At 33.8% G+C, this 144179-nt stretch overlaps 1 protein-coding gene and 2 long non-coding RNA genes across 3 annotated transcripts; 2 read left to right on the top strand and 1 right to left on the bottom strand.

The window, feature by feature from the left end:
* Window positions 1–10855: 10855 nt before the first annotated feature.
* Window positions 10856–12448, top strand: LOC126966371 (uncharacterized). The gene is made up of 2 exons (XR_007729720.1): window positions 10856–11910; window positions 11994–12448. It is a non-coding gene; the product is annotated as an uncharacterized LOC126966371 (long non-coding RNA).
* Window positions 12449–51982: 39534 nt separating this feature from the next.
* On the top strand, window positions 51983–56271 carry LOC126966368 (uncharacterized). Its single transcript, XR_007729716.1, has 4 exons — window positions 51983–52124; window positions 53208–53610; window positions 54802–54932; window positions 56107–56271. It is a non-coding gene; the product is annotated as an uncharacterized LOC126966368 (long non-coding RNA).
* An 8009-nt stretch (window positions 56272–64280) lies between these two features.
* On the bottom strand, window positions 64281–120879 carry LOC126966353 (uncharacterized). Its single transcript, XM_050810351.1, has 5 exons — window positions 120786–120879; window positions 86575–86741; window positions 74387–74526; window positions 71234–71416; window positions 64281–64536 (listed from the first exon to the last, which is right to left on the bottom strand). The coding sequence occupies exons 1-5, from the start codon at window positions 120846–120848 to the stop codon at window positions 64418–64420; spliced, it is 672 nt and encodes a 223-aa protein (XP_050666308.1). The 5' UTR covers window positions 120849–120879; the 3' UTR covers window positions 64281–64417.
* Between the last annotated feature and the right edge of the window lie 23300 nt (window positions 120880–144179).

Raw genomic sequence — 144179 nt, 5'->3', positions numbered from 1 at the left:
GCCGGTCAGTCTCTGCGTTACCGCTATGGGACCTATACAGGCATGCGTAGATTCGCGGATGGTCATCGCAGTCTACACGCAGCCAGATGATGGAACGGTCCTGTCCTTCAAGAAAACTCAGGCGTCGAGAACAGACAGCCTCCCTGACGTAAACACACACGCCAGCCCGTGGTATAAAGGAGTGTTCCAAATTATACCCCGGGTACGAAAGGTAAGATGAATCAGCCAGGGAGGATATCTGTGTCTCGGTTAAAAAGAGCAGGGCCGGCTTCGCCGTCTCCAGGTGAAAGTGGACGGCATTTAAATTTGAGCGAAGCCCCCTGATGTTGCAAAAGTCCACAGCGAGTGTGGAGGAGGGTGGTTTGAGCCTCCTGCTCTGTTTGCCCCGAGTCAGCGCAGATTTGCCCCCGCCAGAATACGCGGGGCAGCCTGGGTAACCACTATTCAAAATTTTAACTCAAAATTCCAATTTTAAAAGGTCCATCAAGGAAGTTACATTTTGGCACACCCTAATAGGTATATTATACTACATGCGTAAGCTATCACGTAGTATACTGTGTATGCTGGCTACACACAAGAATATGTATATACGCACACACACACACACAGCTGAAAAGTGAAAGGTGCGCGAGAAATGATGCGCACCAAAAACGTTACTATCCCATTTGATGAGTAGGTTTTACTCTCCATATTTTTCTCATAACAGTGGCCTTATATGAAAATCGATTCTTAAGGAGTAAACTCCAAAAAATCGGGTTTTTAAGGTTGACCTGAGAACTCTAGTCACCTGTCAGACCTGATATGCACAATTTTTTTGGGATTAGTTGAGATAGAATCATTCACATCTCTTCTTCAATATTCGCTATCTATAAATATTTTTAACTTTATATATGCATAGGTAGGTAAATATTAACAAAAAAAAAAGGATTTTGGATCTACTGATGAGCTAAGGAACTGATAAGTATTAAGTTGTTTCAAGCATTATTCACATTATCATAATACGTACGTAAGTACGCTTTAAAAAACATATTTTAGATGTTATTAATTAAAATACTTTCATATTGTTAACGACATTTTATTGGCATGTAATTCCCTAATTAGTACCTTTCCCTAATGTAAATGTAATTATCCAATTGGTTAATTATTAAATTTACTGTTGTTATGTAATAACCACTCATAATAATAAGTTGAAAACATTATTTCTATCAGCTATTTAAGTACGACCCATTCAAAATAACTCGTTAATATAAATTGGAAAGCTCAAGTGAGTGTTCTTAGGTAAATCTTAATTTTAATAATGGTTAATCTTGTAGAAGAAGTAGGTGATGATCTAGGCGGTGTCAGTGCTGCAATATCACCCCGTAATCATCACAATTGGGGATCGCGACTCGGGCGCAGTCGGGAGAAGGTGAAAAATAATATAGAACCTAACAACTTGTTTCAGTTAGAACAGTTAGCTCAGAGAACAGTATATCTAATGCAAAAACATGGAACTAAGTCGGCAGATAGCTACCGGAAAGTAATGGAACTGTTGCGTCTGCAATACAACATGGTAAGTTTATGGCTTAGATAATTTTTACGTCTAGAGAGACTGTGACAGCTGTGAACTCGTAGAAAAAAATTGCGGCAAACTGTTAACCTCTATTTTCAGCTGCGCACGCACACTAAAACATAGTGACAAACCTATCGCGAGTGTAAGACGTAGACTTTCATGCATACTAAAGTAATAAGCCTGGCCTGTTGTCATGCGTTGCCTAACAGCAAGGGGCTCTATCTATACCTACGTATTAACTTTCTAAGTTTCATGACTTATTTTAACTTTAATAAGTATTTAATTTTGTTTTATCTACAAACACTATTGTTTGTTTTCGAGTCTTCGATGTTTATATGTATTTACGTATTATTTATATATTATTACGTATGTTTGAGTTTGAAAAAAAAGAGTAAAATAAGTGACAACAAGTGTTATGTAAACTGAAATATATAATATATATAATATTGACACACTTTTACACAGATTAGCTTGCCCCAAATTAGGCATAGCCTGTGGTATGGGTTGCAAGACGACGACATATTTAATACGATATACTTACTTAAACATACATAAATATATATCATCATAACATCCATGACTCGGAAACAAACATCCGTATTCATCATTATAAAAATGTTTGCACCTAGCGGGATTCGAACCCGGGACCTATAGCTTAGTAGGTAGGGTCGTTAACCACTCGGCTATACAGGTCGTCAAAGTCATAACTAAGAATAACTACAATCCGATAGTGCCCCCTACTAGGATCTGTAAAATAAACAAATCTTTTGCATGCAATGGTATTCATATTTACAATAAATTACCCAAAAGCGTAATCGAATTATCAATAAGTTAAATCATTTATTAAATGCCGACTCCTGTCGAAGGCCTAATACAATATTCATGAATACGGAAACGACGTTACAATATGGATTTAAATAGCATTATAATTGTTACTATTTATAATATTTATGGCTCAACCTTGTATTATTTTACTAGATTGCATTATTTATAAAATATATAATACGTATAAACTTTGTCGAATGAGCATGTATTTTTAGTGATTGAGGTTGACTATCAATCTATTGATTTTATGTCAATAAAGTATTTTTGACTTTGACTTTATATAATATACAGTTAACAAAATGTATATAATATTCAAACTGAAATTCAACTTCAAATAAAAATAAAATAAAATAAATTTAATTCAGACCATTATAAATCCATATATTGTTAGTAGAGTAGTACTTAAAACTATGTTAGTCAGATTAAAAATTAAAAATTAGCAAAATTATTAAAGCAGTTGAACATTATATTTATATTTGATTTAAATTAATTCATAAATCTGCGTTAGTCAAGTTCTCTCTTTGGTTGAATAATAGACAATAATTTGTTTTTTTCAGAACTTCATGATCTTGTGTGAAAATTGTAATGGACTTCACATAAATGATGAGCTGTTGGCACCCGAGAGATGAGTTGGGATACATGTGACATAGTGAAGTTATCAATATTTATTAACTACCTACCTCTTGGGCTCCGAATCCGTTTTCCTTTTTTTAATTTGATCTTTTTAGATGAGTTTTCTCTACACCGTTCTATTTAGATGCTGTAACATTATGTTATTCAACAGCCTAGCGAAACTCTCTAAGAAAAAAGCGGTTCCCTCGATTACTATGAAACGTGCAGTCATTGATAGATTGACAGATGACAGCTATAATCTTGTAAAAAAAGGAGGAGGAGCCGAAATCCACTACGTTATAAGCAACTGTTAGCTTACAAACTTAGCCGGATTATAATTCGTCGCCAAATTGTCATTACTATGTCAAACTTATGTCAAATCTCACTGCACGTTTCATACTAAACACTAAATTTTAAGCTGTAATTAGGCAGTCTTGCCTCTACGTAGTATTTTAATTCTCTTTGTTATTCAACGTATGTTTTAACTGGTTACAATTCAAATTGAACTATTTAAATATTTTGTTTGCAAATAAGTTTTTTGTAAAGTAGTATGGGTTCTTCTTGCTGTACCTGTTGATAAAAATCTATGTTTCTCAATGTTTAAATATAGATATTAGAATTTAGAATTTAATTCGTATTTACGATAACCTTATTGTCTAAGGTTATATACAATATATGTACAATATTAATGTATGTGTAATTTTGTCGTAGTAACTACATTGTATAATATTTATTTATTTAAAAGAAGGAATTGTCAAAGAAACCAAAATTGGGATGTGCAGAAAATATTTTAATATATCATACAATACTATACAGCTCCTAACATCTATGTTAAATAAAATGGTAGAGAGGATATTTTTAGTAAAGTTTAATTATTTATCTCTGAATATGACTTTTGATTTATACTTACCTACTTACTGGGATCCTTAGATCATTTACGGTCGTTCCCAATATATTATCTACAGATAGAGATAAATTACTACCTTCTACTGTCAGTAATTAGCTGTCAATAATCTGAAGCTGTTCCAATATACCCGATAAGTTATTCTTATCACCTTATATTGGGACGCATGAATTGCAATTTCCATACAAACTTCTATCGCTGGTAAGCTATACGCGTCCCATTGACAGACAGCGTGTACGGATAAGGTGGGTTACCGTAGATTAGTTTATTGGGACAGAAAAGTCAACGATTGTTACGATTTTTATCTCAAGTAAGAGATAGACTGAATATTGGGTACGGCCGTAAATCTTGTCTAGATAGATAAGATGACAGTTGTCTAAATGTAGAGAAAATTGAGTTTAGAGTAAACCTCTACTTTGAACAATGTACCCACACTAACACAAAGTGTCATACAAATCGTGAGTGTAAGACGTAGCTTGTCGCGCTCACTAAAGTAATAAACCTGTCTTGTTTTCATGGATTGTCTAACAGCAAGAGACTATCTAGATTCTAGACGTATTAATTATCTAAGTGTAATTCTTATAGTTTGATTATCTATAGGCTTATGGCTTCTATGTTTTTGTTTGAATTTTAAAATGAAATGAAACGTGTAAATATATTATGATTTTATGTAATATATACATAGTTTTATTAAATTTTATATAAGTGGTATATATTTAGCGCTTCCCAGTTATGTTTGATTTACCTATTATTCGTGAACTTATCGTTAGTACTTATATGGATTTATAAAAATGGACCAGCTGATGCAGAGGAGTATTAAAAAGATGTCCCCAAGTTTTGTCTATCTTAGTAGATATACTTATAATTTGGAGTTACTAATCGATTCTCTCTTTTATACATTGTTAAGCAAACCCGTGGTAGGCTCCTTTGCACAAAGTGCCTGTTAGATTATGGGTACCAGAACGGCGCCTATTTCTGCCGTGAAGCAGTAAAGTGTAAAAATTAATGTTTTTCGGTCTGAAGGGCGCCGTAGCTAGTGAAATTACTGGCAAATGAGACTTAACATCTTGTCTCAAGGTGACGAGCGCATATGTAGTGCCACTCAGAACTTTTGAATTTTTCAAAAATCCTGAGTGTCACTGCATTCTATTCAGCAAGGTGTATCAGTTAACGGTTAATCAGTTTTACAATAAATTACCCAAAAGCGTAATCGAATTATCAATAAATTAAATCATTTATTAAAGGCCGACTCATGTCGATGGCTTATTACAATATTAATGAATACGGAAACGACGTTACAATATGGATTTAAATAGCATTATAATTGTTACTATTTATAATATTTATGGTTCAACCTTGTATTATTTTACTAGATTGCATTATTTATAAAATATATAATACGTATAAACTTTGTCGAATGAGCATGTATTTTTAGTGATTGAGGTTGACTATCAATCTATTGATTTTATGTCAATAAAGTATTTTTGACTTTGACTTTATATAATATACAGTTAACAAAATGTATATAATATTCAAACTGAAATTCAACTTCAAATAAAAATAAAATAAAATAAATTTAATTCAGACCATTATAAATCCATATATTGTTAGTAGAGTAGTACTTAAAACTATGTTAGTCAGATTAAAAATTAAAAATTAGCAAAATTATTAAAGCAGTTGAACATTATATTTATATTTGATTTAAATTAATTCATAAATCTGCGTTAGTCAAGTTCTCTCTTTGGTTGAATAATAGACAATAATTTGTTTTTTTCAGAACTTCATGATCTTGTGTGAAAATTGTAATGGACTTCACATAAATGATGAGCTGTTGGCACCCGAGAGATGAGTTGGGATACATGTGACATAGTGAAGTTATCAATATTTATTAACTACCTACCTCTTGGGCTCCGAATCCGTTTTCCTTTTTTTTAATTTGATCTATTTAGATGAGTTTTCTCTACACCGTTCTATTTAGATGCTGTAACATTATGTTATTCAACAGCCTAGCGAAACTCTCTAAGAAAAAAGCGATTCCCTCGATTACTATGAAACGTGCAGTCATTGATAGATTGACAGATGACAGCTATAATCTTGTAAAAAAAGGAGATAGCCGAAATCCACTACGTTATAAGCAACTGTTAGCTTACAAACTTAGCCGGATTATAATTCGTCGCCAAATTGTCATTACTATGTCAAACTTATGTCAAATCTCACTGCACGTTTCATACTAAACACTAACTTTTAACTTGTGATTAGGCAGTCGTGCCTCTACGTAGTATTTTAATCCTCTTTGTTATTCAATGTATGTTTTATCTGGTTACAATTCAAATTGAACTATTTAAATATTTTGTTTGCAAATATTTTTTTTGTAAATTAGTATGGGTTCTCCTTGATATAGCTGTTAATAAAATCTATGTTTCTCAATGTTTAAGTATAGATATTAGAATTTAGAATTTAATTCGTATTTACGATAACCTTATTGTCTAAGGTTATATACAATATATGTACAATATTAATGTATGTGTAATTTTGTCGTAGTAACTACATTGTATAATATTTATTTATTTAAAAGAAGGAATTGTCAAAGAAACCAAAATTGGGATGCGCAGAAAATATTTTAATATATCATACAATACTATACAGCTACTAACATCTATGTTAAATGAAATGGTAGAGAGGATATTTTTAGTAAAGTTTAATTATTTATCTCTGAATATGACTTTTGATTTATACTTACCTACTTACTGGGATCCTTAGATCATTTACGGTCGTTCCCAATATATTTTCTACAGATAGAGATAAATTACTACCTTCTACTGTCATTAATTAGCTGTCAATAATCTGAAGCTGTTCCAATATACCCGATAAGTTATTCTTATCACCTTATATTGGGACGCGTGAATTGCAAGTTCCATACAAACTTCTATCGCTGGTAAGCTATACGCGTCCCATTGACAGACAGCGTGTACGGATAAGGTGGGTTACCGTAGATTAGTTTATTGGGACAGAAAAGTCAACGATTGTTACGATTCTTATCTCAAGTAAGAGATAGACTGAATATTGGGTACGGCCGTAAATCTTGTCTAGATAGATAAGATGACAGTTGTGTTAATGTAGAAAAAATTGAGTTTAGAGTAAACCTCTATTTTGAACAATGTACCCACACTAACACAAAGTGTCATACAAATCGTGAGTGTAAGACGTAGCTTGTTACGCTCACTAAAGTAATAAACCTGTCTTGTTTTCATGGATTGTCTAACAGCAAGAGACTATCTAGATTCTAGACTTATTAATTATCTAAGTGTAATTCCTAGAGTTTGATTATCTATAAGCTTATAGCTTCTATGTTTCTGTTTGAATTTTAAAATTAAATGAAACGTGTAAATATATTATGATTTTATGTAATATGTACATAGTTTTATTAAATTTTATATAAGTGGTATATATTTAGTGCTTCCCAGTTATGTTTGAATTACCTATTATTCGTGAACTTATCGTTAGTACTTATATAGATTTATAAAAATGGACCAGCTGATGCAGAGGAGTATTAAAAAGATGTCCCCAAGTTTTGTCTATCTTAGTAGATATACTTATAATTTGGAGTTACTAATCGATTCTCTCTTTTATACATTGTTAAGCAAACCCGTGGTAGGCTCCTTTGCACAAAATGCCTGTTAGATTATGGGTACCAGAACGGCGCCTATTTCTGCCGTGAAGCAGTAAAGTGTAAAAATTAATGTATTTCGGTCTGAAGGGCGCCGTAGCTAGTGAAATTACTGGCAAATGAGACTTAACATCTTGTCTCAAGGTGACGAGCGCATATGTAGTGCCACTCAGAACTTTTGAATTTTTCAAAAATCCTGAGTGTCACTGCATTCTATTCAGCAAGGTGTATCAGTTAACGGTTAATCAGTTTTACAATAAATTACCCAAAAGCGTAATCGAATTATCAATAAATTAAATCATTTATTAAAGGCCGACTCATGTCGATGGCTTATTACAATATTAATGAATACGGAAACGACGTTACAATATGGATTTAAATAGCATTATAATTGTTACTATTTATAATATTTATGGTTCAACCTTGTATTATTTTACTAGATTGCATTATTTATAAAATATATAATACGTATAAACTTTGTCGAATGAGCATGTATTTTTAGTGATTGAGGTTGACTATCAATCTATTGATTTTATGTCAATAAAGTATTTTTGACTTTGACTTTATATAATATACAGTTAACAAAATGTATATAATATTCAAACTGAAATTCAACTTCAAATAAAAATAAAATAAATTTAATTCAGACCATTATAAATCCATATATTGTTAGTAGAGTAGTACTTAAAACTATGTTAGTCAGATTAAAAATTAAAAATTAGCAAAATTATTAAAGCAGTTGAACATTATATTTATATTTGATTTAAATTATTTCTTTTTTTTTTTTTTATATTAATTCGTTCTTTCGAACAGGCTATAGCCAGGGGCCTTACTGCCTTGTCGTTAGTATTTTCATTTCTTTGTTATTTATTATTTTCACTATTTTGTTTTACAAAAAGTCCAATCCAGGTTTCTCATTTCATCTTACATTATTTCCATTTTCCTTTTCCAATTATGTATATTCGATAGCGAATATTTATAGTAGTTTCTTTCATCAAATCCAATCCAGTCTTAAAGTCATCAGTTATTTTACCATTTCCGTTAATGTATAATTCTCTAAAGAATATTTTCCATATTTTCCTTTTAGTAAGTCCAAATCCAGTAATATAGTCTCTAATAATTTTCCCCTTTTCTTAAAGTCAAATCCAGTGTAATTTGCATAACTTTTTAGAATAATACCTACCTATTTACATTATCTGTTCAGTTCGCGAATTGCGCTATGCTATAACTAGTTGTATATGTACAAGTTATAACGTATTTACATAATTATAAACAAATTTACAACGTATGTATCTACAAATTACAATGTATTTACAGTACTACATACAAATTTATACAAGGACATATAAGTTGATGTGTCCTTTAATAGATCTATTACTGAGAGCGGGATTATATTGGGTGCACCATATATTTCCAGTAGCTCATCCATCAGCACAAGGCGCTGTATGCCAAAGGACGAACAATCAAAAAAGATGTGATCCAGAGACTGATCTTGTTGCTTATTACAATGGTCACAAAAAGGAGAGGAGACAATTTTTTTGCGATGAAGATGAAAATTCAATCGATAGTGACCAATACGCATTCGTGTTATTGTAGTATAGAACTTTCTGTGAGCGTTATTTTTAAACTTACAAAACCAGGGTGTGCTATTAACGGGATTATCTAACAAAGTATACGAATGAGCCTTATTTTCAACTTCTGTACAATTGTACCAATATCTTCCCCAAAGAAGAGTCATACGCTGTTTTAGATTACTTATTATATCTGTATATGGTATGTTAATGTCTAGATCTTTGCAATCAGGATATAGGGATAGATCGGATATATTAATGATAGTTCTAGCTAGAAAATCAGCGCTTTCGTTTCCTGCTACTCCTATATGGGACGGGACCCAAACGAAATCCACTTTAATATCGATTAAACATAGTTCGAACCACAATTCCTTTATAGCAAAAATGATGTAATTGATGTTAGCACTCATTTTGTTATTTGACAAACATTTTAACACACTCATACTATCACTAACTATTACCCACTTCTTATTAAGTTGATTTTGTTTCTTAATATGCTTTAAAGCAAAAAGAATAGCGACGGCTTCAGCAGTAAAAATACTGGCATATCTATTAATCTTAAAGCCAATACCCTTCCTAATTTCAGGAAGGTAGATTGCAAAAGAAACATTTTTGTTTTTTGAGCCATCCGTATAAACAAATTTACAATTAGACCATTCTGACAATAATACATGAACCTCTTTTGAAGTTAAATTTGGATCTATTACAACATTAATTGCAGAATATTTACATCGAAAAGAACCTGCATGGCAGGGAAGTATATCATTATTCCGATGAATATTTAAATCTTGTAGAAATTTAAAAAATGAAGAAAAATCTTGCAAGATAAACAACTGTCTCGGAAATGAAGACGATTGATAAGCAATAAGATTCTTAAGAAGATTGTTCGTCGGCAAGCTATAGAGCTTTAAAATAAATCTTTCTTTAAGATAACTAAATCTAATACACAAAGGAGGAAGGTTGGCCTCGATTTGCATAGCAGCTATTGGGCTAGTTTTAAGTGGACCCAATATTGTACGCATACATTTATTTTGTATTTTATCCAGACTATTAACAATTTTGCTGTCTGCGGCGAAACAATGAAAGCCATATTCAAAATGACTACGAATAAGCGATTTATACAAAATTAACAATATTTTAGGGTCCGCTCCCCACGACGTTGCACACAAAGATTTTAATACATTATAAGCTTTATTCGCTTTAATTATAACACTATCTGTATATTTTTTCCAAGAAAGTTTTGGAGTAAATGTTACACCTAGAAATTTTATGTCACATGAAATAGGCAGTGGAATGCCATTGTATAAAATGGGAGGCAATATGATGCGTTTACGACCAATCACAAAGACTTTTGATTTGGTTGGATTTACATTTAAATTAAGATAAGAAAAGTATTGATATAAATTTACAAGTGCTTTATTAATAGTAGCGACTAAATTAATCAGATCAACTCCCGATACATAGACGACTAAGTCATCTGCATACTGTAGGTTTACTATATTTGGCCCCAAAATAAGGTTCAATCGTCTTATGTACATAATAAAAATTAAAGGAGACAATATTCCCCCCTGACAAACACCTAGAGAAGAAAGTCGTGGTCCATACAAATGTTTATTAAATTTTACATATACTTTTCTGTCAGTCAAAAAGGATTGCATCCAATTTATTATTTTACCTGGTATCCCTAACATTGATAACTCGTCACAAAGCACGGCAATATTTACACTATTGAAGGCACCTGAGATGTCAAAAAATACAGACAAAAGATATTGATTACTTGCTAAACATTGATGCGCATCAAGCTGTAACTGCGCTATACTCTCCCTAGAAGACCCACCTTTGCGAAAACCAAACTGATTATTAGGCAAAAGACAATTTTGTTCTATAAAGAACTCGAGACGTTGTTTTAGAAGCTGCTCAAATATCTTCCCAACACAAGACGTGAGAGTCTATAAGAGTCAGGTAACATTTTATTTTTGTCTGGCTTTAAAACTGGGATTAAACAGTCTGTTTTCCATTCTGCAGGAATAGTATTCTCCTTCCATAGGCGATTAAGATTATTTAAAAAGATGTTGAGACTGTGGCAATTAAGTTTTTTGAGTAAAATATATGGAATGGTATCAAGACCGAAAGATGTATCTCTTCTAGTAAATAAAGCGGATTTTAGTTCTTGTAAAGAAAAAGGCTCTATCAAATATTTATTACTATCATTAACAACATTTACATAGTTAGTTAACTCATTTGATACAAAGTCAGAAGTATACTTTTGTAGAAAATCTGGAATCCAACTATCATTCAACACACTGTCAGGAATGTAAGTTTTGTTAAATTTGCGCATGTATTTCCAAATTGAAGACAAAGGAGTACAACGATTAAATGAATTGCACAAGCCTATCCAGCTATTTCTTCTTTCACTTTTTAAGATAAGTTTTTTTAAAGCCCGCAATCTCTTAAACTCCACATAATTTTCATCAGTGGAGTTGTTTTTAAAATTAATGTAACCATTTTTAGCATTTAAAACTGCTTCTGTACACCTCTGATTCCACCAAGGCGACCAAGGATATTTAAAAGATTTTTGTGAACAAGAACTAGTAGCATTATTACTATTAGAACTTTTGGAAAACAGACAGCTAGGGATTGACTGCTTGGCAGCAGAAAGTAAAATATTACAAAAGGAATTAAAAGCATCTATTGAAGATAAAGTGTCAAATTTAACATCATCCAAATAAGAAACAACTAAGTTACTATACATATTCCAATTCACCTGCTTATAATTAGGGTGAGTGGGCAAATGTAGATTATTACATAATGTGTTTTGCAAACTAATACTATCACTACTTACTGCCATTTTTATTATTACAGGGAGATGATAACTACTGCCCAGAGGACTGTCAATAACTGACCAGTCACATAAAAGAGCCAAAGATGGAGTTACCAAAGTCAAGTCAAGAGCATTAGGACGCCAAGATGGAGATCCTATTGTGGTAGCTTGACCATTATTCAGAATAACAAGACCATTCTCATCTATAACCTCTAAAACATCTTTACCTCGAGGCAATGTATCAACACATCCCCACAACATGTGATGAGCATTGAAATCACCTGCAAATATCATTGGCTCTGGAATGGACTTAATTAAACTGTTTAAATTGTTTTTATTAAATGGAGGATTTGAATTGGAAGGACTGTAAAAACTCACAATACTCAGTTCTTTGTTATTAATTTTAATTTTAATGCAAACATTTTGTAGAGCACTATCATAATATGTATTTATGTTAGAAAATGTGATATTATTATGAATAAAAATTGCTACACCATTGTGTTTATTACCACAATCATTCCTTATTGTGTTATAGCCTTTTATTAAAAAATACTGATGTGGTTTTAACCAAGTTTCCGAAATTATAGCAATATGGATATGATTTTCATATAAAAACCTTGTAAAAATAAGCCTATTACTAATAATACTTTGAGCGTTCCACTGCACTATATTCAATGTATCCATAATAACAATTAACTAGGTGTCTTTTTTCTAAAAGTGTTATTCAGAATTTCCTTAACACTATTTGAATTTATAGTTAACTTATCTTTATTTGTACAAATTTGTAAAACTGCTTCAACCAAGAGGTTCATAAATTTGTCAGATTTTATAAGATTGCTCAGGTGTGTGTCAATATACTTTGAGTTTAATTGAGGGAAAGCAGATTCATTGAAGAGATCTGAGTATCTAACACTACGGGACTTCACTTTGTTTTCTTCAATTTTTTGTTTTTTCAGAGAACAGGTAGATGAGATAGCTATGTGATCTCCACCACAGTTGGCACATTTTGTTAAAGTTTTTGGACACATTTTAAAATTGTGATTGTCAGAACATATGGAACAAACTTCATTGTTTCTACAAAATTTAGCAATATGGCCAAATTTCATACAGCGTAGACACTGTTTAATAGGGGGTACATATACATTAACCTCATGCCTCCAGTGATCAAGTGTTACATACTCAGGTAACAATGTTGATGCAAATGTGACTGCAACAGTTTGCGTTGGAACAAAGGAGACAACACCCTGTGGGTCCTTTACTCGCCGCATGAACCTTCTCACAGCAATAACTTTTTTACTCGATGCAATTAATTGATGAATTTTTTTGTTGGAGTAATCAGTGGGAACAGAAGTAAGAACTCCAGTGACCTCCGTTTCAGAAGCCGGAATTGAGGCAACCATCTCCAACTCGCTAAGTAACTTTTCATTTTTTAAAAATACATTCGCATTGTTAGGCAGGTCAAAGGTAACACCAACTTTAAAAGCATTAACGGACCTCAGGTGCAACACACCCGATACGCAATGCCTCCTGATTCCATTTGACAGACCCAACCTGTCCTTGTCTGATATTTTGACTTCACCCTGCTTGCGATTGAGAAATACAATAAATTCCTTCTTATTTGAATTTTCGTCGTATAACCTATAATAATTTGTCGCTCTATAAGGGGTATACTTCTCTTTATCCTTTCTTCTTACAATGAGACGTTCAGTCACCTCCGCGTCAGATACCGAGGATTCGGATAGGGGAAGTTCGTCTGGTGGTTCTGCGTCGCTCTGGCCGTTCTTCGGCCTTTTACCTGTACGCTTCCCCATGGCGATGGGGAAGCGCACTTAACAATTTATATATACAAAAATCGAATATTTATAAACCAGGATAAACAATTTACAAGTATGAAAAATATATGCACTATGAACAATAATTTAAACAATTTTTTTTTGTATAAGCGCGCCTTCCTACGTTCACTCGTTCCCGCCAAAAACCATTTCTTGATTTAAATTAATTCATAAATCTGCGTTAGTCAAGTTCTCTCTTTGGTTGAATAATAGACAATAATTTGTTTTTTTCAGAACTTCATGATCTTGTGTGAAAATTGTAATGGACTTCACATAAATGATGAGCTGTTGGCACCCGAGAGATGAGTTGGGATACATGTGACATAGTGAAGTTATCAATATTTATTAACTACCTACCTCTTGGGCTCCGAATCCGTTTTCCTTTTTTTTAATTTGATCTTTTTAGATGAGTTTTCTCTACACCGTTCTATTTAGATGCTTTAACATTATGTTATTCAACAGCCTAGCGAAACTCTCTAAGAAAAAAGCGATTCCCTCGATTACTATGAAACGTGCAGTCATTGATAGATTGACAGATGACAGCTATAATCTTGTAAAAAAAGGAGATAGCCGAAATCCACTACGTTATAAGCAACTGTTAGCTTACAAACTTAGCCGGATTATAATTCGTCGCCAAATTGTCATTACTATGTCAAACTTATGTCAAATCTCACTGCACGTTTCATACTAAACACTAACTTTTAACTTGTGATTAGGCAGTCGTGCCTCTACGTAGTATTTTAATCCTCTTTGTTATTCAATGTATGTTTTATCTGGTTACAATTCAAATTGAACTATTTAAATATTTTGTTTGCAAATATTTTTTTTGTAAATTAGTATGGGTTCTCCTTGATATAGCTGTTAATAAAATCTATGTTTCTCAATGTTTAAGTATAGATATTAGAATTTAGAATTTAATTCGTATTTACGATAACCTTATTGTCTAAGGTTATATACAATATATGTACAATATTAATGTATGTGTAATTTTGTCGTAGTAACTACATTGTATAATATTTATTTATTTAAAAGAAGGAATTGTCAAAGAAACCAAAATTGGGATGCGCAGAAAATATTTTAATATATCATACAATACTATACAGCTACTAACATCTATGTTAAATAAAATGGTAGAGAGGATATTTTTAGTAAAGTTTAATTATTTATCTCTGAATATGACTTTTGATTTATACTTACCTACTTACTGGGATCCTTAGATCATTTACGGTCGTTCCCAATATATTTTCTACAGATAGAGATAAATTACTACCTTCTACTGTCATTAATTAGCTGTCAATAATCTGAAGCTGTTCCAATATACCTGATAAGTTATTCTTATCACCTTATATTGGGACGCGTGAATTGCAAGTTCCATACAAACTTCTATCGCTGGTAAGCTATACGCGTCCCATTGACAGACAGCGTGTACGGATAAGGTGGGTTACCGTAGATTAGTTTATTGGGACAGAAAAGTCAACGATTGTTACGATTCTTATCTCAAGTAAGAGATAGACTGAATATTGGGTACGGCCGTAAATCTTGTCTAGATAGATAAGATGACAGTTGTGTTAATGTAGAAAAAATTGAGTTTAGAGTAAACCTCTATTTTGAACAATGTACCCACACTAACACAAAGTGTCATACAAATCGTGAGTGTAAGACGTAGCTTGTTGCGCTCACTAAAGTAATAAACCTGTCTTGTTTTCATGGATTGTCTAACAGCAAGAGACTATCTAGATTCTAGACTTATTAATTATCTAAGTGTAATTCCTAGAGTTTGATTATCTATAAGCTTATAGCTTCTATGTTTCTGTTTGAATTTTAAAATTAAATGAAACGTGTAAATATATTATGATTTTATGTAATATGTACATAGTTTTATTAAATTTTATATAAGTGGTATATATTTAGTGCTTCCCAGTTATGTTTGAATTACCTATTATTCGTGAACTTATCGTTAGTACTTATATAGATTTATAAAAATGGACCAGCTGATGCAGAGGAGTATTAAAAAGATGTCCCCAAGTTTTGTCTATCTTAGTAGATATACTTATAATTTGGAGTTACTAATCGATTCTCTCTTTTATACATTGTTAAGCAAACCCGTGGTAGGCTCCTTTGCACAAAATGCCTGTTAGATTATGGGTACCAGAACGGCGCCTATTTCTGCCGTGAAGCAGTAAAGTGTAAAAATTAATGTATTTCGGTCTGAAGGGCGCCGTAGCTAGTGAAATTACTGGCAAATGAGACTTAACATCTTGTCTCAAGGTGACGAGCGCATATGTAGTGCCACTCAGAACTTTTGAATTTTTCAAAAATCCTGAGTGTCACTGCATTCTATTCAGCAAGGTGTATCAGTTAACGGTTAATCAGTTTTACAATAAATTACCCAAAAGCGTAATCGAATTATCAATAAATTAAATCATTTATTAAAGGCCGACTCATGTCGATGGCTTATTACAATATTAATGAATACGGAAACGACGTTACAATATGGATTTAAATAGCATTATAATTGTTACTATTTATAATATTTATGGTTCAACCTTGTATTATTTTACTAGATTGCATTATTTATAAAATATATAATACGTATAAACTTTGTCGAATGAGCATGTATTTTTAGTGATTGAGGTTGACTATCAATCTATTGATTTTATGTCAATAAAGTATTTTTGACTTTGACTTTATATAATATACAGTTAACAAAATGTATATAATATTCAAACTGAAATTCAACTTCAAATAAAAATAAAATAAATTTAATTCAGACCATTATAAATCCATATATTGTTAGTAGAGTAGTACTTAAAACTATGTTAGTCAGATTAAAAATTAAAAATTAGCAAAATTATTAAAGCAGTTGAACATTATATTTATATTTGATTTAAATTAATTCATAAATCTGCGTTAGTCAAGTTCTCTCTTTGCGTTAGACAATAATTTGTTTTTTTCAGAACTTCATGATCTTGTGTGAAAAGTGTAATGGACTTCACATAAATGATGAGCTGTTGGCACCCGAGAGATGAGTTGGGATACATGTGACATAGTGAAGTTATCAATATTTATTAACTACCTACCTCTTGGGCTCCGAATCCGTTTTCCTTTTTTTTAATTTGATCTTTTTAGATGAGTTTTCTCTACACCGTTCTATTTAGATGCTGTAACATTATGTTATTCAACAGTCTAGCGAAACTCTCTAAGAAAAAAGCGATTCCCTCGATTACTATGAAACGTGCAGTCATTGATAGATTGACAGATGACAGCTATAATCTTGTAAAAAAAGGAGATAGCCGAAATCCACTACGTTATAAGCAACTGTTAGCTTACAAACTTAGCCGGATTATAATTCGTCGCCAAATTGTCATTACTATGTCAAAATTTTGTCAAATCTCACTGCACGTTTCATACTAAACACTAACTTTTAACTTGTGATTAGGCAGTCGTGCCTCTACGTAGTATTTTAATCCTCTTTGTTATTCAATGTATGTTTTATCTGGTTACAATTCAAATTGAACTATTTAAATATTTTGTTTGCAAATATTTTTTTTGTAAATTAGTATGGGTTCTCCTTGCTATAGCTGTTAATAAAATCTATGTTTCTCAATGTTTAAGTATAGATATTAGAATTTAGAATTTAATTCGTATTTACGATAACCTTATTGTCTAAGGTTATATACAATATATGTACAATATTAATGTATGTGTAATTTTGTCGTAGTAACTACATTGTATAATATTTATTTATTTAAAAGAAGGAATTGTCAAAGAAACCAAAATTGGGATGCGCAGAAAATATTTTAATATATCATACAATACTATACAGCTACTAACATCTATGTTAAATAAAATGGTAGAGAGGATATTTTTAGTAAAGTTTAATTATTTATCTCTGAATATGACTTTTCATTTATACTTACCTACTTACTGGGATCCTTAGATCATTTACGGTCGTTCCCAATATATTTTCTACAGATAGAGATAAATTACTACCTTCTACTGTCATTAATTAGCTGTCAATAATCTGAAGCTGTTCCAATATACCCGATAAGTTATTCTTATCACCTTATATTGGGACGCGTGAATTGCAAGTTCCATACAAACTTCTATCGCTGGTAAGCTATACGCGTCCCATTGACAGACAGCGTGTACGGATAAGGTGGGTTACCGTAGATTAGTTTATTGGGACAGAAAAGTCAACGATTGTTACGATTCTTATCTCAAGTAAGAGATAGACTGAATATTGGGTACGGCCGTAAATCTTGTCTAGATAGATAAGATGACAGTTGTGTTAATGTAGAAAAAATTGAGTTTAGAGTAAACCTCTATTTTGAACAATGTACCCACACTAACACAAAGTGTCATACAAATCGTGAGTGTAAGACGTAGCTTGTTGCGCTCACTAAAGTAATAAACCTGTCTTGTTTTCATGGATTGTCTAACAGCAAGAGACTATCTAGATTCTAGACTTATTAATTATCTAAGTGTAATTCCTAGAGTTTGATTATCTATAAGCTTATAGCTTCTATGTTTCTGTTTGAATTTTAAAATTAAATGAAACGTGTAAATATATTATGATTTTATGTAATATGTACATAGTTTTATTAAATTTTATATAAGTGGTATATATTTAGTGCTTCCCAGTTATGTTTGAATTACCTATTATTCGTGAACTTATCGTTAGTACTTATATAGATTTATAAAAATGGACCAGCTGATGCAGAGGAGTATTAAAAAGATGTCCCCAAGTTTTGTCTATCTTAGTAGATATACTTATAATTTGGAGTTACTAATCGATTCTCTCTTTTATACATTGTTAAGCAAACCCGTGGTAGGCTCCTTTGCACAAAATGCCTGTTAGATTATGGGTACCAGAACGGCGCCTATTTCTGCCGTGAAGCAGTAAAGTGTAAAAATTAATGTATTTCGGTCTGAAGGGCGCCGTAGCTAGTGAAATTACTGGCAAATGAGACTTAACATCTTGTCTCAAGGTGACGAGCGCATATGTAGTGCCACTCAGAACTTTTGAATTTTTCAAAAATCCTGAGTGTCACTGCATTCTATTCAGCAAGGTGTATCAGTTAACGGTTAATCAGTTTTACAATAAATTACCCAAAAGCGTAATCGAATTATCAATAAATTAAATCATTTATTAAAGGCCGACTCATGTCGATGGCTTATTACAATATTAATGAATACGGAAACGACGTTACAATATGGATTTAAATAGCATTATAATTATTACTATTTATAATATTACGGTTCAACCTTGTATTATTTCACTAGATTGCATTATTTATAAAATATATAATACGTATAAACTTTGTCGAATGAGCATGTATTTTTAGTGATTGAGGTTGACTATCAATCTATTGATTTTATGTCAATAAAGTATTTTTGACTTTGACTTTATATAATATACAGTTAACAAAATGTATATAATATTCAAACTGAAATTCAACTTCAAATAAAAATAAAATAAAATAAATTTAATTCAGACCATTATAAATCCATATATTGTTAGTAGAGTAGTACTTAAAACTATGTTAGTCAGATTAAAAATTAAAATATAGCAAAATTATTAAAGCAGTTGAACATTATATTTATATTTGATTTAAATTAATTCATAAATCTGCGTTAGTCAAGTTCTCTCTTTGCGTTAGACAATAATTTGTTTTTTTCAGAACTTCATGATCTTGTGTGAAAAGTGTAATGGACTTCACATAAATGATGAGCTGTTGGCACCCGAGAGATGAGTTGGGATACATGTGACATAGTGAAGTTATCAATATTTATTAACTACCTACCTCTTGGGCTCCGAATCCGTTTTCCTTTTTTTTTAATTTGATCTTTTTAGATGAGTTTTCTCTACACCGTTCTATTTAGATGCTGTAACATTATGTTATTCAACAGTCTAGCGAAACTCTCTAAGAAAAAAGCGATTCCCTCGATTACTATGAAACGTGCAGTCATTGATAGATTGACAGATGACAGCTATAATCTTGTAAAAAAAGGAGATAGCCGAAATCCACTACGTTATAAGCAACTGTTAGCTTACAAACTTAGCCGGATTATAATTCGTCGCCAAATTGTCATTACTATGTCAAAATTTTGTCAAATCTCACTGCACGTTTCATACTAAACACTAACTTTTAACTTGTGATTAGGCAGTCGTGCCTCTACGTAGTATTTTAATCCTCTTTGTTATTCAATGTATGTTTTATCTGGTTACAATTCAAATTGAACTATTTAAATATTTTGTTTGCAAATATTTTTTTTGTAAATTAGTATGGGTTCTCCTTGCTATAGCTGTTAATAAAATCTATGTTTCTCAATGTTTAAGTATAGATATTAGAATTTAGAATTTAATTCGTATTTACGATAACCTTATTGTCTAAGGTTATATACAATATATGTACAATATTAATGTATGTGTAATTTTGTCGTAGTAACTACATTGTATAATATTTATTTATTTAAAAGAAGGAATTGTCAAAGAAACCAAAATTGGGATGTGCAGAAAATATTTTAATATATCATACAATACTATACAGCTACTAACATCTATGTTAAATAAAATGGTAGAGAGGATATTTTTAGTAAAGTTTAATTATTTATCTCTGAATATGACTTTTGATTTATACTTACCTACTTACCTATTATCCTTAGATCATTTACGGTCGTTCCCAATATATTTTCTACAGATAGAGATAAATTACTACCTTCTACTGTCATTAATTAGCTGTCAATAATCTGAAGCTGTTCCAATATACCCGATAAGTTATTCTTATCACCTTATATTGGGACGCGTGAATTGCAAGTTCCATACAAACTTCTATCGCTGGTAAGCTATACGCGTCCCATTGACAGACAGCGTGTACGGATAAGGTGGGTTACCGTAGATTAGTTTATTGGGACAGAAAAGTCAACGATTGTTACGATTCTTATCTCAAGTAAGAGATAGACTGAATATTGGGTACGGCCGTAAATCTTGTCTAGATAGATAAGATGACAGTTGTGTTAATGTAGAAAAAATTGAGTTTAGAGTAAACCTCTATTTTGAACAATGTACCCACACTAACACAAAGTGTCATACAAATCGTGAGTGTAAGACGTAGCTTGTTGCGCTCACTAAAGTAATAAACCTGTCTTGTTTTCATGGATTGTCTAACAGCAAGAGACTATCTAGATTCTAGACTTATTAATTATCTAAGTGTAATTCCTAGAGTTTGATTATCTATAAGCTTATAGCTTCTATGTTTCTGTTTGAATTTTAAAATTAAATGAAACGTGTAAATATATTATGATTTTATGTAATATGTACATAGTTTTATTAAATTTTATATAAGTGGTATATATTTAGTGCTTCCCAGTTATGTTTGAATTACCTATTATTCGTGAACTTATCGTTAGTACTTATATAGATTTATAAAAATGGACCAGCTGAGAGGAGTATTAAAAAGATGTCCCCAAGTTTTGTCTATCTTAGTAGATATACTTATAATTTGGAGTTACTAATCGATTCTCTCTTTTATACATTGTTAAGCAAACCCGTGGTAGGCTCCTTTGCACAAAATGCCTGTTAGATTATGGGTACCAGAACGGCGCCTATTTCTGCCGTGAAGCAGTAAAGTGTAAAAATTAATGTATTTCGGTCTGAAGGGCGCCGTAGCTAGTGAAATTACTGGCAAATGAGACTTAACATCTTGTCTCAAGGTGACGAGCGCATATGTAGTGCCACTCAGAACTTTTGAATTTTTCAAAAATCCTGAGTGTCACTGCATTCTATTCAGCAAGGTGTATCAGTTAACGGTTAATCAGTTTTACAATAAATTACCCAAAAGCGTAATCGAATTATCAATAAATTAAATCATTTATTAAAGGCCGACTCATGTCGATGGCTTATTACAATATTAATGAATACGGAAACGACGTTACAATATGGATTTAAATAGCATTATAATTGTTACTATTTATAATATTACGGTTCAACCTTGTATTATTTCACTAGATTGCATTATTTATAAAATATATAATACGTATAAACTTTGTCGAATGAGCATGTATTTTTAGTGATTGAGGTTGACTATCAATCTGAGTGTCACTGCATTCTATTGGGCAAGGTGTATCAGTTAACTTCAACTAAACGTCGTCTTCTCTCCCTTATATTCATTAAAAAAAATCTAACACTGGTAGTATTAATTTCTGCCGCTCAGAACTCTTGGGTTTTTCAATGATCATAAGCGGGGTTACATCAACAGCATGGTTATAACGTTACACTGTGCAGTGTTATCAGGACGATATAACACGGAGACTTTAAAAAAAATTAACAAAAAAATAACTGCCTTCAAAAACACTATTCCAAAACAATAGATATAATGTGCACTAAAAAGTATAAAAATAATTGCGTATTTTTATACAATCTAATTCTAGTTACGATTATTGTTATTTTTGGAATCGGTGTCCTTCCACTGCAACCCGCTCTCGCCTCTCGCCTCCTCACGACTCAAGCACATCTCACCTATAACTATGTATCTAGTAACAAACCTATCTTGGATGACACCGACTCCAAAAATTACTTTTAGTGCACATTATATCTATTGTTTTGGAATAGTGTTTTTGAAGGCGGTTGTTTTTTTGTTAAGTTTTTATTTATTTTATGATTTGTAGTGAATTTGAAGTACACTAACTAACAATTTGTCTAAATATGTGTATATATACAAAATTTTTCAATGCAGCAATAAACGTATGTACTTTGCAATTTGATTACAGACAGTGTTCCGTTACTTTGTCATGGATTCCATAATCAGAACCTAATCAAACTCTTAGCAAACTATCTTTGAAGTATATGCTTTCCAATAAAAAAAGAATCATCAAAATCGGTTGGCGCGTTATTGAGTTATTCGTAAATTTATCATCCACTTTGCTATACGTATGTATAGCAAAATTTAAGACTTTTATGGTTTTCTCATGGATTCCACTGTCAGATCTAGACCAAATTACAATGGAACCACTTGGGAAGCACTAGCTTTCAAATTAAAAAAGAATTATCAAAATCGGTTCAACCAGTCGAAAGTTTTGAGGTAACAAACATAAAAAAAAATACCGACGAATTGAGAACCTCAAGATGGTGGTGCGATCAGTGGCAGAATTTCTAACTGTCCGTAATCAAATTGCAAAGTGCTTACGTTCATTGCTGCATTGAAAAATTTAGTATATCTACACATATTTAGGCAAATTGTTAGTAAGTGTACTTCAAATTCACTAAAAATCAAAAAATCAAATATATTTTAACAAAAGAACCACCGACTTCAAAAAGACTTTTCCAAAACAACAGATAATATGCACTAAAACGTAAAAAAAATAAAATTTTAAAGAATTCACGATTATTGTAATTTTTGGAGTCGGTGTCAGCCAAGAAAAGTTTGTAAGTATAGCTAAAGGTGAGATGTGCTTGAGTAGTGAGGAGGCGAGAGGAGATAACGGGTCACTACAAAAGGATACCGATTCCAAAAATTACAATAATCGTAACTAGAATTCGATTAATTAATTAGATTGTATAAAAATACACAATTATTTTTTACTTTTTAGTGCATATTATCTGTTCTTTTGGAATATCGTTGCTTTTTTGTTAAAATATTTTGTAAATTGTAACACTCACATTAACCCGTTTCTAGTTTACGAATAAATACATACAACTTTTGATAGAGATTGTAGAATGCTAAATACGATTAAAGTTAAAAGCCGCCATGCAAAATTAATTAAGCTGTAAAATTTCTTAGTCAACGCAATAGTAAACTAGTCATCTTTTGCATAAATAAAGCTCCTTAACGCCGTAGCTTGGATTCAGATTTTCCTTTAGCTATCAAAATTAATCTACAAACAGCTTGTCTCTCTAATCTTAATGCGTCAATGAATTGTTAATAATAGGGTTAAAATACAGAATTGTCGTTTTAGCGTACTAGATAATTTGGATCAAAATAAAACCTGCATAGTGCGAGATTTCAAAGTGAAGTGTTTTTTACACTTTTTTCACATGGCAGCTTATATTGATTGATATATTGAAAATTGAAGCATTTTTTTAATACAAGTTCCGGCGGAGAATTAAAAAAGCCGAAACCGCTTGCAATATCAATGCTGTGTGCTATATCAGTTACTGCTTGTAGCTGATATAACTGTGCCTCCAGATTCCTTAAGATGCAAATTTCCCATAGCTAAATCTAAGCACGCCGTCAAAATTACAACATCATCCCCACCATCTGAATGTGTGGCGTTCCTTAAAAGTGAGGTTTTCAAGAAACATTCTTCCACGTCCAACCAAGCTGTGGAATTAGTTTCATGTGCGGTGTTTCCAGGACGATACGACAAGGGTGCCAAGAAAAGCGCAGACACGTTATTAAAAGGCAACGCTCCTGTGCCAACATCAGGCCGGTACGCTCTTTTATCCACTTCCTCCTCCACCTCTATTTTTTAAGGTTTTCATCGACTGTAGGACTTTCCTAAGTAGGACTTTAAGGTTTCCACGACGGTTTTTGCGTTTATTCCGGGCTAATAATATCAGTTGCACAGGCACAATTAATATTATAATTTATTTATGACAGCTTTGACATAACAGCAATCAAGAAAATGTTCCCATAAAAACATCTTGATGATTAGTCTGTTGGATCAGCACATTTAGTAACTTAATAGGTAAATAGATGTAAAGGTTTGCAGCTTTTTTACAAACTTTGAAATTAAAAATTGTTACATAATGTTTGGTTAGCATTATTGAGACTATTATTATAATTTAAATGTTAAAATAAAGACCCCAAGCTGATGATAATTGATATGCCTTGCCCATTACAATGCAGTGCCGCTCAGGATTCTTAAAAAACCCAAAAATTCTGAGAGGCACTACAGTTGCACTCGTCACCTTGAGACATAAGATGTTAAGTCTCATTTGCCCAGTAATTTCACTAGCTACGTCGCCCTTCAGACCGAAACACAGTAATGTTTACACGTAGTAATGTGTAAACAGGAACTGATGAAAAGCAACTGACTATAAGTTATGGTTGGACTTGCTATAAATGACACACATGAATTAAAACTCTTAAGATATCTCAAGAGCGTGCAGTGGTTAAATCTCCCATGATAACAGAACTTGAATCTATACTTGAATACCTAGATAGATTGAAGTACTGACGTTGAAACTTAGTCATTTAAAAAAATAAGGGGGGCGCATGTACATTAAGTTTACTAGAAAAACGAATTGCCACACAAACACAAGTCTTTGCTTGTAGTTGTAAATATAATAATATATAAATAAAGTATCTAAGACACACCGGACACTATGTTGGTCGCCAAACTTCGAACCGAGGCCTCCGCTTTTCACTTTCATTATTAAATAAAATCAAATCAAATCAAATCATCTTTATTTGCAAGATAAGTTGTTGTTGGTTTATAATTAACAGGATAGGTTAGGCTCTTATCCTAACCCATAAGTCATGCAGTTTTAGTGGAATACAAAGTCAGTTCACGTTTTAATTTCTGTGACAATTATAATATGTTAATAATTATAATAAGGATGTATATCTTTTTTAGTATACTATACTATACTATACTATACTATACTATACTATACTATACTATACTATACTATACTATACTATACTAAAAAAGATATACATCCCAAGCAAACTGAATTAACGTCAATCATACAATAGTTATAATTTCATAGGCTTATTCATTTTAATTTATAATATAATGTCATATTTATTATAAACTAGCTGACCGGGCAGACGTTGTTCTGAATATAATAAATAAAATAATGTTTTTATATGAATTTGTCAATAATATATCATAACATCAAAAATGACTTCGTAAAATATGCACCCTGCTGTCGTAATGAAATTGTTTCACAGCAGATCTCATATCATTAAACAATGATATTGATTTCAGTCGAAGTTAATATTTATTATTTACTGTTTTATCGTCAAGAAAATATTTTAATGAGTAGTATGCTTTTTTTATTAAGTAAGATTTGAGTGGCTTTTAAAAGTAGAATATATTTTCGCGCTTAATATTGTCAGGTTACTTATTGTAAATTATTGGTCCCATGCAAAAGATGCTGCTTCGATACATCTCTCTTCTGGAGTTCAAAGCTCATAATTTGTTGTCATTTCGTTTCGAAATTAGGGTTTCTTATTTATGGTATTATTCATTACCATTATTGCTACTTTTAAAATCTTTAAATATATATTGATGGCATGCTAAGAATATGTAATTTAATAAAGGGAGGTTTACATGTTTCGGTTGCTTGCAGTGAGCAGACAGATCTGACACATTTCTTTTTAACTTTGAATACTTGATAAATCCCTGGAGCATCACCCCAGAATAGTATCCCATATCTCAGGGTGCTGTCTACATACGCATAATACGCTGCTAAAACCACAGTCATATCAACTACTTTCAGCATATGTAGAGCAAATGACAAATCTTATTTAGTTTTTAAAGACATAATCTAAGGGTGTTCTCCATAACAGATTGTGGTCAAGATAAATGCCCAAGAATTTTGTGGACTTCTCTTCATTAATCGTATTAATCTTTACCTTCATAATTTACATTTAAACCATAAGATTGTGTGTTTTTGTAAGCAAATTTCGTCATGTATGTTTTACTTAGAGTTACTTTTAGGTTATTATAATTTAACCACTCTTTTAGTTCGTTAAGCGAATTGTTTATGTAATTTTAATGTTAACGTTCATGGATTGTAGTTCATAAATATGGCAGTACTATCGTCTGCAAATAGGACCATTGGATCCTTAATAGTTTGAGGAAGGTCATTTATATAAATAAGAAAAAGCAGTGGTCCTAGAATACTGCCTTGTGCCTTGGGGCACGCCAAATGTTGTTTTCCGGGGACATGATAAATATTTCATTTTGGTTTTTGTTATAAGATTTATTTTAGTTATTTCTGTTAATTGTTGTCTACCAGAAAAATATGATTTAATTAAATTAAGAGCATTGTTGCTAATTTATTGATCAGTATTAAATGGTCGACATAGTCAAAAGCTCTGGTCATGTCCATAAATATTGCTGTCACTCGTTTTTTATTTTCTAAGCTAGTCATTACCGTTACTAAAAAGTTATAAATTGCTTCATTGATTGACTTATTTTTCCTAAAGCCTACTTGCTCCTCAGTCAAAGGCTATAGGCCTGTAAAGTTGCATATCCAGTTTGTCTTCTTTTTTGAAAATAGGTTTTACTTACGTAAGTTTCATTAGAAAAGTACAAATAGGTGTTTAAAAAGAGCGATCATCGTGCGTGTGTGACCTAAGACTTTCTTGTTTCTAGTACTAGGACATAAATATTACATTAGAGCATAATTTTTTTTTAAAGTGCACGAAAGGTCACCACTTTAATTATCAAGACTGTTTTTGGCTCAGGCGAATTAACTACATCATTATTTCTAGCATAATTCATAATTATAAGATAATAGTCCGCTTCCTCAAGTGTCTGTCTGACCTGATTACTCAGATGTGGACAGCAAACAACTTCAAACGTATGCATACTATATGTTGCTGGAAAAGCTTTCAAAGTACTAGCGTAGGGGAGGTTTTTGGTCTCTAGGGAGTTTCCGGTCCTTGTTTCAGGATCTAAATACGTATAGTATAATTGCCATTCAACAAAAAAAAAATATTTTATTACAAACAATTTTACGCAATGTGCACAAATATCATATACATGTTGGGGCAAAAAACATATTCTTGGGGCTAGAAAAAGTAGCACTATGGGTACGAAAAGACGGAGTGCACCCAAATAGTAGTGTAAAGAGACACTATGACACGAACCTCAAAAAAAAAAAAAGTTTAAAAAGATGTTTAAAAAATATTATATTGACAATGGGAACCAGTGGGAGTCTCCGTTGCACAGGATGCCGGCTATTGGGTACCAGAACGGCGCCTATTTCTGCCGTGAAGCAGTAATGTGAAAGCATTATTGTGATCGTAAGCATTCAGTCTGAAGGGACCTGCAGCTAGTAAAATTACTGGGTAAATGAGACTTAATATCTTATGTCTCAAGGTGACGAGCGCAGTTGTAGTGCCACTCAGAATTTTTGGCATTTTTTGGGGTACCTTAACTAAGAACTTTTTACAAAGATATTGACAGACTGACAGACGGACGGAAATATGGGTGGAAAACAAAGTGATCTTATAATAATTCAATTTTTTTTCCTTTTGAAAGAAAGAAAAACATTTATTTCACAAAACACTCACAGGATACACTTAATATAAAAAAATAAAAGTGCAAAACAAACCAAAAAACAACGTATTTAAATAGTAATAGATTTAATATTGGAGAGTTCCTGTGCAGTGCAGGAAATGGGTCACTGACTCAGGATTATCTGTGACACGGCCGTGGCTATGATACAGCACTGATTTTCAGCGGTGCCCGTTTAACTTTGGAGATACAGTGCGCTCGACATATAGTAAATAATTCCTAATAATAATATGTACATAAAAAACAATACAAAATAGTCGATAATAAAATATTTAGATGTTTAAAATAAACTAATACTAATACTACTATTAAAAGAAACCTATATCCACAAACATATATCTATAATACTGGAGAACACCTATATTTTCACCACCAATGCTCCCAAAGCTGATCTTGTTTTTGTAGTTCCAAGAATCGTGACTTACATTTCCGGCGAAAATTTTGGACGGTACGTAATTGACGAAGAGGAGGTGGAAGATTATTCCAGCATTTGGTTGCATCGTAGCGAAAACTTCCTCTAAATGCAGCACTATGGTGTTTTAAGACAGCCAGTCGATATTGCGAGGCTCTTGTTAAATAAGTGGCGTTGAGATCCCCTAGCCAAGACAATTTACTGTAGAGGTAGTATGGTGTTTTGGATTTTATTACACCGAAAAGCATAACTGCCTGCATTTTATTTACATATTTTTCGAACCTCAAACTCTCGTCAAAAATGATGCCTAGATTACGAGCCTCAGAAACACGTTCTATACTTTTATTTCCAATTTTAATATGGAGATTTAGACGCTCAGTTTTTTCTAATTGAGAAGGCGTTCCCAGTAGCATGTATTTCGTTTTTTTTAGGGTTCAGTACCAATGGATTTCTTTCTGACCATTCTGCTATACTATTAAGATCGTTGTTTAATTGCTCTATAGCTCTATATATCTTTTGAGTTACGGAACCCTAAACAAAGACAAATAACGAGCATAAAATATGGCAACATAATTCATTTAGAGGTTGTAGCACATTATGTCGCTAAAACATTCCTTCATTTTTAGCGATCTGGCTAGGTTTCAAAAGAAATTCAGTTCTCTACATTACCTGCATAAATTTCCAGCGAAAAACATTTTAAGAAACTTGTTTTATTACAACCATTTTAACGATACATGAATGTTCTTTGGGTCTTTTGGGTTTAACGGACTAATAACTAATTGATGAGATTAAGCGTTTGCCTATCACTAATGTAGGCTTCTAGTAGTTTATTTAGACTAAAGCGGTTGTATCGGCTTATCTCTATTTGTGTCAAAAATTATGGACACTTTGACAACCTCTAGATCAATCTTAAGCCAACTTATGCTTAGCTAAGTGTCCACTTAGGTATAATGATGGTTCATATTTAAATTTAAAAATAAGTGGTCGTCTCAGAAAGCCCAACAGAAGTAATAATAATAAGTAGCCGTAGTAGTAGAAGTATAAATAATTTAGTAAAACTGCATTGAAGTTAGATAATGTGTCATTGATTTTATAAAAAAATAATTTAATATTGTTTATGATATTATTTATACATAATATAATAAAAAACATACAAAAACCAAAACAAAACCGAAAGGTATCTCCAATAAGGGTCCATTTTTACAATTTTACTAACGACGCGACGGCTTCCAAAAAGTTTTAAGATTACAATTATTATTTTTTGTATCTTTTATTATGAATGTCTTTTTGTTGAGGGTTTATTACAATAAGGTAATGGGAGAAGAAAAAAATGATCCATTAATTCTTCTGTAGTTAGCAAGGGATATACTGAAAGGGGCAGTATTACTGAAAAAACTCCTACGTAAACAAATAGCACTCACTGTCTACATCGGCTACCTACCCTAATACTTGTTTTAGAAGTTTGATAGTTCAGCTACCTTGTTTATTAAAAATTATTACATTTCGTATAACATTCACTGCAACAACGACTTTTTTACATAATTTACTAAAATATTCTACCTCGATCATCCCGCAACAGACAGCATCAATATTTTGTCATTTCTGTACGTTCATCTATGATCGGCTTGGCGGCGATCGGCGTTGTCATGGCGATATATTTTTTTGTTAGATAAATAATGAAATCAAATAAAATGTTATAATTCATTATTTCTTCACTGTGGTATGTAGTTCTATGATTTTGTTTTTACTTTCGTAATTAGTGCATCTTCCTATAACACAAGACGGCATTTGAATGTTGTACCTATATGAAAATTGTAAGCAATTCTGTCAACAACAAACGCGTGCGTACCGTTTTCGTATCTTAAGAGCGACTACGACCAAAGGGACCAATAATTGTCTCCATGTAGGCGATTCATTTTCGGCGCGCTAGTGACATATCTACCACTTTTAATACTATAAAATCATTGCAAAAGTAGTAATAAATAAACAAATACACTTGGATATTGTCAAAACATATTACTAAGCAATTTGAAACAATTTTTTAAAACCATTTTACAGCCATCAAATTATAACGGTTAAAAACTGTTTCAATTGATTTTTTTCTGACAGAAGTATCGCATGACGTACATAATTGGTTTACCCTTCCAAGAAGTTATCACTTCAATAAATTATAATTCTTTTCATAAGTGACAATTAATAAGAATAGAATGACTATGCTTAAAAAGCCCAAAGCTGAAAGTACGGTGACAGAGTCTAATATATATTTCAGCGCGGTATAATAACGTCGCGTCCGGCAATATTAGTATGGAATGTTTTGTAGATGGCGCCATTAAGGAGTGGAACGTAGAAAATTAACTGAAGGCTCGTGTAGGGAAGTAATATACGAAGCGGAGGCTCGTACACGCCTTTCTTAATTACAGCAAACCCAACGCAGCTCTTGATGAAGCTATTTCCGAACAGATATTAACTCTAGAGACTTAAATAAATAAAGTAATAGTATATTAAAATTCAATTAAAATGTTTATTCTGTAATAAGACCACAAAAATAACTCTTTTAGATGCCTTAAATTAAAGTAATAGCTTTTTTAATATTTTTTTAAATATTTTTAGAACAGCGTCATTTATATTACCCGCACAACTTATTTAGGCTAACTGAAATTGTTAGTTTTTAGGATTCGGTATTGTTTATAGGAATTACAACAAGTATTGCTTAAAAAAAATACAATGTCCAGTTTTCGCTTCGCAACGATTTTATTATAATACTAGCTGTTCCAGCAAACGCTATGTATTGCCATATGAAGTAGTTAAAAATAAACTTGGGGTATAAAAAATAGATGACGACTGATTCTCAAACCTACCAAATACATCGTAGATACATAAAATTTATCGAACTCTAATAATCATTATAATTGATTGCCATCTTGCAACTCTTTTGCGTATCTGTGGATGGAATATTATAATATTAAAATCGCGATACAAAAATAGGTGTTTAATGATGAATCATAATAATATAAAATAAAATAAAAATTGTTAAAAAAAAATATTTAGGGGTAGGTGACCCTTATCATTAAGGGTATGAAAAATAGATTTTGCCTAATTGTCGGATCTACCAGATATACACACAAATTTTCAAACAAATTAGTAGAGTTTGGTAACAAACACCTGGAGAATAACACAAACAAATACACACGAGAATTTTATGTATAAGATGTTTAAACAGATCACAATTTGGTAAATACTTTATTATTATATTATTCTAATCACTACAAAAGCTTAATAGTGACAGGTCTAATCTGTCACACTACTTTACGTTGACATTTCATTACGACTAGAATTAGAAAACGCGCCGTATCTCTTTCGTATTTGAGCATAATGCTTGATAGAAATTCCGCAATGCAGGCGTTTCAGCACATGAAAAAAAAACAATAATATTTCTCGGTTAACTTGAAAAGGGAACGCAATACTTTATACATGCATTCGGTATTCAAATTATAGTTGGTGAAAGATAACGGTCGGTTAATGATAACGACTTACGAATGGTATTCTATGTTTTATATATATACTAGCTGACCCAACAGACGTTGTTCTGTAGATAATAAAAAGATACTGTTTTATAGGAATTTGCCAATAATATTTCAAAACATCAAGAATTATTTCGTAAAATATGTTACCTGTTGTTATAATGAAATTGTTTCACAGCGGAACTGTCAAACCGTGCGTCACTAAATTTTCTCATAGAAAATATGTCGATCGACAAATATTGGAAATAAAAATGATTATGGGTCCCAAATCGAAATAAAAACTATTCCATCTCTCAAGGTGGACCAAACTGCACTCCATTAAGTAATCCCCATTAAAATCCGTTCATTAGTTTAGGAGTCCATCGAGGACAAACAACGTGTCACGTAATTTATATATATTAAGATTTTTAAGCTGTCAACGGCAAAGAGGATGTTAATACTACGTTATAAAAGGCGGAACTGCCTAAGTTAAAATTGAAATAAAATTAAGTATGAAACGTGCAGATTTAGACATAAGTTTAAAATAGTATTAACTACAGTATGGCGTTTGGCGACAAAGTATTATCCGGCTAAGTTTGAAAGCAAACAGTTGCTTAAAACGTAATGTATTTCGGCTATCTCCATTTTGTACAAGATTATAGCCGGCATCTATCAATCTATCAATGACTGCACGTTTCATACAATCGAGTGAATCGCTTTTTCTAAGAGATTTTCGCTAGGTCAGTCAACAGATTCGAGTTAGGCTCACTAATGGTCGGTGATTATTCGCTCCCTTCGCTCTTTTGTCCATAATTTATATATATAAATTAACATATTATATTCCATAAAAACTTCATTATACTTAATAATAAATTGCAATAAATCAATCAGACTATTGTTTACGAACAATAATACCAAATAACGTAAAATACCTGAACAAAAGACTTCCAAGTATGCAATTCTCGAAATTAGAAAACGCTGCGAAGAAATAATAACTGCTTTGAAACTCGAGCACATTTTTTTACATGTTATCGTACCGCTATCCAAACGAAATTTTCAGACAATATTTTATATTAATACTAGTAGTTTTTAAGATAGGTTTTGGAAATAAATACTATGTGTTTTTTTCCTACGACCCCTCAAAGTTAACGTTCTGTTTAGATTTTCTTAAAAAACCGAATTGTTTCCACATAATTTCCATTCATAAAAAGCGATTATCACGGTTGGATAATACAAAAAATCGCGACCGTAGACCGAACAGATAGGCTGTACTTTCAAAGTTTCTCTGAGAATCTGTATTTAAAAAAAAACATAATTTCGCAAATATCTCCAGAACCACTAAATATTGTTAAACATACATGGGGGTTATTTTGGTAGGTATTGAGGTCCTCCATCCCTAGGAAACGGTTGATCCATCCACCTAGTTACGTGTATATGAATTACTGAATAATGTTACGACGACGGGTTAAAAGAAACATTTTCTCGACCTTTCTAGAACTAAGAGGCGTTTTCAGCAAGTTGAAATATGATTTCAAGCCGTTGCAACAGAGGCTCTAACACTAGCTTCTGCTAGTGTTAGGAATTGGAAATAACCCGTAGTTATTTGACTTGGTACAATTTTAAATTTAATTAATTAATAATTTGTAAATAAGGACGGAATGATGTCTGAAAAGAGATAACAGATAAGAGCTTTCTAGAAGTATCAATAAAATAAGAATGTCCTTCTGAAGTTAAGTATGACATTAACAGTGTTATTTTAAAAAATAATTTAAACATGGCTTAGACACGTCTTTTGTTAAACAATGATCTAACTATAACAACGTCAGTAACCTAACAATAACGACATCTAAAATTATGTTTATGTTTTTCTATTACAAGACAGTGTTTAGCTTGTGTTTAGCTAAAACGTCTTTAAGCACAACATAAACTGAAGTGTATAGGAACAATGACATTCTATACATACGAATGTCATTGGAACGGAACAAAATTTTTGTCAGCTGTCATTTATCTGTCGTCATAATATTATAATCTAAATCTTCCCGAATATGACCTGTCCGTTAGACATGCCTTTGACAAGTTTCAGCTCGTGTTTAAAATATAAGCAATGTCTAAAGATTGTTGAACGCTAAACAACAGTAACACACAGATTTCTTATAGAACTTTTTCAATTCAAGTATTCAACACATGCTTAGCTGTTTTGTAACAACACACTAAATGATTCATTTTAAATTTTTGATAACTAGCTATTACTCGCGACTTCGTTCGCGTAGATTAGTTACTTTGAGCAGCTTTTTTCATATTTTAGGATACTTTCAAATAATACATACATGCTCTTTCCACTACCTGGTGGCACTCTTCTATGATACAGCGGATATCCCTTGTAATAGTGAACGGTCTAGTGATATAATGGTTTTTTGTGTATGGCTTTTTTTTAATTCAGGTTGATTGTATATTATAATTATTAACTGACACTAAAATGTAAAAAATAAATAATAACTTCAACGTTTAAAAAAACTGACTGCAAAATCTGAAAAGTATCAAAACACTAAAAATTTTATTTAATACAACTTTGTCTTTAATATTAATAAAATACTATTATTTGATAGCTTTGAAGTCGGTGCCAAGCCAAATGTAATAGTAAGTACCTACACTTGCCACGCGTGACTTTGATCGGTATAGCTTCGTCTAGAATAAAACAACCCAAGCGGACAGACACGCGTAGCCAGACAACCTGAATAATTACAGTAAGTAAGGTGTTTATAATATTAAGTTTTATTATCTTTAGGGCTTGGCACCAACGTAAAACCTATCAATAGGTAGCACATATAAATATTTGCATTTAATTAATATTAAAGGCAAAGGTGTATTAAATTAAATTTTAAAAAACATAATAAAACGTAACACATAAACTTACATTCACATTTTTAATATTAGTAGGGATAATCACTAAAGCCGTTCAAAAGTAGCCCTGCAAAGTTAATTTCACAGCTAGTCTTCCAATACCTTTAATTATATTTGATCAAAGTTGTATGATTAATGATATTTCCAGCGTCTAATCTCTGCTAATCTCGTAACTACAAGTACTAAAGATGGATGATTTCAGATAAATTGATCGCTATGATTTTAGTATGGGATCCCTGGTTGCGAGTGGCGAGAGGCGACTCACTACTCTGAGTTTTATTATTCAATCTTTGTTGTGTCACCTGTCACCTGTATGTATGTATGTTTGTAACCGACTCATTTGGGCGCGATTTTGACCCCCTTCAAACGGCCAGATTTCGTTCAAACTTCGTAGATTTATCGAGGACCGATGACAACACATTAATTTGATCAAATTATTCCGTTTTTCTAGATGTTAATTTTAAGTTTCCAAATTAATGTTCTATTTTTTAGTTCGGTTTTCTATCAAAAGCGTGTTTTATTTTACTTTTTATTCTGGTGAATGCTGTCTACAATTTAAATTTAGTGATTTAAACATCTAGATATACTGTGACAGCTGTGGAAATGTCGAAAAAAAGGAGTTTGACAGTTAACTTCTATGTTTAGCAATGCACGCTTTCTGACACAAAGTGTCATACAAATCGCGAGTGTAAGACGTAGCTTGTCACGCACACTAAAGTAATAAACCTGGCCTGTTTTCGTCAATTGTCTAGCAGCATGAGACTTCATCTAGACGAATAAGTTATCTAAGATATAGATTTCAATAATTCATGTGTCATATAGTATTAACTAGCTGACCCAGCAAACGTTGTATTGCCAAGAATTAGAGTAGTAAAAAAATTAAATAATTAAATTTTTAGGGGTAAAAATGGGGGATTCTCAGACCTACCAAATATTATATCGTGTATAAAATATATCGCACTTCAATGATTATTGTATTCGATTATCATCTTACAACCCTATTGCGGATCTATGGATGAAACAGAATAATATAAAAATCGTGATTAAAAAGTAGGGGTTGATCGGAGAGGGTTGAAAATTTAGGATTGTATGTATTTTTTAATGTTGTATCATAAAAAATAATATCTAAAAATTAAAAAATATTTTTGGGGTGGACTACACTTAACGTTTAGGGGGATAAAAAATAGATGTTGTTCGATTCTTAGACCTACCCAATATGCACACAAATATTGATGAGAATCGGTCAAGCCGTTTCGGAGGAGTTTAACTACAAACACCGCGACACGAGAATTTAATATATTAGATAGGTTCAAAATGTCATCATATCAAAGTAGTTATGCATAAATTAAAACGACTTTATAGCTTGACTTGTATTAAGCTGGATTGGATAAGACTCTGTCGTCAAAACAGCTTGTTTGCTTAAGCAAAGGATTAATCCTTAATTGCTATGTATATTTAGATTAAATTGTATTCAAATCATTGTTATTTCAGACATCATTAATTGCTCATTAACAACCTTAGCGACGACTTAACCAGTATTCCAGCTGTAAGGAGTTGGTTTAAGCTTTGACATTTAATATATTATAAATAGCAACCATTCTCAAACACAGTATTTATGATCTAAGTTTAAAAATTTAAAACGAAGTTACAAATTTTTGGTTGTAACCTTAGATCTTATAAACGTCCAACCGCCGTTTTTAATAACGTATCTCTAGTTACGGATAAATTGCTGTCACCGTATACGGTCGTTCCCAATATTTAGTCTATCTCTGACATGAGATAAAATTCGTAACTATCATTGACTTTTCTGTGCTAATAAACTTATCGATGGTAACTCACCTTATCTGTACACGCTGTCTGTCAATGGGACGACGTATAGCTTACCAGCGATAGAAGTTTGTATGGAAATTGCAATTCATGCGTCCCAATACAAGGCGATAAGAATGACTTATCGGGTATATTGGGACAGCTTCTCATTATTGAGGGCTAGTTACTGACAGTAAAAGCTAGTAATTTATCTCTATCTGTGGATAGTATATTGGGAACGGCCGTAATGACAAATCTTATCAATCCAAAGTTATGTCCAATATAGGTTAGATGTTAGACGATAGGTTGTTGAAATGTAAGTAAGCGTAAAAGGATAGATTTGTCAACCTCTAGTAAGTTAAACTAGAATAAACTAACTATAGATAGCTTATTGAAAACGGCAGTAAATAGACAATGACAACTGTGAAAACGTCGAAAAAAAATAGACTTTAGAACTAACCTCTACTTCGAGTAATTCACACACACTAACACAAAGTATCATACAAATAGCTGGTGTAAGACGTGTCTTGTCACTCACACTAAACTAATATTCCTGGCCCGTTTTTATCGGCTGTCTAACAGCAAGAGACTCTATCTAGACGTATGAATTATAACAATAAACTTTATTTCACTAAAACAGAGGTTCACAACACTTAAAATATATGTACTACGTCTTAAAAATTAACTTACCTTAAATAAAATGCAGTGTTGAATTGAAACTCTGATACCCATGATAAGATCTAACTTGTGTTATTGGTACCATTGTTCGCGTAAATCAATTTATATTAGTTCAATATAATAATAACATTATAAATGAATTTTCTAAGATCAACCCCCTTATTAATGGTCCGCTAACTTTAAACAGCCACTAATGAGTGTTTTTTCTCATTCTGACTTAGGTCAATAGAAGAAGACAGAGTGAGAATTACCAATGCTTTAAGTTAGCAGATAATATGAATAAGGGGGCAAAAGCTTAAGCGTTCATATTTTTGGTTTTCTTCCCTTTTTTAGTAATGTAAAGGTAATTTTTCTTTCTAATTAGGCACATCTAATACAAAAAAAAACATATTTTTATACTAATATTAATATAAAACCTTCTGTCATGGTGTCATTAACGAATGGCGTGTAGAAAATTAAGTGGAGGCTTCGTGTTAACCTGAGGAAGTAATATACGAACCGGAGGCTCGAGGGTGCCATTATTAATAACGGAAAATCCAATGGAGCTCCTGATTAAACGATTTCCGAAATAAAATTATCCTCGGAAAAAGGAAATCAATATAATTATTGAGATATTACGAATGTTTTCATACAAGTAAATGTTTTATTTGAGCTTTTAATGAAGTACGTATATTATGTCTGTCTGTTTGATTGTCCCGGACAGCCCTGACGACCCTGATAATGGTCTACTGTTTTGATATCCGAAGACGAAGAGAATAAATAATTTTCATAAATAAACATATAAATTAAATTCACAAAATAATGAAATTTATCTTAAAAAAAATATCAAGATGTAATGCGGCTATCATAACAATATTTATAATTAATCAGTTTATTTAACTTTGTATGTTTATAATATGTTTTTTATAGACTTAAAGGCGCTTTTCAAACATTTTTCCTGATTGAATGCATTGCAGGCTTTTAAAAATTATTACTGCTCATTAAACATTATAATAGGCCGACCTGGCACCACAAGCAGCAACCGTTCACGAGTTGACGCATGGACCACCCATCGTTTCATACGCACTTATTTTTTTTTTATGAAAATAAGGGATAAGACGAGTAGGTCGTTCAGCTGGTGGTAATTGATACGCTCTACCCGTTACAACGCAGCGCCGCTCAGGATTCTTAAAAACCCAAAAATTCTGAGCGGCACTACAATTGCGCTCGTCACTTTAAGACATAAGGTGTTAAGTCTCATTTGCCCAGTAATATCACTAGCTACAGCGCCTAGTAATGTTTACACATTACTGTTTTACGGCAGACATAGGCGCCGTTGTGGTAAGCATAATCTTGCCGGCTTCCTGTACAAAGGAGCCTCCCACTGGTAGTATTTGAGGGAAAGAGACGGTCCAGCACTAGTTTATCTTATTATAATTGAAAACACATGATAGAAAATCTGGTGCGTTGTAGTTAACTTTAAGACTCCTAAGCTAGTAATATCCTAAAAGTAACATTAATCTTATTTTGTCAAAGTTGTGTGATTGATGAGCTTCCCCGTGTCTAATCTCCACTAATCTTGGAACTATAAGCATGATACATAATAACCACTTAGATTTTCCCTCAAAGTTTAGTTTTCGTCAGACAACTAATAGTAATTAAATCCCCTGAGAAAACTTCTTCAGCGGCGTTGAGCACTATTCTTGGGATGAGCATAAAATGTTAAACTCGCGTGAGGACATGTGACCTGATTGAAAATTCGTAAAACAGTCGTTGAAATTATCAATGAAAGTTGATTTTTCTGAGATTTTTAATGTAATATAATTGTAATAGTTCTGAAGTGTCAAATTTTTTATGTCGTGTTGTGTAGCGCAAAAAATGCTGGTATTTTTATACTGATAAATAAAGTTATTCGTGCGAAATTATTCCCTTACCATTCCAAAATAGTCAAAAATGCCGACACTCCCGGAGTGTATCCCCTATTCTTTTTTAAGGAAAAGGAGGACAAACGAGTGTACTTGTCACCTGGTGTGACATGATCACCGGTGGCCGTATTCTCTTGCAACTCTTTAGGACAATTCTTAAGGAAAGGAGTACGCGCTTTTTTTTGATGGTACCCATGTCCTGTAAACACCTCACAAGGAAGCTCATTCCACAGGTTGGTTGTGCTTAATTGTCAATCTTATTGGTGAAATGGCTTCAGTGAAAAATGTGATTGTAGTTTGATTCTCAGTTTACAAGATGTCATTCTTAAATAAAATAAAAACGGTGTCAGATAAGGTGATTTTTTCTTTTGTTTATTTTTCAATATAAGCCAATGTGTAGGTGCCTCCAAAGCAACAATATCGAAACCTTTAAGCACTTAAACATCAAATGAGTACAGAAAATCTAATAATATACAAATGATCTTATCATCAGCCGGGACGTCTACTGCTGCGAAAAGGACTCCCCCAAAGATCTCCCCGACGATGATTTTGGGGGGTTTTGCTCTAATTGCCACGTTAGGCGATCAGTAGACGATCTCAGATGATGGTAATGCTCTTTCGAAAAGATGCTGCTGCCTATCTTAGTGTGTTTTAGTCTGTGTGTGTCTCTTACGACTGGAGGAACTGAGGTGGTGCTATTAAAAACAATTTGTAATGATTTTAAAGTGATAACCCTTATTTCTGGGATTTATACACAAATAAAATGAACGATGCAGGACTCGAAACCACGATCTCTCGCATTTTGTGCGAGTGCTCTTCCAACTCACAACAACAAGCTAACCGTTCGAGTGACATATCGTCATAAAATTTTATATGCTTTGTTCATCTCACAGGTTGTGGCTTCATCTACAGTATCTACTTTACAGTTGATAAACTGCTCAACCCCAATATTTGCATATATTATGGAATTGACCTGAGATATCGCTCTTGCAAATCTAAACAGATCTGTTTTCAAATTTTATTTGTGTATTAATCCCAGAAGTGAAACCTTCACTCATCACTTGAAAAACATAACAAATTGTTGTTTTTTTTTTATTAGATAGAATCAATCAATCACCGGGAACTGGGCACCGGTATATTCGCATATAACTCGTTCACCAAACGCCAAGCGGTCACATCTTTTAGAAAATATACCAGGGAGTTCCTAGAGGATTAGCGGGAGCCTCCAGCAATACAGGCTCTCTTTAGAACTCCTCAGGTATGTCTGTCCATTGTTTCGCCATAACTAATTTTCATTAATATGTTTTCCTACGCACGCGCTAATACATGGGCTATTTTTTATGACATTATGGGACGAGGCGAGTAGGACGTTCAGCTGATGGTAATTGATACGCCCTGCCCATTGCAATTCAATGCCGCTCAGGGTTCTTGAAAGACCCAAAAATTCTGTGCGGCACTAAAATTGCTCGTCACTCAGAGACATTAGATGTTAATTTTATTATAATTTCATTAGCAATACGGCGCCCTTCAGGCGGAAACACAATAATGCTTACACATTACTGTTAAGGTACCATAATCTACCCGGCATCCTGTGCAAAGGAGCCTCACATTGGTGAAAAGCTTATTGGTATTTGCCTCCTGTGATGAAAGAGTCACAATGCTAAAATATCACCACGCAACTCCAAAGGATCCAGGCGAATGCATATTACAAGAAATCAAACATTTTTTTAAGTACATATCGATATGCTCCAGAGTAATATTCCATGTGCGACTTATTTGCGTCTAGTAGCAAGTATCTAAGTGGGCTGGTGTAAGGTAATGCCTCCCTCTTATAATGAAACCAAGTTACAAGTTTCTAAGAACTTTGCCTACCAGTTAACTGCAGCACTGATAGTCTTAAGATGTTATGTTCAATATTATATTCTTCGTTATTGTGATTGATTAAGCATAATAGAGAAAATGTAGAATAAATGAGTTATGAAACAGTAAGCTAAGTGAGAAACTAATACAATAGGTTTAGCTTCTTAGCAAAACGCAAACTTCTAGTCGTGTCTTTAAAGTTAAACAAGTTGTAGAACTTCTCATGTTGCTTCATAATCACAAATGAAATTTAAATAAAATTGTCTTAGGTCTGTTCTAGTAAATAGTACTACAATATATGAATGATTTCTTAAAACAACTTACTTAGACATGAAAAATGTTATAAATTAATTATCTGTTAGTACATCGACAATCTATTTTGTTAGAATAATCATTGTTATTTGTTCAAACAAAATGGCATAGAGCCGTCTCAAGGCTAATTAAACGCCTTTAAAAAATCTTACAAAAACTGTTGACAGTCGAAATCGACATTAAGAAAACTGTTTTTTTTTTATGGAACAGGAGGACAAACGAGCGTACGGGTCACCTGGTGTTAAGTGATCACCGCCGCCCACATTCTCTTGCAACACCAGAGGAATCACAAGAGCGTTGCCGGCCTTTAAGGAAGGTGTACGCGCTTTTTTTGAAGGTACCCATGTCGTATCGTATCGGAAACACCGCACAAGGAAGCTCATTCCAAAGCTTTGTAGTACGTGGAAGAAAGCTCATTGAGAAATTGAATTATAATAATTAAGCCTTTTAATCAGACAGAAACATAACAATAAAAATAAACTAAAGCTTTAGCTAATCTTCTCCCTCAACAACCATTCTCCTATATCACTAGCCACCATTGACTATGTACCTGTTGTGAATGCGTTTATTTCGTCAACCCATTTTCTTGTGCGCCTACCTCGCTCGAATGAAAAGAAGGAATCTTCTCTTTCTTGTAAACCACCATAGATTTTGTTTTTGAGCATGTAAAAAAAATACAGTTTTTTTTGAAGGTTATGAAATTCAAATTCAAAATATATTTATCTTCTCTCACAATAAAAAATACATTGTATATCTATATTAACACATTGTTATAATTGTGAGAGACCAGTGCTTGAACTAGGTAACGAATACCTGTGCTACAAGGCACCGGGCTCCCAAAGCTTATAATGATGGAGAGAATGTACAAAAAATAAATATAATATAATGAAAGTTAATTAAATAAACAAAACGTTATTAGATAAAGAAAGTAATTGATCTTAGTGTGGATAATGGTTATGTGAAGGTGTGTGTGTGTGTTTGTGTGTGATTAAGAAATATTTGATATTTAAAATGCTTGCTAACTTTTAATATTATAAATTAATATATTGGATGCGGTAGGTACCTTACAAATTAATTTGTTATGTATTTATGTACAGATATTGTAAAATACTCATTGATTTAAAAGTGTGGTCGTTGAGTCTCTTGTATGTTCTTCTGACGAGCTATACTTTTCCGAACACATGGTAGAGTCAGTAATTTAAATGAAATATTTAGTTATTTTTATATTATTTTATTCTTATTTTATTTCTTAGGGACAACTGACAGTTCATACAGCACTTTTTTCAATTTCAAAGTATACTAGATATTAAATTAATTTTTAGTGAGAACCCACACCATTACCCACAGGTTAATTTTATTGTTACTAGTATCTTACAAACGTTATTGATCCTCTGTCTCATTGTAGAAAACTTAAGTGGCGATGGACTGGGCACGTAGGTAGACTTGCAGACAATAGATGGAGTCACAAGACATCACGTTGTCCACAAGGCACTAGAAGTAGAGGTTGACCATCAACCCGGTGGTCTGATGATATCATACAAGTGGCCGGTGAACAGTGGATGGAGACTGCAAGGAACAGGGATAGTTAGAAATCTCTAGAGGAGGCCTTCACCTTTGAGAACGAGGGGTTCTTACTATAAAATTTTATTTTTGAATTAAAAGTTATAGAAATAAGTTTATTTTGTATATAATATGTTAATTTTTAAGGAATATGTAAAAATTATTTAATTTAGTAAGAAATATAAGGCTTTTTTTATTTTATTTTTTTATTTATTATTAGTATCTTACATGATGAATAACAAAGTTTAACATTAATTAAAGTAATATGTACATACAAAAAGAGGAAAGAAATAAAAAATTAGTTATTTATTATAATTTAAAAACCTCATTTGACTTTGACTTTGACTTGACTTTGCCGTAATGTGCATGAACTTAGTAATATTCAAATTTCTATTTTCATTGAGTTTCCTCCAGATATTGAGTTGCAAAATTCTTTTATCACACTCATTAAATATCTTACCAACCTCTTTGGAAAAACTTTAAGCAAACTTTGGTAATGATGTGAAAGTTGGGCGACCAATTTCCAAGCACTATAGAAATGGTGTAAAGGAATTTCAAAGCTGAGCGAGTTCTTAATTTAATGTTAAATATGAAATTCGCTTTATGTCATGTAACGAAAGAATCTATATTTCCGAGATTTTAAATGAAGAATGGTATCTGAATGGAATAAAATTGATCGGATAATTTTTCTTAAATAATTTTTGGAGTAAAAGAATTTTAATCAAAAAAATAGTTTTGAATCGTCAATTTTTTTAAACTTTCACCGAATCGTGCACGAAACTGGACAATTGCTCTTTTAAAAGTCATATTTATAATAAAAATAGGGCTCATCATCATTATTTCAGACGGAAAACGTCCAACTGCTGGATAAAGGCTGTGCTGCCATCCAGCCTATTCCAGCGACCTGTACCAGAATCATCGGTCCATCTTGTAAGGGCCCTACCAACACTACGTCTTCACTTACGTGGTCGCCATTCGAGGACTGCCACAACTGCCACCTGTTCGTCGAGCTATGTGCCCTGCCCACTGGCAACACACAATTGTTTGTTCATCTTCGGATACTGTGGTATTTGGAATGAGAAAATTTTACGGAGCTTCCTAAACGCTGCCCATCCGAATTGGATTCGACGAGTGACCCATTTTGTACTAACGTACATAATAGTACTATTATCAGAATTAACTTTACTAATTCGACGGAGATTGTCTTAGTTCACAAGAAGATATGTCACATCACTGCTTATTATGCCTACGGTACTAAAGCTGTCTTGTGGCTACTGTGGACTCCTTGAGAGATATAAGACTGACCATTCCTATGTAAACATGTTTTAATACAAGACAAAGTGCCTTTGCATAATATATTATTCTTACCATCTAATTTATTTCTAATAGTGTTACGAGTATATTTATAAAGGCAACGTTATCTAAGGACATAGTTTATTACTTTCAATTACTCTTCTCGTCGTGTCCAGTAATATGACTATGAAATGTTTCGCAAATTGTGCCATCTAGAAGTGGAATGAAGAAAATTAACTGAAGTCTCATGTAGGGAAGCTATTACATATATCGGAGTCTCCAAGATTCCTTTAATTGCAGAAAATCCAACGAAGCTCTTGATTAAAACTATTTCCGATACGAGATCGACCTCTGGGAATGAAATATAATATGACGATTCAAAACTAGTTTTAAAAATACTACTGAAGTCTGTTTTTCGTTTTCTAAAACGTATTTTGTACGGTAATAAACTGTTTAAAAACACAATACAATTTAAACATAATGATGTTGGTGGCATTTTTGTATTTATATTTATTGTATATAATATAGCATTATATTTTCGTAAGAAATACATACATACATATATATGCATGTAAGTCAAATCCGAAAGTCAAAAATGAAACAAGAATTTTTTGAATGAATGAAATAAGTATTTTTTCTTTAAGTTTGAAAGAAACGGGAATTACAAACTTCAACAACCAGCCTATTAATTATTTAGTAATAGCTATTTCAGCTTTTTATTATTTCAGGTATAAAAACACGAATGTGATAATAGTATCACATAATATATCCGTTCCTCAGGGTAGTATTTTGGGACCAACGCTCTTCTTATCTACATAAACGACCTATGTTCCATGGAATTAACCAATGCGCGGGTCTTTAATTTTGCAGATGACTGCTGTGAGATTTTATGGAAAATCATGGAGTGATGTAGTTTGTGCAACAAGGATTAAGTAAAATATCACAATGGCTTCAAAATAACCTCCTCACTATTAATATCCATAAATCAAAGTATATTGCTTTTAATATATCTGCACGCTAGGTGTAGACACCTAAAGAACCACATATTTCTGCATGAATACTCAACAAGATATACTCAGAGCAGATGCACCTGTGCACCACTTGAACGGGTCTCACACATTAAATATCTAGGTGTGTTAATTGATGAGAGGTTAACTTGGTCATACCACATTGATGCACTATGCAAAAGAGTAAGAAAACTTTCACATATTTTCAAAAAACACACCACATTAATCACTATATTATACTACGCTCTATGCCATTCTATCCTGAGCTATAGTATTATTTTATTGGGAGCCGCAATAAAGACACTTCTCATTAAACTACAAAGAGCCCAACGTGCAATATTAAAAATAACATACAATGCAATAAGCCGTGGCGATATTCAACAGACTCCCTCTACTCAGAGCTAAACCATCTTCGAATAAGACAATTATTTATCTCCTCTACATTACTTAAATTCCACAAAACTGCAAAAAAAACAGGCACGTGTTTCTCATAGGGCGCTAATACGGGATCGCCCAAGAGTGTTTTTCTCCTTTGCTCGAAGAACATATTATTTCCTGGGGCCTTACCTGTGCAGTAAATTATACAAAAAAAATAGGAGTTCTATAGAAAAGAGTAAACGTAGTTGTAAAAAAGTAATATTTGATTGGTTAAAAGTTTTAAATTACAATGATACAGAAAAACTTATAAATGTACTAAACTAGAAAACAATAACTTAAATCACACACACATCCATACATACACACACATACTTCCATACACGCAAATTTATTTTATGTTTATTTTGTACTATTATAGGGGAAGAGACTGGACCTCACGACACAGGGAATCTCCTAGTGTGAGGCCAGAATACTTGTAAAATTAAAGTTACTTACTTTAAACCAACGTATACTTTGTAACAGATATTTTGTAAATTTATGTAATTAATATGGTACTGCAATAAATTATTCTTATTCTTATTAAAACAGCCAGTCCTAGTAGTAACCTAATATCGTCCATTACTGATTATATACAAATAAACTAAGTATTGATGAAATAATTCGTTATTTTTGTAGTAATTTACATTTTGCTTAGTGCAATTATTATTGCAGCGTTTAAAATATCTGGCGGTGTGCTGTAAAAACTTGAATCGCTCTTTTTTTGTAAGCAAAACACCAAAAAAATCGGATTCGTATTCGAATCTGAATCTGAATCGAAAATGTAGGTTATTACCTACATTTTTTTCGGCGCACGACGTTCTGGTAGTGTGGAACGCGAAAATGTTCTTTTTTGAAATTCATACAGATACCACGCATCGAGCAATAAGAATGAAGGTGTCTGTTGAAACTCTTTGCGCATAAAAGGATCGAAAAAAAACAATGCAGTGTTTTTATGAAATTCAGTACAACATTACATCATTACATCATCCAGGAAGATGTAATGGTTATTGGGACATTGGGTGTTTTAATGTTGGCAATAAGCTGTTTCAGAATCTATAATAGAGTATTTAAAGCATGGGTGTAGATAAGGATCCTAATCATATATTCAGCGTTTAATAATTTTGAGAAAGGTTATCTACCAATTGTATTATTTGAAATTTTATACCTTGATAGCAAAATAATTGTCCTGACAGCTCTATTGCTTTTGCTATTCCAAAACATAAAAATTCATATTTAACAGAGTAGTAACAGAATAGAATATTTCGTTGACATTCCATTACGTAACAGCAAAATAAAAGGTGCAGACTTACTTTCATATTTGAGCAGTATTCCTGTAGGAACATTCTGCAATGCAGGCTTTTCAGCAAAATAAAACAATAATATTCCTAGCTCACTTGAAACGGGACACCCATGACTCGGTATGGGATAAATAATTGATCATGTAAGATGAAGAGCCGTTCTATGGATAGGTTTATTAACTTTTCCTTACTAAATATTTTATTACTATAGCTAATCAAGTTTTGTATTAGACAAAGAAATAAATTATAATAAAAATATTCAAATTCAAATATATTTATTTAAAATAGGATTTAAAATCACTTATTGAATGTCAAAAAATAATTTCACTCTAATATATTATGTAAAATCGTACAATAAAGTTTATTATTAAATTACCTGAGGGTGTTCGCTCCATTCCCAGTCTGTGGTGTCTTTAAGAAAGTCATACTTATGTTAATGACGTTTACCATACAAACGTTTTTTAACAATTCGTTTAAGTTTCCTAATATAACGTTGATGTGCTTATGAACATACATAACATTATCAAGAATATATTGAGATGATTTAAAGCCTTTCTTTCGTTTAGTAATATTATTTTGATATTTTTAAATAAAATAACAGATTTTGGAAAATGATAAAATCAAATTCTAGTAATAGTATAATAGGTTATTTTATTCTATATGAGAAATAATCTAAGAATATACAAATGATAATATTGCTAAGGCAATAAGTAGTCGGAAAATGTTACTTTCAGTTGTTAAATAATAAATTGAATCTTATTTCTTAATTCATTTCAAAGTTGTTATTTTTTATAATCTGTTTAAATTACAAAACGAAACGGCAGTTGTCCGAGCTTTAACATCATTAAGCAATGTAAATAAACAACAAAAGAACTACAAGGCACTAGTTAGTTTATAAAATATTCTGTAAACGAATGTACTGTACATTTGTTTACAGAATACCGGAGGAACTGACGCCGTATTTATAGAACAACATGGCGTCGAGCGTTAACGTCAAATTACGCGCGAAAATTTTATGGCACATGACGTTTGAATATTTTTTTGGTTTATTATTATTATTTAAGCACAAAGAGACTTGTTATGCCTACTACTCGGTTAACTTGAGTTAGTAAGTCTTTTATTAGGCGATAAATATGATTTTAGAATACGGTCCTAGATAATGTACAAATCGAATTTTAACGAAATTTAAAAGAATTGCTTAAAAACGTTTGTGTGGGAAAGGTTATTATAACATATATGATTTTCTTAATGATATCACAGACTGGGAATCAAGCGGGCACCCTCAGACTCTTTAATTATAAATGTTTACTGTACGATATTAGGGTAAAGATACCAAAGAGTGCGCAGTTTTGACAGATTTATTTTTAAAATAATCAACTTTTAAGTTCAGTCTTCAATTTCACTTATAATTAGGCTTTGGTTCTTTAGGAACACTTTTTTTTCCTCTTATTATTAATCAACATCCATTAATATTTAGTAATTAATAAAAACAAGGACGTGTCTCACGCGCACTCTTAAGGTACAATGACTTAAAGAGTGCGCGGCACAAAGGGCCCCCTTTGTGCCGAAGTACGAAACGAACAACTTCTGCACCCGTACTTGTTTCCAGCAGTCTTCTTTGTCTTCTTGGCCTTTTCTTCTTTTTCTTTTTCTTTTTGTTCTGCTTCTATTTGATTTTTATAAGGAGAACTGGTAAGGATTTCTGATTTCTTACGTTTTATGTTTCTTTTTTTCTGAATATTTGACTTTGGTAAGATGTCTTCTGGTCTAAGAAAAGATGATTTGGATGGTGTTGGCTCGTCATTTTCTGGTGTTGTTATTACTTCCTGGTGATTATCAGTTGATTCAAGGGTTTCGGTTCCTCCGAGTTGAGATAATGCTATATCTGGAGCCGAAATATTAATATTGACGGGTATAGGTGACGAGACAACTTAGGTAACAGTTTCTGTAGTTGTAAGTGGCAATTCAACAGCTAGATTTGAACTATTAAGGGCTTCGCCTGTACTTGAAGTTTATGCAGTTGGATTGGGACGGTCAGTGACATTTGCAGGAGCAAAATCTGCATCGGAAAAAATCTGATCGTTAAAAGGCCAGATGCCACAAGATTCGAATGATTTCTTAGCTCTTTCAATTGAACCAACCTTAAGGTATGCAGTGCCAAATAGTCGAGCAACTTGATATTGAGTTATAGCACGACCTGGATTTGAAACTTGCCAATTGTCACATGCAACTGCATAAGCTTTTTTTAATGGTCCAAAAAATCCTGTATCCAAACTCTGCATGCGATGGCTTGTGTGTGGTGCTAAGCTCAAAAGAACAACTCCATGATCCCTAGCTAATTCAATAGCCTGTAAACTTAAATGAGGTGAATGATTATCTAAAATCAAAAGAGCAGGTTCATCTTTAGATGGCTTGACCATCTTAATGAAATGATTGAGCCAGATTATAAATAGATCTGAGTTCATATAACCAGAATCGGATACAAGCTGTAGGGAGTCCTATGGAGCCCCATCCATCAATTCGGATTTTTGCCGCTTTCTAGGAAAAATTAATGCAGGTGGTACGAATATTCCAGTAGCACCCATACAGCAAACAGCCGTTACTGTTTGTCCGCGTTCAGCGGACACAACTTTTCCTACAATTTTCTTGCCTTTTTTAGCATAAACTTTAGGTAACTTGTTTGGCACTGTCTGGAGACCAGTTTCATTCATGTTGAAAATTTGTCTGCCAACAAATTTGAAGGTTGTAAGTACTTGTTTTAAATTATCATAAAATCGTTGCACTTGTACACGATTGAATCCTGCAGCACGTACCAAGCTTGTTTTTTTCAGGTTGACGGAGACTGAAGTTATGCCGCCTGGCAAAGTTTTCGACCCATTTCTTGCTAGCTTCCTTTTTATCATTATTAAATCTATGATTAAGACCGTTTTTATTTGCTAAATCATATGCGACTCTTCCTAGCTCCTTCTTCGTCAGACCATAAAAACATGAATCCAAGCGTCGGCAGTACTCTGCCAAGTTACTGTCTAATTCAGGAGTAAATACATTTGAAAATCTACCTAAAGAGCAAGGAACAGTGCCTGCTTTTAGTCTTTTTCTAAGAGTCGATTCTGGGACATTCAAAGACTGATCTGACTGACTGCAACTGATCTTTGACTTTGCCCACGGCGTATTCTTTCCTTTGCATCTTTTAAAATTTCTTCAGTAAATACCAATTTTCTATCTGATTTTCTTTTATAACTTGACATATTTGCGATCTATAAAAAAACAAAAGATATATAATTAAAAAAGCTACTTTGTTCCCCATGAGTTACTACCTAAGAGTGCGCATGCGCACTCTTTAGGTGCGAACTCTTAAGATTCACGCTAATTCGATTGGCTATGACAGTTACAATCATTCTAACAAGATCGCATTTATAACTTTACTTAATAGCAAAATATAATAACCAAATTTCAAGAATAACTCACATATTCAGGTGGCACCCTTATGCAAATCTTGTAATACGTCTTCGAAATTGTTGAAAAGTACTCAAAACCTTTAAATTGCAATAATCAAACTAATAAATACCGCACCAACTTGAAAGCGTGCCTACTGATTCCAAGCGTCACTGCCAACTGACAGTTATCGCAGTGCTTCCAAGTATTGAAATTTAGTACCATTTAAAAGCTGTGCGTACTCTTTGGTGTCTTTACCCTACATTGTAATTTATATAAAAAGCCCGCTGAGTTTCTAGCGCCCGTTCTTCTCAGGTCTGAGGCAGCCTATTTTGAATGGGTGGTAGTTTTTGACGTTCAATAAGTGATTTTGAATCCTATTTTGAATATATTTAAATATTATTATCACTTTAGTTAAATAAGAGTCTAAAAGAAAAAAAAAATCTATAATACGTGAATTAAAGAGCTCCTCAGCACTCGAACTTCGATTGAAACGAAAGAAACAGAGCGGTTATAGCATATTTATTAAATTTTTAATGAACATGTTATAACTGTTTCCCATGGCAAAAAAAAAAAATAATGTGATCCAATCACTACCAAACTCTAAAAACCAAAACAGGATTAATCGCTGGGCTAATCTGAAGATAGCCAGAAAGTTTCAAATTATTCTTCCCGGAAACACCCCCACAAGGATGCTATAAACATTTTAATCTAAAGATTTCGATAACACAAGACGTACTACTAACCCCCTTATTTATAATAGTCTGTTAACTTAAATCATTGCTAATTCTCACTCTGTCTTCTTCTATTGACGTAAGCCAGAATGAGAAAAAACACTCCTAAGCGGCTGTTTAAAGTTAGCGGACCATTATGAATAAGGGGGAAAAGTTATAAATAGGTGAGAAAGCAGTACTGCTTCAGATGAGCTCGGCTTTCTCGAGTATACATACATACATAGTATGTACGTTCACGTAACACGTAAAAATAATATAGATACTTCCCTATCGAACCGTTGCGAACTACCATTTTTTTGCTGCAGGCAACTCTAAAAGGACTAATTATTTTAAACACTTGATTAGAATATAATTATGCATCACCAATGGGAGGCTCCTTTGCACAGGAAGCCGGCTAGATTATGGGTACCACAATAGCACCTATTTCTGCCGTGAAGCAGTAATTTGTAAACATTACTGTGTTTCGGTCTGAAGGGCGCGGTAGCTAGTGAAATTACTGGGCAAATGAAACTTGATATCTTATGTCTCAAGGTGACGAGCGCAATTGTAGTGCCGCTCAGAATTTTTGAGTTTTTCATCAATAATCCTGTATTGTAATGGGTAGGACGTATCAATTACCATCAGCTGAACGACCTGCTCATCCCGTTACTTATTTTCATAAAAACAATGCATCCTTATAGGGCTAATTCTATGATTTCATAGTATTCACACTTATTAATGTTTCCCAGATATATTATGCGCTGCCTTTAATAATGTCAGGGTATTTGTACGGCTACTTATACAAGAATGGAATCACAATATAAAAAATTCAGATCGAAATAAGTGCAATGGAAGAAAAGTTGTGAAACAATTTAATATTCGAATCCGATAAGAGAAAATGAAAACTGGAAATTGGCGTATCGATAACACTCTTGAACGTTTCCACTGCTATACATAATGTATAGCCTCCTAGTTGTTTCTGTGGGTGAGTTTATATTTTGACCTATTTGAAATCATGGTTCATACTAATTAGATAGTTATGACGTGCCAATTGTTTTTTTATATAACAGGAGACTGACTGACCCCACTGGTCAATTGATGAATCAAATTATTAAAAAGAGTGCAAAGAAAGAATGCTGGGGGAGTTTCTTGCGCCGCTTCTTCTCTCTCAGAGCGCCATTTGCTTCCGAAGCGCTAGTAGTATCTAGTATATTAGAAATGCCATCAAAAAGAATTCTAAAGGAATCAATTTTGAGAAAATAAATGCCTTTTATGCCTTTAAGGTCAAATCAAATCAAAATCACTTAATTCATGTGAATGAAACTTATGCATATCAAAAAAAAAATCTAATTGAATCTACTGTTACTTCGTAAAGGGTTGAGCTAATGAGTAGAAGAAGTAGCAAGAAACCCATTGCCACTCTTTAAAACAAGAAAACATGATAAGTATTTACGATCGCCAAATCGAAAATATGTCTTATTGACCAGAAAAACCAGAGAGTCTAGTCAGAGAGATATTTGAATAATATTACAACATATATATATATATATATATATTATATGATAGTGTTAGTATTTCTTGGAACATGAATATGAATGAGCAGAAATGGAGAGATTGGTTTGTCTGTTTAAGGATTTAGTTTTTCATAATAAAATCTGTACGAATAAATGAAGAGTCGGTTTTTTTCTACGATTCTACTGCAAAAACTACTGAACCGATCGAAATAATACTTTTACTTTAAGATACAGCATGTTTCCCTTTTATTATATGATATATTGGTGATCACTTAACTCCAGCCTATATTTTTGACTTAGAAATACCTACATATTCGTAATACAAATAATTCAGTCAATGACAATTCAATTAATAATATGACAATGACAAAATGAGTGGACTGTACTTTATGTGGCAAAACAACATTTCCGGGTCAGGATTTGTGAATTATAAATAGACAAACTATTACCACACAACTGACCACGCACGCAAATCTATGTGCAACAAATTTCAATCTCTGCTACTAACTGCCAAATTTTTTTATATATTAATTTACGTATTTTATTGTTTACAGTTGTGAATTTATTTTTACAATTAACAAGCATAGAAGCAAGTTATAAATTTCATAATGCAGACTTAAATACAATCTTAAAGTATTTGCAAGAACAACAGCTAACTAGCAAAGGATCGGTTAGCAAGGAAATTGAGAGTGCATTCCAAAATGACTATTACGATAGACCGAACATAAACAAAAATCTTAATAGTAAAGCTCATAATCTAGCATCATATTGGAGCCTCAACCTCGACGATGGAACAAGAAATTTGCTTTCCAACTCCCAATCACATCATCATTCTCAGCAGAATAATAATGATTATGACGACGCTCGCAGTCAGGACAAACCCTATTCCAAAGTGTACTTGATTTTAGATCCAAAAGCCAAACTCAGTAGTCATGACGTGAAAGGATTAAGTGACTTGTGAGTATTAAACAAAAGACTACACGTATAAGTGGGTCTTATTAAAAATGTTTTACCCATCTCCATCTCGTTAGTATTCTATTGAGCGTGTTTAATTAGTCAAACGCGTTTAGAACTAGCGTATTTTGCATTAATATTAAATTTTCATGTTACCCGTAGCGCCGGGTTAAGTGAAACATGATGGAGCAATTAGCTACTTCGATTATTATCTTAAAGTCAATTGAAGCCTATATAACAATATAGAGTGATGTTTTTAATTTAGGGAATTTTCTGAATCTACCTCTAGCTACCCCTAAGTCCTAAATGATGATTTTACTTTTCTTTAGTAGACAAAGAGGCCCATCTGTCCGCAGCTTTGGTCTGAGACTATAGGGTTGCTTTTATAGTAATTGTTAATAACTGATTTTAGTTAACAGAGGGAGTTCGATAGAACACATTATCTTGACCCCATAAACTATATTACTATTATAGACTGTTACGGCCTTACGAATAAACTTGGCATAAAATTATACCCGAGATTTAACCAAGAACTGGTAAAATGTTGTAAAAACATAATTGTCAATACAATGATATTTCTGAAGATTTAAGAATATCAAGCTGCAGACTAGCAAACAAACGCGGGAAACGTAATACGTCCGTATAAACCAATGATAGGCAAAATGTATGCTATTTGCAATGACGTTCTATACATAAGAACGCCATTGGCTATTTGTATTTTGCATATTCTTGGTTTATTCCCAGATGTAACTTTATACCCAGTTTATTTGTAAGGACGTTATAATATTATTTATATTTTTTTTTAATGAAAATAAGAGACGAGCAGGACGTTCAGCTCATGGTAATTGATACGCCCTGCCAATTACAATGCAGTGCCGATCAGGATTCTTAAAAGACCCAAAAATTCTATGCGTCATTATAACTACGCTCGTTACATTGAGACATAAGATGTTAAGTCTAATTTGTTATTTCACTAGTTACAGCGCCCTACAGACCATAACACAGTAATGCTTACACATTACTGCTTCACGGTAGAAGTAGGCGCCGTTGTGGTACCCATAATCTAGCCGCCATCCTGTGCAAAAGAACCTCCCACTGGTATCAAGGCAAAGTACGCTGGTTACACGAAATATAGTCACGGCCGGAATAGTTAAGTTAGTGACGGAGGTTTGCATAAAAATTATTAATTTTCAGGGTTTCATCATGGGTTTCACCGAAGGCTTCGAAGCAGTCTAATGTTGAGAATAAACAACATTACTACAAAGGGTTTGTTGTGAAAGACAACGATTCATTGGTTGGACGGAGGAGTAGAGACTCAAATGAAAGTAAGTGGTAATTTTTATGAATGGTTTAAATAAAGCTACTTATATATATATATATATATATATATGTATGTGTATTATTTATTTATTATTCAAACAAAACAAATCTTATAAGTATATTTACAATACTATGACTACATAAAATTAAAACTATCATTACGTGGAAGCGTACCAAGAAAACTGGCAGCATTTCCACGTTGGATAGCTAGGCTGATCCGTTGACCGAAATAGCTGCCAGCGCTTGGGTTGCCAGTAGCCATAATGAGGCTCGAAGATAGTACTTTGACATATTATATTTATTTAATAATATTATTAAATAAATATATCAATAATATATTATTAAACACATTTTTTTATTATTATTTATATGTATGTGTAATATTGAACTCTTTACGTATCAGAATAACAGGGTTCGGTAAACAACAGTATAATTAGTTTATGATTCACAGTTTGTAAAACTATTACTATTATTTCTCTCTTTGTACAGTCTCCTGTTACTAAGGGTACCTCTTGACGGCTAAGTCGGGTTAGTGTTTTGTGGAGCGATGCCTAAGCTTTTACAACAAGATCCCAGACTTATTAAAAGACATTTGTGTGGTAAAGGTAACCTTTCCATAAATAACTTTTTAAATGATACCACAGATCCCCATCTGGATGCGTTCACGGTCAGACTATCTAAATTTTAATACGATTGTATCGAAATTTTATTCAAAAAAAAGGAACCCCGCTGAGTTTCTTGCACCCGTTTTTCTCAGGTCTGAGGCATTAATTGCCAAATAGGTGGTAGTTTTTCACTTTATATAAGCGATTTCATATCTTATTTAAAAAAAAAAGTGTATACAAAATACACATTGAACTATTCACTAAATCCATTCAATTTCACTTATAAGATATACACAGCATTAATGTTGCACAATACGTCAGCTGTATAGCTACAGATATAGTGCTATAAGCATATCGATAATAGGAACTCATGAGATTTGACCCATGCAAAAAGTGTTAAACGCGCACAGGATACCCGTTGCGCATGCGCAAGTCATGAGCAGTCAGTGATGTGGATAACGCAAACCCACAAGATTTTTGAAAGCGCCCAAAGCAGCTAAGGAAGTTTTCACTTTAATATTTGAATAAGTTCTTGAGATTACTTAACAGCTATATAATGGTCGGTATTTTCCAGAATATTCCAAAGATTCATTAGAACGTGACTACAAGCCCAAGAGGTCAAGAGGAGACTATGGCGGTGCCGGCCGCACGGCTATACCGTACATAGGACAACGAGGAGACATCTACGAAAGAGAAGCATAGCCTGTATTATACTAAACAAATAAATCTCATAGTATCAGTTTTTTTTAAATTAAAGTTGACCTTCGGAATATGTAACCTGTCCTGATCTTTTAAAATGGAGCTGGAATTCCTTTTATCCTTACTAACATTATAAACGAGAAAGTTTATATGTATGTTTGTTACTCTTTCACGGAAAAACTACTGATTGGATTTCAATGCAACTTTGCAATAATTATCATAATAACGCATAAACCATACTTAGTAAAGTTTTTTTTATAACAGTAAGGGATGAGACGAGCAGGACGTTCAGCTGATGATATTTGATACCTGCCCATTACAATACAGTGTCTCGTCAAGAGTGAGTTGGATTAATACTTAAAAAAATATGGTTTAAATAATTAAAAAAAAAAATTACTGATGTAGATGATCTCAGTGTCTTTCTTATTTCTTGTAGTATTATTTTTACAAAGTCTTACTACGCAACCGGCATTTTAGTTTTAATTATTAGCAAAGTTTAAGAGAACATGTGGCACGTCAACGTCATATCACGTTCAACATTGTTCGAGACTGACTCGAATACGTCCACTTGGGCGTAGTATTCGTTGCCGCACTTTGCGACTACACCTGCTGTATCTAGTTGGAGCGTGGCGGAGACCAATCCTTAATCTAAGGGCCAGGATATAATATCTACTAACCTCGGGTGATTGATTTACGTTTGTTGACACTACTTACCATAGACAATTAATATTGAGGTTGTAGATGACAGTTTTCGTAAGAAATAAAATTTCTTCTCTTCTTGAGAAACGAGTGATCGTTCACTCTTGTCAGAGTGGTCGTGGTTGCAAAGATGTCGCAACATTAGTCGCCGTTGGTCTCCAGAGTTATGGGTCGCACTGCCTCCCACGCGATGCTCCTCCACTTTTGACGGTTTGCAGCATTGCGGGAGCACTCCACAACAGGTGCCTGGGTCACTGTTTTGATAAGGTCCGTCCATCGCGTCCATGAGCATCCTCTCGCTCTTTTCCCCTCCACCTTGCCCTGCACTATCAACCGCTCAATCGATCCTTCATTTCTGGCTGATGTGACCAAAGAACTTCAGAATTCGTAGTTGCACAGTCGACGACAGCCTTTCTTTTATCTTCAGTTCTTTTAAGATGGAATTGTTGGTTCGGAAAGCCGTCCAACGGATCTTCAGGAGTCGTCTCCAACACCACAATATCTCTAAGGCATCAATTTTGCGGCGGTCTTGAAGTCTAGGGGAAGAAATAAAACTACAGACTATTTACTTTTACATTTGTATATTTCTATTTATCGTTTATTTTACAAGTATATCACAGTCTTCACTTATTAAGTGCGTCTATATAAATAAATAATCCTGTATTACGATAGGTAAGGTAATATTAATAAGTATTAATTAATGTATATTTTTTTTGAGTTAATGAGAAATATTTAAATACGTAGTAAATAATTATTACAAATAAGTATTTAAATAATGACGAAAATTTATTGTTTTTTTTTAAAGTGGTGCTTATTATAATAATAAATGTGATATTTTTATTTTATATTTGCATTGTACAAAGCATATTATTTCATTTCAAAACTATGACGTTAGAATGTCTTAAGGAATGAAAAAATAATTAAATTCAATAAATTTCTATGTTTTTTGTTTAAATTTATTTATACTTAAATTAATTTTATTGTAATATTTTACGTTACATTTGTAATGAAATGTTAATTTTAATAACTATTGGTGTCATTTACCATAATATTAATATATCTTAATTCTAAAAACTATGATTTCCTCTACATATAATGTATTGGTGTTATATAGTTACGACATTTATATATTAACTAATATTTTATAACTATTAAATATATCTATATAATATATATGTTTTTCACGGACTGGTTAGTTTTTCCGCATAAATTAAGTTTAAATACATACGCAAGCATATATTCAAAATCTAGCAGTCTATGGTCATTAAATTTACATACATAAGGTACATTTAATATTTGAAAATTTATTTTAAACAGTTGTTTAAGGCTGGGGACCGAGCCAATGGCCTTGAGGAATCGAGCGGAGCTAGGTTACCTCTCTCGCACAAGATTTAATTTATACAAACATACAATTACAATACAATTTTCTTTACAAACCAAAAAAAAAACTATGTCATGTTAAAAAGGGGTACAATTTATTAACTTTCGAACAATTTGTAAAAGATAGAGGTATTTTGGTGATTTTTTTTTGACACTGTCTTTAAAAAACTTAACTGACTAAAAATTTAATTTAATCCATCTCTTATGCATACCTTTACCTTTAATATTAGTAAAATACTATTATTTATATGTGCTACCTATCGATTTACCTAGGTTTTAAGTCAGTGCCAAGCCCTAAACAAAGTAATATTATAAACAGCTTACTTACTGTTATTATTTAGGTTGTCTGGCCACGCGTGTCTGTCCGCTTGGGTTGTTTTATTCTAGACGAAGATATCCCGCTCAAAGTCACGCGTGGCAAGTGTAGGTACCTTTATTACATTTATCTTTGCATCGACTCCAAAGCTATCAATATGTAGCACATACAAATAATAGTATTTTATTAATATAAAGGTAAAGGTTTGCATAAGAGGTGTATTAAATAAAATTTTTAGTTATTTGATACTTTTCAGTTCTTGAAATCGGTTTTTTTTTACGTTTTAGCGTCAGTTAATAATAATATATAACCAACCTGAATGAAAACTCCAAAAAAAACCCGTACACAGAAAACAATTATGTCATCCAGGGAGACGAAAATTTTGTAATTATGTAAAAATTTTATGGGACCAAATGGCATCTATTTCGCATAAACAAAAGGATAATTACGTAAATCGGATTATAAATCTCAGAGTAATCGGTGTACATACATAAATAAAATACCGATCGAATTGATAACCTCCTCCTTTTTGAAGTCGGTTAAAAATAGAAATGTAAAGAAAAAAATAATTTTCTTCTCATATACCGTAGATATACTTACCAAGTCGGTAAATCTTCATGGTATCGTTATCATGCGCTAATTTGACACGCAATGGATCGAGTGCAAAAGCAAAAATCGGATATTGTCAGTATTAAGAAGTGTATTTAATAATTATTATCATTATTTATATACTTTTAAAAGCGCGTGGGAAGATTATAGAATATACTTATTATATACAAAGACGTTCGATTTTATCGACAATTTGATAAATAATAAAATTATCTAGTAATAATAACCTCGCTATATCACTATAATTATTATGAATGTTAGAATAATATTACATCCAACGACGTAATTAATTGACTAGAACATGCAAACTACTTTATGACTAGGCCATTAATAATACCAAACTAAAGGTGTTGATAGATTAGAACATTCACGAGGACTCTAGTGAGCGTTATAGCGAGCATTCTAGTAAATGACAGTAATTTTGATTCGAGCATTTTGCCGAGCCAAGCAATTTTGTTTTCGATCCTATGATCTTGCCACCTTCTTTTGTCTGTTATATTCTTTAATATATACGTTTACTAGCTAATGCCTGAGATTTCGTCGGCGAAGATAAAGGGTTTTTGAAACTAATAAGCAAGTTTGGAATTGAAGATTATCTCATGTCCTATTCTAGTTCCGGTTCCCGTTTTTGCTCCCGTTCCCAACTTATTATATGAATCTTAACTCGACGAATAGTACTATGGCAAACTAAACCTACTATTGGTATAGTTATATTTCATCGACGTGAATTCACGTTTTTCACAAATCCCATGGATTTTTCCAGGGTAAATGTAGTCTATATTCTTTCCCAAGCTCTAGTCTATCGCTTTTCCATATTTTATTGAAGTCGGTTCAGTGGCTCCGGCATATAAGCATAACGAACAAACTTACATTCACATGTGTAATATTATATTAGGAATACTTATTGCATTTATATGCAAGTCACGCGACTGTTGAGCAGGACATCTTCATGAAGAAAGCTATATTTACTAAAGTTAGCTAGAATATTGTTATAAAAATGTTCGTAGCAATGTTTGGCTCTGTTAATTGTTAAGTTCGACAAATTTAAAATCGGCGAATGCTCGTCGTTGTGTTCCAAGTAAATGGATAAATCTACGCGTACCTTAACAATAACAGTAAAAAGCTATTAGCACTATCATAAATAATATTATTTCCTTATAATTTATAAATCTGCAAATTATGTAAAACAAAATAAAGAAAATTGAACATAAATATAGTGCACACGAAAATTATTCATTTTATTATAAACTTCTTTTTTATTAATTTGTTTATAATGTTAATAATAAATCATTCGATAAAGGGGCAAAGGCGTGAGGGTTAATGGGTGCGAGGCAATGTTATATCGTTCCAATAATTAATATTCAATCGAAGTTTATTCGCTTGTGGCATACATGCCTATGATAAAATATGCAATAACAACGTATTCCATTAGCTAACAGTTGCTGTGGCATTGTGAGCTTTTCGCTCAAAATAAATATTTGGTCGGCTATTTCACTCCGGCCTTTCAGAATAAATATCCACAATATTACACGAAGTATTTGTAACAAAAATATTGTCTGTTCCGTTGTTACTAACAATTAAGTACTTCAGCGATATTGTAATATAACAGACATTCATTCAGCGCGTATACATTTTGATATCAAACGGTTTTCATATTTTGTTTTAAAGCAAATTGTGGCTTCGCTCTTCAATATATGTAATTATTTTTAAACTACCTTCATAATTAGGTAGGAATTTCAACGAAAGTTATCCTAGAGATTTTTTAAGTTTTCTTTCTCGTTTTTAATAAATAAGTATTAAAAATTAAATCTCAGTGAATAATCACTGAGATTAATTAAAATTGAATTTATTTATTAAATAATTCAACAAATAAGTAAATTCAATGACTACATAACGGGATGACTAGTTATTGATGTTAATAGTGTTTTAAAAAGGCTAATAATATCTTATAATAAAAATGTAAATTGTTTCGTAAGCTAATAAAATAATATTGTCTTTTTTATTGAGATCGGGTTGTTGTGTATTTATAATGAAGAAATATTGGAAGACGGTGCGATTGGAGATATTTTATGATCAATATGTGTTTTAACAAAACATTCAGTCTAAGAATATTATATATCCTTTGACTATAAAGTAATTCACATAATTTTACAAAATCATACATACAAACGTAGATTAACGATTGGTCTCCGCTGCGCTCTAAAAAGATACCGCAGGCGTAGTCGCAGAGTGCGGCAACTAATACCAAGCCCAAGTTGGCGTAATCGAGACAGCCTCGAACAATGTGTGACGTCGGGGTGCCACATATTCTGTTAAACTTTGCTAATAATTGAAACTAAAATTCCGGGATACGTAGTAAAACTTTGTAAAAGTAATACTGCAAGAAATAATAACCATCCATTGAGTTCAAGATGCCACGCACTCAAGCATCTAATAGTTGCCGTAATAAAAAAGCTATTGTTCTTAGGTAGTGCGGTATGTAGTTGGAGCGCAGGGGAGACCACTCTTAAATCTAAGACTACAAATGGATAAATTCTAATTAACTAATATCTAGTTATTAAACGAAATTGATCCCATTCCAGGCATTTTTTATGATCATTAATGACTACTTACACGATATATCATTATTGTACTTCTGGCTATATAATGATGATTTTTACTATTACTAATCCTACAACTGCTTAGAGTATCAATGATATTACTACATGAAATTATTTATAAATGAGACATGTTTGTAGGTTTCGCTTCCCTTATTAAATATTATATTTTGTATCAGGAGCATTTGGATATTCACAAACTGTATTTAAGGAACCCATACCACACTGTACTTAAATACGCTAAGAAATTTGAACTCTTAATAATCGTAGCTACTAGAAGTGATATATCCGCGTTTGGCGGGATTGAGTGCTCAACCGACGGTCAGCGCTGATGTCGGTCGAGCGTAGCGCGTAGCCGTACGTTCTGACTATGTTGTGTTATTGCTAAGATGTCAGCAAACTTGATTAGACGCGTATTATCGCCATTGCGCGTCAGGCGACCGACGATTCTAGTCAGCGTGACATAGACGTACAGCTATGTCAATTATCAATTCATCAGCGCTGGACTGTGCGCGTTCATATTTTCATTGTTAGAGCTACAATTGACCGACGTCAGCGCTGACCGACGGTCAATATTATATCATGTATCAGGAGCATTTGAATATTCACAAACTATATTTAAGGAACCCATACCACACTGTACTAAAATACGCTAAGAAATCTGAACTCTTAATAATCGTAGCTACTAGAAGTGATATATCCGCGTTTGGCTGGATTTAGTGCTCAATCGACGGTCAGCGCTGACGTCGGTCGAACGTAGCGCGTAGCCGTACGCTCTGACTACGTTGTGTTATTGCTACGAGTAAGAGGTAAGCAAACTCGTAAGCGCGTACAATACGCGTCTAATCAAGTTTTGCGCCAAGCCATTGCGCGTCAGACGACCGACGATTCTAGTCAGCAATTCATCAGCGCTGGATTATGCGTGTTCATATTTTCATTGCTAGAGCTACACTTGACCGACGTCAGCGCTGGCCGTCGGTCGAGAACTTAATGCAGCCTTAAAGTCGTATTACATGCGACTTAGACCACTAGCGAGTTGTTAGTGATTTAGTAGTAATCGGAACAGTGGACTTTAAACAACGCGATAATATGCTGTAGTTTAGTATATATTATACAACTATGGAAACTCGCCACAGACAGTGGCTTAGCGTGCTTTGGCGGGACCCGTATAAAAATTTGTTTGGGGGCCCTTATAGGGGGGCTTATAATTAAAAGATATATTTATTCATCATTTTTATCTATCTGTCACTTTTTTCAAATTTTCTTCAAACAATTCAAATAAAATATACACTCCCTTGCAAATAAATAAAATTGGAAAGTTTTCAATAATTTTTGCTTACGCACGTTGGGGGCCCCCGTTGCCCGAGGCCCCGTATAATTGATACAACAGATACGGCGGTCGTTACGCCCCTGAAATTCTATTACCAAAGTACTTAGGATCCGAATAGTGCGGAATTTCGTTTCGAACCATAGACATAACCATAAAAAAGTGAAGTTGTAGTTACGATCATAATGTCAAATAACGAAAAACTAAATGTCAAGTGAATGTCAAATAACGAAAAAATAAATGTCAAGTGAATTTGGGCAAAACATAAACGAAAGAGAAAATGCCTAATCGCGAACTTCGTTTCGATATTCGAATCCGAATCGCTTTCGTAATAGGAAAATGTATGATTCGTCAACCGAAACTTCGTATTTCGATTTTGGTAATAGGGCTCCTGTTCACAACCTGCAACTATACCAATCAAAATATCACATTCAGTAGGTATTTTTTTAACTAAACTGTTCTTTTTTAAAGACTATTTTTGACGATCATTTTTCCCTATGAGATTCTTAAATTATTCGTATTATCGTCATTTTAGGCAACTTATCAATATCCGTAGCGTTGCAAGAGTACATAGCAATGTATGTATAATATGTTGCAAGACAAATTAGTTGTTTCTAGGCCAAATCAGCTCATCCTTTGAGGTCAATTAGGCTTTAGGCCAAACCAGTTTATCCTGTGGTGTACTAATTATATAATATTGGGTTCAACTAGTTTGGACTAGGAAAATCTAGGTTGTCCTAAAAAGAGGTATAGCCGGTAACATACACACACACATATACATAAATATTAAGATTTTTATGATAATAAACTTAGCATTAACAACTCTTGTGTTTATTTATTTTTAAATAATATTTCCAATCAGATCCTATATTCAAAACGAGATTTCCCTTCGTAATCAAGCTTAAAGGCGATAGTACCAAAAATTCCTCAAAAACATTCCTTATGTGAACTTTGCTACTTAATAGAAAAATTTCAATAATATTATTGTTCATTATAATATGATATATTTAAAATGTAACTTTAATCTACATCTTAATCACTAATGTGGTTGGTATTATAAATTGATCTAAGTGATTTCGCAGTAACCAAACTGCGATGTATTAAAATGCTCTAATGGACCCATTTATTTCTACTCTACATTTCAATCCGGCCAGCACTTAAATGTCTATGAACACTTTGAGTTGAGTTCCTTCAACGTCACTGGAGTGTCTTCGCATTTCTGATGAATGTCTTCAAGAGAAAGCGAAGCACGCCGAGATCAGAGATAATTTGGTCGCGACACACAGCACAGGACTCCCATGCTTTTGTATAGAGATCCTCTTCTCTTGTTCCTCCAGAGTCCGCTAACTTCATCACCTTTTAGTGCAATACTGCTTTCTGCAACAAGAAACGAACACAAGAACAACTGAATGAATTTTTATATTGATTCACAATTTCTTTCATTTTTAGTTAAGTATATTAGACGCGATTTTTTTGAAAAGAATAGAAGAGAAAACACTTTATAGCAACTGCAAAACAATACCAATCTGCGGGAACTTAATCTAATTTACCAGTGGGAGGCTCCTTTGCACAGGATGCCGGCTAGATTATGGGTACCACAACGGCGCCTATTTCTGCGGTGAAGCAGTAATGTGTTAACATTATTGTGTTTCAGTCTGAAGGGCGCCGTAGCTAGTGAAATTACCGGGCAAATGAGACTTAACATCTTATGTCTCAAGGTGACGAGCGCAACTGTAGTACCACTCAGAAATTTTGGGTTTTTCAAAATCCTGAGCAGCACTGCATTGTTATAGGCAGGGCGTATCATAACCATCAGCTGAACGTCCTGCTCGTCTCGTCCCTTTTTTTCATAAAAAAACGTGTGACGTGCCTAGAACCTGTGACAAAGACTTGAGATATATTATATAGGATTTTGATTGAAATCCAAAATATCACGCTAAGTCCACTAATAAATCCTACAAATAACTCAGCAAAATTTCAATAACAAATAAATATGGCCAATAAGAGAAGATCTAACATTGTTGAGAATGTAAATGCGATGGGATAAGAAATGAAAGAGGGTTTTGTCTCGATGTGGCTAGAGTGTTCTTAATGCGTATGGAATATGGCGAGGGACAGATGCTATTAATAATCCCGCTTGGGGGAAAATCAGGGATTATCCCTCTTATTATTCGGGATTCTTATGTATTGATATATATACGATGCGAGGATATTAACAAAATTGTATCAAGATTGCAGTAGCTACGACATTTCTGAAAATACTTTTTTTTATAAGTGACTAGTTGACCCGACAGACGTTGTTCTGTATATAATAAACAAAATAATGTTTTATATGAATTTGTCAATAATATATCATAACATCAAAAATTACTTCGTAAAATATGCACCCTGCTGTCGTAATGAAATTGTTTTACAGCAAAACTGTGAAACCGTGCGTCAATAAATTCTCTCATAGAAATTATGTATGTACACATCAAAGGAAAAACAAATTTTTTGTTTTTATTTAATTTAGCAGCATTTTCCTATTTATTCACCTTTTAAACCTTCTCTGGACTTCCACAAATAATTCAAGACCTAAATTCGCCAGATTTGCTAAATTCGAGACTAACGAACAGCAATTCGTTTTTATATATATAGATAAGCTTAGATAATGCGGATTGAAAGAAAGAAGGAAAGAAAATTATTTTATGTGATCACACAGTTTATAAAGAATAAAATTAACAAAAAATATTGACAATAAAATAACACTAAATCTAAAATAAAAGCAAAAAGAATTGTGGTATGTGATCAAATAAAGGTCTCTCACACAGCATTGTGCTTGCAGGCTGCAGCGCTGCTTTTCAGTGGGAGCCTTACTTGGGTGTCATCACGGATACAGCCTGGTCAAGTTATCAATCGATTACTAACAATTTTTTTTTACAAAAATAAGGGACGAGACTAGCAGGACGTTCAGCTGCTGGTCAATTACCAGCACTGCATTGTAATGGGCAGGGTGTATCAATATACACCCTGCCCATTACAATGCAGTGCCGCTCAGGATTCTTGAAAAACCTCAAAAATTCTGAGCGGCACTACAACTGTGCTCGTCACCTTGAGACATAAGATGTTAAGTCTCATTTGCCCAGTAATTTCACTAGCTACGGCGCCCTTCAGACCGCAACACAGCTTGTTTCTACATTACTGCTTCACGGGAGAAATAGACGCCTTTGTGGTACCCATAATCTAGCCGGCATACTGTGCAAAGGAGCCTCCCACTGGAAAAAATGATGAGAAACAAGAAAAAACTAAATAAAATAAACGAAATACAAATAAAAATAAACAGGAAAATAGTTAAACAATAAAACAAAAGCAGTATTACAAAACAGGAGACCAACCCTTAATCTAAGGTGACAAGACAAGAAACTTTTTTTTATGACGAGCAAGACGTTAGTCCATGGACTTATTGTATAGTAAAGCGTATAGATGAACAAAGCGTGATAAAATAAAAAAAATTGTAATTTCTCTACTACTACCCTTCAAGCCGAAAAGGTAGCCTTTTTAACATAGTATCAAGTAATAAATAAAGGTGCATTATATGATTGAAAATATTTATGAACCATGAAGTATATTATATTAATATGCGAATACAACTAACGAACTGCACGTACTTTGCACGTAATGTGGTGAATGGTGGGTTTCGGCCGCTGGAATCAACCCGAACAGCTCCTCTGAGCACTCCCCGTAATAGATACGGTAGAAGATGCAGAGAGAATCCACCTCTCTACGTAATGCCAAAGAATCAAGCTGATCGGAGATGACTTGATCGTCGATGATTCGAGCCGCTCTTCGTTGTATGCGGTCAAATGGAAGCAGCTGGTACTGGGGAGCACCCGCTAACACTATGAACAGACGTGCCCTCTTACTTCGACAAAGTCCATTTCAAGCAACAGATCTGCGTGGTGGGGTCCAGAGCTGGAAAGGCTGCGAGGCAAAGTAAGGAAGCTGTTCAACAAAGGCAAGAACACCCGGGCACCAGACGACTGGGACGCGTACAAGCAAGCCCAGTATCGGATCAAGAAGCGTATCCGCGATAGGAAGAGGGAAGGATGGAGACGCTTCTGCACCAGTATAGAATCCACTAATTAAGCGGCTAAAGTTAAAAACATACTCTCACGCGACCCAGAGCGAGACCTAGGATGCCTGAAAAAATCTGACGGAACGCACACCAAATCCGACACCAAGACCTGCGAATTGCTCCTGAAAACTCATTTCCCTGGCTGCCGCATCACCAACACCCAGTCGTGGAATGAGGCGTCGCAGAGTAGCACACCGGACCGGACGGATTGGACTACAGCTCACAGGGTGGTAGACACAGATAAGGTAATGTGGGCACTTAATAGCTTTCTTCCATTTAAAACAGGTGGCCTTGACGGTATTTTTCCGGGGTTGCTACAATGGGGAGACACCGGGGTGCTGGCCCTGCATCTCACAGCTATACAGGGCCTGTTTAGCATACCGATACGTGCCACTCCAATGGAGGGAGGTGAAAGTAGTATTTATCCCTAAGCCCGGCAAGAGTGACTACACGAATCCCAAATCGTTTGACTACACTAATAAGTCTCACATCCTTTCTGATGAAGACTTTAGAAAGACTTTGCGATAGGGATATTAGGGAAAATGCTCTCCTACACAAACCACTACATATCAACCAAGATGCCTATAGTCAAGGCAAATCAACTGAATCTGCCCTTTACTGCGTAACATCACTTGCCGGTAATGGTCTATCACGTAAACAATCAACTTTAGGTGCATATTTTATTGATATTGAAGGCGCCTTTTATAAAACTCCTTTTACTAGCATAGGCCGAGCGCTAGCTGAACACAATGTCGATCCTAAAATTGCCAGGTGGATAGACAACATGTTGAGGCACAGAGCGATACGTTTTACTGTGAACACCAACACAAGATGTGTGGTGGCAACTGGATGCCCACAAGGAGGGGTACTCTCACCACTCCTTTGGAACCTTGTGGTGGACGAGCTTATCGCGCAGCTAAACAGAAAGAAACTATACACAGTAGGCTATGCGGACGATCTCGCCATTCTAATAACAGGTCCATTCGAGAATGTCCTATGTAATCTCATGAGATCTGCTTTTAAGATAATCGAAGAATGGTGCACACAACATCGGCTAACCGCTAATCCATCAAAGACTTATTTAATACTTTTCACTAACAAACGCAATTTTGGCAATATTACATTACCAAAGTTGTTCAATACCGAGATAAGCCTTACTAAAGAAGTTAAATACCTGGGGGTCATACTGGACAGTAAGCTGCTTTGGAATAAACACATAGACCACAAGCTGGAAAAAGCATGTATAATATTTTGGCAATGTAGAAGACTCGTAGGGAGAACCTGGGGTCTTGCTCCAAAGATATGTAAATGACTATATACAGCAGTTATTAGACCAATTATCACCTACGGAGCAATAGCTTGGTGGCCCAGGACAGAGCTAACAACCGTACAAACCAAGCTGCAGCGATTCCAACGGCTGGCCTGCACAGCCATAACTGGTTGCATGCGCACTACGCCAACGTCTGCCCTAGAAACCATTCTAGAGCTCACACAAGCTCACACATACATATCCAACATGAGGTGACAATGTCGGTTCTCCGCCTGAAGCTGATGGGTGTATGCAAGAATGATGACTGCCTCACAGGAAACCTCTGGAACAGAGTAAGGAAAGATTTCCCACTCTGTGAGGCACCCTGTGATAGAATACCCAAAACACACATCTTTCAAAAGAATTACCGCATTCAACTGTTCGAAGTGGGAGCAGACTAGTCAGGTGTAAATGAACTCAGAATTTACACAGACGGTTCCAAAATGGCAGCCGGAACTGGAGCTGGCATCTTCTCACAGGAACTGAATATACACACCTCTATACCCTTAGGCACACACAGCTCCATATTCCAATGCGAATGCATAGCCATCAAGGAAGCTGCTGGACGCGATACTAAGAAGGAAAATACATGGATATTATATCCGTATTCTATCCGATAGTATGGCAGTACTGACTGCGCTGGGGAGCAACACCTATAACTCAGCGCTGATATACGAGTGTCACCGATCCTTAGAACGAGCTGCCTCTAACAACTGGGTAACTCTGCAATGGATCAAAGGACACAGCGGTTCGTTGGGGAACGATGCAGCGGATGAACTTGCAAGGCGGGGTTCGGAAACGCAAGTGGCTGGCTCAGGGCCAGTCCTGCCGCTACCCTTTAGCCAAATGCGGTCATGGATACGCTCTCTCACCAACAACCTACACAGAACCCGATGGACAAATGTCTCAGGCTGTAGACAGTCGAAAGAGGGGATTCCTGCACTATCGCCCAAACTGACACGTCGACTTATTAGCCTAAACATCCGAATTATGGTCGGCACCCTAACGGGTCACACATCACTGAACAAACGCCTATTTACAATCGGCGTTACGGACAGTCCTAAGTGCAGAGCTGTCTAATCGAAGATGAAACGGTCACTCATGTAATCCTGGAATGTGCTGGGGTAGCCAACCAACGGGCCCAAACTTTAGTAAATACAAGGTCGCTCCAGGAAGTCTGCGAACACCCCAGGAGTGTTCTGAACTTCTGGAAGGAGCTGGGCTGGTTGGAATGACAGGTCAACACTGCACGCAAAATGGACCCAATTAAGCGGTCAAATTGCGGAAACAGGAGCCCTTTACCAATAGCAATAAAAAATTTGGGGCGTGTCGTGCGAAGGTGGAGTTCAGCGGCAGGTATCAGGTCACACAGCTCTTCGGAACTCTTCCCGTGATAAAGGCGATAGAACACCAAGCGATCTAATCGTTCACAGAGCACTGGATTCTCGACAATTCAAGTAGCTCTGCGTTGCACGTGGTCAAATGGTTCGAACTGATACTGGGTTGCGCCAGCCCAGAGATGAGAGAAATACTCGATAATATGTGGCCAGACCTGTGCTTTGTAGAGCGCTAGAATATGGATCGGTTTGAAGTATTGCCGCATATCTTTATATATATAATTCTTGTGTGCGTGTGTATGTCACTGAACTCCTCTTAGACGGCTGGACCGATTTTGATGATATTTTTGTGTGTTCCAGTGAATTTGAGATTGGTGTGTGTCTTCAGGTGGATTCGATAATGGTTTAGATTCACAATTAAACTACATCCTAAACGGCTGGACCGATTTTGATGATTTTTTTTGTTTGTTTCAGTGAATTTGAGATTGGTTTAGATTCTCAAATCCGTCCCTATAATATAATTCTCTTGCTTATGTGTATATTAGTGAACTCCTTCTAACGGCTGGATCGATTTTTCAAATTTAAGACGTGTGTACAGGACAACATCTGTTGGGTCCACTAGTGATAAATAAATTAAAAAATATAAGTACGCACGCAAAAGTTACACTTCTATAACGTAAGATAATACCTTAAAAAATTATCCTCGTGCTATTTTATTAATGTCGAAAGAACAATACTGTAATTAATATAACCAGCTAACGTCAGGTTGTCGAATTTGCGTGACGGTGTGCGCGCGCATCGTTAAAATTCAGTCTGATAATAATTTTTCCCAAACGCGCCAAAAGAAGTATAACTTCCAAAACTCATTATAATTTTATTTCATTAGTCACCTTTATTAAGGATTGGTCTCCGCTGTGCTCCAACATTAGGTACGCCCAAGTGGGCATACTCGAGCCAGTCTCGAACAATGTATGACGTTGACGTTCCACATGTTCTGTTAAACTTTGGTAATAATTGAAGATAAAATGCTGGGTTGCGTAGTATTACTTTGTAAAAATAATACTACAAGAAATAAGAAAGACACTGGGGTCACATATCATCAGTAAGTATTTTGTGTTTTATTAATTTCAATGTAAATTAACACTAAGCGTATGTTTTATTAATGTGTTTTTAATTAGAAAGATGTCTCATAGTTGCCGTAATAAAAAGCCATTGTTCTTAGGTAGTCCGGTATCTAGCTGGAGCGCAGCGGAGACCAATCCTTAATCTAAGTTACATGTTCAGTGTTTCACATATTATGTAACTGCTACTTACCTAATTGATTTAAACTTTCATGCTGCGGAAGGTACTCCTGGATGTCGCTAAATATTCTGGTGATCTCCTGAGTGTCTTTGGCGATGCTGCACAGCTCCTCCTGATTGAAATCTGGTGTGATCTGCTTACAAAGCAGTATCTGGCTTATCACGTTGCCAAAGTTGGATGGACCGGCGCGGTTTTCTACAGGAAATAAACTTCATTATTTTTTGTATATTTATTATTTTTATTTAAGTACTACAGAGCATGGAAATGTTAATTTTAATTATAGTTGTGATCTACATCTTCACTCAAATGTGTGTAGGATATTCTAAAAACACTTTTATTTTAATATTTGTGGTCAGGGATGTTAAATTGGAAGGACGGTAAGTCATAACAAAAAAAGGTAAAACCGTGCATTGAATATTTTTAACTTATATAATTTATACGTTATGATATATTATAGATATAGGATATTACTATATCCTGACTGTGACAGCTGTGAACACGTCGAAAAAATAGCGGCAAACAGTTAACCTCTATTTTCTGTAACGCACGCAAATAAAACCAAATTGACGTATCGCGAGCGTAAGACGTAGCTTGTCATGCACACTTAATTATTAAACATGGGCTGTTTTCATCTGTTGCCTTACAGCAAGAGGCTCTGTCTAGACCTATAAATGATGGTGTACGCAATTAAAATGCGCGGTTATAAGACGTCTGTTTCGAATGACAATTGATGACAGCGTCACAGCAGACATCCGCTGTCAGATACACGCTCGAGCCAATTTGTACAATTTTGTTACAGTTTTCAAGCACAATCGACTTTCACATGACGTATTTTCCTGTGACCTATTTCCAGTAGCTCATTATACTAATTAACCAAAATAAATAAGTTAAATTAACTTAATTATCGTGCTTACTTTGTGGTTCCTGTGTAATATCACAAAGCGAGATACTTGACTGATATTTTAAATTATTCAAGATGGCGTCGCTATAGTTGTTGACTTTAATATTTTTACAGTTTCCAATATATTATTTTGAATAAAAAATTGTTTGTGCATTTTCGCATTGGGTCTGCAACTTAACCTATTCGAATTTAAGGAATTTTCATGTTTTTAATCTAAATAATCGTTGGTTCTAATAACTATATTATAATATAAAATATGGGTTATGTATCTTAGACAATCTATACGTTTTAGATAGACAGTGACAGCTGTGAACAATAAAACAGAGTAACTGTCGTATTGCGAGTGTAAGAAACAGCTGTCATGCACACTAAAGTAATAAACCTGGCCTGTTGTTATGCGTTGCTTAACAGCAAGAGGTAATACTTACAAAATAAACAAAAGAGTATGCGGTGCAAACTAATATATAAGATGTTAAAGTATGATTGATAATAATTGCCGATTTGTACTGATAAATGCAAAATTGTTTTTGGTAGGTCAATTAATATATTGATTTAATTGAAGTATTAAATCCAGTTAGTAGGTATATATATATATATATTTAACGGGAAGGTCATTTATGCCTCTGCGGTAATACTCTGAGGACCTTATTTAAAAAAAATGTATCGTAAAAAATAAATGAACAACATTACAAGGCCTATTATAATTAAATTGAATTTGAAAAAGCTTTGTGAAAGCATTGTGTATTACTATATATATATGTACATAACAAATCAAAAAAGTCAATTAGAGCCAACAGGGTAAGATGCGAAAGAAGGTTTCAAAAGCCGTCTGAGCTTGTGAGGTCCTTCGTTATCAATAATGATGAAGATCTGTAAATTAGCAGATGCTGCCTCACTGTGAGGTTTTGCCATCAAACAAATAAAAAGACGTGTGGCACTCGGGGACTGCCGCGGTAAAGCTATTGCATAGCATTTTTTATCAACTTATGCAATTATAATTATTTATTTATTTTATTTATGCAGTATTTTTGTTTTTGGTAAATTAATTTTAAAAAAAGCAAACGGGAAGTGAGTAAACTTTAACTTGCAAGATTTGATTACAGACAGACAACGGGACAGGTGAAACTAAATAAAACTGCTTGTCATAATAATAAAAATTAAAAAAACGTGATAAAACACATCAAGATGCACCCCAGGCTCGAACCTGGGACCTTCTGCACAAAAAGCATAAGTGATAACCGCTGTTCTACGGCAACTGTAATGCTAATTTTGTTCAATTTTGTATATTCTAGAATAAACCTATTATCGATGTTATTATACGAGTATACTTTTCAATTACAATGTTAATGCATTTATTTATACAGAGATAAAAAAAAATATAGTAGAACAATGAACCTAAAACTAAAAACCTTAAAAAGTATAATTTAACAACTAAAATATATAATTAGACGGAGTCCCTTCAGGCAAGGTTCTTAAGATACTGGCAGCGTTCCCCCTTTGAATAGCTAGACTAATTCTTTGTCCGAGGTAGCTGCCAGCTCTACGGTCTCCTGTGATGTCGATTAACCTTTTTGCTTTTTCCTTAAAAAGCCTTATAGTGCTCGGACCTCACGGACCAAGGGTCTCGACACCAAATGGGACAAAATCATATTCGGAACCTAGAACCCTGTATTTGCATGCTTTATTTGTATTTTTCATCCATTTCAATTAATCTCTTGTTTAGTTTATAATGTTTTAATATTAAGTTGCTCAAACATAATGATTTCCACTTATTGGGGTGACATCTAAAATATATCTAAGTTAGTTATTGTGAGAGCCAGTGGACTCCTTTGCACAGGAAGCCGGCTTGATTATGGGTACCACAACGGCGTATTTCTGCCGTGAAGCAGTAATCTGTAAACATTACCGTGTTTTGGTCTGGAGGGCGCCGTAGCTATCGAAATTACTGGGCATATGAGAATTATCATCTTATGTCTCTAGGTGACGAGCGCAATTGCAGTGCCGCTCAGAATTTTTGGGTTTTTCAAGAATTTCTTAAGGTTTTTCTGAGCGGCACAGTATTGTAATGGGTAGGGCGTATCAATTGGCACCAGCTAAACGTACTGCTCATCTCGTCCCTTATTTTCATAAAAAAATATTGAAATTGTATTGGTGCTCATCCTGTTGGAGCAATAAAAAAATAAAGGAATATCACACGAGCAAAGTCGCGAGTAGTTGCTAGTAATAATAAGGAGGCTATCAAAGTATTGGGATAAAAAGCTTACCGTAATAAGAGCTCATATCTATTGGCATGAGCTGCACGAGTCTGTGACACTTGGCAAGCTCCCGAAGTAGCTGTTGAGACATGAAGTATAATAGCACCAATTGTGGCTGTTCAGCACAGCCGTCGCGTTCACCACTCGTTCTATATGCAACAAAAAAGAACAATTATAATATTACAAGTGAATTTTTTTCAAATTTTTAAATTTCTCGCTACAATGACGATAATAATAATAATAATAATAATTCTTTACCGTTAGTTAAAATAAGAGAATATATAATTCATCGAAATAAATCAATTTTCCATAATATCATTTCGGAGCAACCTGTAAGTAATGTAGTCGCCACGCGCTAGCGTAGGTACTACACGTCCCACATCGCCGTAGCGGCCTCGTAGGTGTGTAACGCCTACGTAAGGCTGATTAAAATTTTGTTTTTTTAATATATAATTTGTTTGTTTGAAAATTTTAATTGATTTTGAGATTTTTTCTGTGGTTACGGTTAAAGTACCTTTATTGAGTTCATTTAATTTAACGTTGTTAGTTAGTATTGTTTTACGAGTATACAGCGTAAAACAAGTGAAAAAAGTTGGAATTGAAATAGTGTAAGGAGATAAAAACATATTTAAGACATAGAGTCACTGACCTGAACAGATACCACTGGACAGGCTGTTCCATATGAATGACAGCAATTTTTGTGCCTATTTGAAGCGCCACTAGCGAGCGTCCAGAGAACTAATTTTGACGTATAATACAAATGGCTGCGAAGGAATGAACAATACTATCAAGTAGTTTTGGCATTTTGAATTATTTTCTTTCGTTTTCCGTGTTATTTATACTTCAAGAATCAACGTTTTAAAGTACACATTTTTTTTTAAATAGTATCCCACCATCCATCGATGTTTGCTGAGGTTGTCATCACTAGTTTTAGTACCGCAGACTCTCGGTACATGGCCGACAGCGCCAAAATGGCGAATAACAAACAGGGACAAAAGCAATTTGACAGCCGTCAGTCCAGTATAATAGAGGTCAGTGCATAGAGTGGACAAAACAAAGACAAAATTTAATCCAAAAATTAAGTGAGAGTTGAACAAAGCAAACAGAATTTTGTAACGAGGCGGTACTCGAATGGTTAGCTCAGTTGGTTAGAGCACCGGCACGGAACGGCGGAGTTCGTGGGTTCGAATCCCGCATCGTTCATAAAATTTTGTTTTTCAAATTTTATTTGTGTATTAATCCTAGAAGTGACGTTCATCACTTTAAAAACATAACATATTGTTTAGATTTACAAGAGCGACATCTCAAGTCAATTTCCTAATATGCAAATATTGGGGTTGAGCAGGTTATCAACTGTAAAGTAGATCCTGTAGATGAAGCCACAACCTGAGAGTTGAACAAAGCAAACAGAATTTTGTAACGAGGCAGTACTCGAACGGTTAGCTCAGTTGGTTAGAGCACCGGTACGGAACGCCGCAGGTCGTGGGTTCGAATCCCGCATCGTTCATAAAATTTTGTTTTTCAAATTTTATTTGTGCAAAAATTAATACTAAGTGATAATTAAATCTTTTAGTCAGTTGTGTGACATATTGAACAGAGCGGTCGTGTGTGTACCTTTCAATATATTGTCCTATAATTTATACTTATTATTTATTTTATTTATTTATTTATAACAGCTAAAACTAAAAATAAAATGGTCACACAAAACCATCTTGATGGTTTGTCTGTGGGATCATTGCAATCTTAATTATAACCTTTATTAACTTAAATATATGTAAAGTTATGAAGTTTTTTTATGAACGTGGAGGTGAAAATTTTTACTTAAAATTATTTAACATTACTAAGGACTCTTATTATTTAAATGTTGATGTATAATGTGTCAAGATTGTCTGTATAATGTTTTTTTAACATATTTTTAAACTTTATTTTATTAGGTTCGTGTCTTACTCGTATATCTGCTGGTAAACTATTGAATATATATAGGCTTCTCTTTTTTAATATTCTATCTCCGTAATAATAAAAAAAAAGAATAATAAGCTGAAATGAACTTGATTTTATTAACAATTATTATTTCTTGGTGTCTTTTGGTTCAAAATTTTCCCAAACACTGACATAATTTCAAAGAGTTCATAATTTACGACTTAAGTACATAACTTGTGTCTTTCAGATATATTACCGGCTATAGCTATGTAAATATTGATGCGATTACTAATTACGACAATAATCATAACCACCATGTTCACGAAGGATCCTTACATGAACATTGAATTCAAGCTCTAAAGGTTGATAGATACAATATACAATAATTTATATTTTACAATTTATTGTTTATCATTTTTTATGAAATATTTGAAATTTAAAAAGCTTTTAAGTGTAAACATGATTTATTTACTGGATGAAGTACCTTACAAAATAATTTGTTATGTATTTATTATAAAATATTATTAAAATAGTGGCCGTTGAGTTTCTCGTATGTTCTTCTCACGAGCTCTACTTTTTCCGAAGATACGGTAGATGCAGTTATTTAAAAGAAATATTTATTATGACGATTCAAAAGCGCTTTGCTTAAGCCCAATTGAAAAAAGTTTATTTGACTTTGACTTTAAAAAAAGCATATCTTGGTTATGTCTTATGTAATGAGAGGTACGGCCTTTTACATCTTCTGATGTTGGCAAAAATAGCAATCGAAGCGCTGGAAGTAGAAAGATCTCATCTGTCAGAAACAGCAATGGACAAAACCTAAACTGATTAATAAACTGCCAAGTAACCCGTCAGTGGCTAAGCTGCCACAAAGCGCGTGGCGCCCATGGCATTATTAAGCCGCCGCGCGTTACCGACGCCAAGGTCAACGGGCTTGGGTTACAATAAAATTTATTGCTTTTGAAGCGTTTCGGCTTGTTTATAAAAACGAACGTCAATGCTTTTGTTATTAAACAAGCTAGCGCTTTGTTAGATAACATAAGCAATAATACTTTTTAAGACTTGACTGAACACCGATCAACTTATCGTGCTCAACTATTATTAGTATCAAGTACTTTTTCTTGTATTTGTAAAATTATAAGTATTATCTGTATAGCTAAGTTTCTAATGATTGTGAATATTTTTTTTTCTTTTGTTAATTTAACAATGTTGGTGTAGACTAAATTTAGCAATTGTAGAAACCTCAGTGGTTTTTAATGCTTTGAAACCTCCTGTAAAATTTGTTTTTTATCATAAATTACTAAAAAAATATCATTTCTGAATGGGAGATTATTCGCATGGTACTAAATAGGATCAAATATACTGGCATACGGAGAGACTGGATATGTATTCCTTATTAAAGGCAAATGGCATAAGAGGTATTTATGTTCTCAAAATTGGTTACTATAGAATTATATTTGATGTCATTTCTAGTAAACTAGATACTACTATCGTTTCGGAAACAAATGGCGCTCTGAAAGAAAAGAAGTGGCGCAAGAAATTCATCCAGTATTTTTGTTTGCGCTCTTTTTAATAAAAATATACAATATTGTAGTGTCACTGTTATTGTTAGAAAATAATCATAATCTAGTCCCAGAGTGTCCGATCACTTAGAAATTCAACTGTGGAGTAATAGGATTTACGACAGAGCCATTTTTTAATAAAATATTTAAATTTATTTATAGATAATGTCTGAACAGGGGCTGGGACTTTATTATAAAAGTGTATACATTTACCCCTAAAGCTATTATGAAGAATTTATTGTATAGAATTCCACATTATATAGGTTACCGGTAACATACCTACGCATTGATTTAAAGTTTACATTTAACTATAAAGTCTACTTTTCGAAGAGACCTCGTTAACTATTTTAATAAATACATATCTGTTTAACATCCAACAAAATTACAAACCGAACAAATTATCGCCCCAACAATCCCCCGAAACCCAACAAAAGATACCTGATTTATTAGTTTCGTGGTTTACCGCGCTTACGGAAACCATTTGGGATTGGAAACTTTTACAATGCTAATTACCTTCCTTCGACGCTGTTTGTGAGGGCACTTTATCGTTTGATATGCTAACAATCACCTTTTATCATTTACCTGTTGTAACTGATTACTGTTTTTTGTTTTTTTTTAAAGTGAAAACCCTCACGTCTGGGATTAATACATAAATAAAATTTGAAAACAAAATTATATGAACGATGCGGGACTCGAACCCATGAGCTCTCGCGTTCCATGCGTGTGCTCTCCCAACTGAGCTAACCGTTCGGGTGACGTATCGTCATAAAATCTTGTATGCTTAGTTCAATTCTCAGGTTGTGGCTTCATCTATAAAGTCTACTTTAAATATTGATAACCTGCTCAACCCCAATAACATAACAAATTGCTAAGATTTACAAGAGCGACATCTCAAGTCAATTTCCTAATATGCAAATATTGGGGTTTTCAAATGTTATTTATGTAGTTTATCATGAAGCAATCATCGTATTATTACGTTGCTTTTGCCAGACGATTATCTGTCAATAGAAAAATTGATGTAAGTATTCGGGAATAATGTAGTCTAAAGTCATCGAAAATGTGTTATCAAAGCTTATGAGTTAAAAAATCAAACAAAAACGTATTTCTGAATGATTTTATAATATTATATAGTAATAAAATGATAATAAATAATATTTGTGTAAACACATTCTACATTACCGCTTTATAATTGACAATTTTTTAAATTATTAAAATGGATATAGCATGTTATCCTTAGGTTATAGACATATTATGCCGTCGCGAACTTGTCTGAAGACCTTTTTATGATACACAAATCCACCATACATAATTGTGTTATATCTCAAAGGGTTTACACAACGTTTTCGTTGAACGCTCCAGACGGCTTAGTATTTTCCGACACCTCCAACAAATATCGTTAATGTATACAAATATTCAAACAAAAACTTAACAAATTATACACTAAAACCTCTACGCTATCCATTGGTGAGAACAGCATTAAAATCGGTGTAATAGTTTTTGAGCTTGTCGCGATCAAACACATAGGCGCCGGAGGACTTCGCTTTATAATATCTATACATACATATAAATAAAATTGAAGTGTCTGTTTGTAATATTGAATCAACCGTTTTTTTACTACATGTATATGAATATATATATGGTACATACACCAAAATAACATTTTTTACAATTTTTGTCTGTCTGTGTATATGAATATATATATGGTACATACACCAAAATAACATTTTTTACAATTTTTGTCTGTCTGTCTGTCTGTTTGTTCCGACTAATCTCTGAAATGGCTGGACCGATTTTGTAGGGACTTTTAGTGTCAGGTAGCTGATGTAATAAGGAGTAACTTAGGCTACGTATATTTTAGAAAAATTCTGTTATTTTAGAAAAATAAAGTAATGTTACAATGTCCAAGAAACAGTCTAACTCTAAAAATAATTTAAATGGCAAAACAACGTATTCCGGGTCAGCTAGTGTAGTGATAAATACGATATATACGCGTACGAGTCCGTTGCCTCGTTGCGTCGCGTTGAAAAAAAAAAGTTCAGTAGTAAAAACACGCCATATTCTGAAAGTATGTTAAAATATACATATCATTTCATTCTTTGGGTTGTTTTTACTATTTTATGTTACACCCATTCTTTAAATACTCTATTAAAGATTCTGAAACAGTTAGCTTATTGCCAACATTAAAACACCTAATGTTCTAATAACCATTACATCATCCAAAAGAGTGTTTTAATGTTGTACTGAATTTCATAACAACACTCCTATTTTTTTTCATTCCCTTCATGCTCAAAGAGTTTTAACAGAGAGCCACATTCTTATTGCTCGATGCGTGGCATCTGTATGAATTTCAAAAAAAGAAAATTTTGGTTTACGCACGTTCCACATCACCAGAACGTCGCGCGCCGTAAAAAAAAATAGGTCATTCGAATCCCCGCCATTTTTCTTCGATATTTTTATTGTTTTGTTTACAAAAAATGAGCGATTAATTTCTAGAAGAACATAATATTCAAGTGAATTTTAATTATTGCACTATACAAAATGTAAATTACTACTAAAATAAATAATTCTTGCATTAATACTTAGTTTATTTGTATATAATCAGTAATGGATGATATAAGGTTAGTACTAGGACTAGCTGTTTTAATGTTAGCAGTAAGCTAACTGTTTCAGAATCTTTTAGAGGATTTATATTTTGGGTGTAGATAAAGTCTTGTATGCAACTGTTGATAATTAGGTATTAAAACACTCATGTGATACTATTATCACACTCGGCTTCGCCTCGTGAGATAAATCCACATTCGTGTTTTAATACACCTTATTACACAACAGTTGCATAAATAACTATTACACAACTGTATTAATAATGTCGTGTGATACACGGGTGTGTAGCGTATTGCAAACGAGCTGACATTAACAACCTCGAGCCGAAAGCAAGGGTTTTTAATGTCACGGGTTTCATTTTGACGAGATTGTTACCTTCCACCATTGTATCATAATTGACTATTTATTAAAAATTTCGATTATATCATGTCCCCCTAAAATATATTAAAACAATGGAATTTAACAAAAAATTCTGTTATACTCGATAGCGCTTTTTTCAGAATTGATACTTTAGTATGTCTGACCATAGGAAAAAACTATGGAATGATTAGCTAATGGGAGCATCAAAATCTACATCAAGAAAAAAAAGCAAAAGCCAAATAGGCTTCGAAGAAAATGGGAGTCATAAATAGAGCACGGCAATACTTCAAGCCGGCCCACATTTTAGCGCTCTACAAAGCGCAGTTTTTTTTTATTATTTATCTAAATACATAGTTTACAAAATGTGAACAAATAAGTTACATTGTAAAAACCACAGAGGTTTGACCTCAATGCACTATCTTAGTTTACGCCTTATTTCAGTTTTTTACAAAACAAATATAATCTTAACATTAAATTCTATACCTACATACAATTATTAATATCTATAGAAAGTAACAATTACATTAATTACATACTAATACCTACAAGAAATCAACTACAAATAATATGTACCTTACCAATATTTATTTCAACACGAAGCAACCAAAAAACAGATTTTTCAAACTAGGTAAATAAAATAAGTACCACCGTACAATTAAGTAAACCGTACACAACGAGCGCTCGGCGCAAACTCGGCGCAACAAGGTCCGGTCACATATGGAGTATTGCTGTCATCTCTGGTCTGGCGCACCCCAGTATAAGCTCGATCCATCTGACCGCGTGCAACGCAGAACAACTCGAATTGTCGGTGACCCAGTGGTCGGTGAACTGCTGGATCACTTGGCGTTGCGTAGAGACATCGCTTCATTTTGTGTCTTCTACCGCATTTATCAAGGGGAGTGTTCCAAAGAGCTATTTCATGTGATTCCTGCCACCGAATTTCACCTTCGTACGACACGCCACTAATTAGGATATCATCCCCACCATCTTGATGTGTGGCGGCCCTCCACAGTGCGGTTTTCAAGGAGCTTTCTTTCACGTACTACAAAGCTGTGGAATGAGCTTCCTTGTGCGGTGTTTTCGGAATGATACGACACGGGTACCTTCCAAACAAGCTCATACACCTTCCTTAAAGGCCGGCAACGCTCCTGCGATTCCTCTGGTGTTTGTAAGATAATGTGGGCGGCCTTTGTCCTCGTTTTAAAAAAAAAACCCTTTTAGTACTTTGTCAAAAATTTTAATGTTCTTCACACTCTTTGCTAAGGATGCATCGAATTTCATAAATAGATAAACACATATTAAATAATATTATTATACTTTTTACAAGAAATATTTAAGAATTGACCGTTTCAGTATTTTTATACGCGTTTTAATGTATTAACTACGCTTGTATGTATGTATATAATGGATTTTGTACGTTAATTTTACGCACTTCAAGATTACGATTTACTGAAAAATGTCATAAATTTGATGTCACTGTAATGATTAGTTAAGGCAATGAAGAAGAGTAAATACTCTATGTAATAAGTATAAATGAGAACAATAGTCATAATTCAAATTAAAATTTCCTTACTCAGTGTTTCCTGAAATTGCGAATTAGCCTTCGCAACGTTCGTCTACCCTTAGTAATCAGCGTCATCACACTACCACGATTCCTTAGAGGTCCTTTGTAACTACCAGATTAGTAAAAAAACACTTAAGTCCCCCTTAAAACGTGATCACGAAAAGTCTCGAAACGTTGGGTTAACTAAAATAATAATAAAAATGTAATTTTTACGCAAAATCTAATGTTACAATTACACGCGTTTAATATATAATCCTCTAGAAAGTGTTTTATTGAAAAAATACTTTTATTAATATTATTTCTTGAACAATTATATGCTACAATTTAAACAATTCTATAAGGTATTTCAGTAAAATCTTTATGAAATATATAATATATTCATTATAAAATTATTAAAATCAAATAAATAATGTATGTTGCTTGTAACATAGTACTCGAATAGTCAAACGAACGATAATATATATTTACCACGATTATAATTGGGAAAGAATTATAAAAATCATGAGATTTGAATTGTGTGAACATGAATTCCGAATATTGAGAGAGATTTAATTATAAATCTCATTGTATTTGTGATTTTGTTTGGTTAAAACAATTGAGTATTGACCGAAAAATAACTATGATCTGAATTTTTTATTGAATTAGAATTTTTCAATATGACAATCAAATGACGTTTATACCAAGTTTTGATTAAACTCAAACTTTGTACTGGCAGCTAAGCTAATGTAATGTAGGTAACTTACGGTGTAGCATAATCATATTAGTTCAAATTATCGTGAATAATTCAGTTACGTACTTAGTTACTGATAATACTACAACTAACTTAATAATGTAATATTGAAGTAATAAAATAATGTATATGGATTAATTAGGCCGGTTGTAGATCAAAAAAATTGCGCGTATACAAAGTACACATGTCAGAAGTGAACCCGCATTGTGCGTGAACCTCTAAACTGCATATGAAGTCCTGGTACATGCTGCTAGGATGACACATTATTTCAACCGCTTTGAAAGACATTACTATCACCGCTACCATATTTATGTTCTCCTAGTGTCTATGTAGTAACGTCAGAATATATTAAGGTATATTCGCGTCATACATAAGACAATCTCTTCTTCAAGTATGATCGCCTGGTAACAAAACACTGTATAATGCTTCCTATCTCATTTTCTGCCACATTAAATCTTATGAATTTATGTGTCTGTGTTTTTACCGTCTCGCTTTTTCGTTTCATCGACTTTCAAATCATAGTGATGCTAATGAAGGTTTCGCTTTCATTATTTTAGTTAAATATTTATGTCGCGCAATAAAGATAAATGTTACAAGGACAACTATAGCTCCATCTACAATCCCGAGTCTCAAAGAAAAACTCATAAATCAGGGTTTCGTTCTCCCCTAGGTCCAATCCATAACCAATTGTACAATAGTATGTTCTTTGATTGACGCGAGTGGTACACACTTTAATATTTTTAGGAGGACCGTTGGGTTAAATAAATAAACTAGTAACAATTTTAATTTTACCTAAAATACTTTATATAATAATACAGTTATAATTACACGCGTTTTGATCCTTTAAAAGACGTATTTTACTGAAGTGAAACTTTTTTAAATCGTTGTGATTTCCTACTGGATGCAACGGAAAAAACGACAGGTAAGAGACACAATTACAAAAATGTGTAGGATGAAGCCGGCAAAGAATGAGACAGAAATATGCATACTATTGAAGTGAAAACTTCTTTATCATCGTTGTAATTTGAAAGTCGATGAAACAAAAAAGCGACAGTAAAAAGAGAAGTCACATCAATTCATATTATGGGAGATAATGAGATAGGAAGCATAATACAATGTTTTGGTACCAGGCTATCATAGTTAAAGAAGAGATTGTCTTAAGTATGGCGCGAGTATACCTTAATATATTCTGACTCAAAGCGCACGACGTATTACTACATAGACACCAGGAGAACATATTATTATATATATTAGTGGGGGTAGGAATGTCTTTCATAGCAGTTGAAATCATGTGTCATCCTAGCAACACGTACCAGGAATTCATATGCAGTTTAGAGGTTGATGCACCATGCAGGTTTCACTTCGGAAATGCGTACTTCGTACGCACGCAATGTTTTTTAAATTGTACAATATTTTGAAAACTGAACGGGAATATTACCTATATTAACATTGGATTGTTTAAATTTTTCTGTTTGTTTGCTGCTTATATGATTAAGCCGATTTAAGCATTGTTTGAAGTAATCACTACTTTGAAGTAGCACTATTAAATCAAAACAGACAGATACAAATAATTATAATTTTTATATTGTCTGCAAGAAAAATATATCCATGGTTATAAACCAAAGAGAAAGTATTCGAGATCGTTTGTATGAAAAAATTGTGGGCAAACTATTTAGTATACAAGAAAGCAACGTTAATAAAAGAATAATTTAAATTGTTTAAATTTATTTACTTTTTAACCGACTCCAAAAAAAGGTTCTTAGCTCTCAATTCGTCGGTATGTATTTTTTTATGTTTTTTACCTCAAAACTTTCGACAGGTGAACCGATTTTGATAATTCTTTTGTAATTTGAAAACTGGTGCTTCTCATGTGGTTCATTGTAATTTGGTCAATATCTGACAACGACATCCAAGAGAAAACCATAAAAGTCTTAAATTTGCTAAGCGTATGTGGATGATAAATTTACGAAGAACCGAACCAAACGCGATATCAATATCGCTGATTATGGAATCCATGACAAAGTTACTGAACTCTTTAATTCTTAGGAGCAAATTAACGATACTCGGCCGAATCTTTTTATGCTATTAAGTTTTTTTTTATTCATTCATTCAATTGTCATAGTCGAATATGGTGATCAATGGGACTCCTTAACGACTTACAGTAAGGGTTCGATCTGCGGCAGAACTAAGTGTTTGTAGTTAAATTGCAAAGAGCTTACGTTCATTGCTGCATTGAAAAATTTGGTATATCTTCAGATATTTAGACAAATTTAGTTAGTGTTCTTCAAATTCACTAAAAATAAAAAAATATTTTTTTTTAACAAATTATTGTAATTTTTGGAGTCGGTGTCATCCAAGATAGGTTTGTAATATACAAATATAGTTATAGCTGAGTTGTGCTTCAGTCGGACGTGCGACGTGAGGAGGCTAGAGGTGACGGCAGGTCGCGGCGGAAGGACACCGATTTCAAAAATAACAATAATCGTAACTAGAATTAGATTAATTAATTATATTGTATAAAAATACACAATTATTTTTATACTTTTTAGTGCATATCATCTAATGTTTTGGAATAGTGTTTTTGAAGTTCGTTGTTTTTTGTTTATTTTTTTATGGAAAAGGAGGAAAACGAGCGTAAAGGTCACCCGGTGTTAAGTGATCACCACCGCCTACATTCTCTTGCAACACTAGAGGAATAACAGGAGTACCCATGCGGTAACGTCCTGGAAACACTGCACAAGGAAGCTCAATCCACAGCTTGGTTGTACGTGGAAGAAAGTTCCTTGAAAACCGCACTGTGGACAAACTCCACACATCTTAGTGGTGGGGATGATATAATAATTTGTGGGGTGTCGTGCAAAGGTGGAGTTTGGCGGCAGTAATCAAGTGAAACAGCTCTTTGAAACACTCTCCATGATAAATACGGTAGAGGACACACAACGAAGCGATGTCTCTACGCAGCGCCAAGTGATCCAGCCGTTCCCAGAGCACTGTGTCCCCGACAATTTGAGCTGCTCTGCGTTGCACGTGGTCAAATGGATCGAGCTGATACTGGGGTGCGCCAGACCATCTGGATGTGTGGCGGTCCTCCACATTGCGGGCCAAGTGACCCGTACAACAACCCGACAAGTAGAGCACGTAAGAAGAACATACAAGATACTCAACGGCCACTTTTGTCAATTAATAGAATATTTTACAATGGCTTTAATATACAAAACAAATTAGTTTGTGAGGTGCTGCATCCATGAATTGTGTTAAAAGCTTTTTTAATACCAAATATTTCATAAAAAGTAATAAAGAATTAACGTATAAATTGTAAAATATAAATTGTATAAATATAAATTGTTCTATATTGGATGCATCGACCTTTAGAGATTGAATTCAGTGTTTGTGTAAGGATGCTTCGTGAACATGATGGTGTAGTGGACATACTCGTAATATAAATTATTACTATACGTACTTTTTACACGTAGGAAGCACTAATTGACAAGTTTGTTTGGTCGCTTCGACGCACGTTCTTCGTAAGCGGCGCACTCGTTCCCGAAGCTCGGGACAGTCGGTTGGCTGACCGATGTGTATCAGAAGGTCTCGGAATAGGGCCAACTGCACGTTGATGTCAGCAATCAACTGTGGAACATAGTATTATGCAGCGCTATCGTTTTTAGAGCAAGAGAGTATGAAATGAAAATAATGTATTATGGTTGTCTTAATGGGAATGGTAGGCCCCCCACAAGATAGACCGACGATCTGGTTAAGATTGCCGAAATACGTTGGACGAGGGCAGCGCAGGACCGATCGTCGTGGAAATTTTCGAAGGAGGCCTTTGTCTAGGAGTAGACGTTTTCCGGCTGATGATGAATGGGAGTCACTACATAGTATAAAGCGCTTTCCGCTGTCTGTCCCTATATATGCTTAGATCTTCAAAACTATGCAATGAATTTTTTAAATAGATAGTGATTCAAAGGTATAAACTTAGCGGTTGCGGCGGTACCGGCCGGGAAAGCATTATAATGAGTATCATAAAGTTTATAAAGTATTGCAGTCTACAAAATAGAAAATTTATTTTTCACTATGTCTATATACTATAAAACAAAGTCGCTTCCCATTGTCTGTCACTATGTATGCTTAGATCTTTAAAAGTACACAATGGACCAATAAAGTATTGCAGTCGTCGTTTATTGTTGATAGATAAATAAGGGGATCACTGAGAAATTACGATATATTAAATAAATTTTTACTATTAACTTTTGACAGAATGAAGTCTGTCCGGGCAGCTAGTCCATGATAAATAAATAAAAACATAGCGGGCTTTCATTGGTTTCAATTAAAAAGTGGAAAATACTATCATCAAATGTCTAGTTAATAAAAACTTCTGAACAATAATTTAATAACACAAATAGATGTGCCTAGTAATATACATTTAATATATCTTTCATAAAGTAGTAAAATAAGTATTAGTGGTCTGCTAGTATTATAATTGTAATGAAATGGTTATATTTATATGATTGAGTGAAATTTATCTTGGAATGTTAAACTTTCCGAGTTACTTCTGAGCAAATGCACTCGGATGACTACTCGTATAATGTAAACACGTAAACCGGGCTCACTCCTGCAATGATATCCAATTCGAGCGAATTTAAACGAGAGTAGCAGGTATTTCTTTCTCAAATGTGTACAATAGTTCTAGCAGGTATTTCTTTCTCAAATGTGTACAGTAGTTCTAGCAGGTATTACTTTCTCAAATGTGTATAGTAGTTTTAGCAGGAATTACATTCTCAAATGTGTATCTGTTTTCTGTATTTTTGGTTGTTATTTTTCGATCTCATTCTGATAAACATTGAATTGAGATCATCATCATCATGAGCCGTAAAAAGTCTACTGCTGGACAAAGGCCTCCCCAAAAGGTCTCCACGACGATCAATCCTGCGCTGCCCTCATCCAACGTATTCCGGCAATCTCGACCAGATCGTTGGCCCATCTCGTGGGGGGCCTACCAACACTGCGTCTTCCGGTACATGGTCGCGATTCGAGGACTTTACTGCTTCAGCGGCCATCTGTACGTCGAGCTATGCGCCCTGCTCACTGCCAATTTAATTTGCAATCATTTAGGCTATGTATATGGTTCTCCTACGGATCTCCTCATTTCTGATTCGATCTCGCAAGGAAACTCCGAGCATACCCCTGGGCGGTGCTTCAGTTTCTCCAGAAGACTTACGGTACGCAGACGTGGTCGCTAACTATGGGCCTGATGAGAATCGGGGTGAAAATGATTTTAGCACCCAGCTGACACATTCTTCAGTAAATCTAAAATTTTTCATATTCTTTCTCTTTTATGATTATGTTATTCTGTTAACCTATTCATTTCTACTGCTATCCTTCACAGCAACTAATCAGTAATTGTCCTATATAACTTGTACGAGTGCACTCAGTTCCTGCGTACTCACATAGTGTAAACCCTTGGTAGGGTTACCTTAAACAAAAAAAAAAATATGCTGCTTGCTCACCTCGATACCTCTCTGCTAAATTGGATAGTAAAAAGCCTTGGTTTCTTTAAGAGCAAGTTATTACAAAAAATTGGCTACGATATCTTATTTAAATAGTTGCGATTTACGTAGGGATAGCTCCATACGCTTTTTATTAGTAAAATCTTTGTGTACCGGGCTATTAATAAGTACAATGAGACCGATAAACAGAGGAGTTTGTGACAGAAAAAGATCTGGCCATCTACGTAGTGTTCGTACGAAAAAGGTGGTCAAAGCAGTAAGAGAAAGAGTTAGAATAAATCCTGTCCGAAAACAAAAGATTTTATCTCGGGAGATGAAGACAGCACCTGGAAACATGTCGCGTATTTTAAGAGATGACTTAGGACTTGCAGCTTATAAGAGACGTACTGGTCATTAACTGATAGTTTAAAAAAGAATATGGTGGTAATATTGAAATAAGTACTGAAGAGGTACGCAAAGGGAGGTTACAGAAAAATTAGGTTTACGGATGAAAAATTTTTACAATTAAGCAACATTTTAACAAACAAAATGACCGTATTTGTGCTCAAATCTCTAAAGAAGCTTTTCAATTAGTCGACAGAGTGCAACGTGGGCACTATCCGACTTCAGTGATGGTTTGGTGGGGTATTAGCTATGAAGGAGTGACTGAGCCATACCTTTATGAAAAAGGTAACAAAACATCGGCACAAGTGTATCAAGATACCATTCTTGAGAAGGTATTGAAGCCCCCTAACAACATCATGTTCAAAAACCAAGAATGGACCTTCCAGCAAAACTCGGCGACGGGACATAAAGCTCGGTCTACACAGTCTCAGTTGGAAACGGATGTTTCAGAATTCATCAAAGCTGAAGACTGGCTGTCGTCTAGTCCCTGTAGTCTAGATTTATGATAATTTGTAGTCCCTAAAACTTTCGGTACGAAAGAGAGCGTTCTTATATTTTATAACTTATGTATTAAACTAACACACTGTAAAAGTAATAAATGTTAATTGCTATAGTATTTTCTTTGTTTCAGTATTTATGGCAAGACTAGGTAAAATAAATAAAATAGCAAATGTTATATTTGCTTGTTTTTATAATTCATAAATTTTAAATTTTGCCCATTTATTCAAAAAGAGCTAGTTGAGTTCCTGTCAACGTGGCCTTAAATTTCTTTTTAATCCCTAGGGATTTGGATTTGGAATGTGAATATAGTTAGTAAAAGTTTTAATCACCAAAGAGATCAATCACGGACATTGAACGAACAAATAATATGCTGTGAGGCTGAATGATAATAAAGCGAGTTCGAGACAAATTTAAAAAAAGTTTATGAAAGAAGTTAAATAAAATAAGCCCGTGGATTCTCACTGTGGATCGTTGTACTTGTTTTTAATGTATATTAAAAGCTGGAATTTACATGGTTTTATAAAAACAGCGAGTGTGTTCTCCTCAAGCAGTCAAGTCCAGAGATCATTGTATCGGGCGCAAAAATTTGGAACAGAGTCAGCCTTTTACCTATATCCCATAAATGACCAAAAATACCATAATACCAAAAATACCATAATATGACAATTTTATTCTTTAGAAAATGCAATAAAAATATACTTACAATCTTTTGTAAAAAAAATCAGCTAGGTAAATAACCTGTTTCATTGGCATTTTCGGATTATTTCATAATTCTATGTAGTTTGTATCATCATAATACTTTAAATAAATAAGCAAAAAGTAGTTTCTGTCAATTTCGTCATAACATTTCGATGAAATTAAATAAAAAATTATCCCAAAGTCTAAACAACTAGTTGGGTATCTGTTAATTATATAAAAAGGTAAAAAACTTAAGCTTTTTAACAAAAAAATAAAAAGTAAATGTTTGATATGGAATGCTCCCTTTTGCTAAAATGACAGCTTGTATTCGTCTGGGCATGCTATCGATGCTATTCTTAAATGTTTCTTGCGGAATACGCTCCCACTGCACAGCTATTGCATTTCTTAGCTCCCTGATGTTCTTCATTTTAGAACATCTCAAATGTGCTCTATGGGATTGAGGTCGGGACTTCGAGCTGGCCAATCCAAACAACGAATACCTTCCTCTTCAATATACGTTAACACATCGATGAACGATGAGCCCGAGCGTTATCGTCCATAAAAATCAAATCCTCTCCAAGAACGGTTAATGCGGGTTGTACCTAAGGAATTAGTACCTCTGATATGTACTGGTCTGCATTCAAAATACCGTTTTCTATGAAGATTAACGTCGTACGGTCCAATTCATTAATCGCTGCCAAAAAAATAACTGAGCTTCCACCATAAGGGGTTATATCTTCAAAGCAAACTTCTGCGAAACGTTCCCCTTGCCCTTAGCAGTACTCGCCGACGGCGGTAGTGTCAACCATGTAGTGATATTCAGGCTTCATCCGAGAATAATACTCTACCCCAGTCCTCTTGAGTCCACGTCGCACAATTTCGATTGAAGCTAAGTCTAGCAACTCTGTGCTCACAGAGTAATTTAACGCAGGGTCTGGACGGCGGCGTGAATATTGGCAGCGAAAATTTCATCCTGCCAGTCCATAAGCTGGTTTGCACACTTCTCACGTCCTCTAGAGTCTTTTTTAAGGTCGAACTGGTTCACCAAGAAGACTTTATCTCGAGCTTCTGTGCATACTTTTCTTTTAAACCCAGGCCTTCTACTGTCTGAACCAGTGTTGATATCGTTGCCAAGTCCTCTGGACGGTTAATGATTCACATTTTGCCTCTCATAACATTGACTACATCCTTCTTCAAGTAGCGCTATAATTTTGCTCCCTGTTGTCGTTCTATCAACCATCTTAGAAACCACTAAAGAATGGTATCAACTCTTAAAATAATCAAGGAAATAGGATAATCCGATAATAATTATGTAGACATGGTTTAGAGTTAATACGAACTATCATCGATTCCCGCCACGATACGCAATTAACTGCAATTTTTGTTAAAGTCTGACTATGTCTCAAATTTGAATTTGGAATAATTTTTTTTATGCACCACAACACTTCATAACTGTGCCAGTAATATTCTCAAATGATTAAAACCTCTTTTGGTATTGTATTTTCTAAAGGGACGGAAAAATATATACCGTTTTTTTGCAAATGAGTTTATACTACTTACTTTATTACTACGTACTAGTGTAGTAAAAATTGTTAACTAACAATTATAGAAGTGTAAGTTAACAACCATAACATAACAAATTAGCAACTAATATTTCTGTTTCTAAGCATAATTCTACTTCATAACTTACGCCACTTCATAACATAATCACGGCGGCAGCACTCTTATTTCAATTATTGAAGTAAAATAAGAATGCTTCAATTAAAATTTTAAGCATGAAAGTTTGAGATAGTATAGTTGAATAAACAATCATTTTCACGACTTTAAATTATCAATACAAATATGATAAGAAATATTTTTAAGTGGATATTAAATTTCTTCGCGAGTTGGCTTGAAACCAATAATACCTATTATATTTACTGCATAGAAACATGATCTTGTGTATTAACACTAAGTTTACAATTTATATACAAATAAAATTTGATAAACAAAATTTTATGAACGATGCGGGACTCAAACCACGACCTCTGGCGTTCCGTGCCAGTGCTCTAACCAACTGAGCTAACCGTTCGAGTGACGTATCGTCATAAAATATTGTATGCTTTGTTCAACTCTCAGGTTGTGGCTTCATCTACAGGATCTACTTTACAGTTGACATCTAGCTCAATCCCAATATTTGCATATTAGGAAATTGACTTGAGATGTCGCTCTTGTATATCTAAATAATTTGTTATGTTTAGAAAAGTTTGGGTGGGTGGGTTCGAATCCCGCATCGTTGATAAAATTTTGTTTTTCAAGTTTTATTTGTGTATTAATCCTAGAAGTGAGGGTTATAACTTTAAAAACATAACAAATTATTTAGTTTACAATTTATTTTAGAAATACCGTCATTGTTGAACATGAATGAACGGGTTACAATGTAACGTATTAACTTATTCAATATACATGCACGCTTTTTGAAGAATGCCCTGGAACTTGGAGGTATGAATAAGCAATGCAGTACATAGCCTTCACTTTCCGAGCCATTTGTAATTTTGTTCTAAAGGAAAGAATGTTATATTTAACTAGTTAGTTAGGAATTACTATTATTATAATAATATAGTAGAGAATACAACATCTGTCTTCATGCCTATTCAATGGGTTCGCTGTGCACCTACTCTTTGTTTATTCAATCGATATCCTATATTTGTAGATATAAGATTAACAATACATGCGTCACTAAGATAATAATAATAATGTGACAGAGACACATAAATTAGATTCGCATTGAGAGTAAGCGAGATACACTACAATTATCCCTTTCGCGTATGCGATTTTTTTGTTTTTGGACTCAGTAATCGGCTTCCGACAAACAATGGCTGCCGTGGTAAAACACTATTTATTTTAAATTCTTATTGAATAAATTCTGATTTCTAATACGTAATTGAGTGATACGAATTCAGTTATTTAAAAAATATGGGACGCTGTTGTCTACTAAGTTGTAAAAATCGTCTAGAACGATATCATGAAACATAACACACGTCACAGACTATTGCTATCTCATTTACATACGCTGACAGCGAATCTAGTGTCCATCTCCTATCTACGCCTATATTGGCAACCCGAGATTAATGTTTTAATCAATTTCCTACTTTTGGCATTTCGAACTTTGACACGTTTTGGTGATATTGTTTCAATCCATTTATGAGATGACAGATTGATATTTGTAGGAATGTGATAGGCGTCTTCTATTCTAAATGAATTATATCGGGAACGATTGACGGATGAAATAAAAGCTGTTTTTTAAATTTTATTAGATCGGAAATAGAGAGCGGTCGCTAAAGAACCAAGCCAACACCTATAACTTATATATATATCATCACGCCCAGAGACTTGAAATTTGGCAGGAGTATCCCTATCGTCGAGTACAGGTCAGCCAAGAACACATTTTACGAAATTTTGTCGTCCTTTTGTAAATGGTACTTATGATTTATGATTTTTCTGTGACCTGACCTTACAAAGATTTTATCTCCTGAAGCCACAAACGTACTGATGCCATTCTTTTCAGTTTCGAACACCGCTTCACTTGTTCATATGGTGTTTGATTTCGTTATTGAATGAGTATAAGCCGAGAAAATATTATTTATTTTATAAGTTTTGTAAACTTACAACTTCTTGCGACTCGGTTAGTAAGCTGTAATAGTACGGAAGGCCATTCATAATTTATATTATTTCCGTATTATAAGACCTTATATATTCTTTATGACTTTGTCATACTTATATTTTATGGCAATCGATAGATCCCGATGGGAGCTGCCGATTAAAATATAAACAAACATCCTAGCTTTTTCAGGTAAGCACGCAGCAAAAATAATCGACAGTTTCCACTTATTATATCGACTTAATTATTGCTTTAGCTATCTATTCGTATTTTTTTGTTATTTAAATTCAAATATTTTACAAAAAATGGGATATAAAATCACTTATTGAAAGTCAAAAACTACCACCCATTCCAAAAGGTACTCCTCAGACCTGAGAGGAACGGGCGCAACATAAGACATTTTAAAAGCAGATACAGTGCCCCATAAAAGACTTACGTTCCTGGTGTTAACAATATGGTTATGACAGTTCACTAGCAAATTCACTTATGTGCCTATGTAGCTACATAACATTATTCGTTTATCTGCAATCCGTCTCGTAACTGGAAGCAAATGTGATAAGGATTATTGTTACCAGGACAAGTGTATGTTTCAATCAGAACATCTACGTTTTCATGTTATTGAACATCCTCACAATTTACAGAATGCATTTTTGCTTCAGGCATTTGTCGTAGCACCTCATTGTTAAGTTTGCAGTCAATTCGTTAGGATGCACTTGTAGTTTGCATTGATATTTCTGGGGAGTATAGTGTACTTCCTCGACCACTGTCTTCATATTAATGATTTAATGATGATGGCTCATGGATTTCCGAATTTATTAGATACATCATTATCATCTTTGACCAGATGGTTGGTCCATCTTGTGGGGAGCCTACCAACACTTCGTCTTCCGGTACGTGGTCGCCATTCGATGACTTTACTGTACCCAACAGCCATCTGTCCGTCGAGCTATGTGTCCTGCCCACTACCACTTCACTTTCGCAACCATCTGGGCTATATTTCGAAGATTAACTCCAAGCATAACCCTGTCCGTTGCCCTCTGAGCGACAATGAGCTTCCTCATAAGGCCCATAGTCAGCTACCACGTCTGAGTTCCGTTTGTCATCACTGGCAACACACACTGGCTAATAACCGTAGTTTTCAGATTCAGACACTATGGTATTTTGGACGTGAAGATTTTACGGAGCTTCCCGAACGCTGCTCATCCGAGTTGGATTCGACGATTGACCTCTTTCTCGAAATTGGACCTGCCTAAATGGATTATTTGTCCAAGGTAGTCGTAGTCGTCAAAAATTTCGAGAGAACAGTTCCCAACTGTAACAGGAGTAGGTGCAACATGGGCGTTAGACATGATTTTCGTCTTGTCCAAGATAGTGGGAGGCTTCTTTGCACAGGATGCCGGCTAGATTATGGTAACCACAACGGCGCCTATTTCTTCAGTGAAGCAGTAATGTGCAAGCATTACTGTGTTTCGGGCTGGCGCCGTAGCTAGTGAAATTACTGGGCAAATGAGACTTAACATCTTATGTCTCAAGGTGACGAGAGCAGTTGTAGTGCCGCTCAGAATTTTTGGGGTTTTTCAAGAAGCCTGAGCGGCACTGCATTGTAATCAGTAGACGCCCTGTCCATTAGGGCAGGGCGTGTCAATTACGATCACCTGAACGTCCAACTCGTCTCGTCTCTTATTTTAAAAAAATACATTCATATATACACACCGAGGTACATTAGGCAAGGTACGTAGTATCACATTATGCATTATTTAAATTAAGGTGATATTGGATGTTCTGGTACTTTGGATGTGGAGAATAAATTTTAAGCTACAATACCAAATTATATATCATGATTTTGGTATCAATACTTTTTTAGATTAGTTTCCCTGTTACGTAGAAAATTTAAATTATTTATGTCAACTAATTCTGCAGCATAAATGTTATTCATTCCGGTGGATTATTAAATGACCTAAATGTTGGTTTTAATATTTTCGAAAACTTCATTAATCTTACGCCGACGTCCATTTGACACGTCACGTGACATGACATGCACGTTGCTATAATGGCCTTGTTTAAACTTTACCGACCACATTTAACTGTAGGTTATTCCATGAAAATTCAGTAACTGTTGTTCAAACTTTCGAATTCTAATGATTTATCATCTTCGAGGTAAAATTTTGATAACACGCTCATTTACATGTACTCTTATTTTATATCTTTAAACGAACAATTCTTGTATCTTTATCAGAAACAGAGTCCATTGATCCATTAATACAGGATGTATTTTTTTTCAAAAATCATTCGGGTCGGTTTCCGTAAAAAGTTCAAGAAATTTTATGTCCATTATTGGTTTTTTATAAATCGAGGGCATGACTCCTTTCGCGACTTTTCTCTAAGTATCGTAATTTCCGATGTGGCCATCACCGCCTTTCTCAAAAAACCATCCTGTATGTATAATCTAAAATTCGGAAACGGCTCCAACAATTTTCATAAAATTTAGTATACAGGGGATTTCGGGGGCGATAAATCGATCTAGCTGGTTTCAATTTAAAAAAAAATAGTTTTATCCGTGTTTTAATGAGAAACAGCTTTAATAACATTAGAATACAAAAGTACATTTCGCACTTTATACAGGACTATAATTGCTCAGATGGGACATTGGGTGATTCGGAAAACAGAAGACTCCGGTTCGAATCCAGATGTCCTATTAGTCTTTTTTTGTTCAAGTTTTGTACATTCTTCAAAATCCGAGCAAGGCTCGGTCGTCCGGATATTATTTATTTATTTGATGTAGTAGTATCTTAGCCACTCAAACCCTCAGAGTTGATGATCAGTTAGTCTGTCAGTTAGTATCTGTCATGGTACCCGAAATAAACATAAACTACAATTAACTAAAGCTAGGACAAATTATAGTACAAAAACTATACAGTTTAAGGGAGCGCTACTAGATAATGACTTGCCGAAAGATATATTTGAGGAAAAATCGTATCCATAATTTAAATCTAAATTAAAAAAGCACTGTCAATCACAATATATACATTGTTACCTTTGGACATAGCGTGTTTTGAATTTATTATTGTTTAAAGTCAACGTAACTATAAAATTTATGCTTTCTTTTATATTGTGAAACTTTTGTTCTTTTTGAGAAAAAAACTGTTTAAACCTAAATATTCTTGTAATGTCACAATCAAAGAAGATGTAAATACTACGTAATAAGAGGCGGGGCTGCCTAAGTAAAAACTGAAATTTAGTTTAGTATGAAACGTGCCGTGATTTGACATAAGTTTGAAATAGTTGTAATTACAGTATGGCGATTGGCTACGAAATATAATACGGCTAAGTTTGAAAGCGAACTGTTGTTATCACTGTTTTTTACAAGATTATAGCCGCCATCTGTCAATCTATCAATGACTGCACGTTTCATACAATCGAGTGAATCGCTTGTTTCTTAGAGAGTTTCGCTAGCCTGGTTAAAATGGAGTGCAGTGACAAATAAACAAAGTGTAAAGTTTAGAACCAAATGCAAGTTTTGAAACTCTTCATCCGCTTTGTATAAGTCAAATATTTGTGTGCTAGGCTGTCGATGTTTACAATGAAGCCTTCTTTAATCAATTTGTTTTGTTTTTATATGATAACACTAACTTCTGGGATTAATTACACAAGTAAAACTGAAAACAAAATTTTATGAACGATGCGGGACTCGAACCCCCGACCTGTCGCGTTCCGTGCGAGCGCTCCTTGCAACTGAGCCAACCGTTCGAGTGACGTATCGTTGATAAAATCTTGTATGCTTTGTTCAACTCTCTGGTTGTGGCTTCATTTACAGTTGATGACCTGCTCAACCAATATTTGCATATTAGGAAATTGACTTGAGATGTCGCTCTTGCAAATCTAAACAATTTGTTTTATGCCACGACCTGAGAGTTGAATAAAGCATACAAGATTGTATAAACGATACGTCACTCGAACGGTTGGCTCAGTTGGAAAGAGCACTCGCACGGAATGCGAGAGGCCGTGGGTTCGAGTCACGCCTCGTTCGTTATATTTTGTTTTCAGTTTTATTTGTGTAAGTCTTCTATATTTTGCCACCAAAGCAGTGAAGCAAAGAATTCAAAATGCTGTCTGAAAACAAAAGATTTAATCTTAAGAAATGAATATAGCACCTACACCATGTTGCGTATTTTAGATTGCTCAGGTCTTTGAACATATTATGCGCTTGTTTTATCAATCTGGAAAAGATATGGAATTCAATAACTGCTTACATGTCTGTATCTTATATTAGGTTTAATTAAGGCGACACTAAATGCCAGCGACCTTGAGCGATATGAGTTCACGGCTGCCAGCCCGCGATCTATGTAACAAAGCCAATATTTTCAAAATTATTTCGTGAAAAACAGTTTATATGCTTACAATTCTCGTTATTCACTACTAATCTGAATAAATTAACCTACACAAAAAAGTGCAAGCTATAAAAATAACTTTTCTGAGAAAAGTACCGTTAAAAAAATGCGTCACGCCACGCCAAAAAACTTGTTTAACTTCAAAGAAAAGTGGTAGTTCAAAAAGGCTCGGCAGTGCTAACTATAACCAACAGCAAGCATAAGCAATCTACAAATAAGACTTAAGGATATGTGTAACAGGATTAAGTAGTGTTCATAGCTCGTAATGCCATACTTTCACCACAAAACTTGTTTGCGTGTTTTCTGCTTACTCTTCGCCTTAAAAAGCTAGATTATGTACAGTTTCATGATGTTCATGTTAGTATTTGGGTTAATTTCAACTTAATTAGTATATACGTCCCTGAAGAGTCTTCAAGACCGACAAAGATGTAATGTTATAAGGTTTCCATTATTTATACCTTTAGAACCTTAGGTACCTTTTTCAAGACGGGAAGGAGATGGCCAAATATGAAAGTATCAGAAATAGAGAAAAGTACTCAAAGTAGTTTCATACCCGATTTTGATAAAACCTTTGGATTATTTAAAAATCAATATTCGTAACTATTTTACAGAATCCCCTGAGTCGGTGAAGGACTCCTCCAAAGAACGGTCTCTATTCTGAGCGATTTGTATCCAGAAAGGACTGGCTATTTTCTATAGTTCGTACACCCATCTTGTCACAGGTCTGCCTCTTTTTCTTTTTCAAGACGGACCATGCCATTTTGAGATTTTTTTAGTTCATCTTTAATGTGTCATTCTTGTAACATGGCCGGCCCCACTTCTATTTCAGTTTTTGTGCACAACTCAAGGCAACAGATTTTATCAGGATGTTGACATACAGCATACCTAAGTCACGGACGAGTAAAAAAATAAGGACTCCGTGTCACCTTACATAACAGTGAGGCACAAAAACAAGCCGGTAAACGTGTAAATACATAGTCCAACGCATACACTTACACTTATACAAGCCGATCGGCCGCCATTGTGAGATTTGCCATCGTCTGCGACAGATCAGTTTGCGTCGCAATAAAATATTTTAAAAATGCCGTCGTGCGCTGTGAAAAAGTGTAAAAACGTTACTATATATGTATTTGTGGCCATATATTATGATTATGTAAGGGAAAAAAAATTGTGTATCTAATATACCCCGTAACCGCACACACACTAGCATAAAGGTGCTTCACTTGCTAATATCACGGCGCGGAGTCCTATTTTTTTTACAAGTCCGTAACCTAAGTAAAATGTTGGATTTCAATAAGCTTCTTTTAATTTTGAACTAGGTATTCAAACCTGTACCTTGTTCGAAATGATGCTCAATATTTTACCAACACATACCCACAACCTTAATTAATAAGAACTTAAAATAAATTGGCGCCATTTCCCCTGTATCATTGAAATGAGATACTATAATCTGAGGTAATACCAAGAGTATAATAACATTATCGATCAAATTCTCAATAGTTTGCGTCTACTGAATAATGATAATAGTGTTCATTTGTCAATACATCCTTAGGGTATTAGATTGAGTTATATCTGGGTTCAGAACGTTGATAAAAGATAACGATTAATATTCGTACACTTTTTATTATATCTATGATAAATTAGGAATAGGCGCCTTTTTATATAGAGGAGGACAAACGAGCGTATGGGCACAGTACAAGTAATAGGACAGTAGCGTAATTCAGCGGTTTCCTTCAAATTTATGCCTACTTCTGGGCGGAGTGCTAGGGTTGGTACGTACAAAAAGATTGACGACGCGGACGGTGCGGCGCAGCTAATATAACAGCGACCAGTCTCGGCGGCGTATGGCGTGGCTCTCAATAGTTTTGTCTTCCCAAGATTGCTTAGCGGCCATTTCAGTCATGTGTATGTGTGCGTGCGTCGATTCGGGTGTTCCTGTTTTTTTATGAAAATAAGGAACGAGACGAGCAGGACGTTTAGCCGATGGTAATTGATACGCCCTGCACATTACAATGCAATGCCTCTCAGGATTCTTGAAAAACCCCAAAGTTCTGAGTGGCATTACAACTGCGCTCGTCACCTTGAGACATAAGATGTTACGTCTCATTTGTCCAGTTTTTTCACAAGCTACAGCGCCCTTCAGTCCGAAAAACAGTATGCTTACATATTACTGCTTCACGGCAGAAATAGGTGCCGTTGTGGTACCCATAGTCTAGCCGGCATCCTGTACAAAGGTGCGTCCCACTGGTAAAAAGTACTGTTCTATTACTGTGTTGTGGTATAGGTAACTTCACCTCTGCCCACAATCTCTTACAACACCAGAAGAATCACAATAGTGTCGCCGGCCTTGACTTTGATAGCAGGCCGAATATTGGTAGCAGCACTTCAGCAAGTAGATCATGTTCTCTACTAGCGTTGATACGCGCAGGTTTAGCGCGAAACGCGTGTGGGGTTGTCGATATCGTATCTACAAGCAATTCTTCAATTGATCTTTTTTCTTCATAGCTCTGCTAATTTCAAATCTGCCAAACACATACTTCTGTGACTTTTTAATAATTTTTTATAACAATAACAGAAAATATTGATATTTAAAAATAAATTGAACTTATATATTTGAAATTAATTCACATTATGATAGTACACAGGCTACATACACATCGTTTCTAAATTTAAGAAAAAAATTATCTGAAGCGCAGAGTTATCAAGTGAACCCTACGGTCGTTTGTTGATGAAATTTTAATATAATTTTTGATAGACGAATATAGATATGAAGACATTCCATGATGTCAGTATGAAACAAAGTTTTATCGTACAAGCAAGTCCTTATGTCTGTATGAACTTAAGGGGTCCAGCAGTGGATCTACACCAAACAAACAAATATTCAAATAATAGCACTCTTCCAGAACAAAGTATTAAAAGAAATTGTGAACGCACCTTGTTACATTCAAAACAGCGATCTCCACAGGTATTTTAACATCGAGTTCGTTGACAACGTATTTCAAAAATACTCATACTAACATAGCATTGACTTCATCATCACGTGAATATTGAAGCAATCCAGCTCCTTGACAACACTGATATAGTAAGACAAGTATTAGCCCGTTGCATTCACAACTAAAGGTTTTATCTCAATAAACTAGTTTAAGTAATAACAGAGAGAGTTGTCATACTGAAACATGCAGGGCAAGCCTGTCAGCCATTAAGTTGGCATAGCGATATTCATTATCCATTCTGCACGGACGCACGTCAAGATAGGGAAGATAGTAGGAAGAGTTAAACGAACAAAACCATTTGAGTGAGTGTGGTGCTAGTAAATTAGTGTAAAACAATATAAAAATAGTGCTATTATAAAAATGGTGATATTATTAACATATGACACATTAACAAAGTGACCTCCCCTAAATAGAGACATTATGAAATGAAAGAAAGAAAGAATTGTTTTTAATGGCCACTTTCTAATATTAATGCAAGTGGGGAAACATTTTAATAACTATATAATATTGTATTCCCTATATGAGAAAAGAAATAGTAAAAGAAGGATGCACATTTAATAGCTTATAAGAGTAGAATCTCGTAGATACTGTTTGTTTGAAACTTAATAGATAAACGAGATCTGAGACAAATTAAGTACTGCAAGGTTATTCTTGGGGAACCTCTCACCTCCCAACATAGGCTACTGCTACTTAAGATAAAAAAGGCCTGAGGTGGAGAGAGATTCAATGATATGAACTAAATTCGAATAAAGGAAGTATCCTAGGAAGGGTTGGTGCGAGTAACTTGAGAAAAAATCCCGAACAAGATCGGATTCCTACTTTAATGTAGTTAATACTTGAAAAACTATGTATCACTAGAGCCCAACATGAGCTAAGAATAAGCTCCGATAAAGATAAAGGATCATACAAGAAGACAAAAAAAAACTGCAAAGAAAAATAGCAGCTACTGAAAAGGAGAAAGCTGATATAAATCCCTACCATCGCTTAGAACTACCCATGGATAGTGATATATACAAAATAGATAATAAAGACCTACAAAATACATGAAAAACAAAAAACGGCACACTACGTAGCAATTCGTAGACTCGATGACCACTTCGTAAAAAGTCCTTTCCATGGCTAAAAATAGAAGAAGGCGAGGTAGACCGCAAACTACCTAGATGACAAATGTCTAGAAGGACATGCAAAAGCTTGGCCTTACAGAGGATGATGTTTACCAATGAAGTGAATGACACCAAAAAATTAAGAAATTCATCCACGCATAACGGGAAGACGCGAAGGCAAACTTATTACTATTACTCTCCTTTAAATAATTCAAATTGTATTTGATTGAGTTAATCAGTATTCGACAGCCAATTCACAGTAAGAAATATTGATATCATCTAACCGATATAAATTTCTGGCCTGCCTTACAGCTTGATTCTTTTGTTCGTAACAAATTTTCATTGTATGCAACTATCTCTTAAAATATGTGTAAAGGGGCTTCAACCGGAATGAGTGGCAGTATGTATTTATGAATATGAACATAAGACAGTTCTTTGTGTTTTAAATATGTATGAGAACGCCAGGAAATAATTTAGACTAATTAATACATACGCTGGAACTGCTTCTGTATGAAAGGGAATAAGTTATTTCATTTCGTGTCTTTTCACAAAAGGCTCAACTAAGCACAACTGTGATGTGATATTTTCAATTGCTGCTTTTATAGAGACAACGTTTTCGTTTCAGTGTTTACTTATTGCGTTTTTTTATTGTTATTAATTTGGCATTTCATTCTGTAACTATGAAATTCAAAAAGTTATAGACCATAATATAGAGTATGTAGTAATTATATGCCAGAACGTCAAAAACGCATTTCTGTATATACGGAAACGAATATGGATAATTATTGACCAAATATGAGAATTTGGATACGGCTCTCAAAGTTGTTACCCAATTACTGCCGGCTTCAACCAACTTCAATAAGGAGGTTAAACAAATCGACTGTATTTTTTTCATTGCCTCATATCTCTGCTGCTTATTGAAAAAAACATCGGTTGAAAGTATATTATAAATAGGTGTCATTAACATTCCAAAATCGGGAAGTGCCGTAAAACACTATGCCCTGGCCAAATACTGACCCTCATTTTATTTATAAGATTGTTTATTTTGCATGGCCTTATAGCTTTTTTCAATAGCTTTCTTATAAATTCTTTCAAATCATCCTAATTATAAGCAATCTATTAATACACATTGACAGGCGGCTGCGTGCGCGCCAAATTCGCACAGATTTATGGCATACCACGGCGCGGGGGCACTTGCCGATTACGGAAGATCGGAAGAAAAATGGATCTGTTGGAAATGAAAATTTAGTGAGTATACATCTGTATAAATACAGCGTTCTTGGTTCATTCAACAACTAATCAAGCATTTGTTATCCGAAAGTATCGTTTGGTAAAATGGAACTTCAAAAGATCAAAGATAAAAATAAATCTTCTCTACAAAATTTTGAAGTTTTTGATAACAACTATCGAGACCAATACAATATTTTCATATTGCCATTAAAGTACTCACTAAAAATGACCAACTCAAGGATTATTTATTTATTTATTCATGTATAGGAAACAAACAGTATTACGATAACAAGAATAAGAACTTAAAACTAACACTTTCACCAGTGAAGTTGTAACGATAAAAATCACAAATGAAAAGTAATACAAATTAACAAATAATGATTAAACCATATAAGTTACACAATACTGTACACTCCTATTATACAATACTACAAAGAACTAGTTACAATGAGTTAAAGATTCAGAAAAAATATATACAAGAATGGGGTTAAAAAAAAACAGTAGTTACTTTAAATTATAACAAACCAGCTATCTGAATACATTTAATTTTTCATGATGTATGTAATAAATGAAAACTGATTTCTATAATAACTAGTTTTCTTTATGAAAAAGGGAAAAAGCCTTTTACATGTGACAAGTTGAGTGAGATTCTATAATTATATATGTGACAGATGACAATGACAAACAATAAGGCGCAAAACATGCTAATATTGTGTTCTACCTTGTGCAAGACAATCACCGCAACTTTATTTACTTTTATAACCTAGAAGAGGTTATTAAAGTAAAAAGTTTTCAATACTAACCTCAAAATATATGTGAAATGGCGGGTAATGATAGAAGCTTCTAACGTAATAAATTCGTTCCAAATTTAAATTTAAATAAAATTTTAGTTGTTTAGATTTATAGCAATTATTTTGGCCGGACAAGTTTTATGCTTTTCTATCTATTAGCTTTTGAAACCACGTTTGAAACGATTCAATCGAGCTAATTGAAATTCTGTATTGGGTCGTATGCGGTAAGCCGCCAAAAGGGAATTGCGCGGGAAAATTGTGAACTGGCTTTCATCATGATCAGTCCAAGCTCACAATTTATTGTCAGTTACGAGTGTTCTACGTAAAAAAAATTATTGAAGTAGGCACTACTTTACGGAAATCCATAGTTATACAAATGATTTAAGTTTTCTTTAGTGTTAATTCCGCCAATATTTGTCTCGCCAAAATCTGGCACGGCCAACACGTCCATGCCTCGTGTAGAGGCGAAACACTTGTCGAATTGTTCAAAAACAAATATTGGCGGAATTAACACTAAAGAAAACTTAAATCATTTGTATAGTGTTCTACGTATCTTGTGGGCTATTTGGCTGTTGCTGGCAAGGCATAAAGCCATTTATTTTCTCAAACTATTTTCCTGTAGAATTATTTTCGATGTCATTTATACTATACTACCTACATACTACTACCGTTTCGGAAACAAATGACGCTCTGAGAGATGTAGGGGCGCATGAAATTCTCCCAGCATACTTTTTTGCACTCTTTTTTAATGAAATATAAAATATTAAAAGGCATAAAAGGCATTTATTTTCTCAAAATTGATTCCTTTAGAATTCTTTTTTATGTCATTTCTTATACTACTAGATACTACTACCGCTTCGGAAACAAATGGCGCTCTGAGAGAGAAGAAGCGGCGCGAGAAACTCTCCCAGCATTCTTTTATTTTGCGCTCTTTTCAATAAAAATATACAATATTGTACAGTCGCTATAAAATAATCACAATCTAGTCCCAGGCTGTCCGATCATTTAGATATTCAGCAGTGGAGTAATAGGATTTACGACAGAGCCATTTTTTTATAAAACATTTAAATTTATTATAATGCCTGAACAGTGGCTGGGACTTTATTGTAGAAGTGTATACATTTACCCTTAAAGCTATTATGTATCTTATGAAGCCTACTAGAATAAGTTACAAGCAATCCCTTATTTCCAGTGCTATAATAATGAAAATCACTATTAAGAGCAAAAAGGTGAAGATTTTTGTGAACATATATTAAATTTTCATAAATGTACTGACAATAAAGTCATAATATTTATTTCTTTAAATTTTTCTTTGAGAGACTGTCTATAACCAAGCTGATATATAGCACGAACAGCTCTCTTTTGCAGTGCAAACACTATATCAATGTCAGCAGCATGACCCCATAGTAATATACCGTACGTCATGATGCTGTGAAAATAACTAAAGTACACTAATCTAGCGGTCGCAACATTCGTGTACTCTCTAATCTTTCTAACTGCATATGCCGCAGAGCTGAGGCTATCTGCTAGATGGGTAATATGTGGACCCCACTGAAGCTTTTTATCTAACGTGATACCCAAGAAGACCGCAGTGTCCACAAGTTCCAATCTCTGGTCATTTATAAGTACGTTGGTTTGTACCTCCGCTGTGTTTGGTGTAATGAACCGTAAACACTTTGTTTTTTTACTGTTTAAGTGCAGATTATTCGTCTCAAACCAACGCACTATCTTTGAGAGTGCATTGCTTACCTCGTCATCAATATCCGCACGTCGCTTCACTTTAAAAATAAGTGAAGTATCATCAGCAAACAATACAATCTCATGGCTATCATCTACCACAAACGGTAGATCGTTAATATATATAAGAAACAAGAAAGGACCGAGAATAGAACCCTGTGGAACACCTGAATAGGTGTGGTAAACTTCGGGTAAACCTGTGGATTCCCACAGGTTTACCCGAAGACCGTTTGCCATTTACATCGACTATCTGAACTCTTTCGCTTAAATATGATTTCAACAGATTTAGGGCTCTATTTTTCACTCCATAATGCTTTAGTTTTAGGAGTAAAGTTTCATGGTGGACGCAGTCAAATGCTTTTGACAAATCACAAAAAATGCCCAATGCATCCTGTGACTCTTGCCAGGCGTCAAAGATGTGCTCAATGAGTCTAGTACCCGCATTAATTGTTGATAAGCCCCTAGTGAAACCAAACTGATTTTTGTTCATTAATTTACAAAAATGCATTTGTAGCTGTTGAAGCAAAAGTTTTTCAAAAATTTTACTAAAAACAGGCAGCACTGAAATAGGTCTGAAATTAGCAGGGTCAAAAGAACTGCCCGATTTAATCAAAGGTATAACTTTGCTGTATTTCATGAGGTCAGGGAACACACCCTCATCTATGCATTCATTAAATATTATTGCTAATTCAGGTGCTATAATGTCAAGTATGTATTTAAAAATATTAGTCGAATGGCCCCATAGGTCTTTTGTATTTTTTAGGTTAATTAATTTGAAGATTTTTATTATATCGCTACCTGTAACATACTTAAATTTCAAATCAGTAGAAGATACTGGTACGTGTAATTTAAGCATATCATATGCTGCTTTTGGCGAAGAGTTAAGGTATTTGGACGTGACAATCGGGATTTCGGAGAAGTATTTATCAAATTCATTTGCAATTTCTATTTCCGAATTTATAACGCGATTATTAATATTTAAACAAATAGAGGTGTTACGGCAATTCGATCTACCAGTTTCATTGTTAATTACACTCCAAGTCGCTTTTACTTTATTATTACTGTTTTTAATTTTATCTGCAATGAAACGTGTTTTCGCTTCATGACAAACTATTTTAAAGAGCTTGGAGTATTTTTTTACATATATTTTAAATTCTTCACTATTATTGTAATGTTTCTCATAATAAAGGTCATATAAGCGTTTACGACTTTTGTGGATACCCATTGTTGCCCAATCATTAAAACTATGTTTGTTGTTTACCTTCACCGTTACTGGAGTAAAAATCCTGTCAAATTCCTCACAGAAGGAATTGAAGACTAAGTTGTAGTGAAAATTTGCAGTTTCGCCACAGTATAAAAATGGTATCGTATTTACCAAATTATTTCTAAACCTCTCAAGACGGCTACCCGTAACTGGTATAATCGTCACCTTTTTTGGTCTGACATTGTCCAATCTTGTATTTACTTTTATAAGTTGCCCACTATGGTCGGACTGAAGATTATAAATTATGAGTTTACTAGTAATAGTAACATCTGTAAAAATATTATCTAAACAGGTTGCTGTTGTAGAAGTGATTCTAGTAGGTTCCCAAAATACATTGAACAAATTAAAACTTTGAAATAAATTTTTAAGGCTAGTACAATTGGCCGAAGGTTCAAGCAAGTTTATATTAAAATCTCCACACACTATAATTGACTTGCTAGTTTTGCTAAATTTTCTCCTCTATTCTATGTTGGAATTGTTCATATGATGCAGTGGGGGGGCGGTATACACTTACAATAATAAATTGCTCTAGTTCTAAACAAGCTATCTCAATTAGTTGTTCTATAGAGAGATTAACAATATCTCTTCTATTTTTACATTTTAATCTATTATTAATAATAATTAGGGAACCTCCATGTATTGCCCTACTTCTACAAAACGAACTGACTACTTTATGTTCTCTAAAACTAAACTGGAGCTGATGACTCTTACGCCAATGTTCTGTAATACATAATATGTCTATATTACAGCAGCTCAAAAACAGTTCAATTTCTAATTCCTTACTTGAGATACCTTGTATATTCTGGTGAACAATATTTATGAGCTTTATATTATGATTATCTATAGCAGTAACATTTATATTTGGTGAATGTTGCCTATTTTGTATGATATTGCAAGAGTTGTCCTGCCTTGTCAAATAACTTAATTTAAATTAATTTAAGAAAAATCTTCATTGTTATATTTTTGTACATTAGTATTAATACATTTCCCAATAGAGGCTTGTTTGTCGATTATTTTACAATTTTGCCCAATAGAGGCATGTTTATTAAATAATACTACAGAGGAAGTAGTTTGTTGACTAAGACTATAAGCTCCTAAAGTAGCCAGCTGTCGCTTAACTCTAAATGGTAGGTATAGGTTACCATTGGTTATTTTCAGTTTATAATTAATGAATTTATTTGTGTCAAATAAAATTAAATTTTCATTGTTGTGGAATGTCGCATTATACAAAGTTGTATTTAATTTAAATATTTTTCTATTTTACTCCTGTGTCAAATCCGAGGAGTATGGAAATGTACACATCATCACTTTAGATTGATTGATTGATATATTGTACTGTCATTTCCATTGCTATAAAATTAAATAATCATAATCCATTCCCAGGCTGTCGGATCACTTAGATATTCGGCTGTGGAATAGTAGAATTTATGAGAGCCATTTTTTAATATATTATTCAAATTTATTCATAGATAATGCCTGAACAGTGGCTGGGACTTTATTATAAAATTGTATACATTTACCCTTAAAGCTATGTATCCTATGAAGCCTACTAGAATTAGTTACGAGCAATTACTTATTTCTAGTGTTTTAATAATGAAAATCACTATTAAGAGCAAAATGGTGAAGATTTTTGTGTGGCTATTACTTGTAGGGCATTGAGTATTTGTCGAAGTTGCATCACTTCAAACACTATGTAAAAAATAATTTGTAAAACCATGGAAAGTGGCAATAAGTCTCTTGCCTCTTCTCATTGAAGCTCAATCTTTTCCGAAGTGGTAATAAAAAGAAAAAAAATGTGTGTGTGTGTACATACGTAAGAAGTATATCTTCTTTGGCGTAATAAAACAAATATCCTAAAAAAAATATTCCTTGTGCTATTTTTCGTTTGCAGAAAGAACAATATTGTACTAAAGAAGGTATTTAGTACAACCAATAAAAATATTATTATGCCGAATAATTTAGTTAAATAACTAATAGTATTTAAATTTCATAAAATTATTTTTTATAAAATTAAAGAGGAATATTTTTTTTTATTTTAAAACTTGTATAAAAATTGAAATTATAATTATATTAAAATTTATTTAATTCTCGTCCATTGGTAGGTTCAGTAGACATATGAGTTACAAGAGGCTTGGTAGCTGATGTATCATAAAAATGGTCTAGTTGACCAGCAGTCAAGTCAGTTGTCAGGGTGTTGAATTTACGTGACGGTGTGTGCGCGCATCGTAAAAATTCAGTATGATAATTTTTCCTTCACGCGCCAAATAAGTATAACTTAAAAAATATTACATTCATAACTGGAGTGTACATTATTCATTTCCTTTGATCTAGATGAATTAAATAATTTTGATTTGATGTGAATTTAAAAGCAATCAATTTTTTACCAGTGTCAGGCTCCTTTGCACAGGATGCCGGCTAGATTATGGGTACCACAACGGCGCCTATTTCTGCCGTGAAGCAGTAATCTGTAAGTATTACTGTGTTTCGGTCTGAAGGGCGTTGTAGCTAGTGAAATTACTGGGCAAATGAGGCTTATGAGGCTCAATTACCATCAGCTGAACGTCCTGCTCGTCTCGTCCTAAGGGACTTAATTTCATAGAGAAAATTACATCAAAGCTGTGAAATGAGCTTCTTGTGCAGTGTTTCCGGGACGATACGACATGGGTACCTTCAAAAAAAGCGCGTACACCTTCCCTAACGGCCGTCAACGCTTTTCCCCTGGTGTTGCAAGAGAATGTGGGCAGCGGTGATCACTTAACACCAGGTGACACGTGCGCGAGCTTGTCCTCCTTTTACACAAAAAACACAAATATACGTAGGTCGTTATATCATGAATTAATCATAATTTGGCAAGCCCCATTCATAAATAACTTTAATTTAAAAGTAAAGCGTTCATTAGTAAGCATTTTATTTTTAAGCAAACTCTTAGCCCATTAGCGTTCCAAAAGACATTTATCTACATTGCCGGGTCTAGGTGATCATAAATTGTAATTAAAACGTGAGAAGTGACCCGTGCACATAAAGAAGTCAAGAGCTAAATAAAAAGGCTCCTTTTTTTGGGTTTTACACCCGAGAGCTTACCACGGGAATCCTTATAAATAAAGAATTTGTTCGCCTGCTATATCTCATTAATTGCCATAGTTAGACATTAGAAATTTAGATTAATTACTACATACTTCCGCTTTCATTATAAAAAATATAAAAACAATGATGGTAATTCAAAAACAGCCACCATACGAATACAATTGTAATTAGTTTAAATTATTTACTGAAAAATATATTTTTTGATGGTTATTGATACGCCATGCTTATTACAATTCAGTGCCTTTCAGGATTCTTGATAAACCCAAAAATTCTGAGCGGCACTACAATTGCGCCACCTTGAGACAGTAATTTCACTAGCTACGGCACCCTTCAGACCGAAACATAGTAACGCTTACACATTACTGCCTCGCAGCAGAAATAGGCGCTGTTGTGGTACCCATAATCTAGCTGGCATCCTGTGCAATGGAGCCTCCCACTTGTATTGGTATTGTTAAACGTAGTAGAAAGTTCTTTGAAAATCGCGCTGAGGTGTTTCTATAACAACATAATTAAGCTTCTTTCGGAACACTCATCTTAAGATTATTGACAATATTAATAATTTTCTAAGTTAGGTACTAACTCGGACGGTCTCATGTGATAACGCAATATTTAGAAATATATTATATTAAAAACAATATTCATTTTAACAATAAAACGAGTTCATATTTCTTTTATATTATTCCAAAGTTACAGCTGTGGGATGGAATTGCGATAACTTATAAATAAATATTTTATTCCACTTTTCTCGTTACTCAGCCAAGAAGCAACCGACATTAAACCGAGTTATTTTCTCCGCTCTGGGGTAATATTATTTCCAACACTTATAATCGTCCTTTTTACCCGGCCATTATTATTAAAATTTATTTTCTTGGGATGGTAACGCTCTGGAAATAAGATTTTATTATGATAATAAATAGTTTACGTATGTAATATGTAGTCCAGTCAAAAGCTTGGTTTTGTTTTCAAAGATTGAAATTTATTTGGATTGGATATTTTGATCACTTGTATTCAAGTCGTCTCACCTACATGTTTCACAAACACATACACATACACATACACATACATACAACTCAATCATACAGTTTCTTACATATGTATTTTTATTATTTACGTATATATATTTTTTCTTAATTATTTACATTATTTGATCCCACGATACAGCCTCTGTCTTGTGCGATTCATTGCCAATCACAATGTAAGTTTGTCCCCAATTAAGTTTTGTACATTATTATTTTATGTTATTAAACGGTTCAAAAAAACTGTTTATTATAATTTTACTAAAAGTATTTGCCTTTGTCTATTGTATTATTGCAGTCTGTATCAAAATTTCCAGGTATTTTGGATTAGATATACACCATTAACAAGTCTGGCCAGACCAGTGGGCTTCGTTGCATAGGATGCCGGCTGGAGTATGGGAACCAAAACGGCGGCTATTTCTGCGGTGAAGAGTAATGTGTAACAATTAGTAAAATTACTGATCATTATGATACTTAACAATTAATGTCTCAAGGTGACGAGCGCAATTGTAGTGCCGCTCAGAATTTTTAGGTTTTCCAAGAATCTTGAGCGGATCTGAATTGTAATGGGCAGGGCGTATCAATTAGCATCAGCTGAATGTCCTACTCGTCCCTTGTTGAAAGAATACCTTCAGCCAAATGCATTCATTCATACGCTCTCTTATCGACGATCGACACAATGCCCGACGAGTAAACTTTACAAGCTGCAGACAGTCTAAAGAAGCAAGTACTGCTTCTAATATCCAAACTGAAACGTCGACTCATCACCTTAAACACACACGACACGATATCCGTCTCATAGTGGGCACCCTGAGGCACACATCACACATCAAGAAAGAAATATATCTTTTCACGATCGACATATTAATAATAAATAAAATACTGTTTTTTATGAATTTTTCAATAATATTTTATAACATCAAGAATTATTTGGTGAAATAATTCTTGATGTTATAAAATATTATAATATTATGCTCCCTGTTGTTATAATGACAGTGTTTCACAGCAGAACTGTCAAATCCTGCATCAATTAATTGTCTCATAGAAAATAAGTCAACACAAACAAATTATGGAAATAAAAAATAATTATGGGTCCCATATCGAAATAAAAACTATCCTATCTCTCAAGTTAGACTAAACCCGTTCATTAGTTTAGGAGTTCACTGGAAACAAACATCAGGACACTGGATTTATATATATTAAGATGTAGATTATAAGAAATACAAGATTTTATTATTTTTGTTATTCTATTTTTAACCACAATTTTTTATTAGAATTCAAAAAACGTGTTATTGTCTCAAGTGAGCCTATAAAAATTCATACATATAAATTATGAAGTATGTTTTTATATATGCGCAAAAAATTGGGGAAGAACAGTGAAATAATGTGGAAATTTTCGGCCTATATAGCTGCCATTCTTTTGTTCCCAAACAAATTACCATACTACGTAACCTTCTCTTAAATATGTAATAGGGCTAATTTAAGTGGAACGAGTTACGGTATAAAACACAATATGTATTTATGAATATGCAGGTAGAATTTTCGTTGTGTTCAAAATATGTATGTTTCTAGAGAATGCCTGGAAAGGCTTAAATCGTCGAGTAGAACTGATTTACATAATGGATTTATATTATATATAAGCACTACTGAGTAGATCTTAAATATTTGGCTCTTTAATAATATTATCTCATATCTTTACACCTAATTTCCACCTAATTTTTTTAATGAAAATAACGGACATGACGAGCAAGACGTTCAGTTGTTCGTTCGTTGGTTTTGCAACGCCCTGCCCATTATAATGCAGTGCCGCTGAGAATTCTTGAAAAACCCCAAAAATTCTTAATGGCACTACAACTGCGCTCGTTACCTTGAGAAATAAGATGTTAAGTCTCATTTGCCCAGTATTTTCACTACGGCTACGGCGCCCTTCAGACCGAAACACGGTAATGCTTACACATTACTGCTTCACGGCAGAAATAGGCACCGTTGTGTCTATAGATTGATTCATAACGATATCTCTGGAACCATAAGATGTGGAGACTTGAAATTTGGTAGGAATATTCCTCTAGCCGAGTATAGGTCAGCTAAGAATTTCTAAGAAATTCCAACCACAAGAGTTTTTTTTTATTATGAACAGAATAACGTTTGCTATCCACAGTGTGTTAATTACCTGCAAAGTATTTACTTTTGATATTTTGTGAAACATTGAAACTTGTCATTGCCCTTCATAATTTATTTAGATAAAACTAAGTAATATTTGCTAGCTGTTTAAGTTGTCCAAACTTGTGCAAACAAAATAAATAAAGCAAGTGAATCAATTAAAACCTTCTCATGTTGCCATAGCATATACTATAAATTCATCTCTCTCAAAGCGCCATTTGTTTTTACGAAACGGTGATTCAAGTAAAGGTGAAAATAATATTAAAGTTATCAGTTTTGTCATTAATTTTATCAAATTCATTATTCATAATGTAATGTATGTGTATGTCGCAGGGATATGATAAAAATAGAGATTTGGTCAATTCCCTTAGTGATTTGATCAAATCACGGAAAATGTTTAAATAGCATCAGGAATCTATCATTTCTCTAAACAAATGATTTGATCCAGCAACCAGCAACCAGAATTGGTTTCGTGATATGACAATAAATCTTTTATTTGGTATATTTTAAAACAACTATCTGGTAAGACTTAGACATAATTTTTATCATTAAAGCAACGTTGTAGAATATGGGGACAACTAACTTCCAGGAAAATTTTTAATAGTTCGATTGCTACTTTAGCCGCTCTTTTTGAAATCATTAGTCGGAGAAAACTGAATTTTGTTGCGTGATCCTGGTAATGTAATAGCCACTCATAACTTTTGTCGGGGGTTGTAAGTCACTTAAATCAGCCTGACCGCGGTGGTTAAAATCCCTAAATACAATTGGTCAAACAACTACGAGTATACCTTTTCTTGGGAATTTTTCGGATTGACACACCTGACATACCTGACGTAGTCTGACAGTTTCAAAAATTCCAATAAAACAGAAGTGGGAATTAAATATCTGGATTTCAAATTATACTGCATTATTTTTATCTGTGCCGCCGTGGCCCGTCGATTGGTGAGTCACACGAAGTATAACATAATATTCATCTGGAGGCACTATTTTCACCACAGACGAAGAACAGAAGAACACTTACTATTCAAAATTAAATATTTTCTAGTACCATTAGTTACATTATGGAGGCACCATTACATCATATTTTTTATATTTTTCTCTTTACTTTCATTACTGCAGCTGATTTAAATTGTTCAATCGCCTCTTCTATCATTTCTCGAGTTCATGCGGTTGTTCCTTATCTTGCCGCCGCTCTAACTTCATTGACTGACATGCGCGGACATGTGGTCATGTTTTTTTGATATTTCTTCAGAGATATCGCTCTTCAAATCTAAACGATTTTATTTCTATTGGTTAGTATTTTCCATCACTTCTGAGAATATTTTCAAAGAAATATGGCACAGTAAAAAGTTTGAGGAGAAATTTAAAAATAAAAAAAGTGTGTAGAAAAGATGCAGATTCTCCCTTAGTCGACTCGAGCTGACAGCGTTACAATGCCAAGCGTGACAGCTTAGTCTCCATCAATATCCCACAAAATAAATGCTCAGCGTGCTTAAACAAGTATTTGCTTAAAAATAGTTCATAAAACTGCAAAATTACGGCGACAGAATTGCGATACCATATAAATGTAATAAAATTATTCGCTATTTCTCGGTACTCTGCCAAAAGCAACCAACTCTAAAACAAATAATTTTCTACGCTGTGGATATTTTTATCATTACAATTTACATTTTTAAATTTTATTTTGCATTTCGTTTAAAATGTAGCAAATGCTGTTAAAATATTGTTAGTAATAGCTAGGTAAACTTCAAATTATCAATAAGAATATTCACAGCACCTTTTACTGCCGTAAGCAGTAATGTGTAAGCATTATTGTGTTTCAGTCTGAAGGGCGCCATAGCAAGTGAAATTACTGAGAAAATGAGACTTAACATCTTTATATCTCAAGGTGACGAGCGCAATTGTAGTGCCGCTGAATCCTGAGTGTAAACTTGGCATTTTCTTATTTTATTTGATAAACACGAGTAATACAGATTTGAATAAAACACTTTTAAAGCATTAAGATGTGTGTAATTGTAACTGTTTTTACATAAGATTTTTGATATTTCATCTGCAGTGCCCCTGATAACGAGATCTGGAAAGGTCTTGAAACGTCGGGTTGACTGAAATAAAAAATTTAACTTTTACGCAAAAATTTAATGTAAAAACAGTAACAATTTAAATAAAAAATAAATAAATAAATTTTCTTAAAATATTTTACTTTGTTAAAATTTTCAGTGCGTCAAAAATAATTATGAGATTGAATATGTTTTAAGCGCTGACCAGTTATACTTGTTCAATTGAACGAAGGTTGAAGACATGTTTCTTAAATGTAGTAGGTAAGAGTAATCCTTGTACTGGTAGTAGGAACTGGTACTTGCAGTAGATTATTTTAATTATATTTCAAGCCACCAGAATCAGAGTAAGAGGCGTAACTACACTCTTTAAAATACTAAGTTTATAATTTATATTGTAATTAATCAAGAGTAGCCTAAAACTGATTTTATTTATTAAACTTATATTAATTTATGAAATTACACAAATCATAAACTACTTAGAACAATTTATGAACAAAAATATTGAAGTTATACTTCTTTTGTCGCGTTATGAAAAAATTATGAGAGTGAAATCTTAAGATGCGCGCGCATCACTATAACACAAAAGTAACATGGTGAAGTTGGTCCCTAAAATTTTCTGACGTTAGCGACATTTATTATTTCTTTTTGTTTCATTGTCCATTATTAGGAATAGGCAAAGGGATCAAGTCCGTTCAGAAGTATTCGTTATTTAATTGTTAACTGTCAAAGCCATCGTTGCAAGATTTTTACAATATTGTTCTTTCTACAAACGTAGAATAGCACGAGGAATAAATAATTTTAGAATTTTTGCTTTCTTAGGCCAAAAAAGTATTACTTCTTGCGTGCATACATAAGTACGCACACACTTTTTTATTAATATAAACTCATCCCAGATAGTGCTCTCAAATGAACAATATTTTGTCAAAGATATATATTGACTCGACGTAACGGTGCGCCGAGATAGATGATGATTGATGCGGATATTTCATATTAAGTACACAACTAGCAATGTGTCAACGACGCGGACGTGGCTAGCGAGTGTGTCAGTTTGTGGAAACCGGATACTGCCACAAGCGTAAAATAGTACAGGAGCCGAATGGGTGTGATGGTCACCTATCTGTTTAATGGATGAAAAATATTTTATGCGAATAAAATGTACCGTGCATAATTTATCTGAAAAAAAATCTGTCAAAACTATATAACACAAACAAAATTGGAAAACAAAATTTATGAACGATGCGGGACTCGAACCCGTTCCGTGCGAGTGACGTATCGCAACCTGCGAGTTGAACAAAGCATATAAGATTAATAAACGATTGTGTAATTAATTCCAGAAGTAGGGTTGTCACTTTAAAATATAACAAATTGTTTAAAACTATATAATCTGTAATAAAATTAGATTCTGAATATTTGATCAAATTTTCCAATATGTGTGGTAAAAGTGTGAACACATTCCCTATACTGATAACGTTGATTCAAACATAGTGCGTCGGCGCCAGCGACATCAATGAAGTACGGCCGTTTCCTTCACCTTCAACACGGTAACAGTTGATTCACCAGTCACTGCATTGCATGATGAAGTGTTAGTCCCCGGAGGTGCCAATCAGACATATTATGTCTGCTATAAAACTACCGTTGAGTTCCAAGCAGACATATTATAACTGCTCGCGGGGGGCGCGCAGAGATATTGTTTTCGTTAAATATACACAGAGTAAAACAAGCTACACGATATACCACAAGAAAGGTAATTTAACAGACTATAAAAGATTTTTTTTTTAGTTTTAAAACTTTATCTGTGTAAAATACGACAAGCCGTCAAAATGCTGTCAGCCGTAAAAATTATCTGTAGCAGTCGATTTAAAAATTCTTTTTTGTATTATCTATGATGTTTTAGTAACTTTTCTATTACTAATTGTAAGGGTAAGCGCCGATGTTATAGGTCCTACTAATACGCAAACACACTGTACTTGCATATGGTTTGTACCATCACTTTGTGTAGGGAGATGCTTCTCAACTGCCAAACACATAGTGCAAGTGCCAATAAATATTTCTAGACTTCACACAGTTCACCAACCCATGTTGACGGACGAAGAGTAGTGGCATACCATGTCTCGATACACGAAGTCATTATCGATTAGTTAAACTACAACCCAAATGTAGGTACTCGAAATTCTGCAATAAGATTTGGTGTATCTTAGTGAAATGAATGGAATCAACTTCACAGCAATAGGACCTTATAGATTTCAACTCTTTGAAGAGCTTGAATTACATTTTTCGGTGGTTTTTGCAAAATAATGACAAAAACTTATTACCAAGCTAAGCCAGTATGAATGAAAAACGTTTCTTCGTTAAAGGTCTGCAACTGTGACGTATGTAAGCCGTCTGCTACCCAATTAGCAAGAGACGAGGTCTTGACGTAGTTAAAGAATAGCTCCATCATTCATAAGTAACTGTAACAACTGCTGATAGCTCATTACGTACCATCGCTCCATTGTGCGTGGACCTACCTCCACGCGTTATTGTTTACTTAAATATGGTTTACTAAGTATTCAAATAATCATTATTTTTAATGATTTTGATTAATATATGATCGCCAAATAAAACGTCCTCGAGTGTCTTTGTGTCTAACCAGTCATGCTGTGTAATTTATTCAATGTATAACGTTACTTAAAAAAATTAATTTATGCGATAAATAATAATAATACAGGTTAACTTATCTTTATCCCACCATATCTAGTGGATTGGCTGGTATAAACAGGTAAGTACACTAATAATTCGAATTCATCTGATTAATAAAGAAACCTTATATCAAAACAGAGAATATTTGATACGAAAACAATCGCGGTAGTGTCTGCAAAATATTTTTTTTTAAATTTCGTATGACCTGAAATATATAGCCTTGACACAGAAACTTTTAAGACAACCCACTCGCGATAATTTTTTTCAATAATTGAACAGATGGATGACGATCACTTTTCATTCGGAACTTAGACTATTAGCTCATGATAGCAACGTATTATTGCGGTATGAGATAAACTGGTAAATACGTCAGATTCATACATAAAGTAAAAGTTTAGCTAGGCTGTTTACCCACTAGCCTCTTGATTGGTAAATTTTGTGTGCCTGTCTGTTTTCTTACTCCAACCAGTCCAGATCGTCCAAGAAGTCTAGCAGCAGGGAACGATAGTGGAGATCGGAGGATTTTTGCCCGTTCTTCGGTCACACCTGAACTTTAATAATTTCAGTAATGGTCGTACTATATCTAGTATTTATTTGATTAACATTTATAGATAAATTACATTGTAAAGGATTAAAACGCATGTAATTTTAACTGTTTTTTTTACATGGGGTCTAGCGTTGGGTAACAGTTCCCTTTTCTCTGAAACGGCAGCAAAACGTCCGCGTCGGGTAAAATAAATAAATGTTAATTAATTATTACTTAAAAACCAATGTAAATATTTAATCATTAGTACACAGGACTTATCGTTTCAAGGGTATTTTATTTAAATACTAGCTTCAGTCTGCGATTTCGTTCCTTCGTAGCCATTTGCTTGTGGAACTCTTAAAAATTTCAGAGTAAAATATCTCCATATCCTTCTCTGTACCCCTAACAACATGTGTACGAAATGTCTCATTAAAAAGAATTCGCCGAACTCAGGAACGAGAGTTTTGCGAGTCTTCTCTTCTATCGTCATCTCCTGAGGATGCCTCGTATAGAGGCGAAACACGTATCGAATTGCTTAACGCAGAGTTTTACGTTGCCAACTGGTCATTCCGACTAACAAGTTCCTAAGTTATTGCCCCTAACTCTAAGCCATACGGTTGGGTTTTAGGTGCTTTCTTATGTAATAGTAATTACATACAAAATTGTATATTTAATTAAAAACAGCGAAAAAAGGATGCTGAGAGAGTTTTTTACGCCGCATCTTCTCTTTTAGAGCGCTATTTGTTTTCGAAGCGGTGTTTGAACTGACATCAAAAGGAATATGTTTTGAAAAAAATAAATAATTCTAGAAGTAAAACCTTCGATAATTTTCGGTACGCCTAATAAGGAACACATAATCTGTGAATTTTTATCGATGTGGTAGATTTGATATTATAACAACTATGAGTGATCTTATAATATTTATACAGTGCACCTTAAAAATAATTTTACTCCCCTAAGTAACGCTTTAATTCATGTTATAATGCTTCAACAATAATATTATACTATTTTTTCACGGAATATAATAAATGTTTCCCATGAAAGAAAAGAAGGTAAGAATATTCGTAGCTTGGTCATCTTTTATTTTATTTTCAGCCATGTTCAGAAACTGATTTTTTTTTAAATCAAATCACGTAGAATATGACACTTATGAATGTAAAAAAAATCTTATTGGATCCACCGCTACTTCGTAAAGGGTTGAGTTAGTGAGAAGAAGTAGCAAGAAACTCTTTGCCACTCTTTCAAATCAAGATTTAATTAAATATAACCCATATGATCAGACTATGGATGTCGCTTTTATGAAATTTACAGTATTGTACTATTTATATAAGATGGTATTTTTAAGGGATTTCATAAATATGTACATAACTTATTAAGTTTACCGTTTAGTTTCCCAGATTTCAAAGAGGCGTATCGTGTCTTCAAATAAAGCGCATACACACACGTAAAACACTAGTTAAAATAATGTGATTCCTTTGGTGTTGTAAGAGAACGTGGGCGCGGTAATTACTTAACATCAGATGACTCGTACACCACCTTCGCGTGTCCACCTCGTCCATAAAAGTCATTCATTCATTCGTAATGTAATAAATAAATAATAATTATTTAATAAATAAATAATAATTATTTATTTATATTATAAAAAGTACTTGTTCTAATTAATAAACATATAAATTTAATTAACAAAGTTTAGTATGTACAAACTTTTAGCATCTGGAGGCGAACTAGGAGGATTACGGGTTACAGAGTCAATCCCCTCGACTCACATTAAATTATTTACTTAGATGCTTGCATTTAGTATAAATCAATATTGCCTCTGGGTATATGTGTAGTCATGGATCATTATTTCAATGGTAACTTACTTCATATACCAAATCTCCAATTGAATGTGACTTCATGATGTACAAGTAAAGAAGTAACTTGAAAAATAACTTACCGCACTTGTGGACTGTGTAGGCTCATGGTGATAAGTGGACAGCTGTCGAATTGTTCCCGCCATGCCGAAAGTCTCATTTCATGTGAATATTTTAATGATAATTTTATGATCTATGATTGTCATTGTATATAATAATATCTATCTATACTTGAATATATACTAAGGTCTCTATTTTGTTTCAAATGAATTTATTTACTGAAATTCAAATAGGCTGTTCATAAGCAAACAGTGAAATTTCAAATGAGAATTCATCATTATTATGTACATGTTTAACCCAATGGGTGGGTTACAAATTCTAATTAACTCTTAAACTAACATAAAACAGTTACACAGAAAGGATAATGGGTTATCGCCAGTAAGGTTAAAGGGATCGTGTTTATAATATATGTCGATTAACTTGACCATTGTACCCTAGTGTCTTAATTTACACGTTATTGAAACTGTTTCACGACTGGTAACACTAGTAAAAATAATAAATTATCTTAACGCGGCTCATTAGTATTAATAATATTATCTTAATAGTATTGCATTAAAAAATATAATTGAAATAGAAACAGAAACACAAATGGACGTAATATTATTTTAGGTTCCCAAAGGAATTACTAATGCTGCTACAATATTCACGCGGCTTCGTGTGCACAGCTACATGTGCTTATCGTAGCGTTAACGACTACGGCGTAGGCTCGTTGCGGCAGTCCGCGCTCTACTGCCGCAAAAAGCCTCTCCCCGCTGTGTTAGCACCGTAATGATTGACAAATACGTTTTCACCTGTGTTTTCTTTACGAAAAGTTCAGGTAAACAAGTGGTTGGAGTACACGTGTTCAGGTGGATACGTCATTGCAACGCCATTGTACGAAATAGATTATTGACTAGCCATAGTCAATGCTATTAATACTAATATTATAAAAACGAATAACAATATTTTGCTTTTACTACTGAACCTTTCAACAAGGAACTGCATAGTAGGCTCCATGCATGGGAGGCTTATGGGTACCAAAACGGCGCCTATTTCTGCAGTGAAGCAGTAATGTGTAGACATTACTGTGTTTCGGTCTGGAGGGCGCCGTTGCTTGTGAAATTACTGCGCAAATGAGACAACATCATCATCGCAATTGTAGTGGCGCTCTTAATTTTTGGTTTATTCATGAATCCTGAGCGGCACTGAATTGTAATGGGCAGGGCGTACCATGAGCTGAACGCCCTGCTCGTCTCGTCCCTTATTATCATAAGAAAACAAGCTGTAGGATACATATTATCTTAAAATATTAACAGTTCTGGAGGATGCGCTATGAAAGTTCAACGGGTATAATGTTTCAGGTAGCGATGGAACAAAGTAATAAAAATGTAATATCGACAATTATGTTTCCCGAGATAAAATGATCACATGGAAATATTAAATTAATACAATGTTCTCGAAGTAGCTATGAACTTTTTGAATTCTTGTTGGGGAAAAATGCCAATGTAAAATATTAATGGGTCATTTAGGATCAAATGACTCTGAGGCGTTCAGGCATTCAGGTTTTTTCACAAGTCATTTTTATAGATTAAATTTTATAGACTTTTTCTCACTGGGGTGTTACTTTATTGCACAAATAATTTCATTCTAAGTAGGTTTAGAATGACGCTAATATCAAAATTGTGTTTTTGTTAACTATTACAGGTAGGTAATCAAATTAGCAGTAGGTTCATTTAATTCCTTCGTTAATTTTAATTTATTAAGTTTGTATCTTTCAATAAATACATTAATAATTTTAGTTTTATTTTGTAAAGATGACAAGAACTATTGTTTATACTGCACATTAACTTCTTTGGTACAATATTGAATGTATCGAAATTATTAAATTAGAAACATTTAATATGTCTCGTTAAGGGATTATAAACATGTGCATGTTGTAATGATAAAAACGTCAAGTTAGTTACAAGATTTTGTTGATTTATAGAGGCATTTACCCAAAATAGGACACTCCATTCTATTTAAGTTTGGATAAGCTGTTTTTTGGACAGGTTTTCACTCAACACTTTGTCATTGCGTGGCGTTGTATTCAAAGCGCGGTCAAGACAAAACGAAACGAAAATTCTGCAAAAAAATTTTTGAGCGTGACTGTGAGTCTAGTTGTTTATTGTACGTCAATACTGCCAGCTTTATTTATCTGTCTCATACTTGACAGGGGTCGTTTGAACAATATTTATAAATATTACTTGTATCACTGCAATATAATCCTTCTCCGGACACCTTTCAAATAATACAAACTAATATTGGAGTTTTCGTCCCTTATAATTTTTGTACTCTGAGATAGCTGTGATGTATATATAGGGTTCTAGAATTATTAATACAATATTTCTTAAATATTTATGTTTCACAGCATATCATCCCTACACGTCATATGGTGAAGCATGTAGATTTTATAATATAGACCCACTGGAACTACGCCGAAACCAACAAGATATAATGTTTCTACATTCTTTATTGTCAGGCAATACAAATTGTTCAGAATTATTGAGTCTCGTTTAATGTATCACAATATAGAAAACGTCCCGTTTAGAGAACCTAATAAAAAAAGACAATGAATGAGTGAGTTAACTAACTTTAAGGCCACCTGAAATTGAAAAGGTGGCAAAAGTCGTTTAGTTTTAATTTCCGCGCATTATTTGAGAGTTGTACTATAACCAAGCCTTGGCCACAACTCGGTATTAATGGACTTACCGTCAGACTGATGCGTCCCATTGTCCGCTTGGATCATTTATGCGTCTAGATAGACTGAAACAGCTCTGAAAACGTCAAAAATAGTTGAGGTTGACAGTTAACCTCTATTTTGAGCAATGCACGCACACTAACACAAAGTGACATACAAATTGTGAGTGTAAGACATAGTTTTTCACGCACGCTAAAGTAATAAGCCTGGCCTGTTTTCATCGGTTGTCTAGCAACAAAAGGCTCTATCTAGACGCATAAATTATATAACAAATATCCGTTTACACGTTCGTCCATCTATGCCTCGTTGCTGGCCGCTAAAGTAATGTACTATTATTTATATTACAATACAAGCTATAATGTGACAAACTTTTACAATCCAATTTTTAACAGATATTTACCATAATGCAATGATTTCAAATTCAGTTCCATTTGTGTTTATTGACGATATCATTTTCTGCTGTCGTAAAAATGTTTATATGTCGCCCTAATGATATTTTTATGGAGCTATGGTTATAAATATTGTACACAATTTGTTTTCAGGTTTTGCAGGTTAACGACAGGTAGGCAAGTTCATTAAATTTATTTATATAATTCATTTGTACGTGCTACCACTGTATTCTACTTATTCTTTAAACTATATATGCAAAAATTATTTTATTTATTATAAAAAAAAGCATAAAAAACTGGAAATAGCAACATAATTACAATGATTTCTTAATTCGATCAAAGTAGAGAGCTTTAAAAATTAAATCTATCTTTAATTCATATGTACATTATTTCGACGTTGCATAAGGTCGGCGTCGAAGCAGCGAAGGCTTTTAACCAGTGTGTCTTGCCAGTGATGACTTAAGTAACGTAGTGCAGACGTGGTCGCTAACTATGGGTCTGATGAGAAAACTCATAGTTGCAGAGGGCAATGGAGAAGGCAATGCTCGGAGTTTCCCTGCGAGAATCAGAAATAAGGAGATCCGTAGGTGAACCAAAGTCAACAACATAGCCCAGTGGTTGCGAAACTGAAGGGGCAGTGGGCAAGACACTCGATGGACAGATGGCCGTTGGGGCAGTTAAATACGTGCATGGTGACCACGTCACGGAAGACGTAGTGTTAGTAGGCACAAGATGGACAGATAATCTGGTTGAGATCGCCGGTATAGGTTGAATGCGGGCAGCGCAGGATCGATCGTCGTGGAGATGCTTGGGGGAGGCCTTTGTCCAGCAGTGGACGTCTTCTGGCTGATTTGGCAATAAGGTCAGCTAAGCTTTAGTGAATCCTCTGGTGCTACGAGGGAGTGTGGGTCGCGGTGATGTCATACAATCAATAAACCTGTTTGCATATTTATTTGTTCTCCTCCTTCTTCATAAAAAAGAGCGATAAAACCATAAACGCGTGTTGTAGACTTGTGGCATTATAATATATCATACGACTATGAAATAGCTAATGTAAATGCGTCTAAAGCTGTGTACAACTATTAATTGGTATAAAAAAAAACGACGAGTAGGCAGACCGAAAAGAAGGTAGGCTGATGAAGTGATGGAAATAGCCGGGAACGACTGGCAAATAATGGGTAAAGACAGAGACGCGTGGAAAAAGTTGGAGGAGGCCCTCACCCGAGGAGCGGTTCATATCCAAATAAATAAATAACCCATACAAATAAGTAACACGGACTAACATCTAGATATTAAGAAAAATATAAACACACTAAATAACAAATGTTCATATATTAAGGATGTAAAATAAAAAGAGGCTTTATTATTATTATTATAATTCAAGTTAAGTCTACTGAAAAATTCATCTGATTGTATACTATTTTATAAAAGAATACTGAAAACCGGAAATTATTTCAAATTCAAATAAATCATAGAATTATTCACGCTATTTCACTGTGAAACGTAAGTTCAAGGGATAAGAATTTCAATACGTTTCCTCCTACGTTGGCTCCTTGATATTTTCAAGCTCAAATATTGTAAGGAAATGTTTGTTGACGGCAACATAATATTGGATTCGATTCTGATGTCACTATACGATATTATATAAATAGCACTTTATTTGAAATTGGATTTTGATTCACGACTATTTTGCTTATAGCAACCAAAAGTTTGTGTGCATGTTGCAGTATGTCATTATTAAATACACGTTTTCTAAGTATATTTAAATTTAACACTATCACTACGTGGAAGTTTGCCAGAATACTGGCAGCATTACCGCGTTGGATAGCCAGGCTGATCCGTAGAACGAAATAGCTGCCAGCGCTTGGGTCTCCAGTAGCCCTATTGAGGCGTGAAGATAGTACTTGGTACATTCTCCGCGCCTCCAAGTGACTCGACACCAAACGGACAAAGATATCATACTCACTGAGACTGACATATGGTTGTCTGTGTCCGATTTGAATTTGTTTGAATATCATTTTAAATATGTGGTTGTCGGGTGTCCACTGTATAGGCTATATCTTGTGTAAGTATATCAGTCTATCAGGCTATATATAAACTGACTAGAATATATGTATAAAGGTGTGCCTTTATTGTTGAAGTTAAAACTGATTTAGCGGCGTTGAGCACTTTTCTTGGGATGGGAATAAAATTTTAAACTCGCGTCAGGACACGTGACCTGATCAAAAATTCGTAAGACAGTCGTTGAAATTATGGATTAATAAATTAGTATCAAGCAGTACAAAAAATATATGTAAAAATTTAAAAGAATATTGTCTGTTTTAAAATGCCTCAATATATTCCATATATATAGTTCACCTAATTTTATACTTAAGCTGAGCAGAAAAACCTCAATCAAGTTACACTACATATGGCCAAAATTTCTGTTACAAATAAAAATGGAATTTTTATGACGTAGTAATCCAAAATGTTTTTTATTTTTTTACTAACATAATAAGAAGTGCTTCTTCCGACGTAGAAGAAGAAGCAGGAAATAGTATAAAGAAATCTAACCTTAGAAGCTGATTTTCCAGCTTATTAATATTAAATGCAGATATAAACACTTAAATCTGGATGAAATGGGTGTACATAGCATAAATTATGCAGTGTCATGTAACTAAGTACTTACTCTCATTGCCAAATTAGAATTTAAACGCTAGTAATTGGTGGTGTGGTTCCTGTGTTTAGAAAACGATCTGTTATACAATTGAATAACAGATGAATAGAATGTTAAAATAAAATGTTATTTTTGCTAAAATGTTTCATCATCATCATCAGCCGTAAGACGTCCACTGCTGGAGAAAGGCCTCCCCCAAAGATTTCCACGACAATCGGTCCTCCGTTGCCCTCATCCAACGTATTCCAGCGATCTTGATCAGATCGTTGGCACATCTTGTGCTTACCAACGCCGCGTCTTCCACTACGTGGTCGCCATTCGAGGACTTTACTGCCCCACCGGCCATTTGTCCGTCGAACTATGTGCCCTGCCTACTGCCACTTCAGTTTCGCAATCATTTGGGCTATGTCGGTGAATTTGGTTCTTCTACGGATCTCCTCATTTCTGATTCAATCTCGCAGGGAAACTCCGAGCACAGCCCTCTTCATTGCCCTAAATGTTTATCAAGTCATAATTTCATTCTAAATTTAATTTAATTACTTATTATCTTTGATGTTTATTATAAATTCTTAAAATTAATTGGAAGTCGTGAAGTTCCTTATAAAAACCAATAAAAATATTAAATAAATAATGTATCTTATTATAAAATTACATATAATATATTATTTACTGAATAAGTGTTATTTTACGGAAATTTAGCGATAATTGACGACCCCTACAGCCCAGTAGTTAGTGACCCTGTCTACTGAGCTAGAGGTCACGGGTTCGGATCCCAGTAGATGCAAACATTTACATGCAGAATATGGATGTTTGTTTCCGAGTCATGGATATTTATATGAATTTATCCAAATGTTATATTTCAATTCACCAACAGGCCTTAATCATACACGAGCCTTTCCATTCACAATATGATTAGAATCACAGTAACGAAAACATGATATTTTACATTATGTAGGTTATATATATGTTGAGTCATAAAGCTTTAAGCTTCGTGACAATAATGAGTAGTTAAATATGAAGTTATACCTCAGCATTGCTGGCAAAATGACGTCTCTCCTATATTACATTTTTAATGTATTTGAGTTTTGTCACGCTATCAGCTTTTACATTGTATTCCTGACTGATTTGTTCGCAAAAGTGATACTTAAATAACAACAAAATTACTGAATGAAACAATATTGTTATCAAAACTGAAATTTTGTAAGTCTATAAGTTTTTTGTCAATTGGCATCCACACAACAGAATGCCTCTTACTTCTATCCTTCCAAAGCTCACGCGCTTCCTCAACATTCGTTGTATGAAGAGAGTCTTCATACGGTATGAGAAAAATATGGAGAGTAAAACCTACTTATCAAATGGGATAGTAACGTTTTTGGTGCGCATCATTTCACTTTTCAGTTGTGTGTGTGTGTATATATATACTTGAGTGTAGCCAGCATAAACAGTATACTGGGTGATAGCTTACGCATGTATATGTAATATACCTATTAGGGTGTGCCAAAAACTTCCTTGATGGACCTTTTAAAATTGAAATTTTGAGTTCCGCATTTAACAGGAGTTGTGTTTGGGCATTTCCTGATATATTTTGAGCGTTAAGGATTTATTTGATTTTTTAATTGATACGCTTTTATTAGCTTCTGCTGTATGTCTGTTTGTAACCGACTCCATTGGACTTGATTTTGTTTAGTACATGTTCAAAGACAATCGTTCTTGAGGAGTTAATTCCAGTCGTGCGTCGGAACTGACACACACACTTTTATTTTTTTTTGCCTTGGAGACCATAACTGGATACAGGAAATATATCAAGTTTTTTGCCTTTTTATGTTAATTTCATGAGCCCGGTTAGATTTTGCAATAAAATATGGCCTGTTGACAATAATAAATTAGTTACAATTTTACTAGCATAAAACTATTAATAAACATCACCATATCCAATGGGCCCAAAAAAAATGGTCTCCTTAATTACAAGAACTTTTAGACTAATTTGCAGCAAGGGTGCCATAACGAATTTGAAATAGTATAACTTAAAAAAATAAAATATACAACAAAATTTGTACTTTCTCGTGGTGATAGTTTAAACTTCATATAATCATATTAAGTATTGTAAATAATAGTTATTAGTATTAAAAAGTAAAATTTGAATGTTTCAAAAGCCATTTAATAACCAAGGCAACATTTGCTGAAGGTAGTTCAACTAAGTAACTTTGTTAAGTCAACTCGTTCACAACAATCTAAACAAGTCGGGCAGCCATCGACTCAATTAATTAAACCTGTGCTTACGGTAGCTGAAAGCGTTTAATTAATTTGTGAATATTATATTTCTTCTACAAAATATTACGCTTGTCGTAAGGCCTAATGCAAATGTAATTGTTGAATTGGGAGCTTTGAAGTAATATGTAAGGTTCTTTTATTTATATAGAGTTTGTTTTCTTTTCTTTCTTAGCACACACACACACACACAAACGCGCGAAATCCTTTTATTTTTATTTTGTACTAGCTGACCCGACAGACGTTGTTCTGTATATAATAAATAAAATAATGTTTTATATGAATTTGTCAATAATATATCATAACATCAAAAATTACTTCGTAAAATATGCACCCTGCTGTCGTAATGAAATTGTTTCACAGCAGAACTGTCAAACCGTGCGTCAATCAATTCTCTCCTAGAAATTATGTATGGACACATCAAAGGAAAAACAAATTTGTTGTTTTTATTTAATTTAGCAGCATTTTCCTATTAATTCACCTTTTAAACCTTCTCTGGACTTCCACAAATAATTCAATACCTAGATTTGCCAAATCGGTCTTGCCGTTCTCGAGTTTTAGCGAGACTAACGAACAGCAATTCATTTTTATATATATATAGATAGATTAATATAGGGGAAGAGACTGGACCTCACGTACTAAAACTACGTAACTAATATGGTATCTAATAAATTATCTTATCTTATGTTAGGATCTATTATACAGGATTATTGATAGCTGTGTTACAACAAGAGCAGGGTGGGATACAGAAGTAGGATGGCTCGATTATCATACATTGAATACAGGGTGTGATATCACCGGCAGGCTATTATTTTGGAGACAAGGCGTTGCATAGAAATATGATTGATCACAACTTCTTGTTGGTTCTGAATCTGAGGTACCGACTTAGGTGACAGCATCTACGGTCCTTTATAAATCAGTTGAATATATTCCATTAAAACTCTTTCGTGTGCAGTGTTTCTAAACAGCTGACAGAAATGGAAATTTGAAAGATTTTTTTATTAAAAATATTTGTTAATGTGAACTTTTAATAGTTTAATTTTTACATCTTACCGCGCATCTTGTAACACTTACTTAAGTAATTTTCTTCTTATTTATTTTTAAAAAATATGTTGGTATGGTAAAATTAAGAACTATTCATTAATGGGGTAAACAAAAAATATTTTCTTATTCATTAATAAGAAAATATTTTTTGTTTACCCCACCTACATTTATCATACTTATAATAATAGTCCTAGCCTAAGCTTAGACGTTGTCTCTAAATAAATATTTAATAAAACTTTTATAGAAAATTCCCAACCTAGAGATTAAATCATCAAAAAAAAAATCTTAAATAATCAATTTTGAAAATACACGAATTTCATAGTTACACTAACAAGTATAGGAATCGTATACATAAGAAAATAATCTATTTGATTCATAATCCTGCCAATCTTGTTTAGGATAAAAATATGTCCAATTTACTCTACAACTCATGAAGATAGTGATATATTTGCTTAGCGTTTCCATTTCATAGTTACTTATTAGTAAAGCGTGTGAAAATGAAAGAATATTTATATAACATGAAAATGGCAATCTTCTTATAGCTAAATATGCGTTCGTTTTAGGAAATATTTCAGAACTCTAAGGAATGGAACGTTCATTAACAGCAGTGTGTTATCAAGATATAATCTGTAATTCCCGAAACATTCCTGAAAAAGTAAGTGCATATTATAATCTTGATTACCTATATACCTCACCAAACTAAGTTTACTGGTGTGTTTAATCGTTGTGATTTGAAAGTTCATGAAACGAAAAAGCGAGACAGTGAAAAGAGACAGACACATAAATTCATAAGATTTTAACGTGGGCGAAAATGAGATAGAAAGCATTATACAGTGTTTTGGTACCAGGTGATCATAGTTGAAGAAGAGATTGTCTTATCTATGACACGAGTATACCTTAATAGACACCAGGGAACATAAATATGGTAGCGGTGATAGTGTTGTCTTTCATAGCGATTGAAATCATGTGTCATCCTAGTAATATGTACCAGGACTTCATAAATAGTGTAAACGTTCATGCACAATGCACGTTTCATGTGTACTTTGTACGGACGCAATTTTTTTAAGTCATTTTATGCTTACAATCTTCATAAGCTCGTCGGTATATCGTTATAAAGAAACAATTTTGAGTTGTTTCTATATTTTTTTACAAATGAAAAGATATGTAAGGTAAGATATGAAAAGTAATAAGTATTCGTGAATGCATGAAATATTACTCATTCTATACTTTGAATAGTAATTCTATACAATACCCAATGCGCAGTCAGTAATGTATTAAAGAAGAATTAAAGAAGTTAGAAGATAAGAATTGAATTAAAAAAAAAAACATTTTAATATTGCGAATACAATTAACTATTTAAACGAATGAGTCTCTCTGAGATATAAAATTTAAAATTAATAGGGTGAATATAAGTTCGAATCTTTTTGGAGCTAAGAAAAAATAACAAATAATTTAAAATTATGATCAAATATTATTTTAATATTGCAAAAATAACAATAAAGAAGGTAACTAAGAATTCTAAAAATATATTTCTTTCACACATTGCCGATGAACCAGCAGATATTCTTTATAATCTCTAGGGATTGCATACATTCTCTAAAATGTAATGGTTGAAATGCACCATATAATTATACTAATTTTTTTTTATTACCTGGACCAAAGTCTTAGAATACAATAGTGTTTAGAAGACCTGACAGCCTCATACTCTGATCAAGTTTGAATTGTCAATGTGTGTGTTAGCTAGTTTTTTATTAATATTCAAAATTCTTAGGTGCTAATTTCAAGCGTGGCTGACTTTTTACCAATCAAAATAGGCTTTACCGGAAGATATAGAAGAATACATTATTAAATTTGTATAAGTACATGTTTATTTACTTATTAAACTGATTACACAAATAAAATTTGACAACAAAATTCATGAACGCTATGGGACTCGAACCCGTGACCTCTTGCGTTCCGTGCAAGCACACGTCCAACTGAGCCAACTGTTCAAGTGACGTACTGTTGATAAATCTTGTATATGTTCAACTTTTAGGTTGTGGCTTCATCTACAGGATATACTATACAGTTGATAACCTGTTTAACCCAAATATATGACTATTAGGAAATTAACTTGAGATGTTGCTCTTTCAAAGCTGACCAATTTTTTTTTAATTGATATTACTGATCCATATCCGATCATTGTTGCGAGCGGTGATTATCCAAGAAACTATTAAATCTTTCTGCCAAGTAAATGTTTACGATTAAAAAGTAAAACAATAACGTTTCACTTTCATACCATTAACTGTAATTAAATTATACTTGGAACAAGCAGGTTTTGCTTATCAGTATGAGGAATCTCTTAAAGACCACTTTGGTTACCTTAACTCTAACTGTTCTACATAATTTCTAACGTAGAGTACGTACTTTTATTAGGGACCCTACGATTGTGTTTGTAGTTATATACATATACAATATGTTTTTTTTAACTGGGACGTCATAGGAAAACCCTGCTCCAGATATCCAGAAAGCCTGTCTGAGGAATCATTAGCTTTTTTGTGAAAACAGTTTTAATTATGTCTAAAGCTGCATTTAGTATAGACAGATGGTTAGAGCTGACGATGACGTCGGTCAAGCGTATCTATAACAATGAAAACATATGAACGCGCACAGTCCAGCGCTCATGAATCGCTACGCGGGCACAGATGCGTCTACGCCTACGTAGCGCTGACGAGAATCGTCGGTCGAGCTCACAAAAAAGACCAAATGGTTCCCAAGACCTTAAAAGCACGCAACACATGTCTTGACTTCTGGTATTGCTGATGTGAACAAGAGTCTGTTTTTTTTTAGTTTCCGTCAGCTTCTCTCACGTGGTTCCTCTAATATAAAATAAATTAAAAGAAGACGTCAGTAATATGTATAATAATAATAATCTCGTTTTATAATACTCAAATTATACAGTGAAATAAATTCCAACAAAGAAATATAAATTTCAGGGCAAACTTACGAAGTTATGCATAAGCAACTTAACATTTCGTAGAACATGGAATCACCTTTAGGCTACGATGCAGCGATGTGGAAAGAGATAGCAGGCGGCCTACGGCAGGTCAGCTACATCAAACAACAAGGTCCATGTTTGACTACGCCGCTACGAGAACCTCGTAGCCAGTAGCCAGTATCCACCGACCCGCGACCACTGATCCGAATATCCAATAAACTGAATAGAACAACGGAATTGGAATTATTTCTTTGAAAATTTTAAATTGGATTGTTATTGAGCAATCGTGTTGGTTATGTTGTTTTTAAGAACAATATTACCTATTCAAATATGCTTTTCGCAGCTGTTTGCAGCATTCAGAATTATATTGTTAACATTTTATTTTATTTTTATAAATATTTAGCTTAACATGACGTAACATAAAATAAACTAAATATTTATAAGCATTTATGATGAAATGTTCAAATATCAAATCAAATTTGAAAATCTTATTAAATGTTAGATCAACTTTTTGAGAAATTTCCATCTGCGGTTTCCAAAGAGGTTTTAAAAACAATATTATCTGTTCAAATATGGTTTTCGCAGCTGTTTCAACATTCAAAATTTTAAGGAAACATATTTTTTTACATTCGTCTTGTTAATAAATTTAATGCTTGTAATACATTTAGCTTTTTATTTCTTCATGAAATAAGGGACGAGACGAGCAGGAAGTTTTGCTGGTGGTAATTGATACGCCCTGCACATAACAATACAGTGCCGCTCAGGATTCTTGAAATACCCAAAAATTCTGAGCGGCTCTACAATAATTGCGCTTGTCACCTAAGAGAGACATAAGATGTAAAGCCTCATTTGCCCAATAATATCACTAGCTACGGTGCCCTTCAGATCTACAGCAAGAATTTTTGACACATTACTGCTTCACGGCAGAAATAGGTGCCGTTGTGGTTCCCATAATCTAGCCGGCAACCAGTGGAAAGGAGCCTCCCACTGGTAATGTAAGGCTTAGCAAGAGAAATCATAAAAAAGCTAAATATTTTTTAACATTAATGTTAATAAATTTTTAAAAGTTAACTTTAAGACATTTATGTTAAAATGCTCAAATTAGAAAACAAATTTGAAAATTAAAAAAAAACAGTTTTGTTTAATATTTTGCCTCCCGAATGGTATAATTAATAAACGTCTTATTAATTAAAAATAAATCTTTTATATGTAATAATAATATTGATATCATCAACATCAGCCGGAAGACTTCCACTGCTTGACAAAGGCCTCCCGAAAATTTATTTATTTATTAATTTGGATCATCAACATTACATATATTACACACTTATATAAACTTATGCTAGGTACAATTATTCTGATATATGTAACAATTAAAGATGAACACATCATTCAATGGTAACAGTGAACAGTGTGATTTATACAGTCAAAAATGTCTAAGTACAAAAATGTATATAAAGTAAGGATATAATTTATATGGTTTTATAATGAAGAGGATATAGGTACATACTACTTGGAAAAAAAAAATCACAGGTTAGCTTGATGTGCGAGAATTTTTACAAACTTTTTTGGAATTATCGTTGAAAATATCGATTTGTTGTTAAAAATCGTGTATTGTTGTTACTTATGTCTGTTTATTCATGTTTTCTATTGCATTTATTACGGGGAGTGTTCCAAAGAGCTTGTTGCCCTTATTCCTGCCGCCAAATTCCACTTTTGCACAGCACGCCACAGGCTATAAGACTAAATCAGTCAAGCCTCAATCTGGTGGCACGGCAATGCCTCCGTCAAGTCGAGCAAAAAAAAAACGGCACGGCCCACTAAGGGAAAGCCCCATACAAGGCCATCTCCAAACCGTTTCACATGAAAGTCGTTGTTATGGAGTAAAACTAATTAATTTATTTAGTCTTATAAATAAGCTTTCTTTTCTATATTTTTTTAATTATTTTTTGCTAACCATAATGTATATAAAAAGGCATCAAAACTAACTCATGTTCAATGATGTGATTTTGGCACAGTACATTACTACAATTCAACGCCACATTACTCGAAAGTTTTTGATATAAATGTATAAGTATTATACATTTTTGTATATAATCTCCTCATAACGTTTATTAAATAATATTATGTATAATAAATAAATAAATTAAAATTAACCAATATAGTTTAAGATGGTATAATTTTCGGGTTACTTTTTTTTAACGAGACTGTTACCCGTTGGCGCTGTTTGCTGATGTCGAGATATTTTTTGTATTACGATTTTTATACATTAGTTTACACAAGGAGAAAAAAAAAGTTGCGCATACTTGCGCCTTTTCTGACACGGTGCCAAAACATATCGCGAGATAAGAAAAAATTTTTTTTCCAATATCTTTTTACTTCTCACATAATCATCTGTTATCTATTAAGGTCAAATTGATAAAATGATCATTACAGTGATGAGTATTATTAATAGTTATTTGTGGTTTTGATATAGTTTTGACCACCTTATTTGATAAAATATGGTCACATTATCTATTAGGGTCAAATTAAAAATAGATTGGTTGTGGGAAGAGTGCAAATATTAGTTTCTTATCTTTTTGCACATAGCACTATTTCATTGGCCTATAAAAGAAAGGCGAACCCTGAAACATCCACAGTTGTTCGTCAGAAATTCAGTTGTTAATACCTATTTTCAAATATTCACAGAAGTTATCTGATTTGAAAATAATGGGTGAATTTGTTTGTAGTAAACGAGAGTTGTGCAATTTGTTGATAAATGGGAATAATATAGAAGACTACTTGCAAGAAAATTTCAATTTGTCACCAGAGGATATGACTACTGTGGTCTCCTACATTCAAAGAAACTTGGTATCTAAATGTAACGAACGCTGGAGAAATGCATCCCGGAAAAAAGAACGCTTTGAAAGTAAGAACGTCGACTGGTTAAATGGTGAATTTCGTTCCACTGGAGTGTCGAGTCACAGTTTATGACCCTAATACGTCTGGAAGCAGTGCAGGTGGCAGACCATCGAAACCATATGAAGCATCTTCAGAAAAAACAAAGAAATGAAATAACATGGAATTAATACAAGAGTATGGATTAGACTGCGTACTCAATGCATATGCTCAGGAGTTGCGGTCTATGGGTGAGACGGAGGAGGCCACAATTGTTAATATTATACAAACTGCGTCAAAAAATTATAAGAAAAAGTTTCTGAAATTCATAACTGAGAACCCTGAAGACGTTACACCTTTTACAAAGGAAGAAGCACTACGGACATTTATTGACTTAGACCTCAACAAAGAACAGTATGGGAAACTTCGAATTTGTTTGGCGGACAAAAACTGCTCAGTATTTCCTTCTTATCCAACTTTCGCCGAAGCGAAAAAGATGTGTTACCCACCCGATTCGAGCATAACCATTACTAACATAAGTGCAAAAGTCAATCTGCAGGACTTATTGGATCATACTGTGGCACGTATATTACTAATTGGTTCAGTTTAAAAAAACGGTTTAAGGCAGTTGAAACTATTCTGCAAATGGGGTTGTGACGGGTTATCAGGGCAAAGTGAATACAAGCAAGTTTTGCCCGAAGAAAGCGATTTCATATCAGATGCGAACCTTTTTATTGCTTCAGTTGTACCCATTAAACTCATAGATGAGACAACTAATATTATTATTTGGAAAAATGAAACTTGCTCATCCGTAAGATATTGCAGACCTATATTGATAGAATTTGCCAAAGAAACTCCTGAAAAAACCACGTCTGTTGTGGCTGATATCAAAAATCAAATGAAAAACCTGTCTCCTTCCGTGATAAATAAGAATGGTGAAGTAATTGAAACTACTCATAACTTATTTTTAACCATGATTGATGGTAAAGTAGCACAAGTTTTAACTGAAACTCCTTCGAGCGCTTCTTCTACAATTTGTGGTGCTACTTCTCGGCAAAAGAATAACTTAGAGGCAGTTAGGACACGAGATGTGAATGAAAGTTCATTTCAATATGGACTGTGAACACTACACGCTTGGATTAGAAGTATGGAGATGATTTTACACATTTCCTATAACTTGTCTTTCCAAAAGTGGTCAGCCACTACACCAGAAAATAAAAAAAACAAAGTCGAAGAGAAAAAACTGGTACAAAAGCAGTTTAGGGAGGAAATGGGACTGCATAACGATAAACCTCGACAAGGCACTCGAAATAGTAATGACGGAAACACAGCTCGGAAATTTTTTCAGAATTACTCTTGCTCTGCAGACATTACAGGTGTAGACGTAGAACTTATAAAACGAATGTACATTATACTACAAACTATGTCATCCGGAATGGCTATTGATTCAAAAAAGTTCGGTGAATACGCATATAGTACCGCCCAACTGTACGTAAATATTTATAATTGGTATTATATGCCATCCTCCGTACATAATATACTTATTCACGGAGAAAAAATCATTGAGTACTATGCTATTTTACCTATCGGACAATTGTCCGAAGACGCTCAAGAACCCCGCAACAAGGAAAAAAAAAGTTTAGACTTCATCATTCTAGAAAGTGTTCAAGAGCGGCTACCAATACAGACGTGTTCCATACCTTATTGTACACTTCTGTTGAGAAATACCTCAGAAACAATATCGAAAGAACTTTTCGATGAAGCCAAGTCCCTTCTTGCTGTCAACGAAAATCTGTAGGAGCTTGTTGAATTTTGTACATTATTTTTTTCTCGTTAGACACTGTTTATACAATGATATTAAATTCTATTTTATGTAAGTAAATTACAAAAAAAAGTATTTTTCTTATAAATGCATGTATTTTTTTAAGTTTTATTTTTAAATAAATTAATAAACATAATTTTCAAAATTATAATTTTTTCTATTAAACCTTATACTTTCACGTATATGTGTGCAAAATTACAGATCATTCAGTTTTGAAATAACTGAGATACAGAGTTTTGAGACGAAACATACGCGATTTTCCCATACGCGGCCGTATCCTCGTTTTCTCGAAGCAGGCCATTTTCTACCCCCTATAACTTCGTTGTGGATAAAACTAGAAGCCTGAAATTTCAGTAGTAGCAAGCAGGCATGGAATAATAATCGTATATTTAAATATTTAGTTAAGATTTTAATTAAATTAAATTTCTTTCAAATTGAACCAGTAGTTTTATTATTATAACTATTCAAAATTTGACTGATCGATCATCAAAGCTCTAAGTCTAGCAGCATCGAAGTTTCTGTTCCAAATTTGAACACAAGTATTAGTGTTTTGTGTAAAATTAATAAGAAAAAATCAATATATATTTTGCAATTTTGATCCAGTTATCTAGATACACCAAAAGTATAAATAATCTTGTAATCCCATACATCTTATTGCACTAAACATTCTAACTTTTGTATTTTATATTTAAAAAAAAGATACATTACGTTATCCTGGACCCAAGTTGATATATTTGTTTAAAACATAAAAGACATACTAAAGATGTTGGTCACTGGGTTAGCTAATTACGTAATAACTTAAGGCAGAAGGACCCTTAAGTTGGGCCTGAATAAATTGAAGGACTTAGTATTACTTACATGGATCTCTCAACTTTTTACACTAGAAGAAGTGAGTTGCGATACTTGATTTTTTTACTGACTTCAAAAAAAGAGGATATAATCGTTACTAGAATTAGAATAATTAATTAGATTGTATAAACATACGCAATTATTTTTATACTTTTTGAAGGCATAATATATGTATTGTTTTGGAAAAGTGTTTCGGTTGTCGGTTGCTTTTTTGTAAAAATTTTTTTTCCTTGTTATGTGTTTGATGTAATCAATATGTCAGAACATCGTTTACTGAGACTAAAAATACAAATTTATTTTACATACCAGTGGGAAGCTCGTTTGCCGGCTAGCTTATGGGTACCACAACGGCGCCTATTTCTGCCGTGAAGCAATAACGTGTTAGCGTTATAGTGTTTCGGTCTGAAGTGCGCCGTAGCTAGTGAAATTACTGGGCAAATGAGATTTAACATCTTATGTCTCGAGGTGACGAGCGCTATTGTATTGCCGCTCAGAATTTTTGTGAGCGGCATTGTAATGAGCAGGGCGTGCCACATACCATCAACTGAACGTACTGCTCGACTTGTCCCTTAATTTCATAAAAAATAACTAAATTGGACGATGCGGGAATCAAACCCGCGTCTCGGGTTACGCTCCAACGATTTAACCACTTAGCTTAACATCCGAATGACGCATTGTCCAAAAATCTTCCCATGTTTATTCAGCTGTCGACTTACTGAATATTCACGCATTTGCTTGTTCAAAAATAAGGGTTGGAACTGTTAAGGTTCTTATAAATATGTTTGTTATTTTCACTTTCGAATGTTATTTCCCTGCAATGTTATTTTAGCAAGCGTGTTGAATATGTTATCGTTCATTGGCACAAAGATACTTCATAATAAAGTTTCGACACGAAGCTTTTTTGTAGCGTGTTGCGTGCTGTTGGCGTTTTAAATCACGAAAATGATTTTATATTTTAGTTGAGGTTGCCGAACCAGTCTTAAGTTTTACTGCAGCTTAAGTTTCATAGAAAATTATTTGTTTCACAGTAAATAATAGATTTTTTACTAACTCGCCTTGTTAATAAGTTCGTTCGTTAGGATTGGTGGGCATTTCGTGCAATGAATTTTATTTATAACCATGCCATAATTACTGCATGCATCGTTGGCTTCTTAATGAACTCAGACACACACACACACACACACACACACACACACACACACACACACATACTCACGCCTTGTTCCCGTCGGGGTAGGCAGAGACAATAGAATGACATTTGCTTCTATCCTTACAAACCTCACGCGCTTCCTCTACATTCATTACTCTTTTCATACATGCTCGCCGGTTGCGGGTGCTTCGGACCTCTCCTTTTCTCAAAACGTCCCCAATTTGATCGACGAATGTTCTACGAGGTAAATGAATGAACTCCTCAACGGGTAAAAGAATAAAACTGATGTTTTGATAAAACCCTCTTGATATTGGCATCAAATGAAAGGGTTTGCTTGAAGGAAATAAGATAAAAATAACAAATACAATAATATTACACAATCTTCGTACACTATATACTTAGTCTGGCCATAAATACTGCTAATATTAAATTTAAACAAAATATTACATTTGAATTTGGAATCTGTAATTTTTATATGATTGTTCATTCAGTTTTCTCATTTTGGCGCTAATACATTATACAATATTTTGCGATATTAAAATGGAGTGGGCTGATACAGAGAATCGCTATGTTTTCATTATACAAAGTAAGTATGGAGCCAAATGCAATTTTTAAAACTCTCCATACGCTTAGTATTAGTAAAATGTTTGTGTACCGGGCCATTAATAGGTACAATGAGACCTCCTCTGTTTGTTACAGAAAAAGATCTGGCTGTCCACGTAGTGTTCGCACGGAAAAGGTGGCCAAAGCAGTAAGGGAAATAATTCGAAGAAATCCTGTCTGAATGCAAAATATCGATTATCTCGGGAGATGAAAATAGCATCTAGAACCATGTCGCGTATTTAAAAAAAACCTTAGGACTTGCAGCCGCAAGGAGACGTACTGGTCATTTCTTAAGTGATAATTAAAAAAATAGTGGGGTGGTTAAATAGAAACAACTACTGAAGCGGTACGCAAAGAGAGGTCACAGAAAAAGTTTGTTAATGTATGAGATTTTTTTTACAATTGAGCAATGGAAAGAGTTCGTGCTTCTATTGATAACTGATCTCAACGTTTGAAGGACTGCATTGCAGCAAGACTAGGTATAGGAAAGTTTGTACAATAATTTGATTTCATAATTAAAATGAGAATCGAGTACCGAGTACTCGCTTCAAATATCTATCTTACCAGCATTGACGTACAATACAAAAAAAGTCTCCGGATCGCCTATTAAAAGGTTGCCCTAAAATTTCCAAGCGGCATTGTATATATGTATGCATTAACTTAACAGATAACATTAAAACATTCATTCAAATTAACACCTTATTTCGTGGCTGTAATGTTCAATGTATACGCTCATTAGAAGTACATCACGTGTAAGACGGACGCGAACACGAGGAAAGTAAATTCTGTTTTAGTAATTATTTAGCAAAATGATTAAAAACATCAAGTAACAAAATTTTGTTAAATTAAAGCGGCAATTATTTGAAATACGACACTATCTCTTTTAAGGTTTGATATGCTGTTATTTGGACAGTTTTTCAATGAACACTTCTCATTGCGTGGCGTTGTATTCAAAGCGCGGTCGAAACACAACTGAACGAAAACTCCGCCTTGTAGACGCGTTTATTTCAGACAATATTTGAGGGTAGTTGTTAATTGTTCATTTATTCTGCTTACCAGTTATACTATTCATTATAAATACAAATCTTATTTCTTTACGAATATAGAATAAATAACATTTGTAATTTGTACTATTATCCCCGCTTTGGTGAAGTTTTAGCTTCTGTCATTTGATACTATTTGGTTATAAGGCATAAAGAGGAATAAAAGGCATTTATTTTCTCAAAATTGATTCCTTTAGAATTATTTTTGATGTCATTTCTAATATACTAGATACGAATACCGCTTCAGATACAAATGGCGCTCGGAGAATTCTTTCTCGCGGAGTAGGAAACTCTCCCACATTCTTTTTTGCGCTCTTTTTAATGAAATATACAATATTGTACTGTCACTGCTTTTGCTATAAGATAATCATTATCTAGTTTCAAGCCGTTCGATCACTTAGATATTCAGCTGTGGAGCAGTAGGATTAACGACAGAGCCATTTTTTAATTAAACATTTAAATTTATTTATAGATAATGCGTGAACAGTGACTGGGACTTTATTATAAAAGTGTATACATTTTACCTTAAAGCTATTATGTATCTTATGAAGCCTACAAGAATTAATTGTCATTGAAACTGAGCCAATATTAAATAAAAATCTCAGATCGTTGAATTTATCATTCAACATAAAACAAATAGACAGCATGACGAACACAAGTTAAATCAAAGCTTCGAAAAAGTTACAATATTGGTTCCGTAATCCTAAATTGATAGATTTGTTAATCTTAGTCTTGAGAGACAAGCGGAAGAATGTAACTAATTGATTATCACTTCGGCCATTTGGCGGCAAATTTAAAATCGTTTAGAATGACATTTTTGTTCATTTATCTTTTTTCCATCGTTATGGAGCTATGGAGCTCTTAGGATTAATGTTTTTGTTAATTTTCTTAATGCTTACTGTGGAAACGTCTATGTGAACAGATTGGCGAAAAAGTATTAATTTATTATTAGCTTATTGTTAGTCACCAGTGGGAGGTTCCTTGGAACAGGATGCCGGCTCGAGTATGGGTACCACAACGGCGCGTATTTCTGCCGTGAAGCAGTAACGTATAAACATTACTTGACGACCCATATAAACGAATGGTTAGTGACTTAGTCTGAGTCTGAGTTCTGGCAGTCGGCTGAAGTCCTAACAGTAATTTTATACACAATTAAAATTATGTATACTTTATAATTTATTGTTTTTAAAGCGATAACCCTCACTTCTGGGATTAATTACACACATAAAACGAAAAACAAAATTTTATGAACGATGTGGGAATCGACCCCGCGACCTCTCGCGTTCCGTGCGAGTGCACTTAGAACTATGCCAATCTTTCGAGTGGCGTATCGTTTATAAAATCTTGTATGCTTTGTTCAACTCTACATTTTGTTTTCAGTTTTATTTGTGTATTAATCCTAGAAGTGAGGTTTATCACTTTAAAAACATAACAAATTGTTTAGATTTACAAGAGCGACATCTCAAGTCAATTTCCTAATATGCAAATATTGGGGTTGAGCAGGTTATCAACTGTAAAGTAGATCCTGTAGATGAAGCCACAACCTGAGAGTTGTTGTTGTTGAGAACAAGGCATACAAGATTTTATAAATGATACGTCACTCGAACGATTTGCACAATTGGAAGTGTGCTCGCACGGAACGCGAACGGTCGCGGCGTAGTCCCGCATCGTTCATAAAATTTTGTTTCCATTTTTATTTGTATACTTTATAAAATAACTTTATGAATATGAAAAAAGAAAACTTGTATTAAATTTTAGTTACAACATCTTGATAACTTGTGACCAAATCTCTGACATTTAAACTTTCATAGTGTGTACAATACTAAAAGTTAATAAAATGAAAGTATCCGTCCCTACTCTGTGATAAAAGACATCAGTTTTATTTTTACCACAGAAGTAAAATAAAATTGAAATGTCAAATAAAGGACGTGCTCTTCAAATGCCGAGAGCATTAAGTGGCATTAAGCAAACAAAAGTAAGAAGATATGTATAAAATTCAATATAATCTATATATATAAAACTGAATTGCTGTTCGTTAGTCTCGCTAAAACTCGAGAACAGCTGGACCGATTTGGCAAATTTAGGTCTTGAATTATTTGTGGAAGTCCAGAGAAGGTTTAAAAGGTGAATAAATAGGAAAATGCTGCTAAATTAAACAAAAACAACAAATTTGTTTTTCCTTTGATGTGTCCATACGTAATTTCTATGAGAGAATTTATTGACGCACGGTTCGACAGTCCTGCTGTAAAATAATTTCATTACGACAGCAGGGTGCATATTTTACGAAGTAATTTTTGATGTTATGATATATTATTGACAAATTCATATAAAAACATTATTTTACTTATTATATACAGAACAACGTCTGTCGGGTCAACTAGTTACAAATAAATATCTACGTTAAATTTATTAATCCAGGCGTATTATTAATCTCTCAGTTTTCAAGTAGGTATTATACTGCCACCGATTTCCATCTTCGCACGACACGCCACAAGTTAGGATATCAGCCCCACCATGTGGATGTGTGGCGGACCTCTACAGTGCGGTTTTCAAGGAGCTTTCTTCCACGTGCTACAAAGCTGTGGAATGAACTTCCTTGTGCGGTGTTTCCGAGACGATACGACATGTACACCTTCCTTAAAGGTCGGCAACGCTCCTGTGATTCCTCTGGTCTTGCAAGAGAATGTGGGCGGAGGTGATCACTTAACACCGGGTGACCCGTACGCTCGTTTGTCTTTTTTTTTTTCAATGTAAATTTTCATGCTCATCATAAAATAAGTCTGACAAGGTTAGTTTCACTAAAGCGCGCCATCTATGAGAGGGTTGAGGTAATACGTAGGGTCTCCGTAGGTGTACACTACGTTACTATTTAAAATTGTGTTTTGAAATATTCCTTCGCCAGTATTACTTGACTTTTCTCTAACTAATAGAGGGCGCCACAAAGCGAAATAAACATAGGTCACATAGGTAACTTTTCAAAAGAGTGTGTCGTAGGATACGGTCTGTATTTGTGTTATTTGGCC

This window comes from Leptidea sinapis, chromosome 10 (genome assembly GCF_905404315.1).
Source record: "Leptidea sinapis chromosome 10, ilLepSina1.1, whole genome shotgun sequence".
Lineage (NCBI taxonomy): Eukaryota > Metazoa > Arthropoda > Insecta > Lepidoptera > Pieridae > Leptidea > Leptidea sinapis.
Note: the sequence above shows the minus strand (reverse complement) of the source record. Positions and strands in the feature narration are given on the sequence as shown.

Bases quoted from the DNA above. Each gene is read 5' to 3' on its own strand.
- LOC126966353 (XM_050810351.1), bottom strand. From the start codon at position 120,848: ATGGCGGGAACAATTCGACAGCTGTCCACTTATCACCATGAGCCTACA. The intron at 74,527-86,574 runs GTACGTATAGTA...TGTTGCATATAG, and splicing joins GTGCTTCCTACGTGTAAAAA to AACGAGTGGTGAACGCGACG. The intron at 64,537-71,233 runs GTAAGTAGCAGT...TTCTTGTTGCAG, and splicing joins TGAAAGTTTAAATCAATTAG to AAAGCAGTATTGCACTAAAA.